Source organism: Anser anser (genome assembly GCF_964211835.1).
Source record: "Anser anser genome assembly, chromosome: 2".
In the NCBI taxonomy this organism is placed as follows: Eukaryota; Metazoa; Chordata; class Aves; order Anseriformes; family Anatidae; genus Anser; species Anser anser.
The window spans coordinates 74,339,788-74,463,374 of NC_139721.1; the positions used below are offsets into that span (position 1 = coordinate 74,339,788).

At 41.5% G+C, this 123,587-nt stretch overlaps 5 protein-coding genes across 9 annotated transcripts; 2 read left to right on the top strand and 3 right to left on the bottom strand.

Moving 5' to 3' along the window:
* Window positions 1–18,289: 18,289 nt before the first annotated feature.
* On the bottom strand, window positions 18,290–23,032 carry MED10 (mediator complex subunit 10). Its single transcript, XM_083827483.1, has 4 exons — window positions 22,852–23,032; window positions 22,470–22,553; window positions 21,306–21,408; window positions 18,290–19,656 (listed from the first exon to the last, which is right to left on the bottom strand). Exons 1-4 carry the CDS (start codon window positions 22,977–22,979, stop codon window positions 19,561–19,563), a joined length of 411 nt encoding a protein of 136 aa, XP_083683609.1. The 5' UTR covers window positions 22,980–23,032; the 3' UTR covers window positions 18,290–19,560.
* Window positions 23,033–39,569: 16,537 nt separating this feature from the next.
* UBE2QL1 (ubiquitin conjugating enzyme E2 QL1) lies at window positions 39,570–56,950 on the top strand. Its single transcript, XM_083822370.1, has 2 exons — window positions 39,570–40,856; window positions 55,623–56,950. Exons 1-2 carry the CDS (start codon window positions 40,014–40,016, stop codon window positions 55,752–55,754), a joined length of 975 nt encoding a protein of 324 aa, XP_083678496.1. The 5' UTR covers window positions 39,570–40,013; the 3' UTR covers window positions 55,755–56,950.
* Window positions 56,483–80,910, bottom strand: LOC310893421 (uncharacterized protein). 5 transcript variants are annotated; one of them, XM_083822373.1, is made up of 4 exons: window positions 77,051–80,910; window positions 75,242–75,279; window positions 73,946–74,051; window positions 56,483–67,765 (listed from the first exon to the last, which is right to left on the bottom strand). In XM_083822373.1, exons 1-4 carry the CDS (start codon window positions 77,117–77,119, stop codon window positions 67,619–67,621), a joined length of 360 nt encoding a protein of 119 aa, XP_083678499.1. In that variant the 5' UTR covers window positions 77,120–80,910; the 3' UTR covers window positions 56,483–67,618. The 5 variants fall into 5 exon arrangements, with proteins under 5 accessions (XP_083678499.1, XP_083678500.1, XP_083678498.1 ...); XM_083822374.1 differs by having other exon boundaries at window positions 56,483–68,523; XM_083822372.1 differs by having other exon boundaries at window positions 56,483–68,543.
* A 139-nt stretch (window positions 80,911–81,049) lies between these two features.
* On the bottom strand, window positions 81,050–101,473 carry NSUN2 (NOP2/Sun RNA methyltransferase 2). Its single transcript, XM_083822369.1, has 19 exons — window positions 101,271–101,473; window positions 101,025–101,182; window positions 100,837–100,941; window positions 100,597–100,702; window positions 99,874–99,945; window positions 98,156–98,240; window positions 96,983–97,175; window positions 96,545–96,619; window positions 94,342–94,472; window positions 90,787–90,860; window positions 88,244–88,374; window positions 87,570–87,666; window positions 86,394–86,569; window positions 85,796–85,888; window positions 85,217–85,352; window positions 83,794–83,874; window positions 83,427–83,565; window positions 82,421–82,460; window positions 81,050–81,768 (listed from the first exon to the last, which is right to left on the bottom strand). The coding sequence occupies exons 1-19, from the start codon at window positions 101,334–101,336 to the stop codon at window positions 81,363–81,365; spliced, it is 2,364 nt and encodes a 787-aa protein (XP_083678495.1). The 5' UTR covers window positions 101,337–101,473; the 3' UTR covers window positions 81,050–81,362.
* An 85-nt stretch (window positions 101,474–101,558) lies between these two features.
* On the top strand, window positions 101,559–114,276 carry SRD5A1 (steroid 5 alpha-reductase 1). The gene is made up of 5 exons (XM_083822371.1): window positions 101,559–101,945; window positions 103,005–103,171; window positions 106,982–107,083; window positions 108,612–108,762; window positions 111,751–114,276. Exons 1-5 carry the CDS (start codon window positions 101,623–101,625, stop codon window positions 111,815–111,817), a joined length of 810 nt encoding a protein of 269 aa, XP_083678497.1. The 5' UTR covers window positions 101,559–101,622; the 3' UTR covers window positions 111,818–114,276.
* The last annotated feature ends 9,311 nt before the right edge of the window (window positions 114,277–123,587 follow it).

Below are 123,587 nucleotides of genomic sequence, written 5' to 3' on the forward strand. Positions count from 1 at the left end.
TTCTTCAGTAGAGCTGCATTATTGAACAGAATAAGCAGTTTTATTGGTCACACAGTTGGGGTTGACTTCGTCCTGGAAGAGCTTACAGAATTTTTTAAGTGTGGAAGTTATAGTAACTTGCAACAACGGTACAGAAAGAGATGCAGGAAAACAAGGACCTGAACTGAATAGGAAGAAGAAAATGTTATACTTTATGATTTTTATCATATGATTTTAGGTGTAATCTTCCCAGCTGCTGCCTCTGTTCCACTTCTGTTATGACAAATTTGAAGTTGTTAATATTCTTTGCATTTACATTTTCTGCTTCCTTCTCCTTACTGAATCATGACATTATCTTGAAACACAAAGATGAAGATACTGAGTCTCTTAGCTCAGTCTTCTGCTGTGTTGCAGACAATCATACAGCACAATCTTTTGAAAACTTAGTTAACATCCTTAAAATAATAATAATAATCATTTTTTCCTGCCTTGCAATGTAGAAACTCATAAATTCCCAAGACAGTGACTTTGCAGAAGAAGAAGACAACAGTTAGGTATATACCACAAAACAACACAAAACTGGTTTCAACACAGAGATTTATAGATTTGTTCTGTTCATCTCCTTCAAGACTAGACAGTAGATATAGTTTATGGCTGAATTATATTCTGGGTGGGGAATAGATAGAGTAAGGAGGAGAAGGGGGAGAAATCATTACAGTATCATGATGCAATCTTCTTCTAATTGACAAATGAGATTTACTCTTACTTTATAGGCTAGAGAGTGATTCCCTGATTTTCTGGTCTGCTATTCGTAACATTCCTATAATATATGAGTTCCTCACAGCCTTGAATATTTTCATCCATACCATCTTCCTAAGCAGTGTACAAGTAATCTCAGTCCTCTTTCAGACAGCAAAGGCATAGGTAAATTCTCCAAGGTAGTTGTATAAGTCTAATGCAACTATTTTGCCTCCAGTTTGGAGCCCAGGAGCACACTCTGGGCTGTCTGGGCTCCTTACAGAAAACATTTGAAAAGTTAAGGTGCCTATAAATGGGATTATAAACAGCCAGCCCAGATAAATGACCTGTTGTGGATATTTGCTGCAAACTAATGTGAATTAATCTCTCGGTTGGTTAGGAATGGAGCCTGAAGTGGTTAGCTCAGATGTAAATATATAAACTGAAACATGTTCATTTGGTCAAATGGACACAATTTTAGAAGCGTGTCGCTGGTTTTGACTTGCAGAAAATGGACTCCACAATCAGTAAGATTGTAAAGTAGGTATGTTTATTCAGCGCTGGGCAGCACGGGGGGTAGTCCCGCCAAAGTCATGCGCACCTGACACAGCAACTAGCCTTGGTTATATGCAGTAAAGAGTTATATATGCATGAAGTTTTACAATACGCCTATACATATTCATAACCTGTCCCCGCTTCGTATTAAAGTTAGTTCCAAGGAGTCATTTCCATAAACTCCTCCCATCTGCGCTTGCGCAGTGTGTTCTGGTGGTGGTCATCGGGGGTCGTGGGGATGAAGATTGATGACTCTTCCTTGTCACCGCTAGTTGACCTCTTGTCTTTGCACAGACTCAGTTGCTCCTTGGCTCTTGTCCATCTGCAGGACCAGTTTCTACGAATTTCTTAAGATAGGCTCACTCTCTTATTAGGAGACTGGCCTTGGTAAGGGGCCCAAGGCTTCTTGCTTTAGTTAATTTGCACAATGCACCATAGTTAGCAAAGACACTAAGTAGCATCCTAGCTTAATGCCGTCAGTGCTCTATCTCTACTTGATAAGATTCTCCTAACTCCCTCTCTCAGTTTGAATGGGGTTGTGGCCTACTTGGAAGGCAGCTGGAAGAGGGCACGCTGACACACACACTCACTTGCTTGGGTTGCACCATGGACGTGCAGGCCCCTGTGACCAAGTCATACTGCCCGTGATGTGTGCAGACCCCATACGGACACATCTGCACACAACAGGTATCCCCTCACCCAGGAAAAGAGATATGTATGGAGTTTAATGAGAAACCAGGACAGACTGCAGTGGACATAGGACAAGGCTAGGCATGCATACTGACCGGTGGCCTATTTACACACACACAGCACCATTGACCCTCCACAAACCATTTTGATCCTTCTCTTTCCCCAAAACCCTTGGTTTCTCCTCTACACATCCCATAACAAGTCATGTGCAATCCCCAGATGCTCTTCCGCATGCTGTAGCATGTCCCATGCCTCTATAGACAGTGACCCCTCTCAGCCCATAAGGCGATGGTGACAGCCCCTCTTCTTCACTTGTGTGTGGAAGAAAGGAAGAAAGAAATAGAAAGAAAAAAAAAGAATCATTACTATCATTACTGAATTAGCTATAATAGATTCACCTAACCTGACTTCTGGCACAAGAAGGACAGCTCCTCCACCTGCAGGTCTAGAGTTGCAGAATAGGTTCAGTGCCCTGCTATCAGGCAAGAGGCAGATCTCCATATCTGGGAAAGCATCAGAGTTGGCCAAGCATGAACCACGTATTAGCAAGAGGAGGAAGTGGTATGGGCTAGTAGTGGTAGGTTTCCATTTGTGGAGGACAGAAGTCCCCATCTGCCCATTTGCCTTTCTATCTTGAAAGATCTGTTGCCCGCCAGAGACTTAGATCCAAGATGTTGCAGAGAAACAGCCAAGGCTCTCAGGCTATTACCCCCTGATGCTTATCCACATGGACACCAATGATACTGCCAGGGTAAACCTTAAGTGTATCAAAAGTGACTATAAGGATCTGAGAGAGAGGATCAGGAAGTACAGACTACTCAGACTGACTTTGACCCCTCCAAAAATCATGCATCAAGGCCCCCTGGAGCAGATTCAGGAGTACATGCAGGAGAAGGAGGTGATCGGGAAGAGTCAGCATGGGTTTACCAAGAGCAAATCATGCCTGAACAATCTGATTGCCTTCTGTGATAAAATGACTGTATTTGTGGACACATGGATAATTTTGACTTTGACTTTATCACTTGTCAGTCCCTTTCAAAACACTCTTCCTTTTCTTGACATAAAGAATAAAAACTTCATCTGATAAACTTCTGTATTATGCCTACCAGTTAGTGTATGGGTTCTAAGCAGCTTCTGACCACAGTGACTTGAAGGAGCCTGCATAAATAGTTATGTCTGTCAGTTATGGCACAGATAGTTATGTGTGTCAATTATGGCCCTGCCATGATGCAGGTATAGGGAAGACAGTGATCAAGCTGGCCTTTCCTAGCTGGGGTCTCAAGGAGCTGTATGGAGATGTGCTGGCACCTTGAGAAACTTCCCTGCCAGGTGCCATCAATAGTTACCATTCTTCTTGACCTTCTTCACCACTGTTTTTAGGGCTTTTAGGTTTACTTTCCAGGCACACCCACCTGAAGCTTTCTACTACAGATCCCTATAAGTGAAACAGTACCTTCTCCCCTGAGGGGCACCAGACTCACCTCTACTCTGCCCGCATACACACTCACGTGGTCCTGAGCAGACCGTTCCTGTTTCTCTGGAGGAGCTTCCTTCCTCCACAAGCAACCGCTGACTTGAGGGTGTTCTCTGATGGCAATGAGAGACTCATTATGGGCATGGACTGCAGGTGCTTTCTGAATGCCAAGGGCCACACTCTCATTAGCCTGTGGAAATCATTCCCTTTTCTGGGACACAGGGCATGCTCCCCAGCTGTCTGACTCCTCAGGACAACAGCAGGAAATACAGCCACAGAACAGCACTGTGTCCATGCAGGAAGCCCAGCACACCTTCCCTTTCCACTCCACCACCTCTGCACTCCAGTGCTAACCTACTTCCCCACCAACTCTCTGCTGTGACATTCTCCATTATTACTTCTACCCATCTAAAAGAAGGGCAAGGCTTCCTTTGGAGCATCACAGTAAAAAACTGAACCTCATCCTCAGCTTTTTTATTATTCCTTCCTTTAGAAATGCCTTTCTCAGACTTAAGAAGAAGCAAAAATTCTTCCCTGAGCCTAAGCACACAAGCAGTTATTGCCCACAAACAGGAGGGTCATGAAACCATGAAAAGTATGAATGGCTTCAAAGATGTACAAGCAAAAGACCTGGAAAGGAAAGGACACTGGTGAGTGCATATGTTTGTATGTGTTACATAAAGTTACCACTTTATAATTACAAAGGCTTTCAAAAGAAAAGGGCAGTTCCTTTTTTTTTTTTTTTTTTTTGGTCAGGAAGAAAAATAAGCAATTTCACTCAATTTCACTTAAAATCTGAAAACCTCTTGTTGTGGTTTAACCCGGCCGGCAGCTAAACACCACACAGCCGTTCGCTCACCCTCCCCCCTCCCTCTCTGGGATGGGGGAGAGAAACGGGAAAGTGAAGCCGGTGAGTTGAGATAAAGACAGTTTATTAAGACAGGAATATAGTAATAACAATAATAATAATAATAGTGATAATGATAATAGTATTAACAATAATAATGTGTATGAAACAGGTGATGCACAATGCAATTGCCCACCACCCGCTGACCGATGCCCAGCCTATCCCCGAGCAGCTGGCCCCCCACCCCAGCCAGCCACCCCTATATATTGTTTAGCATGACGTCAGATGGTATGGAATACCCCTTTGGCCAGTTTGGGTCAGCTGTCCTGGGTCTGTCCCCTCCCAGCTCCTGCTGCACCCCCAGCCTGCTCGCTGGCAGGACAGAGCGAGAAGCCGAAAAGTCCTTGGCCTGGTGTAAACACTGCTCTGCAACAATTAAAACATCAGCATGTTATCAGCGCTCTTCTCATCCTAATCCAAAACATAGCACCCTACCAGCTACTTGGAGGAAAATTAACTCTGTCCTAACTGGAACCAGGACACCTCTGAAACCGTAGTTTTTTAGAGGTTGAAAATAATGCAATTTTAATGAAATGAGTACTGTATCCAGGTCTGGGGCCCCCAGCACAAAAAGGATGTGGAGCTGTTAGAATGAGTCCAGGGGAGGGCCACGAAGTTGATCAGAGGGCAGGAGCACCTCTCCTATGAAGAAAGGCTGAGAGAGCTGGGGATGTTCAGCCTGGAGAAGAGAAGACTCCAGGGAGCCCTCATTGCAGCCTTCCAGTACCTAAAGGGGGCTTATAAAAAAGAAGGGAAGTAACTTTTACACACACAGATAATGATAGGACAAGGGGGAATGGTTTTAAACTAAAAGAGGGGAGATTTAGATTAGATATAAGTTAGAAATTCTTCACTCAGAGGGTGGTGAGGCACTGGAGCAGGTTGCCCAGAGAAGCTGTGGATGCCCCATCCCTGGAGGTGCTCAAGGCCAGGTTGGATGGGGCTTTGGGCAGCCTGGTCTGGTGGGAGGTGTCCCTGCCCATGGCAGGGGGTTGGAACTGGGTGATCTTTAAGGTCTCTTCCAACCCAAACCATTCTATGGTTCTGTGATTTGCCATTGGTTTATCTTCTTGTGGACATAACTAACAAAATAATAGAAAACTCCAAGCTGCTCAGATGTGTTCCAATCTGGAGAAATACCAATTTCATATTCACAAACAGAAGGCAGTATTTTGTTATTTCATTAGAAAGAGGAAATTAAAAAGTAATTTCCTTTTGTATTCTGAATTACAGGGTTAGTAGTACTATATTTCTGTTAAATATTAATATTTCATCTTCGACTCTCTTCTTGTTGTATTTTGTAAGTGGGATATGGTCTTTGAATAGCTAGATAACCATCTGAAAAAGTCAAAGTACAGGGAGAAGTGGCATTGATAATTTATTAGTGGGGCAAGATTTACAAGAGTTGTGCTTTTAAATGTCTAATTATCCCTCCTGGTGCCCAGATTGAAATTTTAGATTCTCAAAAATCCTATTGGCTTGATGCCTAAGCCCAAAAGAATTTGGCTAAAAGTGCCAAAATGTATATGTTAACACATTACATTCTGTAAACGCCTATAAAAAATGGACTCACCTAGTATGTAGACAGGGTCTGAGGGAGGAGAACACAGTGAGCAGAGAAGGCACTGCCATCATTTCTTTTATACAAGAACCCTGAGGATGACATCAGGGATGCCACTGCAGTGATGATGTTTCTCTACCTGTGGAAACCTGTATCTAAAGCTCTTTTTGAACATTACCATCATAAAATCACATGGCAGCTCCTCAAGTGGCAGTAAATCTGGACTGCAAGCAACCAGCAAGTATCCTGCTGGTGGCAGACAACTTTCTCTACACCAAGCACTTCAAATGACATGATAAATGCAGGTAAAAGAGGGAGAGGACAGAGAGGGTTTTAGACTTTTTTCACCACATTTAGGAGAAATATAAACAGAGTATCACCCCTCTCTTCCTACTCCCTCAGTCCAACCCTTTCCACATGCATATTCCCCCTCCTTTAGTTTGCCATATCGTACCCCATAAAAAATTGGTGGAACAGTCTTGATACAAGGAATTCGGGGTTGGAAAACCTTCAGCATCACAACCTGTCGTATTTTAAATGGAATAATGATTGGTTATTAAGTGAGAGAATTAAAGGAACTATAGCTTAATTTTTAGAGCACTTGCCTAGAAGCTGTTGAATACTTAATATGACTGTGATGCATTCACAAAACTGGAACCATATCAAATTAAGGCAATGAAAATCAACACAGGCACTATACAGGTAGGGAAGGTGATATTTATTTTAAACAAAACTGGTTCTCCACTCTTACAATCGTTCTTTCCTAGGTTTCACTCATGTAAATTGTGTGTATTAATGTTTGGAGATGGATCACTTGTGTGTAACAGAGAAGATGAGAGATGCCAGTTACTGAGTGCTCACTACGTCTTCCAAGTTTCTTTGCTGGTGACAATCAACTGCTTTGGAGCAGTTATATCATTCCCTTCAGGAGCCTGGGATGAAGAAAGGCACAACCCATGTCCTGTAACCACTCTGCCACCCTCCTGCAGTCAGAATGCAAATCTTCTGCTGAAGAGTCCATTGTGTTGTTGTTTTGGTGCAAACACCACCTTCCTTAGTTGCTACCAGTTTTATTACTGTCACATATGTCATTGTCTATCGATGTAAGTCATTCTTCCTGCCTGGGCTTTCTGCAGGAGCACAGGGCATGGAGGAAAGAAGGGCTCTATGGTTTTGTGAAGTCATGCTAGCTCCAGTCTCCAAAAGAAGTATATTCTCATTAACCTTTCCAGAGGGGCTAATACAATCAAGAACAGCAGCCTGCACATCCACATATACTCCTCCCAACTGTGAAACGAGACCAGAGATGCCAGGTGTAGATATGCTCCTTCTGGAAGAGTTCCCTATGGAAAGAAGAAGAAACCAATATCAAATAAAGTGTTATTACTTTTTACACCACCTCCCCCTTTTGCTTTCCTGCTTAGGCAGTACTGCAGTAGAACAAAATAAAACACAGGAAAAAAAAAAAAAAAAAGAAAAAGAAAAAAAAGAAAGAAAAAAAAAAGCATAAAGTAAATAAATTATGATAGCAGCACAAAGGCAAGATTCCTGTTCTCCAAGCTTCATTTCAAAAGCTGAGATATGAAGACATGGCCCCTGGTCTTTTGCTTTTTAAGTTTTGGTTTTTTTTTTTTTCTTTTCTTTTCTTTCTTTCTTTTTTTTTTCTCTCTTGAAAGGCAATACTGTTCACTGATCTGAGGTTCAGAATTCCTAAATTCAATCACTAAGATATTTTATTTTTAAAGCTTTATAACTGTACACAGTGCTGTCGAATGACATGTGCGGGAATAACATTAGTTCCTCTTGGTGTCTGTGCTATGCTTATCTCCATGGTAGCTAAGCAATTTAGAAAAGAATAAACAAACAACTTATTGCTGCATACTTCTCTCCCCCAGCCCTCTTCCTACTTTTCTGTTGCTTGCTGTTAGTATAGACTCTGATGTCAGGATCAGAAAATGCCAAGGTTAAGAGTCATGTAATCTAACAGTGCAGAACACTTTGTCTCCAGCCCTTGAAAGTCCTGTTCCTGCTAAAGCTAGTTATTCAGTCTGATCCTGTCAAACCTGGAATGAAGATGGATTGAGGAGTGAGTACTGTAACTACCAGGTATCGTTAACACAGCTCCTCCCAGCAGCAGGTCTGTCAAGCCTTCCACTTCACACTTCCAGACCATAGCCCCAAGCCCTCATCCTGTTTCCCTCACCAAGGAGCTAGTAATTCATGTTTCCCCTGCAGGACTGGGCTTCCCTCCAAAACCTGTGCCTCCTGCATGTGGGATGCAGCCAACCAACACACTGAGGAGCCATACCGGGGAAATGGACTCCATCAGAGATGGAAGGTGTGTGCCTCACTTGAGACACAGCCCTGAACATCAGCCTCAATTTCACCTTCATTTGCAGGTATGATGCTATTACATGATCCAAAACAGACAGAACCACAGAACGGCTTGGGTTGGAAGAGACCTTAAAGATCACCCAGTTCCAACCCCCTGCCATGGACAGGGACACCTCCCACCAGACCAGGTTGCCCAAAGCCCCATCCAGCCTGGCCTTGAACACCTCCAGGGATGGGGCATCCACAGCTTCTCTGGGCAACCTCTGCCAGTGCCTCACCGCCCTCTGAGTGAAGAATTTCTAACTTATATCTAATCTAAATCTCCCCTCTTTCAGTTTAAAGCCATTCCCCCTTGTCCTGTCATTGTCTGCTCAAGCAAAAAGTTGTTCTCTATCTTTTTTATAAGCCCCCTTTAGGTACTGGAAGGTTGCAATGAGGTCTGTCTGGAGCCTTTTCTTGTTCAGGCTGAACATTCCCAGCTCTCTCAGCCTGCCTTCAAAGGAGAGGTGCTCCAGCCCTTTGATCAACTTCATGGCCCTCCTCTGGACCCGTTCTAATAGGTCCACATCTTTCTGGTGCTGGGGCCCCAGACCTGAAAGCAGCACTCCAGAGGGGCCTCACAAGGGCAGAGGAGGGGGTGACAATCACCTCACTCACCCTGCTGGTCACCCCTCTGTTGATGCAGCCCAGGATGCAGTTGGCCTTCTGGGCTGCAAGCACACACTGCTGGCTCGTGTCAAGCTTTTTGTCCACCAGAACCCCCAAGTCCTTCTCCGCAGGTCTCTGAATGAGTTCTTCTCCCAGTCTGCACTCATGTCTGGGATTGCTCTGATCCAGGTGCAGCACCTTGCACGTGGACTTGTTGAACCTCATTGGGTTCATGTGGGCCCAATTCTCAAGGGGGGCTGCTGGGGGAAGGGCTTCTCAGATAGGGGCTGCTGAGGGACCCCAGGAGATTCCCCTCCCCAACCTGCCAAAGTCCATCAGGTTTCTCCCGTCCCCAGCTAATGGATGTGGCAGCTGCTTTTCTCTTTGCGGGTGTGACCAGTAGTGAGACTGACCATGTATTCCAGAGATACAGATATGCACACCTACCATACACACAGTACTAACATGACACATGGACTGACACATGGACCAAACAGTGCTTTTGCTGGCACCTACATGACCGCAACAGCACTCACATAAACTTAAATACAATTAGCTAGGTCATGTTCCTTCTCTCAGTTTGTCAGGATTAACGTTCACTAATGTGAATATACACACGCCTTCATTCTGCAGACTCAGAAGCAAAGCACATTCATAGATCCTTTTGGTATTAGCACAGGCTCTAAGCCATGCTGATACCCACACTTGGGCCATGGGCCATTATCCAGGCATTGGCTCAAACCTTCAGTCTGTCCAAACACAGGTCTTCTACTTGCAGCTAGTCCATCTTGAAGTGAATTACACACACATACACACACGGAAGACTGAAATTAGCTTGGGAAATGTCAGCATACCAGACTCTCCAGTAGGCACTATGGGCCCTCATGAGCTGGGGCCCCTACTGCAGTTACTGACACTTAGACCGCTCCGCACTCACACAGGACAGAGAGTGATATTACACAGAAAAAAAAAATAGTTAAGAATAGGATTTAATAAGAAGACAAGACAGACTGTAGTGGGTAAGGGCTCAGTCAGACTCATGTATCAATCAGCAGCTTTCTTTTACATGATTATCCTCTTTTATTCCCATTTCCCTCCATTTTCCCATGCTTATAATTCTCTCCACCCATCTTGATCCCAATCTTTATCCACACTTGTCTCTTCCCAAATAAAAAACCCACACCAATTACTTTTTCCTTACTGGTCCCACTTTTAGTAAACATTTGGTAACTGATACTGTTACCTTATGTCATCTAGGCCATGGTATTATTGACAATGGTAACTTAGATACTGTTTTCCATTTAAGACTGCGCTCCCAGAAAGGTTCCCAATATTCCCCTCCAAGTACTTGTAGAGATTAGCCTTCTCTCACATAGCTCCCCATAACAATTTGTGAAATCCAGCTATTTCTCATGATGTTATTTGCAAAGTTTGTCAGCAGCTCACTCTGTTATTTGCTACATTCAGCATTTTCTCCTGTCATGTCTGGTATTTTCTCATGGTCTGTTCTGTTGCCTAAGCCCACACACAGGGCCTAGTCATGTCCCTGCATACTTTCGTAGGGAATGTAATCCATAATGTGCTCCAGTGCAGGAATGTTTCCCTTGCATGGCATCAGAGAAAACCTGGTTGGAAAGGATTTCTGGAGGTCATCCAGGTGAGTCTTGAGAACTGCCAAGGAGGGAAATTCATCATCTCTTTGAGCAATCTGTTTCAGTGCTTAACTACACTCAGGGAGGAGAACTGCTTCCTTACATGTAAGTGGAATTTCTTTTGTTGCAACTTCTTGCTGGAAAAGTTTCCCATTACGGGGAAACAATATGTCTGACCCAGGACAAAGACCAGGTAAATCTTCAATCAAAATTAACTAAATTAATTCATGAAAACGGAATTCAACTGCATTTCCCCATAGACCGTTCCAAGAGACTATAGGGACGTAGAGATATATCAAATACATTACAGCTTTCAGTTCTATGGAATCACTTCCCTGATAGCAAGGCTGTCTCTTGTGCAGAGAAATTGAAGGGGACAGACTTGGATTTAAAGCATAAAAGGCAGAGAAACTGTTATAGAGATTTAAGCAGATGAAAAGATACTGCCAGAAATTTAGAGAAGGAATGATACAACCTGGCCAAGGATGTTGGTATTGTCTGAGTTGCTAAGCAACTGCATAATACTTATTCATTTCAAGATTAAGTAAATTTTGTAATTCAAGGAATGAATTACAGTCTACTCTTTATTATTTAGAGGAAACCAAAATATATTTTGTAGTGATATAGTACTTCTCCTTCCTTTTTGCTGTACAGCAGTCTGCCACTAACATTTTAACACAACACTGAAGCAATATGAATTCCTTAAATCAAATTTGGATACCCAGACAGAAGCAGCCTTCTTTACTCGTTTTTTTCCCTTTTCTTGAGATGTCTTAATGTCACCAGTCCTGAAGCTATGTCTCTGACTCCAGTCCTCCTTTCTTTTTTTGTTTCTGTATCTCTGTATTTGTCAGTGTATGACAGGAAGATGTATTATAGTAATCAGTGTTCTACTGAAGGCACAGCATCATGTTTGATGCTTATGATATTTATGAGCTAAAATAAGCCGTGGGTCAGCACAGATGTTAACTAGCTCCAAAAATGCTGTTGGAACCATCCCAGCATACTATTTTTTTTTAGAAAAATCATTTACAATTCCCAGTTTGCAGCACTGGAATACATGACAAAGTGTGTTCAGACATTCTGAAGATTTATCTACAACCTCAAGATAAATTAAAGAATTTAGTGACATTAAGAAAGATGCCATGGAGAAAAACACGCAGGATAAGAAAGGAAGGTATTTAAGAGTAGATCAACAGCTGATTACACTTTTAGGTATAAGCATCTGTGCCCTTTTGTGATTTTTATCACAAAATAAATCTGAACCATATACTTTGTAGTAATCAATAGATTATTATATAGATCTAGATAGTTGATCCGATTCTGCTTTTGATTGTACCATCAATACAATGGGCCTAATGATAATTGTCGACCAGTAAAAGCTGGAGGGGTCTTACAGATCTCAATAGATCGATACATACTGGTCAAGCACCTGATTCATTTCTTTTTGTACGTCAGTCTCCTCACGTAGCACTTCCCAACTGCTCCTTGGGGAAGGAAGATGATTTACCATTTGCTGTCTACCTGGGGATTTGTTTATTTATTAATAAGGGGAAGTTTATTCCGGGTGTTATTTGAGGGTGAACAATAGCAACAGAACTTACTCAAAGAGCAGTTCTTCAGCACCCGGTTGCAACATGAATATTTATCCGGCTTCACACACAAGCTCTGAGCATCTTGGCTATGCTTTTCTCCTTCTGCAATATAACCTCCATTGTTGGGAGACCGCTGCCATAGCAACAAAGGGCAGCAGAAGGCGAGAGGGCTGACAGTCATGTATATAAAGCAGGTTGGATTTTCAGGCTAATTAAAAGGTTTTGTGTTCAGGGTCACCTTGTAAATGAGATATGATGCTCAGAAAGCTGTGGCCAATGCTGCTCAGCAGAAAGTGGAACGAATGCACAAAGGCTCATTTGGTGTTCACCCTTTCTTGAACATAACCTGTAATTTTCATGGTAGGCAATTGCAGTGGCTCTAGAAAATTGGTTGCTGGGTCATCTTGCTAAATAGACAGAAGTTGTTTTCTGTGAGCCAGACTGTAAAAAGATTCACTCCCGATCTGGTGACTGATTTTTATCAGTGGACTTCTACCCCCAGAATCTTTTCAACACACTTGGTAAAGGGCTTTACAATTAATTTTGACAAAGTCAGATTGAAATGGATATGAGCAGCTCTGCAAGCTCTCCCAAATATTTCATCCTCTTGATCAGTTCAGAGCTCTTTCAGTTTAAGGCTGGAATATTTGTCAAATATCCATGTGTATATGTATCCATGTGTATATGTAGAGCATCTCTAACCTACCTGAGGAACAGGTATGGAGGCACATGGAGCCTTGTTCTTACTTTTGTTCCACATCTGGCCTATGTTGATGTTTCTAATTCACTTAATAAATCTGCATCTATAACCACACTTGCCACAGGGATATTGTGAAAATTAGTGTTTTTCTAAGCACTGGATTTTTTACAACAAAGGTGGAGAGAAGAAAATGTAGGGGTTATTTTCTTTGTTACATGTCACAGTGTGGAATAGATGACTAAACCAAACAAAGCTCTAATGGCATTTGGTATGTAAGACTTCTGTAATTTGTACATGTAAGTAGGAAATATTTATTTTAGGGGCAAAACTAAATGCCAGCAAGCTACAAGGGCCGACTGCTCCCTAAGGGGCAGGGAGCCCATAGATGGTGAGACCTCCCAGCAGGGCAGGGGGACCCATCCCACAAGGTAAGCAGGGCAGGCCCAGGAGTCATGGCCAGCTTCAACCTGGTGTCCAAATCCTCAGGAAAGGTCACAGAGATGAGGCAGGTCCAGCACTATTTGTGTTCCTTAGGTAATAATAAAGGCAACAGTAACAGCAATATTTATATGGTTAGCTTCGTAAATCGTCGGTTTGTAAAATTTGGAGCCCAAATATATGGGAGAAAAAAAGTACTTTTACTAATTACTTCCTCTCTTTTGCTTTCACCATAATCTCAGTGAGTTCAAGCATGTTATAATAGTATTTCGTTCTTCCCCACTTGACCAAAAAAGAGTGGAAAATGAGATTTTTGTAATCTTAATGATCTGCAACCATGACTATCAACATCTAGATATGACAGAGCTTACAAATATGCTGAGCAGCCACAGAAAGTTCGTTTATATAAGAGCTGAATTTCTGTCCAAGGGAAAGGTACATCTATGAAGTTATGCATCTTCTGCAATATGCTGTGTGAGAGAAGAAATTCCCAGGATGAGTAAAAAGCTGCCACATAATTGATATCTACTGTACTCTGAAAACATTTCACAGTTTTAGATTTTTTTTTCACATTTCTTGAGAGAAGAGCTCTGAAAGAAGAAATTTTGTTGATTTTTTAACATGCATCTCTTAATTAGATTTGTTGTATCGCTGAATCTTTTTTTTTTTCTATTATTATTACCAGGTATATATTCAATGATTCCTTTAAATATCGTAACTTCATATGTGATGACCAGAAATGATATTAAATAGTTTTCAACCAAGACTTATTTAATCTTAAGTGATATTAAATACTCTTAGACCAAGTAACATCTTATATTTGATAAGAGATCTATTCAAAGCCATTTATGTCTGCTGAAACTTCTTGCCTTTTAGGCTTTAACCATATCAGAGAAACTCTTGAGAATGTATTGGTCAAATGTAATAAAATAATAGAGAATAGTCTAACATTTAAAAGGTAATAGTACTTTGAAAGTAATAATAATCCTGAAGAAGGAAATTCTTTTATATTTAAATGGTAATCTCTTACTTTAGCAGTGTGTTTCTAAGGTGCCTAGGGTAAAAACATTTATATCGTTTCCTCTATAAAAATGGCACCTACCAGTGATTTCAGTGACAGACTGTTATGAGCTTCTCTTTTTGTTTTCTGATGAGGACTGGAAATTCCCATGATGGTACAGAAGTGGCTTGGTATATGTCATTACAGCTATACAATCACAGGAATTTTTAATCTTTAGCATCATACAAAGTAAACATCTATGAATCTCAACAATTAACATTAAGAGTAAATGCTATTTTTGCAGCAGAAGTGATAATAAATATGGCCCAGATTCCCACAAAGTAACTTGTTAAATAATGATGTATGACAATAATTTCAAATTGCCTTTTCCCAGATTGTATATAAAGGTAGCTGCTTCTTCCTTTGAGGAATATTTGGAGAAGTTTGATTATAATGACCAAAGGACAAATACCGAGAAAATTAGAATCAAGTTATATCTATAGGAGTGGGAATATAACGTGCTTTTTCTTAGCACATAAAGGGACTTTTCATTTAGGAGAGAAGAAGGAATTGTTTTGAAAATTTTTATACTCTGCGGAAAGGTATTTCTTTTTTACTGTCTGCATTACATCATGTTGAGACTAAATACGTCTAGTTCTGAGTATGAAATATGTCACAATAGAGAAAACAAAGATTCCCGATTTGAATCAACAGAATTGTTACAGAAGTACCTTGCAATGCATGCCCTTCAATTATTTTAATTAAGAAAATGAAAAGTTTTAAGCATAAGGAAGTAGTCAAAGTAGATGCAGTAAGCACAGTGTTCCCAGAGCAGGGCAGACACTTGTGTCACCTTGACTCTGTGTTTCGCAGAGCTGGAAGGACACGTTTACCAGTTGCATCATGTAACTCCTGTAGCAGGTGTATTATTTATTACCTGTTAGAATTCACAGCTTTAGGTTAGGCATCCTATACATGAAGAACTAAACAAAGCAGGGTTTCAAAGACGGGAGAAGGCTGGGGTCCCAAATGCACCTGCAGCCAGATGAGGGTGCTGCTAGAAGACACAGCACCTGGTGACCAGGACCTGCTGGTGGCCCACGGTGCAGGCAGGTGTGGCTGACTGTGTCTAGGCCTGCAGCACCAGTGCTGGCAACTGAAGGTCTCTGCAAGGAGCACAGGGTCTCCTAAAGACTCACCCCACTCCAGACCAGCCCTGGCAATTTGTGGAAATGGATTTCAAAGCAAACCTGCTCCCCTCACATGGGAACACATCTGTCCATGTAATCATGGCCTGTTCACCAAGGCGGCTCACTTCACCCTGCTCAGGTTGCCCACATCCCCACAGGCCACCCAGCTCTTCCTAAGACAGTTCCCAGTGCCCTGCAAATGCTTCCAGACAGCATCATCAATTACTAGGGGCTCACTTCAATGCCAAACTTCAGAACAAGCCTGTGGGCTGTTCCTTTCCCTGAGAGGTTCCTCCTTTTCACTGCGAATGTCACTTCTAGTCTCCGAGTCGAGCACGATGAGAGGAGGACACCTTGACCAATGCTGTCGCCAATGGGGAATATCAGCTTAAAGAGTGAATGCCAACAAAGGTGTCACTCTCCAGCTTTCACACTTCCATGTCCCAGCCACACCATCATCCCACTAAGAATTCTGGCCTTGAATATTTCTGCTCTGCTGGAGAAAGAAACATATTTGGGACTATGCTCTTAGTCATATGGTCTGAATTTTTGGGTAGACCTGCGTGGTGCCAGGAGTTGGACTTGATGATCCTTGTGGGTCCCTTCCAACTCGGGATGTTCTATGATTCTGTGATTCTACATTAAAAAGCAGCTGAGATGAAAAATCTCATAAGCCATGGAGAAGCAGGAAGGAGATAGAGTTCTAAGGCTAAAAGCTGTCAAGATGCACCAGTCAAAAGGGACAAAAATTTTTAACGAAGTCCACTCATTCACGATATAACATGGAAAGAAAGTAATCTTTAGATTATTTTGGCAAAATATTCTTCATTAATGTCCACTAAATAAGGTAATAATTAATTACAGGATGGAGGATAAAAGCAAAACAGAGGGAAATGCACAACCTGAGGAAATTATTACCCTTTACACGATAAAATTATTGTTAAAAACTGGAAATATTTAACAGCATAGAATATTCTTTGTTAACTGGGATAACAATAGGATAAATTTTAAAATAAAAAACCCTATTGTGCTTATATAAAATTGTTGAGGACTCTAGATGTTGTGATTCAATTCTTGTTTTGGAAGTGTTGTTATTTGTTAGAAGCCTGTGCCATTTCTCTTCGTTCTGCAAAAATCAACTTATTCAACTACTTTAATAATGTTGCAGTAACAGCATTAACAGTGAGAAGAGAGAATGCACAAGGCCTTCCTGTATTACACAGCTGGCACAATCAGGTCTGTAAATTGGTGCCAGTATCAGGAGAAAATGTCTGAAATTGAATGATGTTTGCAAACAAATCAAATGCACAGAATTAGTCCAAGTCAGTACAGCTTTTGATTCTATGATTTAATGATTCTATGATTTTATAGAAGGACGGCGAGGTTGTAAAGGCAGCAAAGCGAATAGCTTCTTCCACAAGGTAGAGGAGACTGCCTAAATCCCAAAACACACTGACATTCCTGCAGAGTGACATGCAGACTGTAGTTGAGGATGAGAAAAGGATGCTTACAGGACAATTAAGCAATTTCAAGAGCTTCCCAACTTCAAGAGCTTGCCACACTGAGTCCACCAAAGCACAGAAAATTCACAAATCCTATGAACAGCATTTCTCTTTCACCATCCTCTGCCAGAAAAAAATCTCATTTCCCCCCTGCCCTGCTGGTGCTCTTAGAAGTGGAAAGTAGCAGAGACGTGAAGAAATGGTTCAGCTGCATGGCTGGAGAAGGCAGCTGTGACACATTGAAATAACACACACAACTCGTTTCTTTCTGTTAAGAACAGGAAATTTTCAGGACACAAATATTTAATATTCAGAATGTTAACTTTTGAATTCTCTTTAGTGTGTTGATAGTCAAGTAAAAAATCCTGTTTCCAGTGAATTTATAATGGCATCCCTTTCCTCCTTACCTCTTCTTTTCCCATCAGCAGTATGTTTAAATCCATACTGTATAAAACTCCAGTATCCCATTAGTAGTTTCTACAGGATAAATAACATGGAATATAGATACGGAAAGAACAAAAAATACCTACACCATATTAAGCTCATTAGCTCTGAGATGATCAACACAGTGCTAGTCAGCATATCAACTGATGGAGACATCTGATTTTTCAAGCTCCACACATCTACAATGTAAATTTCTGATAGGGCTCTCACATTAATGGCTAGGCGTTGTGCGATACTATTGCAAATCAATACACTAAGCCTGAAATTCAAAGTAATCATGTGTGTAAAACTAATTTGAAAATGAGGACTACATTTTAAAATATGATATTTAAAACAATATATATATATATAAAATAAAAGGTTTTGAACAGCAAATACCCCATAACCAAGCCAGTTACCTACTGTCTTCTTGTCCTAGAAACATTTCACCTTCCTGTTGCCAATGCTCTTGCTCTCCAGCTCTACTGCCCAACACGACATGCACCTTAAAAACACTCTGCCTTCTACACTCTTGCCTCGTATTCTGTCCACTTTCTTTAGAGCTGGCAGGTGCCAACCTGAAGCCACGCTTCAAGAATTCCTCAGGACCTTGCACTCCAGGCAAAGCAGGAAAAAAAAAAGTTTATGTGCTTTTTCTTTATTGCTGTTATTTGCCAAGTTCGTGGAGTAACATTGTGGAGTGAAAAGCGCAATTAGTGGTTGGAGGGAGTACAAGGAAACGGGTATCTGCAGACTAGGGCAAGGCAGAGTAGGACCAGGGAAGAATTAGATCTCTTTGTGGCAAGTCTTCAATAACTAATTCAGAGGAACAGCCAGTTTTCTCAATTTTTTTCCTTCTGTTATGCCAAAGTCTGGTCAGGAATAAGTATGCTTGACATTACAGATGCTCCAAAGGCTTTACTTCATCAAAGTGACTAATAATCATAATAGACATTATGCTACTTCTTTTGTGATAACAAGTTTCTTGAATTACTTGATCTGTGAAACTATGTGAAATTGGATGTTAAGTATCTATGAAACATGAAACACATCTCAGCAGTAAAGGGGAAAAAAATGAAACTGTCTTCCCCTTCAGCAAGGTCAAGTTTTTATATGCAAATTTGGTTTCTTTCACTGTAAAAGCAGTCTTCCGCACTATTCCCCTGGGTAGCAATCCCATCAAGCTGTTTTCTTTCAGAACTGTCTTGCATATAAACAGTAAGAGATTTCACAAATGAGTATGAATCTAACCAGAAACACTTCTTGTGATAATCACTGATCCCCCAAATCTCCTGCTTCAGGTATTAAAGCTTTCCCCACAAAAAGCAAAATGCCAAGATTACTTTACCTGTAAATATAACTTGTAACACCCAAGTTCTGATACCTGTTTCATTTCTATCACTGACACTGATAAATATGCTAATTTACACAGCGTTCGGTTCATTCTCTAAAGAGTAACACACAAGTTTAATTTTTTTCAAATTTTTATTCTACAACTTGCTTAAAGAAAATGAACGAAGGCCTACATTAAATACTACACAAAATATTAACATTGTTGAGGAGCTAATCCCTGCATATGCTCCACTTCTACATCAGTCATCTGCACTGCAGCTTTCAGAACAAAACACGTATCTGAAGGTTTTCTTGGCTGTGATTCATTATGACACATGCAAACTGCAGCCCGACAGGCTCCTGTTCAGCAGAATTTTCCAAGGTGAACACAGTCAATTGTTTGTACAGTGATAAAAAACAGTTTACAAATAAAAAAAATCAAGTATAATAAATATATTTCTCAAAAACAAATGAACCCACAACCCTGGAGCACACTTTTCAGAAGACAAAAAAGATGGTTTTCTGCTCCGGAAATGCACTTTGTAGTAAATGCTATATAATCACCTGCAGGTTATCAAAGCATTTCCAAAACCTTTCAGGAAAGAACAACCAAGTACCACAAGAAGTTTCAACAGCGATCTTTGAGTGAAAGTCTTCATAAAGATGCAGTAGCTTCACACCAGAACCATGAGCGATCATCAAGCTCCTTTACGTCCTATCAAGGCCATTTGTAGTTTAGTTTTTAACGAAGTCTCAGATACCCCACCTCTTCAGTCCATGTTTTTATAAAGAGTGGTAAGCGTCAATTTATAGAATTGACATTTTTAGAGTTAAAGGCCAACTTAAGGAGGAGGATCTTCTCCTCGAATAGCTTTGTACTTTGCCATGTCTTCTGGGAACACCTTTGTAAGTTCTTGAATTAACAAGCTTTTAAATTTCTGGAAAGAAAAAAAACATTATGTAGAGAGAGACAGAGATAATACACACACTCCCACCTGCATCATTTGGATTTCATCTAGCAGTGTAATCCAATTAACAGAAATATTTTTACAACATTTTAACATTTCGGTGACCTAAAATACAGTTATCAAAAAAGACCCCACCCATCCAAAGTAATGTTTACAAGAGTCAAAGAAAACACTAACATGAAATCTGCTAGAAAAGGACCAAACTAAAATGCTTTTAATTAGCCATAAACAAACTAGCACCTTCACTTAAGAAACATAAAGCAGTGTTATCTCTCTGGTATACTCTGGTGCATCGATACCTGTCTAGAGTCCCGTCTCCCTGTCTCTAAGCAGTTTCTTCCATGTATTATAATTTAAGGAATAACAATTTGCAGAAAAAATATGCTGGACTCAGAACCTTAAGCTTCAAATACTTCTTTTCCTCCCTACTTTTACCACCACATTCCTTTCAGATGCTTTCCATGAATTTCTTCAGACAATTTTGAAGCAAGAATCCCTCCCTGCTGCAACTGCCTTCTCATGTCCTGGGATGAGAAAGAAAGTACTGGAGTAGTCCTATGCATTTTATTTCCCTTTCTAGTAGAAGATGATGATGGAAGTATATGATAAGTAAGTGGCATTACTGAAATTCAAGGAAAGCAGGTAGTCCTTTTCCCCCCCATCACCCATTCAAGATCACCCAAAATTAACAGGAAGTCAGATCAGAATGAAAGCCATTCAACTTGTTTTAAATAGTCTCCAGAAAGTAACCATAAACACTTCCAAGTTTAAGACATTCTGTTCCAGTCATACACCCTTCATTGTGAAGGTGACTTGTTTAGATGATGTTATTAGTGCAAAGCTGATAAAGGACATGCCCACTTGATTTACTATGTAATCCCCTCCACCTCTACGAAGGAACTCACACGTGCCTCAGAAATGCGTAACTGTTCCTACAACTTTTACAAGCAAAGTCCATTCTATCAAAAGAAAAAAATGATGAAAATATACAGATGTCTGCATTCTGCAGCATCCTCCACAATAATTTTAAAATCGAGCCTAAGAACGTTATGAAACACAAACACCCCTTTCTTTGAACTTCCTTTTCTAATTTTGCCATTCAGCAGTAGTTAAAACCATATACCAGAATGCTTAAGTTCTTTCTGGATAAAAGTGCAAGTTCAAAAAACCCTAAACGCTGGCATACATTTAAAGTCATTCAATAAAGACTAACTTGTGCTCATATACACTATTAAAAATGGCAAACATGCTAAGACCCATTCAAGACTGTAAAAATACCCCTTCTGTTTTGCTTATTTCTAAATTTACACACGTCACACAGTTACAGATACATAACAGTGTGAGGTACCCATTAGTATTCAGAACACAAATAACAAAAGAGATCTGCAACACTATATACTTTTAGTCAAAATGAATTCATAGCAACATCTGCATCTCCAGCTGTGAATTGCAAGCTTCCTGTATTGACTTCTCTGTTAAGGCACACGGATGCAGAGCAATCCCTAATGCAAATCACGCTGGAGGATTTAATAACTGCATAAGTGAAATCCTTTCCCCCATATATATTTGGGGAAAGGACTGAACAAAATACATTAGTAATTTCATTATTTCTGGCTTACCTTCATTGTGTCGATTTTTCCTTTTACTTGCTCATTTTTAGCCAAAGCTCGCTCCAGACACTCTTTGGTGTAAAGCTGAGGGTTGCGACCTTGATCTATATATCTGAAAACAGAAAAGATACTGCCTAAGTGATTGCATTTGTACTAGAAAGTTCTCTAAGGAACAGAAGTATTCGCTCTGCTTTTTTTATTACTACTGTCTGAAACGTGAATTTTAAAAAACACAGTTTAGATTAGTCACTTTCAAAATATTACTCAAGGAAGACAGCAAGCAGCTGTCCTGATATGTTGTTTTAAATCTTTGTTTCCAGAGACCCTGGATCATTGAAAAAATTATCAAAAATATAATACCCAGCTCCTCTCATACAATAGGTACATGTGAAAGTAGAAAGGTGAACCCATCCTTAGTAACTGCAAGGGGAATAACTATAAAATAGTTTCGTTAGTACATGGTAAGCAATTAACACGTAAGACACCAAGCAACTCAAAGAACAATTACATGTACGATACTAAAGAGTAAAAATTGTACCAGCACTTGAACAAGCAAACATAATATAGCAAAATAAAAATATGCTTAAGTATTAGACAAAGGGAAATTCCATCCCTGAATGAAGAAAAAGGAACATTTAGGAGTACTATCATAAATAAAGAATGAAAGGCCTATGAGAAAGCCCTATACAGCTAACAACACACCAGAGCGTAGCAAACTGATGATATTTTTGGTTTTACAAGATGCTAACAATTTACTAGTCTTCTGCATAAAAGCTATCTTGTAAAGCTCTCCCTCTACATTCATAATTTTACTTATAACAGTTAGATCTCCGACAGAAGGAGGATTGCCACTAGTGAAATTCAAATACCTACGTACTGGCCTAATTTATTTTTGTTTGCAACTCTACTACCCTGATTCTAACCTAGTGCAGAAGTGCATTTCCAAAATGAAGGATTTTACTTACTGTATTGCTAGATGGGGCAGAAGCTATATTACTGCCTACACGTACAGTGTCGTACAATGTAAATTAAAAAATTTATATGAAAGAGGTGAAACCAGGTGTATAGTTTATCATTTCCTGGTACCCCCTGGGATGTGATTTTGGAAGGAGGTGCTGAAGGAGGCAGCCTCCAGAGCCCCCCAGCACCCACCCCGGGCAGGAGGGCACTCACTCGAACACCTCCAAGGGCACGCTGATGTCGTGAAGCTGCTGCCGGCACTTGTCGATATCCTGCAGGCCCGTCACCATGAAATTCCTGCGAGGAGGAAACAGGGCGGCTCGTGAGGAAAAACAGGAACCAGGACGGGATGCGGGCTGGGTTTGGGCTGTTTTGGGGTGGGTTTTGGATGGGTTTGGGGTGGTTTGGGTGGGTTTGGGAGTGTTTTGGGGTGGGTTTGGGCTGTTCTGGGGGGGGTTGGGGGTGTTCTGGGGCTGTTTTGGGACGGGTCTGGGCTGTTTTGGGGGTGTTTCGGGTTGGTCTGGTTTGTTTTGGGTCGGGTTTGGGGGTGTTTTGGGGCCCGTTCAGGGGAATGGGGCCGCGCGGGAGGCCTCACAGCTTCTGGTTGAGGCCGGCCTGGCTGCTGGGCTGGAAGTCGCTGACGATGATGCCGAGCTGCCGGATGTTCTCCACGAACTTCTCCAGGTGCTCCTCCAGCGAGTCGAACTTCTCCGACATCGCCATCGCCGCGGCCGCCGCCCCGCCGCCGCTTCCGGCGCACCGCGCATGCGCGGGAACAGAGCCGGTGGGGGGGGCCGAGGGGAGGAGGGGAGGGCGACGCCACGCCTCCGGCCACAGCCGCCCAAGATGGCGGATCCCCGTCAGCCTCTGCGAGGCTCTCACTCCGTTTAATTAAACACCTAATTAAGCTCAGTGCCGGCCTTGGGGTGCTCTCTTTACCGTGCGGTTGGGCGGCGTTTCACATCGTGTCCTGGAAGTCCGCAGCGCGCTGGCTCCTGCGGAACACCCCAGCACAATGGCCATTTGTCATTTACGGTGGCGTTTTAATTGCGCTTCCCACTAACCGCTTCCACAGCTGACGGAAAATGAGCGCTAGACAAAAATAAGATCTATAATACCTAATTTACACAAGTCGGTATTTGCTTTGGGCACTCCCAATTTATCAAATACATGACTGCGAATAATGAGAAATATTTTTTTACCTCGAAGGCAAATCGATACTAAATTATATTTAGCATCTTTTATAAATGTCAGATAATTGGAGTTTGACAGCGTGGATCATTCAGTAGCCCTCGGCACTGCTTTCCTTTTTTTTTTTCTGATACCACGTAGCATCTCTAGGAATTTTTCAGTAGCCCCCAGTGGAGTGGGATGCACGCAACGTGATTAATCACGTCCGTGACAAAATTGCCAGCACCTTTAGAAATGGCGAAATTTCTAAACTCACTCGTAACTCACCAGTTTCTGTAGCCTTCCAGACATGGCCTGCTGCATCTAGATCTCAAAGTGTCTTTCTGCCTGGCTTCTCTAAGACAGTCTTTCCTTCCTGTCCACTTTTATAATACTGTTATAATCCTCTCTCTTCATTGTTTTTCGATCATCTTTTTCTTGGTCCTCAGCAAATATTAGCATATGGCCAGTAGTTTTAGATCAACATTTAGTGCTAGAACCTCTCTGCTTCTGAGTGGTTCCCTGTTGTGTGCTGCCTTTGACATAAAGCTGAAGCTCCTTTTCAGAGCCTTTCATAACCTCTGCCCAGCTCCCATTTGTCCCCACCCTATACAAGAGGCTGAACTCTAGTCCTGAACCCCTCACCGTGCAGAGTTCACTCCTTTCTCGAAAGACTACAGAAAGGCAGCTTCATGCTTTGTCCAATACTGCCTTTTACTGTGTCCTAGCATTTGACTGCATCCTGTCAAATTCCTCCTTAAATTGCCTTGGTACCCACGCTGCACGCTGCTGCCTGCTGGTACAGGGGTCACCTCTGTGAAGTCCTTGCACAAAGCAGGACTGACTAGCAGGTGAAGGTCATAGCCGCAGCTGGGATACGGGTAACTGCATAGATCTAAAATGCAGATATTTTCCTGCCAGCCTTGCTGGCGGTATCTGATCAGCAGATATGCTCAGACAGTGACCGACCACACACAAAAGGAGCCCTCAGACATCCCGTGTACCTGGTAATGAAAATGCACACCCAGAGTGCAGGATACCTGGATTTAAATCTCTCCCTTATCCACAAGAGTCAGAGCCTACAGAAAGCCCTGGCCTCAGAGGGTAGTGTGCATTTGGCATTGGGGTCCTGTGGCTATTCTTTGCGTGGAAATTAAGTATTCCTTGAGCAGCAGAGAGAAAAGGTTTAGCGTAAGACACAAAAAGAAATGAAGGAACCACTGACTGATTATCTGATAAGGGCTTGTTGTCTTCCCCATCTGTCTTAGATCTCCTAATTATGTGTGCTTCTCTAAACTGTGTAAGAAATAGAAGAAACAACAGCCAGACAATTTTGCTTGATAATAAAAACCACAATGGGATTAACTGTAGAATGACAAAATCTCAGTCTATATTAAATAATCTAGTTAACATTTTCCTTGTGGGAAGATTATCTGACATATTTCAATTCCCCTGGCACACCACAATAACTGCATGTTTTATAAATAGCTTATTTCCAGTATGCCTGTTTTCACTTGAATCTGAGAAGTAATGTCAATTGGAATTTAAAAGTCAGCCCTTCAGGTCTGCCAAACTACCACTGATGTAAATGGAGTTTGCTATCAGCTTGCAGCAAATAAGAATCTAATGCTTTGATTCATAGTGAGTTATTTGAATGAATACCTGAAATAACAACTAAACAAATGTAGATATGATGTTCAATCAACAAATGTAATGTATTTTATGAATTCATAGGTATAACTTGCAACCCTTTCTGTTCAAGAGTGAGAAACATTACACTCAACAATATTTAATTTTAAAAAGAATAAGCAAGTGACTGTAAACAGCACTAAATATCAAGGAAAATATAGTACTGTGCAAATGTAAAATTGTAGGAACAAACCAAGACTGCAAAAAGTAATTAGTCAGTTCCAGGCCTTGTCAATTATTGTCACTGAATGATAAAATAAATCCATTGCCTATTGATCACCAATTGCTGACCGTTCTGTTTGAATAGAATGTTCTCTGGAGAGCAGAAGCCCCAGAATTATGACATGTAAAAATGAGTACTTTTCACTGATTACATGAGAAATCTTCATTTTAGGAATTGAATGTTTTTTTCTAATATATGGAAGGGAAGATTAAAGAATATGTTGGATTTACAAGATTAAATCTGAATGTGAGGAAAAAGGAGGGAGGATTTTGAAGGAACAATCTAAATACATTCAGTTGTGTCAGGTGTTGCTCTGCAGACACAAGAACCAGGGACTGAAACAGAAGAATTGCCTTATATCCATCTTTGCTCATGGGAAAAGATCTGTTAAAGACACTCAGTGTTGGAACAGACTACCTTGCTTTAAATCCAGGAACAAAAATGGGCTTCGAGATACTGTTAAAGCCTCCTCTCCTTCCTCTTTGTGGAAGAGACCTTGTCTGTTGGAACTGAGCAAACATGACTTCTTGCTTTCTTGGGATGAGTGAAATCTGATGCACATCCATTACCCAACATAACTTGGGTAAAGTATCTGACAGAAAAAAATAATGGAAGTCAAAAAACAAATGTGGGGATATCCAGTTCATATTAAGTCTATACTAACTAACTAAGTCAGTTATGTTAGATTACTGAATTTTGTTAGATAACTGTGTGTACAGTGCTTTTAAGATTAAAAATGGCTATAAATATACAACTAGTTATTAAGTTGTTCTCATTATCACCAGATTGGAGAATGCTTTCCTATTTGTGAGAAAAAAAGGCAATACAGAGAATCTAGTGGTGTTCCAATGAAAGATACAGACAGATGGAAGATAGGTACAAGACGGTACAAGGTAGGTACAAGATAGGTACAAGGATGGATAGATAGATAGGTAGGTAGGTAGGCAGGTAGTCTGACAGATAACTTAATCAGTCAAAATAGACAGAAAGATTTAGAAAGAAAATTTCATGGTCCACGATTTAAGTAACCATATTGAACACCTACTTTTATTTCCACGGAGATAGCAGGACATTACTGGCTTGTAGGCCAGACATTTGTACTGCGCATTTAAGTAGAGTTTGTAATAAAGGATCTAATGAAAGGCCTTGTGGATCAACATGACCCATTTGGGAAGAGAACACAGGTTATGTAAAAGAAAATTCTGCTTTGTAAACTTCTAATGATTTTTTCAAGGGGTCAGCAAGCATGTGGATAAGAGTGATCTAATTGATACAATCTACTTGAATTTCCCATTGGCTTTTGACAAATTCCTTAACAAAAAAAAAAAAATAAGGAGCTGCAGCAACCACATTAGAGCAGAAATTCTTGAGTAAATGAAGAACTGATTGCCAAATAGGAAACACAAAGTAGGAGGAAATATTCAATTCTTGCAGGGGAGAGTGGTTCCCAGATGAATTCTACAGGGGTCTGTGCTGAAATTTGTGCCATTCTCTGTTTTCACAGATGACCCAGAAAAAAGGGATCAGTGTGATGAGAAAACAGCTTTATGAGAATGTTAGTGGGGAGAGTAAAGATGAGTACAGGTTGTAGGAAACCATAGAAGGACCTGAAAAGTCTTGGTGACTGGGCAACAAAATATCAGAAGAAATGCAGACAAATAACATAAAATGATGTACATAGCAAACAACAACAAAACTAATTTCACATGAAGATCCATGACCTCTGGGCTGATGGCCTCTTGCTCCACACAGGAGCAACACTCAGGGATGGCAGAAGAAAGTCCCATGAAAATATCACCTCGGTGCTCAGCAGTGATCAGAAGTCATACAGAGAGTTAGGAATCATTAGGAATTTGAGGACAAAGTAGAAAATGTCATTATGACAGTGCATAAATTCACAGTTCACCCCAACCTTGAATACTATGTGTTCTGGTTCCCTGGAGTAGACCTGGGATAGAGCCAGAGAGGGGCTGCCAAGATGACTCCAGTTAAGGAAAGGCTACTGTGCTAGGAAAACCTGAATAGGTAGGGACACTTCAGCTTGAGAAGCCCAGAACAGTATTCAGGAGTGGTCTCATACACGTTTGTCATTTCCTCACTCTTTAGTATTTGTTTCTGGTTATTGCTGAGCACAGGAGACTTTGTCTGAATCTGTGTGGTCCCACCTGTTCGACTTGTCCAAGAATGACATGTGCTGTGTAGGATGTAGACAGATTGCATAGTGGTTTCTTACCAAGCAGAGCATAAAAAGGTTGATTTGAGACTGTTTTATCAGGTAAAAAAAAAAAAAAAATTAAATTCCCTATTTTCATATTTGATTATACACTTCAGATAAATGACCTTTCCAGTGTAACAAGGCACAATGCAGTGTTTAAAATTAATTACTGAAAATGCTGGCATTATCACCGAGTCTTCTTAGAAATATAAAAAGGCACAATTTATTCGTATGCTTCTCCATCTCTAAAACTGTGATTCTCCTCCCAGCTCCTGTTTTCTGCCACTGGTGAATAAAATAGAAGTGAATAAAGAAAATAAAACCTATTGAGTTCCAGTGATGTATCTTTTCTCTCCTTTGGTCTTTCTCATTTTCTCTTTTTTTTTCCTGTTTTCTTCTGCATTATTGTATCTAATCCATGGATCTCTTTCTCATGCTATGTCTGCAGACCCAGAAATGTAGGCTGAAATTTGATGTCATTAACTGGGGGACATCGCCTACGTTAGAATTCTTCTTTTATAAGCCATCTACCCTTCTTTAATTACAACAAGTGATAAGCAAAAGAGAAGCAGGGAAGATAGATGTGAGCAGCACAGAGAATACCATTTACCTGTTCTTGATATATATCAGGTTGATAGTATTTAAGTTTAGGACAGTTTTGGAGTAACTCCAAAGCATGCTGTATTTTCACATTTTACTGTATAAAAATAAGGTGGTACAATAAAATAAACAAGTTTCTCAGGGGAAAAAAAAAATATATATATATATATATTGTTCATCTGAATAAGAGGTGCAATGATAGTTTCCATACAGATGGGATATTTAGCAACTTGCTAATTAATGACTTGAAATAATACACTTAGCACAAACTAGTGGGATGGTGCATTTATGTATCATGACTGGATCTCATTCTTACTGAAATCATCCAATTTTATTTATTTATTTATTTATTTATTTTTATTCAAGAAGCAGCAGATCAAGATTTTGTTCATACAGTAATTTTGCTCTTCCTAGTGCAGTAGATCTGGAGATGTTTTAGTGGGATGTGAACCAAAGATCACTGAGACCTTTGGAACTCTCTCTGTTGACAGCAATGGACTTTGGATGAAAGAGTCTCTTCTCACAACTCTAAGACACAACACAGGACTTAAATATGCTTTTCAGTATAAGAACCTTATTTCCATAGGGTAATGACAATGATCTGCAATGTTGAAAACTTTAATTCCTAATAACCTTGATATTACATAAAGAATTAATCGTTCATTTTGCTTTTAAAAATATGCTGAGAAAATCAATACAATTATCTGATTTTTTCCCCTGGAATATTAATCTTACTGATTAGAGTGGGCTTATATTGCATCCGTATTGTCACCAGTTGTCATTTAAAGCAAAATTAAGATCCATTCTTCTGAAATGCAGAGTCATTTTCATTATTTATCAAGTATGTTCACATGATATTTTTCCAGAGATGTGAGAAATATATATACACTGTACTCTTGAAAAAATGTTCTTTTCCTTATATAATAGCAACAAGCAGAGCTGGTTCTGCTTTTTTCTTTTTTTTTTCTTTTTTTTTCTCTCCAACTCACTAACTAGTGCACTGTATTTAAAACCAACACTTTCATTACCAGAGAGGCAGGAAAGAAGGCACAGGAATATCCCGGGCAGTAGGATATACCGAGATTCCAGACCACATGTGTGCTAGCAAATGAAATGGACCTGGGACCACTCTCCAGCATTGAGTCCAACTGGTACTGGAGTATCTACATTCTGAAATGTGCCTGAAAGCACTTCTGGAAGAGTGCTGGTTGGCGCGGGCCAACAAGCTAACTGGGGACCTTTGTAAGAGTTAAACAGAGTGGATGCCATTCTGTGGTACTTTTAGTTTTTCTAAGGTAGAGCTATAATTCATGGTGTACGAGTAAAAGGAGAAAATGAAGTGATGCTCATATGGATTCAAAATGAATCAAATCAGAAAATCAGAAAAATTACTTAGTATTCACAATTACATCCTGTGGTGGAAAGCGTTTAAACCGTACATCCACCACATTGCACAGAGCCACTATTACATCCAGTATGGAACTACTGGTGCCATTGCCTTGACACTGGAAGTAGGCCTGGAGTTGGCATGGATTTCATGCAGAAGAGGTTGGAATGAGCAAGCACTACAGGATTCACCTGGATCAAAACGAAGGGTCTCATGATCACCAGAACAGCTCAGAAACTGCTTCCAGTTCAAACTGGGACTGTCTCTGAACTTCTCAGCTTCAAAACCATCACAGTATATGAGTTAGGAGTAGACAGGCAGCAGTAGGCTTTGGGGGACTTCAGAATTCAACAGGGCGAAAGGCTTGTACATGTAGCTCCTTCACCCCACCTTGTGTGGACACTCCAGACACAGTTATAGCCACCCAGCTTTCTGGTATACCTTGTCATGTTTTGCTCTCTGCAACTACCTGAAAGAAAGGTGTGGGGAGCTGGGGGTCAGCCTCTTCTCACAGATAACTAGTGATAGGACTAGAGGGAATGGCCTCCAGTTGCACCAGGGGAGGTTCAGGTTGGAAATGAGGTGCCTTTTCTTCTCAGAAAGAGCAGTCAGGCATTGGAATGGGTTGCCCAGGGAGGTGGTGGAGTCACCGTCCCTGGGGGTGTTCAAGGAAAGGTCGGACATGGTGCTTAGGGACATGGTTTAGTGGGTGACAGTGGTCGTAGAGTGGTGGTTGGACCAGATGATCCTGGAGGTCTTTTCCAGCCTTAATGATTCTGTGATTCTACTAGCAAGGTCATGCAGCAGATACAAAGGTCCTTCCTGAAAGGCACTGTGATACTGGTAGGCATTGAACTAAAGACTCTCTTTCTACTATTCTTTTTTGGAGAATTCAAGTAACTCTTCAACTTTAAAGTCATTCTTCACACTCTTGTGCATTTATATTCCACCCTCTTTGCAATCTGCCTGCATTTCTGGGAAAGTTATTTTCTTTACTGTTCATGTTCAGTGTCCAATCTTTAAATAGGTTTTAATCACAAAAGTTGCCTGAGTAAGAGTCTAATTTATAGGTTTCTATTCTCTCCACATCTCTGCCTACCTGATGAAGAAATGCTTTATTATCCTGTTAGTTTTGTTCTGAGATATCTATTCTGCACTTTAATCAAATAATTGAATCATCTCTCAGTCCTCTATATGATAAATTAAACAAACCAAACTCTTTACACCATTTTCTTGAATCACTTTCAGCTTTTTCTGCAGTATTTCCAATTTTTCAATATTGTCAGAAAAAGAAAGATGACCTGCACATTGAAATCTGATATTGGTCTTTGCAGAGCTGTGGGTCCCTGTGTCCCCCCATCCCTCGTGCTGCTCACTCCTTTCTTGTTAATACACTGCAGGACTGCAAAACTCCCCTTTGCCACAAAGTTCTGCTGGAAGTTTGGGCTGATCCAGTTAAATGAACTTGCACGACTTGCTCCGAGGAAGATGACTTTACAGTTTGTTTGTATTAAAATACATTAATTTCGCAAACCCAACTATTCAGTTTAGGCTGCCTCCACACTATCTGTCACTACACTGGCCTTTCTGTGCACTTCTTTTATTTACAATGTTATATTTACCTCCAGATCAACCATAATAGCTGTATGACAACTATTGAAGTTAATCAACCGTAATAAGTTGTATGACCAAATGCATGTTGTTGCTAAACCTAATAAAGCAAAGCCGTCATCTTTTGGCTTCCTAATGACAAACCCAGTAGCCAATCTACAGTGATATATACAGCTTCTGATAATCCAAGATCTTTGCGTGCATCTTCGTGCATACGGAGTGGGCAGGAAAAGAACCACTGATTTGCACTAAACCCATTAGTGGGGCAAAAGCCCTTCTCTTACAACGTCCGTGACTGCAACCACAGTGACCACAGATCACTCGTCAGGCCGCTAAACCAATTTTCTTTTTAATTTTTCTTTTTTTGCATGGTTTTTAACATTATGCTCACTAGATTCCTTCTTACATTGGACCTGCAGATGAAGCAGTGAAGCATGCAAGGAACTGCCATTTCTACTTCCAGAGTACAAAGGAGGTGCCATCCCAAAATGCATTTCTGGAACTTAAGTAATGAATCACTTTAGTGTCATCCAGTCATAAAAAGGTCCAGTGTTCTGATGTTCTGAATTTAGTATGCTTGTTGTTCCAGCCATGCCCATGGATAACTGCTTACTGTGAATGCTATCGTAAGATTGCCCTGTTAAGAACACAGGTCTTGTCTTTTGTCAAATTCCTAAATGGATTTTGGGCTGAAGCAACGTTTCTTTAGCTTTCTGTAGATGTTAGCTGCTTCATGGCCTAGCTGCCTTACTGGGACGTCTCTCCAGACAAGGACCAGTGAACTACCAGCTGGTGGCAGCAGCAGCTTCTCCAAGACCAAGGTGTGAAGACTTGATCACAGTTCTTGGGAACAATGTATGACAGTCTATATAAATACTCTCCTCACTTTTGAAGAACTAAGCCGTTGCCAGTAATCTTTCAATTAATCTATCTATCTCTTAAAGTATTTAGCTTTTCTACTCCACTTGGGAGTTATAATTGGCATTTGAGAAACATGAAGCTAAAGCATGCCTCTTGTTATTATGCTGACAATGCTAAGATCTTAGGGGAAAGGAGAAAGTTTATTACCCATAAATGCTTTGCAATTGACCTTTCTTATGGCTGTATGCTGTAAAGAGGAAGATGAGAGAATGTGGTTGCATTTAAAAGAACACAAAGGATTGAAGGGAGTCAAAGCAAAAAGTGTTCAGCAGGCATCAAAGATGAGCGTTCTGGGATTCAGATGAGAGCTTACGAACACCTTACGCAATGGTGCTAATGCTTCCCCATCTTTTATAAAAGTAACTCACTGTCTACCATCAGTCACATTAGCCTTTCTTTCTTTCAAGTTGCATCACTCTGCCAGCACATCCTTTTTATCCTGTCTACCACTACACTTCTCTCTCTCTCTCTTCCTTGTCTGCTCCTCCAGATTTACGTAACAATTCCTTATCATTAGCCCCTCAGCACACGACGTTTTACTGTTGAACTTTGTCCTGTTTCTGTCACTTCAGGTGAACAAAAGGTCTGGTATGCAGTTTTAAAACTTCAGGAGCCAAAAATGATTCATTGGCACCATGAAGTATTTGAAACTAAATTACTGAAATTCCAGTGTTTTGCCTTTAAAGTCAGATTCAATGGGTTTGGCTGTCTCCGTGTTTTAGCTTGGTGTGGTTCAGACTGACACCCATGTATTACTTAGCTGACTTCAAGTCTTCGTGCCTTTGTCTAGCTGGGGGTTAACCTGGCACACTGAGCTGGTAACAAGCATGGTCTGTGAGTCCCTTTGGTGGCTCACACCTGGCATGGTGGAGTACCTGGAGCACTGCTTTCAGGTGCAGCCACTGTGTGCTTGCTAGCAAAACAGCTCTAGCAGCAGCCATCAACTTCATGTGGAGCAGACTGCAGCTTCCAGGTGCTCTGGTTATGTGAAGCAGGCCAGGAAAGTTCATGATCTCAGATCTTTAGAAACTCTAGCCAGAAAGTCTAGAAAGTCCCTGTCTGCAATGACAAACAGGAATTTTTGTATCCAGAGTAGAACGACCATCATGCTGTTGCCATTCCTCCAAGCACTGCATGAGATACAGCTTCCTCACTGAGCAGCTGAGGAATGACTGTACGGGTGACATTGTAGCATGAAATTGTGCCCAGAAGATGTCAAGACTAAAGGTGGAACAAAGTAGAGGATGCACTGTACTTTTATTCTGGGAGAAATTTATGAGTGCTTTCTGTACTTCACAGTAAGGCTTTTCTCAGGATTACTGACCGTGTCTTTTTTTTTTTTTTTTTTTTTGGTGTGCGTGTGTTTACGAGTGGAAGAATTCAAACATACTTGTGTGTATATGTGATGGTCATCTTACGCAAAGTAAAGGATGCTCCATGATTCAGAATTCCTGGATGCAAATCTTGTTCAGTCAATAAGCAGCAACACATGAAGGTGAACGCTATGAAAGTTAAAAGTCTGAAAATTTCCAGCGCTGCACAGACTTAAAGAGCAGACAGGCAATTATATTCTCCAGAAATATTGTTTACCTCCTCATCCTTAAAAGCTGTTGCTGTGATAGAGCGGCTATTCATTTACCCAATTTATTTAACCATGTATCCTTTGCATTTATCTGGGCTTATCATGTCTGTGGAGTGGATGTTACCTCATGCATTTTGTTTCTCTAACTCGGTAAAAGAGATTAGAAATGTTGGATGGACTTGTGACACTGAGAGGAAGGTAACTTCAGAGCATGTGTCAGCAGTAATATAGGGACCGCGCATGCACCTCTATTGGCTTCTATGTTCCGGGAGTGAAAATAGCTCTGTGTCTTTCTTCTTCCTTGATTTGCTTGTTTGCTAGCATTGCCTTTCCTCTGAATATCCCCTTAAAAATAAGCGGTGTTGTGAGACCGACCAATAAACCCCTACACACAGATGATGTGCCCATGAAGCTCAGGGATTAATGCGGGCTGTGACTGGCCACAGCTGTTGCAAAGAAGCTGAGTTTATCCCAACACAAAAGGGGACTGGAGAGTGGCCTTTGTTTTAGATAAACAGCCATCAACAGTCAAATGGATGGTGGTATAAATGTTTCTCCCTTCATTAACAGAGTGTGAATGTCTCCAGTTGTGTCAGACCAGCATGAGGGGGAGTGAATGCATGTCTCAGCCCTACACGGAGTATAAAAACCAAACAACTACCAAAAGAATTTTGAAGAGATCAACAGGCTCGAGCTGGCTTCAGACCTGCACATTTCTTCCTGGTGACTCTGGATGCCCAGCGTTGTGATGGTTTGTATACAGAGACCAGTAATGGCAATCACATTTGTACTGTGATCCGAGGGTATATTGCAATTGCTATATTGTGATTGCACAGTGATTTCAGTAAACGGCTAAAATGAAATTCCCCTGTAACATCGAATATCTTCCAATCAGTACATTTGATATTAAGCATTGCACCCTCCACGTGTGGAATATGTAAAAAAAAATGATCAGTTAGTATCAGAAAAGTCAATTTGGAGGATGAAAGGAGGCAGAAAAATAATGAAAGGTGCCCACAGACATACTAGTAAGTATTGGGATACCTCAGTCATGCAAAGGAAGAAAAGATGAGTAGATGAGTAAATAGCTTGCTTTTTAGGTTAAAAAAGAAAAAAAAAGTCTTTGTAGATTTGCAAATAATTTGTTAAATAAAGCCTCAGTTGGTTCTAGGAAGGAGACTGTGTCCCATGCTGTAAAGGAAATCAATGGTGCCTACCAAGCTGATCCGGGTAAACAACTCTAAAAGACATCCAGTTCTAGAGGCTGGCCTAATCCTGAGGATGTGAGCAGAACACACAAACCTTAAGATTTTAATGCCACCTATAATAACCTACCTGCAGACCTACAGGGGAAGTCAAAAAGACCAGTAGAGGACAAATTATGCATCAAGAAGAATGAAAAATATTTTCCAGCTCTAGTGGAAGCCCTGAGGCATGGAATTATTATAAGTGTAATGCAAATCAACAGTGATCTAATCTCTTTTCTCACACAACTGGGGATACTGACACATCAGATGCCAAGGGACTCATAACATAAGCCTACTTTTCTATCCTCTCCTATTCTATTGTGTTGTACAATCATGTCCATAACCTTCTCAGGCTCCATCCTACAAGACTGAAGGCTACTGCTTCTAGTGCTTGGAAGAGTATTCAAGCCCCTCATTCATCAGATAGCTGAAAGCCTTTAGATTTCCAGTCCAAATGCATTCAGGATTACTCACTGTACAGCCATTTGATCATGTGATGAAGTCAATATCTCTCTCTGACATTTACTTCTCAAATATATTTATATAGTGTCACCACACCCCCATTCAGTCTTTGCTGGGCTATTCTAAACAAGACAAGATCTTCCAATTCTCCTAAGATGTGCATTTTGTTCCCCGAGTCATCTTAGGAATGTTTCTTTGCTCTCATTACAATTAAAGTAACATCTTCTAACTTGCTCATCTGAGCCTTAAAAATGTCCTGCACATACGTTGAGGCAAACAGTACACATCATAACTTTTAACTGAGTCTCAAGTAACTCCTTTTCTGCAAACTCAATAAAAATGAGAGAATCACAGGCCAGACTGTGGCTGCTAAACCAAAATGAAACAAACAAACAAAAAAAAAAACACCACCACCACCGCCATAAAGACCTTCTTGGTAGCCCCAAGCAACACCAAATTGCAATAGCAGTTCAGAGCTCTACATCTCCAGCTAAGGACAGATGCCTCTCTACCCATCTGCAAAAAGCATCTGAGATGCCCTTCACCAGCTGCAGTCTGCTCCATGTGATGTCGAGGGCTGCTGCTAGACCTGAACTATGAGCACTATCTGGTTTCAGTAATCAATACACAGTGGCTGGGCCTGAAAGCAGCTCTCTGGTTGAAGATGCAGGAGACATACCTGCAAGATGTCAGCCTATTTTTTCACACCCAGCTGCCCTCTACCTCCTCGGTTCTGAATTAGTTGCATCACTCTAGGATGTCTTTATGTACCACAAGAGGAGCAATTAGTTCTGCTCCAAAAAAAGAACAGGAGGACAGTGTCTGGGAAACTGCAGATGAGTTCAGTTTGACTTCTGCACCTAGCAAACTGGTGAGAAAATGTAATAATGAATAGAGTTAATAGTCAGGGTTCTTCTGTGTAAGGTACTATGGAAGAAGAATTGATGAGGATTCCTTAAAGAATGATCGTGGACCAAAATTTGTTATTTTTCAATGAACATTTGGGTAAGGACATAAGGAATAAGATTGATGCAGGAGGAAATCTCCACTGTCAAGCTGATTCATTCTGTTTTCCTTCAAGGCCCTAGACTTGCAGCCATCCACAGTCTGTCCTGGACTTACAACTAATTCCCTTGCTGAGGAAGCTAGGCTATGAAAAAGAAGACTCCACTACATCACTACAGCTGTTTTATCCTACAGACAGTACGGACACAGGTTGTACCAGACTGCACTAGTTCCAGCACGATCAGAGCAGCCCCCTGTCACAGCACAGCACCGTTTGTCAGGGCACACCTATTACACCCTACACCCCATCGAACCAGCTTTCTCATCACTCCCATCATTAATCTTGCACTGTTTTGCAAAACAACGGCACTGCTTGGCTCCCGTCTCTCTTTGCAGAGACCCTGCTCTTTTTTGCAGCTTCCCCACTGGGCAGATACCTCAGCGGTTATATGAGGAAGGTAAATAACTTTCGTCACGTTAAATTTACGACCGCGGCTCCTCCTGCCAACTATCACAGGGATACCATGCAGTGACCTTTCAGTCTGAAGCACTAATGGAGCCAACACAAAGGTTCCAGTTGCTAATTGGCATTCTGGTTCAGTCGAACATATGTGCCTGCCTGTCCTGGCTGGCACTGGACGCTCAGCCAGGAACAACCACCGAACGCCGTGTCCTGCATGACCGCCCACTCAGACTGCGGCTGCAGGTGACACTTCTGTGACCGGCAGCTTTTCACACAAGCAGGAGAAATCTCCAGACCCATCCTATCTTATTCCTCTCTGCCCTGCTCCAGCTGCAAACAGCAGGAACAGCGATATCCTTCTGTGCTTCTCCCCCTGCGAGTCCTGCTGGAGTCCTGTGCTCATCAAAGCACAGATTACGGGTTACTTAGGAGCATCACGCATCAGGAAATGGCTGCACGCAGTTTGTCTGTGCTCCAGAGATTCCCAGCTCCATGGATGGGCCAGTAATATAGCCCAGTGGGAGTCTGGGACTCCAGAAGGTTCGTACAGGAAGGCTTGGACACACTTCGGTATCATCTAACCCAGCGGTTCCTCAGTCACGCAGGCAGGGTGTGCTGTAGGGAAAAGGAAGATAGGAGAGCAGCATGAGGTGGACAGGACGTTACCAGCCAAGTCAGACTACCCACCTCCAGCTTCTCTGTGACCTGGCCTCCCAGGAAACATCCCGTATTTCACATGCACTTCTACCCAAACGGGGAAATTTAGCAAACATCATCAGCAACAGACCCCAGGGACCTTCACAAGCAAGGATCGAAGCCATCCCAAAGGTTACCATACTAACAGGCTTTGGGACTGAGCAGGTCAACAGCACGGAGGGAAGAAGCAAAAAAAAGAAAGCAGCGTAGCACAGTACTGGTAACCACACATGCTTCCGGGGCATCATTTACAGCTCTTCACCTTCTTTCCATTCAAAGCAGACTAATTAATGAGAGGTGCACCGGGTAGCACATGCAGGCCAGCTCCTCCATGTCTCCTAACCCACCTCTACAGGGTCTTCTGGGAGCAAGAAGGGGGCCTCCACCTCCAGCTTCCCCACCCCCTGCCCTCAAAAAGGAGCTGCAGAGCAGTGCCATCACCCTGCAAGCCCCACAGTGTCACGGTGCAGCCAACAGCGGTGGCCCTGCCAGGGCCATGGAGTCATGCTGTGCATCCTCCCCATCCTTCTTGATGGCATGTGGCCTGCAATTTAGATTACATTTGCTGTGATCTCTTCAAATACCTATTTCATACAGCAAGTCTTCCTGCTACATTATTAGGTAAACTTGAAAATGAATAAATACTTATTCCTATGCTCTGTGCGGATTGCACAAACTGAGAAAATAAATGAAACCATGAACAGCCTCATAGAAAAAAAAGGTTTTTAATAAGATTTTGAGCCCTTAATAATGCCATATTTGAAAAACAAATATGATTCTAGGATCTCAATTTTAAAAACAGCAAGATTTATTTTTTTATTATTTTTTAACCTACGGTGTATCAGGCAAATCTATCATTTGGGTGCATCCATAGAGCCTGGCGGGGAGACTGGATATTTTTCATCTTGTTTGCTGTAACAGTTGCTGGTGAGTGGTCACCTGGTGAACGTGGAGCCGCTGGTAAAAGCAAGGGGTCTGAGTAACAGCAAGAAAGAAGGGAAAATAAGCTGAAAAGTGAACTGACCCCAGCAATTTTTGGAAGCAAGTCGGTTTCCCAGTTTTTGATGAAAACATCATGTGTCCTGCAGTATCTTTCAAGAAGCCCAAGTGGTTTCTCCTGGACTTCGTTACAGAAGTGCAGCAGCCCTTTTCCAGCGCAGGCAAGTCTTCAAAACCATTGAGGATGGGGTTTGAGGGCAGTCCTAGGGAAGGGAGTCTGTTTGCTTGGAAAAAATATCATAGAATAAAGTGCTGTTCCATGCACACACTGCCCGTTGCTTTACATACTCTGCATGATTGATAAAATTGTATTTTGGGCCTTGCCTTCTCCCTAATCCAAAGCATTCACTGCATTTTTTATTTATTATTTTCCAGTCTCTGAGGGCAGAGGGCTGTGGGGACAGATCTGGGGAACTGTCTTTTCTCTACCGTGCTGCAGGCGGCCCGAGGAGGATGGACGGACCTGCTGTGGAGGGAGCAGGTACCGGAGGGATGAGGTCTGTGCGTCTGCTGCGCGGGCACACGAAAGCACACGAACAACACAGAGAGACATACGCACAGCAGTGCACGCGTACGTAGGCGCTTATACCCACGGTCACGCACTGGGTGGTACAGGTGGGGTTAGGATATGCAATATATAGGCAGTGCATGGGTATATATATAAATATACACGCAGTCTTTACGTGCTTTACACGCGTGGGGGTGAGCAACACACCCGCACAGCAACAAACGGGTGCGCAGGGACACGCGTGGGTACACTTAGGCTTCCACGCAGCCCCTGCACACCCACGTTAGACGTGCACCGGGCACACACACACACACACACACACAGCCGTGCACCGGGCACACGCAGCCACCGCGGCAGCACCCCGCGCGTACCGGGGGCTGCGGCACCGGCAGGCGGGGGGTGCCCGGGGGGGGGGGGGGGGGGGCACGGAACAAAGGGGCGGGGGGCGCGGAGCCCCCGCCCTCCCCGGCCCGGGGGGAGGCGCCGGGAGGGGGCGCGGCGGGGACCGGCCCCCGGGGGAAGGGGGGCGCCGGGGGTGGGGGCGAGCCGGGAGGTGCCGGGGGAGCCATCGGCGGCACCGGGAGAGCGCGCCCTGCGCCGGGGGGCTCTCCGTGGCATTTCTCTATTTCATACATATCTTTAATTTTTATTTTTTTTATTATTTTTTTTTTCTCCCGTTTTGCCGTGGTGATGCCCCCGGCGTAGCGACGGGAGGGCGGTGTTGGAGCGGCGGCCGCACGCCCCCCCCCCCCCCCCCCCCCCCCAGCGGCAGCGCCGGCGCCTCGCTGCCCGCCGCCCCTGCAGCACCGGGGGCTCGCCGTGCTCCCCCCCCCCCTTCCTCCTCCTCCTCCTCCCCGCGGCCACCGGCAGCCCGGCGGGGGCTCCTCGAGGATAAAGAGCCTCCTCCCTCGGCGAGAAAAAAAAAAAGAAAAAAAATAAAATATTAAGAGGGAGGAGGGAGAAGGGAGCCGCGCACAACATGGCCACTCTGCTGCGGAAAATCGGTCTGATTCGGCTGCACAGCCGCGACACGGAGGACCCCAAGCACCACCACCACCACCACCACCACCACCGCGGCAGCAGCGGGCAGCAGGGCTCCTCGCTGCGGGGCCGGGGCGGCCAGAAGAACAGCAGCAACAAGCCCCAGCCGCAGGGCCCCCCCCCCGCCGGCGGCAGCAGCAGCAGCAGCAGCGAGAGCAGCCCCGGGGGCCGCAAGGACAAGAAGGCGGGCGGCAGGGAGAAGCCCCGCGAGGCGGCCAGGGAGCCCCCGGCCGGCAAGGAGGCGGCCCAGCAGCAGCAGCAGCAGCACGGGGGCGGCCGGCACGGCTCCGGCTCGGGCTCGGGCTCCGGCTCCGGCTCCTCCGGCTCCGGGGCCGGCTCCGGGCCGGTGGCGCCGCCGTCGGGGCCCGGCCCGCTGGCACCCGCGGGCCGGCAGCAGCACTGCACGCAGGTGCGGAGCCGCCGGCTGATGAAGGAGCTGCAGGACATCGCCCGGCTGAGCGACCGCTTCATCTCGGTGGAGCTGGTGGACGAGAGCCTCTTCGACTGGAACGTGAAGCTGCACCAGGTGGACAAGGACTCGGTGCTGTGGCAGGACATGAAGGAGACCAACACGGAGTACATCCTGCTCAACCTCACCTTCCCCGACAACTTCCCCTTCTCGCCGCCCTTCATGAGGGTGCTGAGCCCGCGCCTGGAGAACGGCTACGTCCTCGACGGCGGAGCCATCTGCATGGAGCTGCTCACCCCCCGCGGCTGGTCCAGCGCCTACACGGTGGAGGCCGTCATGAGGCAGTTCGCGGCCAGCCTGGTCAAGGGGCAGGTAGGGGGGGTCGCGGCTCCCACCGCGCGCGTGGGGCGCGGGCGTCTGCGCAGCCCTAAGGATGGCGACCCCAAAGGGTGGTGGGTCCAACCTCGGCCGGGACCAGGCGAGGGGCTCCCCTCGAGGCACTGGTGTTGCTGGTGGGCAGGAAGGGGAGCATCTTTCGCTCCCGGGGCCCTTCTCAGCACAGCAGAGGTGCAGGGCGGCGTGGAGGGGTGAGGAGCAGAGGCAGGCGTCATGCCCTCCTGCCTGCCTCCTGCTCCTCAGCTTAGCCTGGTGGCATGTGGCACTGAGACAAGGCACAGGGTCCCGAAGCAATAGGGGCTCAGGACTGGAGTCCTCCACCTCCTGCCCTTCTCCAGCTGGTTGGCCATACTTGCTGGCCTCCGTACTTGATGGCCTTCATGCTTCGTGGCCTCCATCCTTGCTGGCCTCCTCGGTGAAGTCCGGCCGCTGGCGCAGGGCGCGATGCCGGAGCTGCTGCCCCCAGGTCTTTGTCCACTGCTGTCCTCTGCAGGGGCCCCCGGAGGTCACACCTGGTGCGGCTGTGGCGGAGTTGTGCCAGCCTAAACTGCCCCTGCCCAGAAGGACCACCTAATTCAGGGTGCCTCTGCAGCGACAGCAGCTGGACGGATCCAGCCAGCTCTCCTCTCCCCTCTGGAGGAGGTTCCTGGTTCCCCCGGCAGAGGATCTCGCCTCCTTCCCAGCTGAATCAACATGTTTTATTTGTATTTTCTTTCTCTCCTGCAGAATATCCTTAGAAGTATTTCATAAAGACGTTTTTAATAAGTAGGTAAATATTGCTGGCGAAACTCATAACCCGTCTTTCTTCGTGGTCATTGTAGTGGGCAGTGTACACATGGCTGTGGCGGGGTGGTTTTTTTGCTGCTCGCTTCATGAATGCCCTTGAGCCCAGTGGGCATGAACAGCTCCTCATCTGTCACTGAATGATGCTGAGTAACTTCTTAAATTCCTATCTCGGCGAGGACGGGGGAAGGAGTAAATAATAACATGTTATTCATTTGTTTGGAAAGGTTACTCCTGTTTGCTTCTGTGGAACTGCTTGCACGAACAGGAGTAAAGACTCAGTTTACCTTAACACAGAAAATTTGTTTATGTAATGGCCTCATCTGTAAGTGTTTTCATTCTCCCTTGTTTCATTCGGGCCTACCGCCTTTTTTTTTTTTTTTTTTTTTAAAAATCAGGTAGTATTTTTCTCTGCGTTTCATTTGAAGAGGAATAGGTCAAGTTCCCTAGGTCACCTTGGGATATAAAAAACACCTACCAGAAAACAAAAAAAGAGCCTTAATTTACATTAAGCCAGAGGTATTCTGAAGTTCTGTAGCTACTCTTAGCATGTCATGCAATGTGGTAACCCATCTTACTATAGTGATTATATTTGTCATTATTTTAAAAAAGGATTTAGAAGGACAATACTAAATTCTGTCTGTTTCTTTTAACAATGCAGCACGTTTCTGCAGTATTCAATGTTGTTAAAGGGTTAGGTTAAGGTTTACTGAGATCATAAAACGATTCAGTAAAGAAAACCACTAAATTATTAGATAAGTAACTAATATTTAGCTTTTTAACCTGTATTTTTTGCCTAATCCCCTTAAGAGTTTTTTCCACAAAGTAATAGTAGTTTCTGATAACACAGGATGTTTATGGGTGCACCATTAGTAGGCACATTTAATATACAAGAGTTTCAATAACATTCTTCCAGAAGTTTAAGGTGTTAATTATAAAAAAGAAAATGCATGTGGGATAAAATAAAAGTCTAAAACAAATTGCTGCTAGTGACTTACTAGCTAAGTAGCTATAATGTGCACTTCAAAGTCTGCGTGTGTGCATTCTAAACTGAAACATTAATAGGTAATATTAACAATAAATTTAATTTCTTGTTACAGATGTGTAATCTGTGATGGGCTGCCACTCTGTAATCGTAGCCAGGCTCTGTGTAATGGGAGCCACATTTCTGTAATCACACTCTGGTTATGTAATCTCGATTCAATTGCATAATACGGCTCAAAATAACAGCAGGCACTCCCGGATCCCCATTTCATTTTGTATTTTAAAGGTAATATGCTCTGGACTGTAATATTTTTTTAAAAATGAAAGTACAGCTGCAAAAATGTCAGAAGTAGGGGTACTGCATTTCCCTGAGCTGCAGAGCTGGTTTTGGATAACTTCTGTCATGCTGTGGGTAGCCTCGCTGGCTGCAGTGGCTGTTCCTGAACAAATGGCAGTGGCTTAAATTGGGGTAGTTGTTTAATTTCTGAATTAAAAATTAATGTCAACTGATGGAGGGTGCAGCCCAGCTCACGCTACAGTTCAGGGAAACCGTCCTCAGAGGCGGCTCTGCAGCGTGGGTCCTACCGGGAGCATGGGGGAATGGGGACCTTCAAGAGAAATGTCACCCAGTCATAGGGCGGTGATTTAGCATGAAATCATCGTAAATACTTGAGCCTGTGACACATCCGAGAGTGCGTGTCTGTAATACAAACGCAGATGTGAGTAGGCAGGACTGAACTTTCCAGCAGCTTACATTTATCCTTTTGACAGTTTGAATGATAAAACTAAGGTGGTTGATTTCATTCACTGTTTCTTATCAGTGCTGTTTTCCATTGCTAACTACTGAGTTGCTGATCTGTGCTGGGTTTTAGTTCCTTGGAGAAAACTGCAGCACTTCTTGGTATATTATTTTGTTGACCTATGTAGCCTTTTTTCTTTTTTTTTTTTTGACAAAGTGATTGAAAAGCTAACGAGGCTTACGCTGAAAGTACACTTTTGGGGCAATCAAGACTCTTGGCAAATTCAGGTTTTTCAATAGATTTCACAGACCTTTTAGCAGAGCTACAGAAAAATGGAGCGAATTCATTTTGATCTTTCTGAAGTGAAACATCTGATTCAGGATCGTAGGGAGACTTAAGTGCGCAACAAAGAAGTTGATAGGTGGCACTTCCCTACTACTTCTCTGCATCGTGCTTGAAGCGTTAGGTCCCGATTCCCGTACCTGAGCAGGAATTTTGACTCAGGCATGTCTCCCAGGGGCTGGATTTTAAAGTAGGATAGGTGTTTCTCCAGGTTCCCCAAGCAGGAGCCATATACCTTAGGTGGCCTTGCTTGGGAAGTGTCCTACATCATGGGATACAGAGGTACTCCCATTGGCCCAGTAAATATTTTCTGTTCCTATCCATGCCCTTGTTTCCTATCAGAAACTTTGTGTTGCATTTTTAGATGGCTTTTTTCTGAAAAAAAAAATAGTTTAGATGAAAGAGAGACAATTTCTGTTTGAATGAAACAATTCAGCAACCCCAAACTATGCTTTTTTTTTTCTTTTTTCTTCTTTTTTTTCAGTTTTCAAGGGAGAAAAAAATGTTAATTAACAAACAAGTTAGGGTTTGTTTGGTTGGTTGCTTCAGCTATTCAGCTGAAAAAGTCAATTATTCACACAGCCCTAGTCGGTATCTTGAGGGGAATTCTCAGTACATCAAAGGCCTAAGATTGTTTATCTGTCTGGAATCCAGAATCTTATTTTACAAACTCAGTGTTGCCCTTATCTCAACTTCAGCCTTGGTTTTGAGGGGATGACGTTGTGCCGCTCGCTGGCTTCCACCGTCATGGCCAGAAGCTCGGCCCGTTTCCACCCGCGGCGAGGTGGCCATCGGCTGCTGCTGAGCTGGGATTTCACCCAACGAAATGCTCACCTGAGGCAATACTGAGGAAATAATTTGAATGTCAGCTGCCTGCTGTCCTGGGGGCAGCTGTTCAGCACCACCCGTGTCTACTTGCTCACATGGGCTATGGGATCTGCCTGCTCTGCGCAATGCCCCTGCAGCGGCGTGCTTTAAAGCTGCTTTTTACCAGTTTGGTATTTAAGAGGGGGGCTTAAAAAAGCATCGGTTTCCTGATAACAGTACCATTGCCATGATCACACTGACAACATCAATGGCTGGGTGAAGGCAGCGGGAGCAGCACCAGTCATATGAGAGCGGTGAAGAAGTGGGAGGTGGGTTGTGATGCACGTGGCTGAGGCCTGCATCAGGCTCTGAGGGAACAGCCCCGGGTTTGGAGACAGATGATATGGTCCCAAATGAAACACAGACTTTGCTCGGAAGTGGAAGAGGATTTTCAGTCCTTTAATACACTAAACCAAACACTCACACTTTATATTTGGAAGAAAAAGATACTGCAGCGTGGGTGATTTTAGCAGGCAGTTGGAAAAATGAGATGAATCCACATTGTTTCTCTCTAGAGAGGGACAATTGGACATTGGTTTAGTAGAAGCTTAAAAGAGCACACATCTAAGTATGCTGTCGAAATAGTATATCATGAATTGCTCACTTTTTTTTGAGAACGAGTAACACAGATCTATATGATGCCTTGAGGACTTCGAGCCTAGGCTAGCAACTGATCAGTAGCAGCCTTGTCCTCCTTTTTATGAGTTCCTCGCTCTCTCTGTGGAGGCTGAGGACAGAAATACCAGACAGCGGTAGCTGTCAGGTGACTGACGACTCTGCAGATTATCTCATGGAAAAAGTTCTTTGTGTTGAGGAAAATATGTCCTCATCCTTCCTGTGAATAGAAAAAGCATACAGGTTTTGTCAGGACGTACTGAAGTAGGAATGGGGAACCCCTAGTCATGAGTACTCTTGCTGGTGTGGGATTCTATATATATAATGATTTAAATTAAAGTCAAAACATACTTTGTGTTTAAGATTTAATTCCTATAGCAAAATTTTGTGAAATCAAATAAAAGTTATTTATTTGTGCATAGTGCTTTCATCACTTGCATTGTAATGTTAGAAGTACCTCAGTGTAAGCCTCTCAGTTTGCTTCAAGAGAGATGTGCTTTGTACGAACATTAGGCTGATCTGCATTTCCATTTTAAAAATGCTAGTATCGCAGCTGACTTCTAGCAGATTGAAACAGGAGAAATGGGCTTATTTTATGAAAAAGAAATGCAGAACATAGCTGTTAAGCATAGACTAAATTAGTCCCTCTTCATCCTTTCAAACAAAAGTATGAGTGAGCAGATAGCAGATGGGACCTTGCATGGTGTCCGGGAGGTCAGCAGGCTTCAGGTCTTTCAAATATGTATAGCAGAAATTAACTGCAAATCCATGAGCTTTCCTACTCCAGATACTCAGTTTGAGGACTGTAGCCATGAATAAATCAGCTAATCTCAAATGCTGCAGAAAGATATAGAGAACTCAATGGCCTCTAAATTGTTTAGGGCCATAAGGCCCCCATATTAGGGCCTTAAAAAATAAATCTGGCTTGCTTTTAGCTTTCGATTTATTGCCTAAGCAAACGATGCCAGTTATTATCAAGGGAAGAAATGTTGCTTTAGGTCCATGACTAAAAACACCTTGACTCATATACAAAGATTACAGAGGAGACAAAGAACATTTTGTGGGGTTTGTTCCCCATGAAAAGGTATAAATGTTGGGCTTAAGAGGTAACAAAGAATATTGTTTAGTACAGAGAAAAATCAAATATATTGGCCTTCTAAGATTTCACTTTTATTGCAATTGAGAAATCTAGATTTTCAAGCTGAAGTCTAAGCGGGAACATACATATTTGCCATGTTGAGGTGCTGGGAATGATGAATGGGCTGGAAAAAACATTGTTCGTGTGTACTCTGATATATTGCAATTCTGACTATAGACTCTATTATTATGCAAATATATTCTACTGAGAGGAATGAAGACACAGGGATTCCGACTCGTTGAAGTAGGAGGTTGCTTTAATTCTTTTAAAAAGCAGAAGGAATATAATCTCCATTTTACCCCTTGAAAGTGTAGAAAGGCAAAATTTTAGAGCTTTCAAAATACATTCAGCTATCATCCTTAATGTTAACATAGTCAACAAATAAGTAAAATCACTGAATTGAAACAAACCACTTATCTTAAAACGTCCTTTTATGGCAAGTGGGACTAATTCTTCCTTGCAATACTTGGCTGATCTCCTAAATCAGAACTTAAAAGAATTGCCGCTTTGGATCCTAACAAAATTGAATTTGCTCAAAAGAGTAAAATTCTTCCTTAAGCTGTAGAAGGCCTCATTTATTCAGTGAAAGTGTTCAAATAGAGTGAACTGTAGCATTTGTGCATTTTGTCAAATCTTTGTGTAAGAATCATGTTTTTTCAAATGCAGAAAGCCTAGTCCCTGAGGGGTGACATGGTGTTCTCATGGAGGATTAACCAAAGCAACCTACTTTCTGTTGTGAGGAAGATTTACTCTTCATTATACAGGCTAGGCTTGAAAATATGCAGATTTCCTAGCATCTACAGAGTGCCCAGCGATTTCCATGCATGACCGGAGACTTCCAGATCAAAGATCTGTAACTCTACAACAGTTCCGGTCCTCATACAGAGGGAGTCTTATTGTCAGGCGAGATCCAAGGCATGTCCCCTGGGTGGGCATCTGTTGCCACAAAGTGGGACGTTGGTTAAGTGACTTAATAGTAGCAGCATTTCTTTTTTCCCGTCTCAGCTGCTTTGGGCTGATGAGAGACTGAATATCTCTTTCCTTGACATATTCAGTCCTTCACATTCAGTTTCCAGTTTACAAATTACCTTCTGCAATTGTCAAGAAAGGTAAAACTGACATTAGGCACCGGGGGGGAAGTGAGGATGGAAGGATTGCCAGGTGCAATTACTCTGCAGTTAAACAGGGAGAACTTCAGAGGCTGTGGTGATTATGCTGTCTGAACGGCTCAAAATACATGTTAAATTTAACGTGCGCGGGCTCCAGTCGTCTGACTTGTAAATTGAATGCCAGGTTTCTGTTGAGTACCGTCGTACTATTGAGAAGTGTGAGGCCCGGGGCTACCCTGACACCTGGTTCAGCCATATGCTACAGACTCATTTCTAGAGGGTGCTGAACGCTCCTCGTGGCAGTCTTTAACTCTGGCCGAAAATGGTGGTAACTGAATAGGTTCGTGGAGTTACAGGACAAGCTGCATGGGACGGTGCATGAAAGCATGAGTTAGGGAGAAAGGTGCGTGTTTTGATGAACATAAATTTGCATTGTATATTGGTGTTCACAAAACAGGTAAGCGGGCACCATACTTAAGATACGCAAGCGGTTCCTGTTCTGAAATAGGGCCAAGGTGCCAATCTAGTTTGCCCCATTCCAGTTAAAAGCCAAGCTGAGGAGCAGTGCATCAGGCATGCTTGTATTCAGCTGTGTCTGACGGATGCGTGTCACATGCTTCCTCCTGCACACGCAGTCAGCCCTTGGAAAATGTTTTTTTTTATCTACTATATGATTTTGTGTGTGTTGTTAAAATTGAGGATCCTCATTGATTTCACTCTCTTCTGCACGGGCTCTTCGGAAGCCCCAGGGCTTCTGCAGTGACTCCTTGGTAGAGTTACAAATCAGTAACAATCCCAAATCTGTATGCAAAGACGAGTGAAAATAAACCTGAGGAAGGAAGAGTAAGCCTGCATTATGAAATGGCCTGGAGCTCAGATGTTTCTCATAGTTAGGTTTTATGAGCTGTAGAACGACTAGATGTTTCTACTGTTTCTAGGTTTGTGTTATAAATGGTAACAAGATGACAGTTGCAGTAAGAAATGTAGAGCTTATTTCTTGAATGTGTGCCCATTAAAAAAAATGAAAACATCACAAGAAGAAATTGATGTTAATTAATTTTGTCAAATTTTCTGTACATTTCTATAAATGTCAAAGTTTCTATTATTTTGACAATATTAAGTATTTCTATAAAATATACTCAGGATTGAAGTGTTTTATAGTTATGTGGGGGAAAAAGAAAGCTAATAATTTCAATTTCTAATTAGAGCACTTAAGCAGAGGAGTGGTAATCCAAACCTAGCATCCAGGTTTTGCCGCTGACTTTGGGTGCAGCCATGGGCAAGTCATATATCTTCTCTGTAGTCTTCTTTCCCGCTTGTGAAGTACAGATAATCTTTTTTTCAAAGGTGATATGAGGATACATGCTCAAAGCACTTAGAAATGGGAGCTCAATGACTAAGATGTCCATGTGCATCAGTACGAAACATATCACAGTCAAGAGATGGACACGTTTGCATAAATAGCAGAAGAAAAAGCACACCAGTTTGTGGCACTAAGCCTGCCGAACTTGGTTGTATATCAGTTAAATGTTCCCAGAGGTAGTCAGATTTTTGCTTTTTTTTTTTTTTTAATTTTATTTAATTTTAATTTCATTTTTTGTTGTGGTGAAACTTTGGGAAATGTGGAGATAGACATTGCTGTCTGGGTTGTGGTTCCCTTGTCTGTAGCACCTGTCATAAAGGATGCTTTGCTTTGCTTTGCCTTGCTAGGTTTTGAGTTGCTTTGCTTTGCAGCCGTGGCAGCGTTCAACTTGGGTAACTTCAGTTTCATGAGGTGGAGGACCCATGAGCTAATGCAAAGAGGGGCTGTCACGGATCCAGCTCTGTCACTTGGACCAGACACTCAGTCAGTAACTGTGCTGGTACCTGATAGCACAGGGAGATACTCTGAGAGCTCAGCAGAAAACTAACATAGAAATGACCCTTCTCCATCTAGTCTAGCAGGTACCATGTGATGGTAGGGCTTCCTCTTAATGCAAGCCCACCATTAGCCTGATTTTACTCACGTTGTGATTTCGGGGCTGGAGGCATGTTCCACAAACGTGGCTGGCTGTCAAGGTTTTCTTGTTCTTTTGCTAAAGCAGTTTGTCCCATCCTTAAGATGCACAAACAAAGTTTTTTAACCCTCAGCTGTACTGAAGCCGTGCTGCTGACTGTGTTGGCTTCAGGGAAAGACGAGGAGGGCACAGTGCTCCGTAGCAGGCCAACAGGGATTAGGGCTGTAGGTGTTCTCACATTGATTAAAAGCTACTTGCACCAGACAAGTGAGTGTTAATAATTACTCAGCTGGAACACAGTTTTTTTTTCCTTGTCAAAGAACAGTCACATTCCCAAAAGGAGCAGTTTATAGGATGCTTTAAAGCTGGAACTTGCTGAGTTTCCACTTCTTTGTACGGATTATTCATAAAAAGGAGATTAAAAAAGACAAGGAGATACTGCTTCAGAAATTACACATTTGAGGGAAAACGTCACGTTTTTAATTCACTTAACGCTGCTACATTAACAATATTTATCTGCATCATTTTCAGTACTGCTTTTTTTTAGTTATAGGTAATACTTACCTACCGTGCAGTATAAATGGTATGCAGTTTCTGAGACACAATTAACTGTGCCTCATCAGTATATGAAGAAAAAAAAATTAAACCCCATATATACATATATATAAACCCATATAAGTGTGTATATTACACTCTTAACAGCGATGTTATGGCACATCGTAGTCATGGCACTGAGAATGTGACAGTAGCTCACTATACCATTTTTTTTGCTTTCAAATGCTTCTTTAAAGCCAGTGGAAGTGTTTTCCTCCGAGAACTTGATTAAATATTCTAGAATAGGACTGATTGAGACCTGAGCATTGTATTCTTCTGTTACTTATCTGAAAAGATTTGACTGTGTTTGCACAATACGTGGCTTTGCACAGTTGAGGCCCAAGGCCATTAGTCACGGGCACATCAGTGGAACACGTTACCTGCCAGAGCCTCACGCAGTGCTCCAGCTCTCCGAAAAATCTGTGGTTTCACACTGTCTGTGGACAACAACGAGACAACAGACCTGGGACCTATCGTTCCTGTCCTTGGAGGGATCACCACAGATGCACTGTGAGGCACAGCGACTTCCTACAGCCTTTTGAGTTCTTGTCTAAACCTTTGCTCATTTTCTGTCTCTTAACATTTACCTAGAACTAGGTCATTACAGCCAGCTTCCTTCTAGGCTTGGAAAGCTGTGGCATGGCACAGCCCTTCAAGTGATAAAGGGAGAAAATGAAATTTTGCCCATGCACCCTTGTGCTGACTTGAGCACACAGACCACGTTTAGCCCCATGCGCAGAAGGCAGGTATGGTTTCACCTTCGAAGACCAGTCATGAGTTATTTGCGTATCCAGGATTAATGAGGGGAATGCAGGGCTGAGGTGTTTGTGATAAGACTGGTGCTAACAGTATGAAGGCCTGTCTGCTTCTGAGTCCATTAGGCGTGTACTGTTTGTGATGAATAAACTTCTTGTTAACCGGGCCAGAAAAAAAAAAAAAAGCCTGGATATGCCTGAAAGGTTTGCTGTGGCACCTCAGGGATGTGTAGTGCAGGGGTTAGGCCGTTTTCAGAATAACCTCAGTTATGTTAGGGCTGAGGGCTGCATACGATGAATCTCTGAAAATCGGGGGCCCAGTAACACAGGGACCTGCATCAGGGCAGGATGGAGTGAAACCTCCATCCTTGAAGGATTCAGGAGCTGGCTGCGCAGTGCCACAGCTGCACTGACCTGTTTTGGCAGTCCAGCTCCAAGTAACTGGTTGGACCTGGAGACCTCCAGAGGTCCCTTCCAGCCACCAGTTCTGTCATAGTATGATCCCGTGAAGGGCCGGTCACCAGCCTGCAGTCCTGTCCTTTCAGGTAGCGCCGAAAGTGATACGAGGTGGAAGAACACTTGGCTCTGTGCACTATGCCTGGGCTGTTGGGTTTTGGTGTAGGAGCTACCATAACTGGTTTGATGAGAGAGATAAATCCCTTCATCGCTGCCAAGGGAATCCCTTGAACCCCTCCCGAGTCTGGATTTAACAGAAGAAATGCAAGGACTGTTTTTCATGGCACAAAGATCACATGTGGGCAGATACATGCTTGAGTCAGATTCCAAGGCTAAAGAGCTTCAGGCTTCACTTTCGGCATCTCTGCACAGGACTTGAATCTGTCTGCAGACCACTTTGTGGCATGATATTGTCAGATAAGGAAAGATGCAGCACATTCCTGATAACGGTGCTGAGGTATTCAATGTTGAGTTTAATATTGCTGGGGATGTACGCGCGTCAGTGTCACGCCGTGTTCTCGAGGAGAGGACGTGCTGAGGAGCTGACGGTTGTGGAAAATGCGGAGGCTACCACGGCATCACTGAGAAGTAGAAAAGCTCCAAGATTTGCCCAGGGTGGTCTGTAAATCTGATTGCCGAGCCATATGTGAGGCCTACCTCAGGTCTTTTGCTGAATATGGAGGGAGGGAGCACGGCCAGGGCCCTATAAGGCAGCCTAGAGCACCTGGCAGTTACCAGCTTATAGACTGGATCCTTACCAGCTGTTTAGTCACAAAATTCGTGAGTTTGGGCAAAGTGCAGACGGGTGACATTCAAAACTAGGCACCGTAGGAGCAGAAGTTATAAGAAGGCTCAGTGCAGCACGTCCTCCCGCATTTCAGCATGGCTGTGTAAACCAGTTGGATGCTGTGTCATTACTTCCACCTTTCATATGTTTCTAGCTTGTTAAAATTATATCTTGGTAAGCACATAAAGTTACAGCAGATGGCAAAATCTGAAATGTTCTCTTCAATTCTTTATTTTAATTAGGTTTTCAGTTATCCCTTTATGAAAAGCTCCCTATGAATGTCTGAAAGCATTGCAAGCATTTAAATAAGCTCCTGGTGCGACTACTCAGAGCTAAAGTCAAAATTAATATCTTTATGAAAGGATTTCTTGGGTTTTCTCTGTTGTTTCAAATCTTTTGTGGAATGTGCTCGTCTTGTTCAGATACTGGTTTGATGTCTTTTCTTGATTTGGTGCTGGGCACATCAAAACATTGTCGTGCAGATGTTCTGTGTGTCTTGCCACAACAGTAGTGACATGAATGGTTTGGAAATTAGTCAAAATGCAGTTGTGTGCAATTGACCTATCTCCAGTACTGTATTTGCATACTGTATTTACCATATTTTTCATATTTACAATATACAACAGCTCGTAGTCTCCTGACCAGAGTTAAAATGACTATACGTTTTAGTAGCAGTCTGAAAACAAACTCTAGTCATGGCTGGTAACAGTGCCCATTAAAATGGTTGTTTGACACTATTTTATAACTATGCACAAAATGCCATTTTTAGTTAAACTCGGGAAGAGTTTTGTGTGAATGGCAAAAAGCTATAATTCATTAGCACAGTTGATACCACTGTAGCGTTGACTTGAAATCATCCGAATTATTTTGACTGAAATTTCACCCTTCCTTCTTTTCACCTCAGATTTATTTGATGCACCAGAAACGGAGACTTTCAATCCACGAGGTTAAATTTTATCCAAATTATAAACACCTGGCAGGGTATTGGTTAATAAGAGACAGTGCTAGCAATGCCACTTATAGTTTCTGTATAAATATATAGAAATAAGTAGACTGCATCTAGTAGAATTAGGTGGTCTTTGATGGCACAGTTTACATACAACCTGCATACAGTACCTGTTACATTGCTAATAAGTATGAGAATAAATTCATGGAGCAATGCTCGTTTCATCTGCTGTAACTCCAGTAACATTTTAGGTGGTACGATATTCACTGTGTTATTCTAAGACCAAAGAATTCTCACTTTCCTTGTTTCAAAGCAGCAAGCAGTTGACACTGCATATGAGTGGTAGCTGTTCTGAATGCAAGGATCTTGTATCTAGGTACAGATAAGTACTAATATTTTGATAAAACTGAGGAAGATGTAGATCATCCTGTGCTAGGTGTTATGCAGACAATTCAGAAAGGTATAAAAGCCAAAAAGTCTTGTATGTAAGACAAGAGATGGCAAATGGACCTAGTCCATAAATTAAGTAGTAGAGCAGGTTTATATTTATATTTACATTCAAAAGTATTTCATTGGTGAGATTTTGAGGATGTAATTTCCTGTGCTGATTTCATCTTCTGTTGCGCTTTGCTTTATCTTTTCCTATATTTCTCTAAGTATGCTTCCAAGAGAAGCATGGACTAGGAAGAAAATAGAAAACATGCTTTGTAATAACAAGAATACTATTGCAGGATATAGAATTTAATTATTCAATGGGGATGCGGTGTGTGTGCAGCACCCAACAGGAACAGCAATTTTCCAGGTATGAGCAGCATTAGAAGTAGCACTCATGAGATTTTGAAAATGTTACCTAGTTTTATTTAATTATTCCTTTTGTCAAACACTTCTTTTCAGGGTTAAATGAGTACCCTTCAGACCATCCTTATTTGTGAAATACTAATTGCCGGGTTAGTGTGGGGATAGTGAAGTTAAGTTGTCTTACTGTTCAGTCTAGTACAAGAATATTTAAAGAGAAATTATGCTGAAAATATGCTCACAGTTTATAAGTGGGGAATAGGAAGAAAAGGGAGAAAAAGCGTCAAAAGGTAAAATATCTATTTTTGAGAAAACCAAGGGCGGCTCGAATAAATGGAGCGTGGAATTAAAGGCCACTCTTAATCTTAAGTTCTCTGAAAGAGAAGTCAAACCACACAGAAAAGGGACTTTTTAAAATAGGAATAAAAAACAGCTTTTTTATGTCCTATGTCTAGTTTTGTTACAATAATAGTGGTGCTGAACACAAAAGCATATCTGTGCAATATTGTGACAGCTTTCTACAGTGAGATGATTTGTCCACACTGCAGGGAAATCTTACTCATTTTACTGTGTAAAAATAGCTTTGTTACTCTGAAGACAGAGTTTGTTGTTTTCCCTTTTTTATTTTTTTTCTCCACATAGCTAATTATTTTCTCAGGATTAATTGTTGCATGTAATTAAGAATGACAATTTTCATTTTGGATTCCAAATTGGCAGCAAAATATAGGAAGCAAAAAATGCAACCTGATGCATCCCTTTGAGCAAAAGAGTGCAAAATATCAGAAGGTGCTATCGTGGTTCTTAATAATTGTAACATGGTACTATGGTATCTGCTCATCAAATAACGTTTGTGCAGTCTGTCAAAAAGTTACAAAAATTATTGCACTCGTGATTTTATTAAACGTCTGTTCTGTGACAAACCCAATAGGCAGAAGTACTGTAAAGAGTATTAGTGCTGCAGAATGGAATAAATCTGCAGCTGTATTTCTTCCTTGTGTTTTCTGTTACGTGGTAATTGACATGGACCAATGTGCAAACTAAGGTGGGCTATTAATAACTCACTAAATGTCTACGTTGCCAAGCAAGGATTTGAAATTATATGCTGATGTTTGTTTGGAGGTAATATTTAATGGCAAAGTAATAGAGGTGCAGTATGCGTATATTTTTATGTATTGTCGAGCCAGCTTGTCACGATGGGGTAGTAAACAAGTTAGATTTTTCTTATGTAGGTTGGAAGCAAGCATGTTTAGAGGTGCTTTTAGGATGTGCCAGGGCTATTCATTTCTGACAGTTCAGAGGAGAGGAAATAAAATGAAGTGTGCTTGGTGGGAAGGATGTATTTTGTAGTGCCGTTCTCCTCTAGCACTAGGGGAGCCCCTTCCTCTCCTGTGGCTGGGAAGGGCCACAGGGCCCGCATTGCAAAGGGTCCCTGCCTGCTTGGGGCTGCCCCTCTGACCTCACGGGGCTGCATGAGGGTTTGCACGCCGAGCACTGCAAGGCAGACATCCCTGCGTTGGTTTGAGCGGGTGTGAGAAGAGCAGCGAGCCCCAAGGCAGCAGCGGGGTGCTGCTGCATGCAGGGCAGCCTGCCAGCACAGGGGTTCATCGCGAAGAAGCAGCCAGCAGATGTCTGTCTTTTTTTTTTCCCCCCTTTACTCCATTACCATTTTTAATCATCTCTAATAGTATCTTTGTCCGCCTCAGTTCGGGAACAGTGCTTTCTGGTATCTGCAAGCAAATACACGGTGGCTGGAGGTGTTGAAAACTTAAGCTGCGGTTTCCAGCTGCGTATATTCACATGCTTAATGAAGGTTTTCTTTTTTTGTTTGGTGCAGGGCCGTATCTGCAGAAAAGCTGGCAAATCAAAAAAGTCGTTCAGTCGAAAGGAAGCTGAAGCAACATTTAAGAGTTTGGTGAAGACCCATGAAAAGTATGGGTGGGTCACTCCGCCCGTCTCTGATGGCTGATGTTAGCAACCTGCACTTGACAAAAATGCTGAACAAAAGTACTGTGACATCTCCTCAGTGCTGTACACCGCCCATCCTTTTCTACTTCAGCTTCAGTTACATACCATGAATGTCAAGGAGACATCTAAGTTATTTATGAGCAGATGTGTTTACAGAGGGAGAGGAAAAAAAAGATGCTGTTTAGGATTATATTTCAAGACTGGAGAATGGTCGTCATTGAAGTCACTTGAGCGGATGTTGAGATTGCATCATTTGCCCCCATACAGCCCACATTGTCTTCAGCTTCTTTCCATGACAGCAGCACCAAACAGCAGTACTGGAAAGTCTATCCATTACTGCTCAGTTCATTTAAATGTAAATGAAACAGTTAATATTTAATAGGGAAGCAGTGCATTGCAGGTACATGTTTGCTGTGCTGTTTATCTTTGTCTCCTAGCAGGTCAACATAACTTGAAGATTTGTCTTTATGTGGAACTGTGGTCTGCTGTGACTAAATTTAGACCTCATTTGTGCTCTATATATGACCTTTAATTCATAAATGAAACCGGAATTAAAATGATGAAAGGTCCTAGTGTTGACAAATTATTAAGTGGAATCACCCAACTGGTTACAATGTGCTATCTATGCTGATATTGTGATGTGCTGTTCAGAAATAAACCAGTGCAGTTAGCTGAAGGTTAGGTGGTTTTTTTAAACACATCCATGCCAGGGCTTGAAGTGGTTGGTGGTAGCAGAAGCATTATTACCCTGCCAGTACCTTCTGCAGTCGCATGTGGCCCCTCAGTTCTTCAAAACGGCAAAACAAACAAGTGGAAATGGACAAAGCAACCTTAAAAAAATTATCTGCTTAATTTTAAAATGATATGCCAGTAACAGAGTAAAAAATTTTCAAAGCAAATGAAACATGGTTTGTAAGATGATTTGCATGACTGGATTTTTCTTTTTTCTTTTTACTCAATAGACATTGTATGTACTTAGAGCCCAGTATCTGAGAAAACCCACTGATGTATATAAATGTCCTATTATTTAATCATTAAGATTTAAGTTTTCTGGTAAACAAATGGAAAAACTTTCTAAGGGACTCCATAAAAGCTGAAGGTAATGTTTAGAATGGTATAAGGAAAGCATTAAAAAAATGTGGATTCCAAATGGAAAATCGTATTGGACACATGCTGAATAAAATCACCAGTATCGTTTTTGTTGCCTCAAGGATTCCATCATTTTGGCCAACTTTTGTATTCAAAGTAATAGATTTCCTACTGTGAAATCCTATACATATGTCTGTTGTGGCAGTATATTAATTGCAAGCAGGACAGTACCATTTGTAAGAATCTAATTTGGTGGGGGAAAAAGTGTGTGCTTGAAAACACTTTCCATTATATCTCTAAGTCAAGACTACGTCAAAGTGGTTGACCAGTTTCTAGATGTGTGGAGACCGTGCAGACAGGTCAGGGGCTTAGAGTTTGATTTACAACAACACACAACAGAGAAGACCAAAGAGTAACGAAGAAGAAAGGAACGAGAGCACAAATGAAGAAGTAGCAGAGCAGATTTTCACGCAGCAGTGGTGCAAACACTGCTCAGTTTATCTGCTTTGCCCATGTAGCTGATTGTCAGCTAGATGAAGAGAAAAACATTCGGCTTGCAGCGAAATGGCTATTCAGGTCAGAGCCACTCAGTCTTGTGAACATAGCTGGTTTTTCACGCTTTTCCCTCATCTCCTTCATCTGCCTCGTCTTTCGCCTGAGACCATTTCTGATACCCTCCTGGTGTGCCTTATCTCAGTTATAACTGGAAATGCTTTTTACCATAAATGCGCACAGATCTTGCAGTGATTTATCCCACCCTGTTGTATACTCTGAGACAATGCTGCAATTCACTGTGTATATACTTTCCCTCTCAGGCTGTCACTTCTGTGCATCCAGCAGCAGAATGTATCCTTTGAGAGAGGGACAGCATTTCAAATCACATAGTTACTCCTTTTTATGAACACTTTTTGCTATCTTTTAGGAAAGAGAAAACTGGTATGTTTAGTTTGGCATTGAATAATTTGCAATCCCTAGTGGGAGTTCCTGAAAACATGTAGAGGAACATATAGCGCTGGAAAGCATAGGGTTTGTTATTTCCCTTCTGAAAAGCTCTTCCCTTGTCAGCATGGTAAAATGCTCTTAAAAGCAATGTGAAGGTGTGGTAAATCCTGGGGTGGGGGGAGAGGGAATATTTCTTTCTCTGCTGTTTTTCAACCTGTCTCTTTTTTTTTCTGTCAGTGGGTTATTTTAAATCTTCCTGAGAACCATATCTTTAATATTTAATTAAAGGGTTAGCTAAAAGGAAGGTAGTGGGTGGATTGCTACCACTTTCCTCAAACCTACTTATTATGTATCTTCTTAAGTGTGCTTTAAATAGTTATAGCAAACATCATTGCTAAAAATCACAGTTGCTTTCTGGCTGTAGGAGGTTCTCTGTATCACTCAGAGTCTTGGAGCTGTAGGAGAGGCAAATCAAAAAAATCTGGAGCGCTTTGAAGCTGTAGCAGAAGGGGAGCAGAGCACATGTGATAAGCTACAGCAACAAATAGTCCAAGGAAAAAAAGAAGCAAAAGTACACTGCATGAACTAGGTCGGGATGAAGTTCCTGCCACACCAAAAATAAAAACGCTCTTATTGAAGAGACGGCTTATAGCAGGAGCAGCCTGTGCTAGGGGGAAGTGCAGTAAAAAAGGGGACAGCAGGAAGCATTAGAAGCGTTATGCTTCTGACCAAGGAGGAAGGGAGATTGGTGAGAACGTAGTTAATTAAGAGATCTAGAAAGAGGGTTGATCTATTTTAAGAGAAATTAGTACATTGTTATTGTCTAGCTGTATCAGTAGCTTATGCCTCAGTGCTATTGCTGAAGATTGGGTTCTACTTCTGCACCAGACGAGCCTAAAAAAGTCAGTGAGAACATCAGGAAAGGAAAGGTGTGTGAGAGAAAGGAAGGGAGCAAGACCTAAGAGGCCAAAATAGTTTGGCCAGTCTTAGTCTTTCTCAAAGGTCCACAATATCAAAGCGGGAGTGTGAGGGGGAGAAGGGGAAGGGGAGAATTTCTTCTGCTCGCAGTAAGTGTCAATATTCCATCTTTATTCAGTCCAAAAACTTCTCAGGGCTTCTTGTAAACTCAGCAGTCAGCACGGGTCCTCCAGTTCTCATTAGAGCCATGTACTCAGGAATATTATTTTCCATCTGCTGCCCCCAGAACAGATGATTAATTTGAAAGTAGGATCTGTGGAGGTGTGAAGTTGTATTAGGAAGTTGCTTCCTGGCTTTTAGAATATGCCCTTTTGGAGAAGCTTCTATAAGTCTGGAAAAACTACTCAACACTGACATTGAATAAAGAAAGCTTATGGTAAAGGAAGGAAGCTGTCTCTGAATATCTAAACACTGAAGGTTCTCCACAGAGAACAGAGCTGGTGATTTATGAGGGAACACATTGCTGTGACGTTAGAAATTGGCCCTAAAAACGAAAAAAAATCAGCACTCAAAGACCTCTTGAACTTGCCTTATTTTCTCTCCCAGAGGCAAAGCATCTCCTTCATTCCAACATGCACTTCAGTCCCAAGTCCAAAGAAAGCCAATAAGCATGGCCTGTTTATTTAGAGCTGTAACACCATGTCATATAAAAAAGGGTTCAATTCATTCTCCTTCTCCAAAGCAGTAAATAAGATCCTAAAACAGAGCTTCTTGTATAAAAGGCAGGGTTGGGACAAAGCCTTTCTAGCATAACAAATCCACGTGGTATGACTATGTAATATATATGGTTTTAGAAAACTCATTTAGAAAGACATTTGAAGTCACAGTTGCCAAGCAGTGATCGCTCTCACGGCCAGTACCCCGATGCATGTGGACTTTTCATTCCACGGGAACTTGTAATACAGAAGAAACCAATCTTGATGTGCTGGCCATGCAGAGAAAATACTGTGGAACTGGCATTTGGGATTTAAATCTGTTTTTTTCTTTGCCACATTTTACTCGTCTTTCAAGATCATTGACCACTGCCATAGCGTCTTGGTTTGACACTTGCATTAAAGCCAGCATGGTTATTTACGTGACTCCAATGAGGCAGTTGGCTATGAGCACACTTTCCTTGTCCAGCAGGGTTGTGGAGGGTAGCTGCCTTCCAGCTGAATGCCAGGGTATGGAGCTGTGCTGGAGTACTGAGGATTTACTGTTTAGTGATACATGGGCAGGTGTGATGCACGCGTAGGGGTCTGAAAGCTTACCTGTCTTCCATTGGGAAACACTTGCATAGTCAGGGTGAAAGGTTTGTCTCTTTCATGTGGTGGGTGAATGCTGGTGAAGGAGGTTCTCCTCAAAGCGTACAACAAATTACAACAGAATTAAGTAGGCTGACCTGCCAGTACAGTGTAATTTTCCAGTTATCTATCCCCCCATCCCTGACAAGCAGAAACCTATATTAAATGGCTTCTACTGCCCACACCACATTTCAGAAGATGACAGCCAGTAGAGGCCCTGAAGAAAAGCTCCTGGATACGTACCTTCTCCAGCCTTTTCAGCTGGGGGAACAAGCCTCTGAGCCTGTCTAGGCAATGTGCATCCTGCCTCGTATCCATATACTGATCTTGCAAACACTTTACAATCATGCATATATTAGTTGGACTGAGTCAAAGTGCTCAGTGCGTCTCTGACCTGGGTTCAGATTTGCAGAGCAGATGGGTTACTAAATATGCACTGAAGGGTTTTGTGCAAGTTAGTGACACATTTAAAGTTTTTGCTTTGCTCGCTCCGAAGAATAAAGCGGCTGTCAAACTAGGTCTGAGGACAAATAGGTTGAAAGTGAGTCAGCTGCTATTATCAGCACAACTGCACTGGAGAGGTGGTTTCATTTGGAACATGAAAGGCTAGAGGTGAGGTACTGCCACAAGAGCAGCCAGGAGGACATTGCAAGAAGGTATAAAGACTTTTTCCCTCACCGTGTTATTGACTCTTTAATCGTAGCCACTTAAACTTATGTTACTCTACTTTGTAAATTTTACCCACCTCTTTAAATCACTTCCAAATTTCACTAATATGCTAAGGGAACCTTAAAACAAGTCATGTAAATTGACATTTAAAACCTGCCTTTCATTCTAGAAGCATGCAAATGCCATGCTGACACCTGTCAAATTTCACCGACAGCTTCCTCACACTAGCAAGTCTTGGACAAATCAGTGATGACGGTAGTTAACACAAAAATAGAAACTGTAATTTGGATGTTTGAATTGGTCTTTTCCCTGATTGCTTTGTCTTTCAGTTTGATTGACTTCAGAACAGAATGTCAAGATAACAGCAGTGAAACTGCCATAGTGTTATTTGTTTATTTATAACAGTTCTTTTTGTTCATACTGCTAAATAAGGTGGTGATAAATATGCATTGCAGTTGTGTTTCACCAAATGGGAATTCAGAGATAACTCCTCACACTCTGAAAACTTTGCATTTTATACATAGTGTTTGCCACCACACTTAGCATGCATTATCTTATGTTGTCAAATATTCTTGTTTTCTTACTTGCTGACCTCATGTGTTTTAAATTACTTTGGTTTACTAACAGAAATATTTGAAGTGTGTCTCAGGTTCTCTCCACAAGATCAATGAAATGTAACTGAACCAAATCTAATTGTCTGTGTGATTTAGAGGAGTTTTTCACTTGCCATTTGCGTTAAAAAGATTCGTAGACTTTTGCCAGAGGTTCCCCTTCTGAAGTTTCTCAACACAACCAAGACTTTGAATTCAGCACAAAAATCCATACTTTCAGGAATTAGCATGCATCTTGGGAATGAAAGCAGACCAGCCTCAAAAAAAAAAAACTTAGACCAGTTCTTCATTTATATCAGCATGGTTTGGTTCTGAGACTCTGTGATAACAGTACAAACTCAGGTAATGCCTCATATTGGGCACAATTTTTGTTATTAAATATAATTATTACATAAATATAATTTTATAATATACTAACAGAATTTGTAATAATCCCACCAGATTGGGAGGAATGATCAATATTGTAGAAGGCAAGGCTCAGTTCAGAGGGACCTGAACAAGCTGAAGGAGTAGGCCAACAGGAACTTTGTGAAATTTGACAGCAGGAGCTAAGTCTTGTACTTTGAACGGAGCCACCCAATTGATCAGTGCAGGTTGAGGACTCTCTGGCTAGCTCACAGTTCTGCAGGAAAAGACTTGGACAGCAGATTTACAAGGGATCAGTGGTGTGCCTTTGTGTTAATGAAGGTTAATCACACACTGGGCTGCATTGGCAAGAGCATAACCAAATGGTGAAGGGAAGGGATTCTTTTCCTCTGATCATCACTTGTGAGGTGAAATCTGGAGTATTGTGTCCAGTTTTGCCCCCTACTCCTACAACAAGACAATATTTGACAAATTGGAAGGAATCCGGTGGAGGGGCACCAAGATGGTTAGAGGTCTGAAGCGTATGTTGTGTGGGAAGAGGCTGGGAGAGCAAGTTCTGCTCAGCCTGGAAAGAGAAGGCCAAGGGGAGTCTGACCGCAGCCCTCCACTGCCTAGGAGGAGATTGCAGAGAAGATGGAGCCATCTTCTCTGAGATGGAAGAACAGAAGAGCAAGCAGCAGCAGACGCAAGTTGCATCAAGCAAGGTTATAGCTGGATGGAGGGAAGAGCCTCTTCACCACACGAGCAGTTAAGCACCAGAGTAAGTTGCCCAGAAGTAATGGGATCTCCACCCTGGGAGATTTCTGGGAGTCAGCTCGACAATGCCCTGAGTAACCTGACGCAGCTTTAAATTTAGCCCTGCTTAAAGCAGGAGCTTGGACTAGGGATCTCCAAAGGTTCCTTCCAAACAAAATGTTTCTGTGATTCTGTAATACTACTAATATTATTGTTTGCTATTCAGAGGTACTGAATAGCAAATAAATGGCAATAGCAATATTAAATAAATTTTATAATTATATAAAGTAGATAATATTAAATAAATAGCAATATTAAATAGCAAATAAACAAATTTCATGGCCAAAAATATGCCTGTCCTAATATGTGAAGCTCCACCTGGATCCATAAAGCTGCTAACTATGCAACTTCAGTCACTTCCAGGAGGCTGCCTTCATTATTTACAACTCACTGAATTAAATGATTATAATAATGAGAAGTAGCATTTTCCGTCCTGTTATGTTTGAGAAATAATTTGTGTCAACCATAATCAAAACCACAGCTGAGTATAAATGAAAGGAACCTGAAAACTTGCATACAAGCAAATTCAGAAATTAATTACACTGGCACGAATGAAAGGAAAACACCTGGTGATTCGTGAATTACCACATTAACACATGCTTTCTCCTCAAGCTGCAGAAGTACTTCATGCTATGTGGCCCTTTTGATGGTTAGAAGTTTGGAAGGATGGTAAACGGGCAGAAGGTGGCGCATGCAGTATCGTAAAACCAGAAGATGGGCAGCTACTCCCCATGGGGCTGCTCCCCATGCCCTCTCAGTTATCCAGAAGAAAATGAAAGCAGCAGAACTCTTCTACCTTCTTCACAGGGGAGACAAGCCTCCAGCAAGGGCCAGCTGTTCATGGCTCAGTACCAACCAATTTTTAGTGTAAACCACCTCCTCCCAAGTAACCCATGCTCTAACATAATTGTGTGGGTGCAGTTGTATAAGCTCATGCAAACACCTGTTGAAGGTGTCCCTGGATTAAGCCTAATTAGCAGAGCCACACTGAAATTTTTCCATACATACAACAGCTACCAGTCCACTGTTATAAATATTTTCCATATAAATATGTATTTTGAGAGAACTCTCAGTTCTTTTTTTCCCTGAAGCACTTTAAGCCTAACAGGTTTTTCATGCTGTCTCTTTGCCTACAATGCAAGATTGAAAAATATCTCCCTCAGCAGAGAGGATACAAACGAAAGCATGTAAAGCAAACCTGGAGCTTACAGATGGCATATCCTGTGGGAAAATTCTCTAAATTCTGAAAAGCAATTTACGGTAGTGGAGGTTGCCTCACATTGCAAGGATTTCATGATTGCTAAGGTGAGCCATTCTTGAATTACTAGGGCCAAAACCCCTGTTATCAGTCTTGTCCTGGCTTTACCTGCACCCTGTTAAATTTTTGCAGATTGATGTCTGAAGCAAAATATAAAAAATAAAAAAAGGTTTTGCTGGCATTTCTGACAGGGACCTCAACCTGGCATGTGTTATAATACAGCATATCTACTTGTTCTTTACGTCCTCATTCTGCTGCACGACAGATCCCAATCTGCTCGATATACATGGCTCCCCTGTCCAAAGAAGGCCAGTGTGGGAACCTGCATTTGTTTTTCCTTTCCTGCTCCCTGGTGTGCTTTGCATCACCGTTCCTAGACAGGAAAGCCTTCTGTGAAGGCACTTATTTTAACACCAATTCTGAGATAAAGTTTTGTTGTCAAGTACCCCTCCCTCACAAGCACAGTCAGAGCACTTGGAAGAAAACAAAGGGATTGAACAAAGAACTAATGTATTCAAAGTGACTGGCCCTAGAGCACAGCTGTTGACATTGCAACAGTGAGTAGTGTTGTGATTCATCTCATTGATTCTCTACAGGGTGCAAAACGGAATAACACTGAAAGTGCAGTTGGTTTTGACGCTAAGCATCGCACGAGCATTTCTGCTGCTGTCAGTGAGCACAACTGGTGCCCAGCCTCTATAGGGTCTCTTGAAATGAGGTGTGTTGATTTGCTGGCCACCTCTGGCACCAAAAAGACAAAATCTGACTCTTGGTCTGACCTTTTGGCCAGCTTCTCTACAGGTACTCAGTTTTTATTCCCAATATCTTATATATCACAGAACCACAGAATGGTTTGTGTTAGAAAGGACCTTAAAAACCACCCAGTTCCAATGCCCTGCCATGGGCAGGGGCACCTCCTACTAGGCCAGGTTATCCAGGGCCTTGTCCAACGTGGTCTTATATGTCTTATATATAAACCAGGGGAAAGCTGGACCCAAAACTGGACCCAAGACCAAAGCTGAAGCAGACTATTCTGTTATTCTTTCCACTGTAACACCCATAAGGCTTCCAAATCTGAAGCATTACTACATATACAAGTTCTGTAGCACTTGAGCTACGGATGACAGCTTTGTCTCAAAGCCATTTCTGCTCTTCCTTCTGTACTGGCAATACTAAATTCAAAGATTCCTGCCTATCGGAAGTGACCTGAAGAGAGAATGTATTTCTTGACATGAATTTCACTGGCAGGTGATGTGATCAGGTTGCTGCCTAGTCAGTAATTCATACACCAGCTTTCAGAAAGAGACAGCTGGACACTGCCCATACTCATAGAACCACTGAATGGTTTGGGTTGGAAGGGACCTGAAAGACCACCCAGTTCCAACCCCCTGCCATGGGCAGGGACACCTCCCACCAGACCAGGCTGCCCAAAGCCCCATCCAGCCTGGCCTTGAGCACCTCCAGGGATGGGGCATCCACAGCTTCTCTGGGCAACCTGTGCCAGGGCCTCACCACCCTCTGGGTAAAGAATTTCCTCCTAACATCTAATGTAAATCTCACCTCTTAGTTTAAAACCATCCCCCTTGTCCTATCACCATCTGCCCATGTGAAAAACTGCATAATACCCATGGTAAATCCTAATGTAACTAGCAGAATGTGGGTATGTATGCTGAGGGTCCACCATGGTGAAGGTGGTAAAGGAGCTGAAAACCGTGTCCAGAGCAGTACACATGGTAATCATAAATTATTGTAGGTAACCATGTTCCTGGAAGAACTTATGATTTTTTTGGAAGCAAAATGAAACAGAACAAAACAAAAGTTTTTGCAGCCTCCTGAAGGAGAAGCTTCAGTTTATGCTGTTGATTTCTTTTGAACGCTACTTACAGAGAAGAACAAAATTCCTGCAGTAAAGCAAGCCAGACAGGGAAGGATGAGAAGTCAGAGGGGACCTAGAAATTTAGAAGACTACCAGGAAATTCTTATTCATACTCTTTCTCTTAAATCACTTCACATTTCTGAAGCAGCCATTCAGCTGATATACTTTTCCACCTTCCCAGATTTTGGGGTATGCTTGGATAATACCCAAGGGACCGTGTCACGGACACCATCGTGGGCCAGTGTGGACTCCTTTTAAATGCAAAATGGCAAGTTTGGGTAGGACAGAAAGTGCTCACAAATATGTGTAAATTCCCTCAGCTAGCAGTCATCTGTAAGCTTGTATGACTCATTTCTGCTTCGCATAGCTGTACCTGATTTCATATGTTTTGAGGTAAGTTTGTGCAACGTATCAGCTGGAAAGAAAGTGGGAAGCTGCTAATATAGCAAGTAATTGAAGTGTGTGCTTATCTAATGAGCACAAATAAACATTGCTGTTGCCTTTGCATGGTTTAAAGTGACAGCTATCTCTTCGTGAGAGCTGACGCGTGAAACAAAGAGTAGACAGCCCTAACTTACAACATGGTTGTGCCCCCTCTGTCATTGAAATTAATTTCAGGAAATAAATTACCTCTTCAGGACAATTTTTCAAGTCATCTGAGATTTTGTCACGTGGCATGTAACAATAGCTCTCATGTAATAGAGCAATTGAAACAGCATTTTATTTACCAACACTTGCATCCCTTCATCCTCTAATAGTGATGCTGTAGAACAAATGATGAAGCGAAGCTTTAGGTACACTCATTAACTTGTGAAATTAAACAGCTAGCATATTCAGTCAGCTTCAACTGAACAGCACAAAGAACCAAAATAGTTTTTTGTGTTTAATGATTGGCCAGATTTTTCTCTACGCAAGAAAAAACTAGTGGCAAGGTAGGATCTCCCCGTTTCCAACTGAAGAATGTCTCCTTAAGAGTGTCCTTAACTTCTTAGAGGCTAGGTTTATGCTAAAGGAAAACAGTTTTTTTTAAGCAACCTGCTGCCACATTGCTTCCAGCTCCCTGGTTCCCTGACAGACTCAGCCAAACCGAGAAAACCATTGCTCAGTGGATGACAACACTGGCAAAGCTGAGTCAACATCAGTAACATAAGAGGTTGACTCAAGCAGCTAGTCAAAAGGTAATCCCTTGTAGGCATTATTTCAATTAAATTAAATTCTTTCAATCTGGAGGAGAAATGTTGAGGTCTTTCAATATCTCTTTCTTACAAGTGAGGAATGCACTCTCTTGTGAGAAAATACAAGGTCTTACCTTCTTGACCTCAGCAATAGGAAACTGTTTTTTTATTTCACTGCTCTCTGACCAGAGGACCTCTTTGCCTAAGGGCTACATGTTGAAAAGATCGATTTATTCTTCCCAAATCAATCCTCTGCTGCTGCCTAATGGATAAACCTACCAGATTCCTTGTGGTGAGGTGGTGCAGCGAGTGGAAATGGAGGGAGGAAGGGAGGACAGGACAAGGGGAGAAAAAAGGAAAGCAAAGTTAACACCGGGCAACCAGCAAAGGTGTTATGTTCTAGACTGATCTAGCCAAAGGGAGTAAAATCAGGAGACTAGGTGGCAAGAAAATGCACTCAGCTGAGACAGACAAGCACTTTCACGTCCCTCCTTCTGTACGCTCATTGTTTTCCACTTTCTATCAGTAAGGCAAAAATCCAACACAGTGACTCATCTCAGCTTGTAGGAAAAACCCCACCCTCCCTTCATACCTCTGTCTCGTCCTTCCTAAGCAACATAACGCTTTGAATAGGAACAGAGAAATTACTCCAGAGAAAGCTTCACCTTGTCTTCCATTTTTGAGGTCAAAAGTAATTAAAAAATAAACAAATCCATTTTATCAGTACTGAGCAAAAACATGTTTTTTACTTAAATTAAAATAACCTTTTACTTAGTGTTGAGGGATCCAGATACTTCAGAAAGTGGAAAGCAGCAAGAGTTAACTACGGGCTGCCACAGGACCCGCGTATCGTCAGTAGGATACAGCGGCTTCCCCGGATTGCTCCGAGCACAGCTGGTGCTCCGTGAAGGCTGGCAGAAAGGTCTTGCAGTGCCTCGGAGCTGTGCACACCCTCAGAAGGCAGGGACAACTGGAAAGGGTGAGATAACACATTTTGCAGTGAGCTCTGATTTTGTTGTGCTTACTGCACCTGATCCCAATGGAAATTTTGTCCCGCTTAAAGCCGATCCCAAAGGAATCTTAGCGTTCATGCTGTGCTACATGTGAGGCATCTTTAGCTAGTCAGTAACTTTATTGCTAGGATTTTCAGACTTCGAACATGCTGTACAAACAGACTGGAAGATACAATGCTTTTCTGAAAAAATGCCTGACAACATTCAGATAACGTATCTCATAATCTTTTAATATTACCTGCAAATTCCATCCTGCGTTCATGATGTGCAATAAAAACAACTGCTTTATTTTATGCTAGGCAAGATGTGAAACAGGCATCTGTTTTGTATTTTTGATATAACAGAAATGTTGAGATCAGTACAAATGAGTTGTGTGGCTGGATGAGACAGTCATTTAAGTCTGTATCATCGTGGCTTAGAGGAGAGCATAAGACTCATCCTGGGGGTCAGAAAGATTCAGGCTGGAGCAGGTTTATATCCTTCAACCCCTTACTCCAAGAAAGGCCAGCTTTGAGACTAAATCAGGTTGCTCAGGGCATTGTCCAGGTGAGTCCGGAATATCTCAGAAGGTGGACATCCCCCACCTCTCTGGATAGCCTCTTCCAGTGCTTGGTCACCCGGCAGGAGATCAGCCTTTTCCCCCCATCCGGTCAGCGCAGACCATGGCTGCTGGCTCTCCTCTTCCATCACTGAGCACCTCCGAGAGGAGCCCGCACTTGGGAGAAGTGAGTAAAACTTGTTGTAAAAGAGAGAAAATAATTGTTATGGTTTGCCAAGTTGTGTCTCAGTGTGTTGGTATTTTAATTTGACTTGAATTATCCACAAGCAGAGGTCTACCGTGATCTGTGTATGGCAGTATAGCAGTGACCGTATTTCATTACCAAGACGGTATTATCCACTTAACATTCTGAGGTGTTTGAAGAGTTTTCTATTTTCCCTCCAGTGCTCTTTCCTTTGTATTGAATATGAAGGGCCATTCGAGACAGTATCATCCATTTCCTTACCTTTCATTACATCCTTCTTCATTAGACTTCCTTGTAATATTTTCAAGTTTTAACTAAAACAAATACCTCTGCAGATTTTGCTAATTCACTGTTCACAAACTTTTTTTTTTTTCAAATTTCCAAGTACTTAATGTTATACAAGTCAACTGTTGAAGCTTAATGTTTTTAAATATTTTGACATTTCTCATATTTTACTATCCTGAAAATTGATTTCTCAGTCCTCATCTATTTCCTGTCTCATGGCCAGATTTGTAGCTCTAACAAGATTCTGCATTTTTATAGCTGCTAAGAAAGGATTTCCTCAAAGGTTTTTGAGTGATTAACTACATTATATTCTCCTTTGTCCTTTTTTCTTTTTTTTATGTCAAATGACCAACTAAAACTCTGTCAGTTACATGTACAAGGCTTACTAGCTCCTAAATCTCTGGATCACTCAGATTTTTTTTTTTTTAAATCTGAAAACAAAACCAAAACAGAACAAAACAGATGCTCAGCATTTTGGTTACCTTTAACCCCTGGCACATAACTAGATTTCAGTAAGAAATTAAAATATCTATTTTTGTAGGTAATATATATTACTTTATAAGTTGTGTAATACATGCAGAATGCAACATATGTAAATGTGTATAGATAAGTAGTTTACGTTATACAATATATGTAATATAAATATAGTAAATGAGTGTAGTATTTTATATAACCTATGAATACTTGTCTTAACATGTCTATGTAATATGTTATGAGTTATGTCACAATATGAATATGAAATACAATTTATAAAAAAATACTAATTAATACTAAAAAACACTAACTAGTACTAATATATCAAAGTAAAATTCTAAAGTATTAAAGTATAAATGAATCAGTCAGTTAACATATATTTAATCAATAGCATGAAATGCTTATATACTCTTATAAAATATATTACATATAGAGTATGCATTAATGTTATTTTTTGGATATATTTATGACATTTTATATGCTACATCATGTTTTAATTTGCAGCTTACAGGCTCTTGAACACTCACCAGTGGGACCTTTATGGAAGAGGCTACTCTTTAGTGTGTCGTTTTGCTTTTGTACCTGCCGTTCTGTTCATCACATTGCTCTGCTGCTTCCTGTCCTTGTAAGACACCCTCATTACTCACAAGCCCAGAACTGGCTTGTCTTCAACATTGTCTGCAGACAAAGTTGCCATTAAGAAATCATGTAGCTTGCTAGCAATACCCTTAATTGCTCCTTTAAGCACTCAAGGGATCAGCTCTTCTGTGGACACATTTCCCTCAGGAGCTGGAATATAACCAGTAAGTGCATCAATGCTTAAATGTATTGCGCGCTCCTTGAAAGCCATTGTTTTAACGTTATGCAGGCACACGGTGCCTCAGGTGCATCTTTTCCTTTCAGCATTGCATATTTGATCTTCAAAACCCTCTAACACTCCGCTCATCCAAAGCCAGCTGCCATTTCTGCATTTGCTTATTATTCCTTTATGTCGCAGGATTTCTGTTCTCCTCAGAAAGCTTCCCCAGCTTTCCAGGTTCCTCCCACCTCCCACCCAGCCAACTTCATTTCCTCGCTAGGAAGCAGCAAGCAGTTTGCGAGTGGACGCATCCACGTGAGAATGAGCGGATGGCATTTAAGAGGATATTCATGGTCAGACCTCTAGGCAAAGAAAACCCTGCAGGGACACCTGCTGGAGGAGGTGGTTTTCATTTGACGTATGAAATGGTTCTGAGAAAGCATTTCTTCTGCTCCTGTCAGTCCCAAACCCTTCTTCTCCAATGCCTTGGGCCTGTCCTACGTCCGTAAGTGGTGCTGGGAGCCAGTGTGTTTGAAGCTTGTTGAACAAGGTCACCTCCTCTGAAGAACGTTTATGTAACAAGAACTTGCAGTGCTGTCGTCATGGGCTGCGTATGCTTTGGTTTCTTTTGACAGGTTGTTTCTGGGCCATCTCTTACATGTTCTGTATGTAAGGGCAATTTGTCACTGCTGGCATTCATCTTCCACACATAAGGAACTGAGCAGCTCTAGAGCTAGAGCCAATCTTTCTATCTTTGACTTTCAAGCTCTGGAGGCAAATATAATGGCTTTCCAGTAATCACGATGCATTTGTTAAAATCCTGTCTGCAGTCCTTGCATAGAAACAATAGTCGACAGCTTTGCTTGGTGCTACCAGTCATAAATTTAAGTGTCCTTACCAGCTCTTTGAGACTTTTGACTTCTTTTTATGATCAGCATCTGCTATTCATTTTTGCACAGTAAAGCCCTTCCACTGGATGTTTTAGCAGTTAGCCTAACAGAGAGGTATCATTCACATAAGTCTCTGCACATTCTCTCTGTAAATCAATGGTAATTTGTTGGCAATCACTCATTTCAAACTGAGATCTCCCTGTTCTCCCATGTACCATCTTTTTTTTTTTTTTCCTTGTCTTAAACAAACATGGCATAGTTCAGGAAAATGCAGTATTTCAGTGCAGCTGTGTAAATGGCGAGCTGACTTGATGTTTTGCTGAACATCTTCCCTTCAGGAGTGGGCAGGCAGTTGCCCAGAGAGGTGGTGGAGTCTCCATCTTGAGGCATTCCCAATACCCACCTGGGCCTTCAGCAACCTGCTTGAGCCTGAAAGCTGGCCCTTCTTGGTGCAGGGGCCGCACTACCTGACCTCCAGCAGTGCCTGCCAACCCAACTTGTTCTGTTATTTCCATGTTTCTGTGTCCTTTGTTTGGTGGACAGAGTCAATTTGAAATATAGCTTAGTTTACCTCAGAATATTGCCTGGAAATCAGCCTAGAGACAGAAAATTATGTCAGCTGAAAAGCTGACATAATAAGACAGTTGATGTACTGCAAAGAATATTGGAAAATACCCTGATTTGTTATATTTACCTTTTCAGACCAAATCTGACTTGCCACGCTTTTCTATGAACTTGGGGAAAGGATCATACTGAGTTCTGCTCTCCTTTCAGTATGGTACACAGAGGTCAGTGGGGCTACTCTGTTATCACCGTGCTGTACCAAGACACACCGTAATACAAAATCGTAATGTTCTATCCTGTGCTCAAACTTCTCAGAAAGCCCCCCAAATTATTTCCCACCATGAATCTTACATTACCCCTATTATTTCTTCTCAGAGAGAACAGCACAGTCTCTGTAATTGCATGATCGGAGATTTCAGATTATTTTAATGGTGCGAAGCTTTTATGTAACATCAATTCTTAATAAAGCATGTCACTTCCATGACCTGTTGCAATTTGTCACGGGAAGCATTAAAGAGCTAGTTAATATCTGAGGGTTTTGAGTGGGTTATTTTCTGAGTTTTCCTGAACATTGGATGTGGATGCAAATCCATAAGAAACAGATAAATTGTGTGTCAATGGTGATGACACTTTTTGTTATTTGACACACTTTTCTAGACTTTTCTGTAGCTCACTTTTTTTTTTTTTTCAGTGCAAGGCATAGCAGTACTGCTTGAAAAGGTTTTGCTAAAAACAAAACAACACAACATTTTTTTGAAAGAAAACCCAGATTAGCTACTTTGCTTCTGATATTATCCAGCTGCTGAAGTCCCACCCACAGGAAAGTAAAGTTCAGTTGCCTTAATATTGTTTCTGACTGCCTGCAAGATGTTCTAGAGCATCAGAAACATCTCCACCGTGCTGGGTGACATCACGTGGGACCTACATGAGACTCAGCAGCACACGTATGTTACTTTTCTCCACAATTTGTTTTTGAGATGGTCTCACAAGCCACCTAGAACAAAGAAAACATGCTTGCTATCAGTGCCCTCCCAACGGTATTCCTTCTCTAGAGAGGAATTTCCCAGCCTCCTTGAAACACGCTGTAGTCCAGCCAGGATTAGTGCCTCTCAGCCTGGCATTCCCTTAGTGCCTAGACTTCCTTTCCAAAATGAAATAACTGAGAAACTGCAACTCCTGTGCCCCCTGATTTTACCACACGTCAATCCTCAATGTCTTAAATCCTCTCTGATCAAAAAAGCCCAGGCCCAGCACTGGTGTGGTGTGTGTCTGGGTGGATGACCACTTCTTGGCCAAAGTCAAAGGGAGCTGGGCTTTCCTGTACTGTTTAGTAACCAGATAATTCTGCGCCGATATCAGTTTTTTGCAGGAAATGAAAATGTCCTACAATTGCTCAGATCTACTCTTTCTATCTGAGACTCGTAGTCATTACATACAGCTCATATTCTGCCTCTAGAGACACCATAACATTTACGGCTGAGCATATGACTTAATAAAACCAGGAACAATTCAGATCTGTAGATACCTCTCGTTGTTTATGTACTGCAGCCCCTTCAGCTAGGAATGCAGCATGTTGAAACTCGGGACACAATTCCCCAGCCCTGTACCTTTTGCAGTGCTATTGTAACAACACTACGGCAAGGCGATACAAAAAGCCAGGGTGGAGGCTGGCTTCTAGCACAGCAATCTAACAATTTCATCTAGTTTCAACTCAGTCATCTTTTATACTCTGATTTGTGAAATAGTTGAACTAACAATAAAACTATTCCTTCTGCAGTTTTGCAGATCCCACTGAATTGACTTGAATGGCAGTAAATGAAAAGGATTAGCAATACCGAACTATTGTACATCGTCAGTAGGGAACCTGATGACTCTGCTGTTAAACCACTGCCCTCAGGATTGTCATAAGTTCACCTTTCCCTAATCTCAAAATGCGATATTAATTCTGAATTGTCAGAGGCTATTTAAAGGTAGTACTGAGCAGAAGAGACCCAGATATCTGTGATTGCGTGCATTACTAAAGACCTCCACACCAGGAGCAATTGTAGAACACAAAGAGACCAAGGTTTGAATCACGCCTTACAGGTTAGCTGGTGCAATCCCCTGCTCAAAGTAGAGCTAGCCTCCAGGCTACAGCAGCTTGCCCAGGACTTCAGAAAGCCAAATTTTGAATATCTCCAGGATGAAGATCCACCTGCTCCCTGGGCAGCCTGCCTCTGTACTCAAATCCTCTTGTGGGGAAGATTAATTTCATTCTGTCCAGCTGGAGTCTTCCTTGCTGCATCTTGTGTCCTTTGCTGTATGTCCTGTCACTTTGCACTGAGAAGTGGCTTTTTCTTTTCTGTAACAGTTATTTACTGGAAGACAGCAACTAGATCTTACCTGCCATTTCTTCTTCAGGCTGAACAAACACGTTTCTCCTAGCCTCTCCTCACAGGGCATGGGCTCCAGCCTCCTAACTGTTTTGGTAGGTCTCTCCACCGGTGGACTTTTAAGCAGAAAAAAGAATCATAAAGAGAGTGGAAACTTTTTCTGTTTACTAACATGAATGTAAAAGAATGCATGCACATAAAGAAGAAATATATTAAAAACGAGATTCAAATTAGCAAGGGAATTACAGAATAACAGGAAACCATTTTGTGCACAGTTTGTGCTTACCTCGTTGAATGCCTAAAGAAAACAGTGATATTCAAGGGAAAGGTTTCAGTAGATGATTTCAAGCTGGATTATGGCTTCTTTTGAATCAGTCCTCTCTAAAGAGTATCAGTAATTAATGTATCTAAAAAGGTGAACTAGCCCTGTAGAAAGATTGCTCATGCACATAACACTGATGAAAAGGTGTCAGGGACCAAGGATAGAGCAGGATAAGGAATAATGCAATAAGTTAGACCTAATGACATAAATTAGAGGTCTTCAGATTAGACAAGCCTGATAAGTATCATCTAAGGATACCTAGAGAAGTGGCTCTCACTGTCTCAGAGCTCTTAGCGGTCTGAGAAACTGAGCTCACAGGAGATTAGAAAAGGGCAGATGTTTTTGAGAAACTGAAAGAGAGGAGACAGGAAATAATGGAAAAATCAGCTTAACTTCAAGGCTGTCATTCTGGCACCTTCCACAAGCTCTAAATTACTTTTACTGTAACAACAAAAAATATAAATCCAAATAACCTAAGCTGATTCTGCAGCAATTTCACACACACACCAAGAAAATTTATTACTAAGGTGTAAAAGAACACGTTTTTAATGTGTTTGTAATGGCCTCTTCAACTCACAGCTGAGTGCACTTATACCTCTACACTTAAAAAAAAAACAACAAACCAAACCAAGAAAACAACCTCAGATTCAAAGCTAGGAAATTGTAGGATGTAGAAATACATAATAAAATAAGTTTACTATAAACTCAATAAGGTCTGTGCCTACGCAAATGACAGATGTAAAAACAGGAAACAGATCAACTGCGACTGCAAAACATGAGGTGATATTAAGATGTCTGTGGCACAAGAAAAATAGCAATGTTCATCCCATTTGGAAAGTGAGGGGTGTCTTTCACTTCTTTGTAAATTGCCATAAAAGAAGGTGTCAGCTCATTGTTTCTGTGGACTCATGCTTAATACCCTATAAGCACTAAGAAGGGGCATTACAGAAGATGGAGGGAGCTTTCCTCAGAAAAGATACGTACCTGACTATGGGCCTGTAACACCCAGCTCCACCTGTTACCTGTGGGAGAAGGTAAAAGCTCTAAGAAATATGAACTCCTCTTTCTCTGCAGTTTGGAGAGCATTTTCACCACCATGGCAGGTAACCTACTGCAAACAGCGAGACCTGATCGTGTGGTAAGGGCCTTACACCAAGTAGCGCACGTCCTCTGCTACCCTGGCTATCTAGAGGCCTCTCAGCAACGCGCCAAGCCTATGGAAACACGTTATCTTCCACCCATCCTGCTATCATAATTATCCCTTTTGTTAATTGTTTTCTAGGAGGCTGAAGAAGTTAATTGGATTCTATTTCTCTGATGAAAAAACATCATCTAAAACCCTGACTTGGATGTCAAACTAAGGCAGACACACACACACACACAGACAGACAGATCCAGGACGGACCTCAGGCAAGGGGATGAGCAGCAGTTTGCATCGCTGTTTCATTAGCACTTGAGACTGTCCGCAGGAGCAGATCCATTATACATCAACCCGGACAGTAAGACTCAAGGCTCTCAAACACCCCTTGCTTGTAGGGGAAGTGGACGAAGCTGGGAGCTTCTGCCTGTTCCTTTTTTTAAAAATGGTGCAGTCGTGACCTTTAGCTCCACTCTGCACTGCAGGCAGAAGCTGAGGAACACGTTTTCTGCCTCCACAGCCCGTATTTCTTGGAAATTTTACTGGTCCACTGAGAGATCATGAGGCATTCCCACAAGTTTTTCTGCATTAAGAAGTACATATTTTAAATTGGGAAAAAAAGGTATGTAACTTTGCATTAAAAATGATCCATGCAATTAATATGATAATTTAAAAAATCATCCTTCTAAATAACTGACATTATTTATCATCACGAATATGCCACCACATAAAAAGCTCTTAACCTATGATTACTGAAAAAATCTTTTTTTTTTTTCTTCATATTTCAGAGAACTTTGCACAAAGCTAGTCTTATTTTCTCCTTGTTTACTAAATTGGAACATTTCACACATCTACAAGGATTTTTTTCTGTCATCGAGAGAAAAGCAATTTGAAAAATTAGAATATGAAAATGAAGTTATAAGGCATGGAAAACCACCGAGAAAATTCTAGAATAAACACAGCAGCATAAATGTCATGAAAATACAGAGACACGAAGTAGCCAGGGGGTTGAGGGTAGTGATCCTTTCCCTCTGCTGATAGCTTGTGAGCCTGTACCTGCAGTACAGCCCATTACAATACAGCCCAATAGGTCCCCATTAGAAAAATTACCAACATTACTGGAGAAGCCAACTAGTAAAGACCCACCAAGAGCATTAGGAGGCTAGTCTATGATGAACAAGGAGAGGAGAGAGCTGGGTTTGTGTAAGCCTAGAGAAAAGGCTTCCCCCCTTAACCAAGGGTTCATAACAATCCATTTTATCAGGAATTTCCTGTCATCCTTACCACCATTCCCTGGAGTTTACCAGTCAGCCTGTTCTCACTGTTACTGGGCACTGAAGGTGTTAGTGCTATGAGTGTTGCATCAACAGCAAGCTGAAGGTTTAACAGATACACTCACCAATACAGGGTGAACAACTGAAGGTACCTGATTTTTTGTAGTAAAAAGCATTGTATATGGGCAAAGCATAATCAACTGCACATTTGAGTACTTTGTATTTCTTCAGGGAATGCTAGAGCCTCAATTCTACACCCCAAAAACTAGATGTAAGCATTAGAGACCCCATGTTGGAATTGGGATAATCAGTTTCTCTGTAGTAAACTGAACACTTAAAAGTCACCAAAAACAAAAACAAAAACAAAAACAAAACACTTACCCAGTTCATCTCTCTGCTTGTTTTTAAGTGCCTGGCTTCATTCTTCCACAAGGTCTTTAACAGTTCCATCTGCTGACTTTTTATTTTAGCATTTTCTTGCAGTTACAGAGGATGCTGTTTGGAAGGGACCTCTGGAGGTTTCTAGCCCAACCCCGTGTTCAGAACGGGACTGTAATAAACACTCAATCACGTCAGCTGTGACTTTGGCTGACTCTTGAAAACCTCTGAGCATGGAGATTCTATTTAAATGTCATTATCTCAAGAAACAATACATTGTAGAGTTGTCTAAACCTTTTTTTTTTTTTTTTTGTCAGATATGTTGACTTCTGTACATTTATTGTAGCCCTGGAAGCCAAAAAGAAATCTGATGTTTGAGTAATGACTGCAGATGAGGCATTATGAATGCTAGATACATACAGAGTTTTGTGCTGCTGCTCTGTTTGGAAGGAGGCCAAACAGCAGATGATAGAATAAATATAAATGAAAGTGCATCTCTTTCAGTAAGTGACAACAAATTGCTCTGGGTTGCTCGTTTAAAGAAAAAAAAGCAGCATTAAAGGCAAAAGTGTATGTAGCCAACAGCCTGCTTAAATGTAACTGAATAGAAATACCAGGTGCAGAAGTAAGAAAACTTAATTTACATTCAAAACAAGGAGCCATACTGCGAGTAGTAGACAAGACTATAGTTGAAGTACAATCCTCAGGTTTGCTGCCGTGGCTGTCCCGTCTGTCTTCCAGAACAGGGGTTTTGTTTGCACTCTCTCGTGGTGCCTGAACGCTTTCCCAGCCGCTCTCACTACCTGTCAGTGTTCAGGTTACAGTGCTTGCTTCAGGGGAAGGGGAGGGAAAAAAATACGTGCAGTGCTGTGATTGCATCAAGCAGACTTTATCAGGATGCTCAGTGGCAGTATCGAAACGGCCACGCTGCCCGCGCTGCTCTGCTGGAGCTTGTTTACAAGACTTGTCCTGCAGAGACACCACGGCACAACCACGTGCTGACCTCGGCTCTGCCAGCAATGCAGAGTTGTGAGCACACGACTGCTTGCTTTCTCCAGGCCGGAGTTTTCCCACTGGGAGAAAGCAGCACGCTGATTGCCCTTTGCTGCGGCCCGGGATAGGGATTGTCACGGGAGCTGAATCAGTTTCTTTTACTGGTAACACTTTACTTTGCAAAGTCCCACTGACTTCTAATAGGCTTCAGATGTTTAAGGAAAAAAAATAATCATCCTGGTGCCAAGAGATTACGGTATATTAATTCGGAGGCAAACCGAACTGTCAGAATTCTAACTTCCAGAGAAGCAACTAACATTTGGTAAACACTGAAGACAAGGCTACAAAACAGTATCCACTTGGTGTTTCCCCTCCTTTTCTTTCTAATTTTCTCATGCAATGGATGATTTTCTAACAGCGCCATCAACTTCTCCTGAGGGCATCTCTGAGCAGAACCTAATCAGAATATTCTTTCAGATGCAAGAAACTTTTTATTTCCCCTCTATCACATTTAAAACACCCTGCCACCAGTGCAAGCATCTACAGTCCCCGTGTTTCTAAAAAATGGCAAACTGGAGAAAACAATCAAGACATTTAATAGGGACTGTCTACAAGGATGGACTCAATTCATGAACTGCAAACCTAGTCATTTTGAAGACTTCTACATTCTCAGACTTAACAAGATTACTGCATCACCTCTCTTCCTTTTAGACTGTTCAATTACCCGCAGCAACCAATGCTCAAAACCACCCAAGTAGAGGTTCAGCCATCTGACCATTAGAATCACCGAAGCACATAACCTCACAGAGAAAGACAAATACACAGCTTTTCATTGGATTTCCAGCCTGGGAAGTCAGGACAGTGTTTTCAGCCACTGCCTGGAGTCTTGGGCTTCTTTCTGGCAGTCAAGGCAAGAGTAACTAACTAGGACAGAGCAACCACAATAAGCAAACCAGCACTATTTAAACAAACAACAAAAACGTCTGTGCAGCGTTGTTGTTGTTTTTTGGAGGGGGTGGTGTTGTTTCTGAAATACAGAGTAAAACTGTTGATCAGGGCAAGAAAAGTAGACTCCCCGTTTCTTGGCTCAAATCTCCCATTACATTTGACAGGAAAAAAAAATAAAAAAATAAAAAAATTTGTAGATATTGCAGGAAAAGGGGACTACTCAAAGAATTTAAAATGGTCTAGATGTGGGCTCTTCATCTATTCAGTTATACCTGATTTAAATAAGTTAATGATCTAAGACTGCACTTTCCTTTAGCTCCCAGACATAAAATTTCTATTCTCATTTTGGTCTGACAGTGGCAAGCTGTCAGAAAAAAAAAAAAAGCCATCAAGACTGTTCTTTTTTTATACAGATAGCTTTTTGCCAATTGTTGCAATCAGCTGTATCAACAAGTATTCTCATCAACTGAACCTGCCGTAGAATGGAAACCTTTGCAGAGACAGATTGAAACAAAACTTAATTTACTGCTCAAAGGGACCAACAGATGCAGTTCTGATTTTTTTACATAATTTTTGACCTTCTGATAATCTGTGGACATCATTAGACCATAAAAATAATGGATGTGTTATAATTAGTCCTTAGGGCTGAGTACTGCAGACTGTATGACGGTGATCTTCCAACTCTTCCTCCATTTCAAATACCCAATATGTAAAAATAAATGCAAACATATGAAAACCAACGCTAATTTCACGCTTTAAGTTGGATGCTGCTGTATCAGCAGGATTTATTTTCTTATATATCGTTAGAACTAAAAATTATACTTTATACATACTTTCTTTCAAAAGAAAATTCCGCTATGCAGGACCTGTCAAAAAAGCTACCCATCCAACTGCAGCTCTCAGTTCAAGGAATGAATTCAAACCTTGGTTGTGGATACGTACAATAGAGCATTTAGCTCTAACAAGCAAAATACGAGGGTAAGAACGTTTTTATTAACCTATTTTGTGAACTCTCAAGAGGAAAATGAGTCCTGTCAATGCTTTTTCACTGCATGAAACTTAGCATCTTACCAGAGGACATGTCACCATTTCAGTTTTACACCTCTCCCTCAAGGATACACCCTGTGATGAAGTAGTTCAAGGGCAGGCATCAGAAAGTCTGTTGTAGCAAGGTACAGCAAATGGATCCAAGCCACGTTAGGACTTCATCGGGAAAAGCAAACATTGTAAATTTAGTTTGACAAGCAGCACAAATATTTGCATCACGTGGTTCTACTGGAGGACAATAACTTGTACCACCAGTCACTTTCCTTTCAGGTCAACTTGATAAAAGTAGAAAGAAACTAAGCCACAAAGGGTGGAATGTAAATTATAAACTTTGAGGACAGCCAAGTAATTTTTTTAGTCAGCTTATGTAAATCACCCTTTTGGCCACAAATAACCTCTTTTAAACATTTACTCTATGACAATATACATACCACTTTTTTTTTTAAAAAAGTATTATTTTAGCTATAAACAAGTATCTTGCAGAAATTAGAGACAAATCCCACTTGATGAAATGACTGAGAAACAGAGGACTACTGTAGTCGTGAGGCACAGTCACAGACTCTTTCAGGCACAATTTCAAGACATGAGTCTGAAGCACGTTCAGCGCACCTGAAGATCTGGTTAAGGACACTATCTCCCTCACAAAGAACTTGCCACTCTGAAGAAAAATACCAGACACCACTCCCTCACAAAATGCATTCTGCATTTTTTTTGCCAGGATGCTGCGCATTATTTTATTTTGAATAAATAAAGTGGGTTTTCAGTTAGGTATCCTATATGTTTGTGTAGTTGTATGCATACTTGCGATGATTCCCTGATCCAGTTAAAAAAAAAAAAAGCATGTAAATAGTACTCAGGGTGGGTGGTTGGTGGGGTAAACACTCTTAAAGAAAAAAAATGTTATTTCTAGAATTTTTATGCTTTGAATGAAACACCGTGGGTTTTTTTTGTTTTGGTTTTTTTTGGTTGTTGTTTGCTTGTTTTATTCTGAAGGAAGTCTTCATAAAATGCAGAACAGTTCCACAGACAGTTTATTTGTACATACCATTATTCCATTTCAAAGACAGGCTTTAGATTTTATTGGTGCATGGTCCATTGCCAGCAACAGACACTCAACCCACCAGTGAAACTGAGCTTAAAAATGGTACAAATACAACATGCTTGAGGAGAAAGCTCGTTATAGTTTTGATTTAAAAAATAAAATAGGTTAAACTTTAAAAAAGGAAACATCACATCCCAACTGAAACTTTAAAATATTCTTCTATATTAAAAGCAAAAGACTGAATGTGAGTTCTCATGGAAGCAGCCAAGTAACAGAGAAATAAATTTAATCTTTCACATCATTTGTATCACTGTCTTTACTTTCCTGGCTTACATGATTGTTGTTATTTTTACTAAATTGACCCAAATCCTCAATTTTATTTTCTACTTCCATAGCACTGCTTTCCACAGGACTGTGAGAAGATTCTTCACCTATTTCTGCTTCCATTTTTGTGACTAAATCATGTTCTTTATCTTCCACATCCATTCCTTCCTCCGTTTGCGCTGCTCTGTATTGACCTTCTTCCTCTGTTTTACCTTCTGATTCCTCCTCTTTCCTCTTCGCTTTAAACACTTCAACTCCCATCATCCTCAGGTAATGAAGTCTCTCATTCTTGGGCACAAAGGCACGGAGCGATGTCTTTCCTTGCCAACCGCACAGCACTATAGGACACTGAAGCTCATCAGGTTTTCTACAAACAAGCAGTTATATTTGATCAACTAGGAAAAGGTGAATCTTGAAAACTTAATTTTATAGGCATATCCTGATAAATAAACACACAATCTTTAACAGTAAATGCAATTTATAACTATTTGTAGGAGATGCAAGTACTTTGTTCGTAACTTCAGTATCTAAACATGTAGCTGCTTGTCTACCAGCAAGGAAGGAAAAAAAAAAAAAGAGAAGCTTGAGGCTATTAATGTCTGCAACACATAAAATGATTTTCTGGCTCTGATGGCTTCTAAAACTAATTTAAGCAACAGTGAGATACAAGCTTACATTTAAAAAGATACCTCAAAAGCTTCTGAAACTGCTTAGGCAACAAAAATGAACAACGGAAATGTTTATTTTTTTCTTATTCCTTAACAGGGAAACAAAAACATCACATGCAATGATACTGTGCATCTCTGGCAGAACTAGTGGCTCTCCTTTATAGAGCTAGAGTACACAATTGTTTTTGAAAGCACAACGCCAAGATAGCTTCTTTACCTTCTAGTTCATGGCATTCTGTCTAGCTTTATTGTTGATATCAATGCATCTCCACTTTTGTTTATTTCAGAGTGAAAACAAATTCTTGTCCAAATTTTAAAAGCAAGTAAATGGAAACCAACATATCTACTTACTCGGGGTCTGGGTCATACTTCAAAACTATACTTCCCATCGCTAGGGCACGGGGAGGGGGGAGGAAAAACAACAGATGTGTCACTTGGTGCAATGTTAATGTTGAATGATTGTAATTAGAAAAATACTGAAAAACAACATTTTTAGACAGCCTCACAGCATGACTTTGACAGCTGATTAGCAGTTACCTACATCAATAGCATAAATTATAGACAAAGCAGTGCTTATTTATTTATTTATTTTGGCAGACCAAAAATATTTACGGTTACATCAGCAATTGCCTAAAAAGGCCCCTAAAGCAAACAAATTAAGCTAGAAAACCACATAGTGGATTAATTCACTCAGAAAATCCAGCAAGGAACTTTTACTTAAGTAAAAGGGACATGGTTTATTGGCTGATATTGGTGGTAGGGGGACGGTTGGACCAGCTATCTTGGAAGACTTTTCTAAGTTTAGTGATTCTATGATAAGAGTATGCCATCCCAAACTTTATTTCTGAAGTTTTTCCCATTTTGTCTCATCATATATCAAAGTAGAAGAACCAGCGATGACTTGGAAATAAAATGATATAAATAAACAGAAAAAAAGTCTTAATTTCTTCAAGCATCCAGCATGGAGGAAAAAAAAATAAAAAATCAGCCTGAGTACGTCTTGCTCCCCATATTTAAGACAATAAAATCTGAGTACCTAAATCTGATACACAGAATCATGAGAAACAATTCCAGATGACAAGGACTTTCAACTGGCACACTAGGAGGAGCAAAGATCAATAGTGGACCTAAAAATCTTTCTTCAGGTACTTTAAACCCTTCTGTGACCAGAAAGGACTACAAACCCTAGTAGTACACAGGGCTTCAGTAATGCTTAACTACCTAATTAACAGGTTTAAGATAACTTTAGTCATTTTTTTAAGCAAATACAGTTTACGTGACAGGATTTTTTTTCCAGTTTTCCATTTTAAACATCATATAATGATCGTTTTGTCATATCACAAACTAGAAGACTTACCCATGTCTTTGACTTTCTTCTGTGTTTCACTGCTAAATTTACTTAAGAATGGATTTTCCTGGGTTAGCAGAATTTTAACATCTTCTATGCAGACATTTATAATCCTTGCATGAATGAATGGGTATAGAGTATATATTCCCTGTATAATAGATAAATATAATTATTTTGAAATGCAGCCTCTGCTTTCTGAAGGAGAAATGTTAAAAACAGTACGTGCTTTAGCCGATACCAGAAGACAATTTTCAAATGTTAAAACATCCTAAAAATGCAAATTGCCCTTAATCTGACAAATTTAGTGCCAACTGTGCTCTAAGCTCAAGAGGACACCAAGGTTATCTTCTCTGAAAACACAATACTATACAATTACCTCTTGTGCTAATCTGAAGGCACATCCAAACTGCTCACCATCACTGTTGCGAGACCAGACTTTTATCCCTGTGTTAATAACCTGCAAATGGCAAAGCAAATAAGCATCATTAAAGAGTACAAATTCAAAATTACCACTTCGCTTTTCTTCAACTGCTCGACAAAAACTAGGAAAAAAGGCTAACTCTGACACATCTGCTCATTTGCACTAGGCACTTATTTAAATTCATGTGAAGATTCATTCAAGGAAGAAAGGAATTTCCAATATCAAAATATAGTTCTCTCTCAGGTCAGACAACTTTTACTCCTTTCCATGTTGAAAACTGAACAACGCGAAAAAGAGGTAGTCTTAAAATGAGGGCACCCAACTATCAAGGTCTAATTTTAATCTTTGTGAGAAATTTCTGTATGATTCTGGGAAAGTCGATCAAGGACAGGATTTTAAAAACAGAGATGCTTAATATTAGGACACATATCCTTTGTGGTACCCAAAGTCTTACTGTCTAGTGAAACGCTCCAGTTTCTTGAAATTGTCAGTTTTGTAGCCATTCCCTGCATGTGGGACAAAATAAGTATTTATCTATCTTGAAGACCTGTAATGTGTACTGGACATGCTCAGAAATTTTCAGTTTTCAACTGAACAAGACCCTAAACCACATCTGATCTAGCTTTGAAGTCAGACCTGTTTATCCAATGACTTTTAAGGCAAATCTTTAGCATTTGGACTATTTATTTATTTAGTATGACTTCCATTTAGCATGGGAGTCATAAACACTAAGATGCATTTGAAAATTTCCAATGCAAACTATCCTCCATGGCCTGACGAATCCATTTAGCATGGGAGTCTTATTAAATAAAATAAATAAATATTTTTCCTCCTCGGCCTGTAATTCACAAAAAATATTTTGTATGTCAAAATTATTTGGCTTAACCATTTTACAAAACATTCAGTTGTTGAAATTACTTTAAACAATGCCCCCATATAATGCACACACCTAATAGTTCAACTGAAGTTATCTGTTGTTTTTGGTAGGCTTTCAAGGTCTTAATACCTCCTGTAAGGGGCTCATATCTACAACAGCATCAACGTAAACTTGTGATTACTTGTGAAAGTACTTGAAGATCATAGAAGAATTCATGTACACACACAGCGTAGCAGTTACATAGTCCCTTCCTCTATTTTTAAGTTCCCTTCCACCTGCCAAGCATAATAGTGATTTTAATCTTGGAGACTGATATTTACCTCTCTGAGGTAGTACTTCACCTCTTTAACAGAGGATGGAAACAGAGGAAAACGTTCACTCAGACTAAGAAGAGGCCTATTAGAGGGCTACTTCTCCATATGAATAGTAAACTCTGAAAAAAAAAAGTTAAAGGAGGCATCCACTGATGCTTATAATCTCTGTTGTGAAGATGAACCATACCTTCATCTTCTCACTGTTGTTCAACAGCACGTTCCTTAGCTCCTTAGAAACCATGTACAGCTGTCTCTTCTTTCCTTCCTGAGTTCGAGTTAGTAAATTCATCTTGGGAAATGAAGGGTCCAATGCATAAAACTTCCTGTGGCCATATAATAGTTGTTTTGGTTACATGAACAATGAAATCACATACTCAAAATGTACAGATTAGCATATTTGCTCAAGCTACCTCTACAAACACCTTCAGTCACTTGACACTGGCTTCAGTACACAAAAACTAACATTTCTGAGATTTCTAAGTACAAAAAACCTAACATTTCTAAACCTGAGAAAAGATTCTTGGTCATAAATACTAAGATGCATTTGAAAATTTCCAGTGCAAACTATCCTCCATGGCCTGCCAAATCCAGATATTTTAGACTTTCATTTTAAGAGCTCAAACGTGGAGGAGAAGGGCATCTTGTAAAAAGTTAGGGAAAAAGCTTATGTATGATCAAGTAGACCCATCTTGTGTGATTAACTAAATTATTAATATTCCTAGACTATTCATAATCCTACTGCAAAAACAGAAACATTTTTTCTTACTGGATAGGTTCGAACAACGGATCATCTTCAGGGAGAAACACAAAAGGATCTTCTTTAAAACCAAACATCTTCATTTTTTTAGATGGCGGTGGTCTAAACAGCAAATACCATTGTCAATTTTAGCAAAAAGTAATCAGTTTAGAATCAGTATATCCAGTTCATTTAGTAAACACTTGCCTTATGATAACGGTAGCATGCCAAACTCGATACTGACATTTTCCTGTACTTCAGTAAGACAATACTACCTATAATTTAACCTCTTAAAATGAGGAAGTGAAAGTAGTGCTTGAGAGCAGAAACCACATAAAGAAGCACGCAGAGATTTGTGAGGGAAAAATTCTGGAGGCAGTTAAAGATCTTCCAAAGGTTAACTTCTTTTCCTTGACAGAGAATAAAGAGCTAACAGACTTTGCAAATGCTAATAGGCAAGGTGGTCATTTTCTAATTTGCTTAAATACAAGACAGACTCAGTAATGTAGACAACTGAGCAAATTCAGTAATTCTTATTGACCCATTTCTAAAAGTGTCCAATAACAGAAAAACTAAACAATACTCAGCAATAATGAGGCTGCCACAAGACAAATACTTAGTCTCTTACCCACATACTCCTCCTTTTTTGCTTTGCTCAGTGTCTGAATTCTGAGATTCCTGCATTTTCTTAGACTCTTCATTTTCAGCAAGTGTTGGTTCCTCAGCAGTATCTTCAGAACCATCATCTGCATTCGTTGCTGTTACTTCAGCATCTCCTGTTCTCTGCGGTAATTTCTGATGAACCTATTTCAAACAAAGTATTTTCAACAAAGCCAAAGCAGTACTTAATTGGTAACAAAAGGTACCCATATGTCCTCTCTTTGCACATGCTTAGTTCTTATCAAGTTGTATGGAAGTGCTTCAACAGATCCATTTAGTTAGTTAATCTAAGTACTGAGGCCCACAGGTTGCATTTACCGCTAAGCATGGCTCTAGACAATGTCTTATCAAGTTTACAAGAAAGGTATTCTTGTACCATTTATAAAATCACGTTCAAGCATTCACAGAGATGATCACTTAAAGCCAGGACCTGCTGCTTTCCTCCTAGCACTCAAAATGACACACAAAGCCTGCTGCACAAGACGTGCAGCATTAAACTGCACTTGAGTGCTACAGCATTAAACTTAGAACAGTATAAACTATTTGGATGACGCTTACTTCTGAACAAAAGCTTTCTCCTTAGTGCCACTGAAGTTTTACTCATAAGGGCTTCTAATGAAGCTTATCAAATAAATTGAAACAGCTAAAAGGGAATCACACAAGAAGTTTCTCTCAAAGATACGAGCAGTCTAAGAGATCAGACAAGTCATATCAACTTAATATGCTAATAATTAAAAACCACACAACTGACAACAATGGATCAAAGTCAGATGGCTGAAGCTGCTGCTGCTCCTTACAGTTTTACGTCCATTCCCCCTGTTGATGATCTGCTGGACTCGATCTGCTAGCAAATCACTTCTGAGCAACCCATCACATAGTAAGATAAAGTGAAATCAGAATTAGCTTACAACACAGTAGAAAAAAACTTCAGCAAACAGATCACACAGCTGAAGGCAGTGACAGCTCTAGCTACCCTGTCCAATCTGCTTTTGTAGTTCTTTCACAGTCTTAATTTTCTGTTCAACTTTTATCTTGCCATTTCACAATGATTTCAGAATCCCCTTTTCCTCCTATATTAAAAGGAGACTGTAAATTCCAGAAATGTTATTGAAAGGTAGCATTTTGCTCTTTTAAAAGAAGTTACCTTAGGCTGGCGTTTGTTCCATGGCATTGGAGATTTTTTTATTAAAACAGCCACAAAAAAGCCTCCTGTGTTCTGGTGATGCGGCAAGATCCTAAGACTAGAGGAAAAAAAATTGCAACAGATTCATCATCAGCATTCAGACTCTTGCAAAGTACTAGAAGCGTCACATTTACTTTCAGAGTAAAGTATCCCTATCAGGATTGCGCAGATTTAATTCAAGGTAGGAACAGGATCTAAAATAGAGCGTTCTGACAAAATTACTTGCATCAGTGCAACGCATTCATTTCACCATTCACATCTGAGCTTTAATGACTCATTTCTAAACACTATTTTTAGAATAGCTATGAAAAGTCCTTCATAGAAAATAAGTCACGGTGTTGAACTGATAATGCTTAGTATACTTTTCCAGTAATTTTGCCCGTGTATCTTTATTGGTTGCAAAGAAACTGACCTGTTGTATTAATACCTATTCCTTGTAAGCAACGTTCACTGAAATCTAAATACTATGTATTGACATTACCTATGAAGCAACCGAACTATATTCAGACCTGTACAAGCATAGCGTAGACATACTGCAACACATTCCTAATCTGAACTCCTACTTATAATTTGCCCATCACTATAGAAGGTAGCCAACAAAACCTTGTAAAATCTACTCAGGAAAAAACTCTTACCAACGCTCTAGATTCATTGCCTTTAGCTTCTCTTCATCCTTTACTGGAAACATAGTGGGACGTATTTGTGTTTGTCTATTTAAAGGCACATCTTTCCACTCTTCAAACCATTGTCCATCTTTCAGCATGACCTTCAAAGAGGAAATATAAATAACATGAAGAATATTGGTCGCCATTTTTAATTAAAATACTTTCAAACCAAGATTCAGATGCCTAAAAGTTATTTTCTGTTATAATAAATTAAGTTCTTTAAAGCACATTATTTCTTTAAAGTGCACTGTACTTGTGCACTTAAGAGCAGGAGATTCTTGCCAGCCATGCCTCCTTGCTCTACTCTGCATGCTTCAAAAAAGCACGCAGTCAAGTAAACCCTGCTGCAGAATCAACTGCATTATCTCTGTTAAACTTCCAGAACATACAGAACACCAAAATTCAAACAAGGAAGGACAAAAGTGGAATATATAAGATTAGTAAGCCATCATATAGAGTATGTTACTTCTTTTTCTCCATGAGACTGGCTGTGAGACATCCTGCTACAGGCATCTTCCAAGCAGTATACAAAGAAGAATGCTAATCATTCTTCTTTGCATTCCAGGAAAGACAAGAAATGAGGAATCCCCATTTTATTTTTTAGGAAAGATGTAATAACAGAACCCCATGACAAATACAACGGTCATAGATAGTGATTTTTTTAAGGAAAGCTACTTAACCACCATGTGTATAACATCATCTCATTCCATCGAAGGCTCAAAGCTTTTAAAGACTCTTAGGATATAAGCAAAAGTTCAGACACTGAACTAATTACACCTAAAATACTACTCTTTTGCAGGTATTTCAAGTCCAAATATGCTGCATGCCATATTGCTAGATGGAGACAAGATAGACTGTGATTCTGAACTGTTTTCCTTTGCAAGTCATGAGTTCAGCTGCGGAGAAAAACCACGAGACAGATAAACAACTGGATGTGTAAACAAGTCTGGAATTATAGTGGATACTAGAATAATTGCCCAACAGCCCTGCTCTGTTCAGTTTCGGTTTGCCAGTCAAACCTCCCAGTGTAACTGCTGGAATGACAAACCGTCAAAAAGAACGTACTGAACTCCTCTCTATCACACGTTTTGCTAGCTTCTTGTTAAGGCAGAACAAAGACTAAAAGCGATGCAGAAGCAGATTACCATTACCCAAAGTTAAAAAGGTTCTTTCCTTCAAGATTATGAAATAAGTCATTAGAGTTCGCTCATCATCTGGCTTAAGGACAGAGTACTGAATGCTATTTCCAAGCATCTAAACATCACGTGAACAAAACCTTCTCCTTTTGCTGTTTCCAGAGATCTACAGTGAACTCATGCTCAGGAATATTTAATGTAATCACTAAGTCACAGAACTCCCATTGAACAGATGTTTCACCAGGAAACAAAAGACTATACGGAGCAAAAACAGTACCAAAGCAAGCTAATACATTCAGTGACAAGCCAGCCAGCAAGGCTTGAAAAGGATGTAGTAGCAGCAAATAAAGGCTGAAGAATGTCTTGCAAACTTCCAAATTTTATTAGCCTAGTTTTTTTAAGATACCCATTAGGGAGATTTGTATTTCAATTGCAATCACAGAAATAAATGCTCCTGGGAACCCAATATAATCTTTGCATCTTTATGTATATATTTTGTAGCCTTACACAGCACAAACAAAATAAAACAATGATTATAGAGCCAGTTATGAATTTTACATTTACCTTTCAGCTACAAGAATAGAATTGAAACTTATGGAACTATAACAACCAAGAAGTCAGCCAGCTTTTCGGCTGGATTTCTAATAGCAGAACATAAGCAAACCTTTATTCTATGTATCTTGTTCATTAGCCTACACTCAGGCACAAACCTGCAAGGCACGTACCTATAAGTAAAATTTAATCAGAGCTCCCTTCCCTACTACCAGGATGGCTGCTTACTTCTCCTGATTATATGCTTAACTTACTAAGTTGAAGAAGCTTTGTGTTCCCCCCCCCCCCCCCCCTCTTCCCTCCCTACTAGTCTTTTTCCAGAACTGAAATCAGATAAGGCCTGGAACAAAACACTGAACTTCTACTAGTACGCTAGGATTACACACATCACTGCACTTTTTATAGTTTATTTCCATAGTGGATTTAACAGCGTTTACTTCCAAATGATTCAAATGGACCAGCTAAACAACTCTAATATCTAACAGCTACAGACTGTAAAGAGGGAGGAAGAGGGCTAAATTAAGACGTGCCTGAAATTATGTTGCCATCTACAGGCCATCAGCTGCACACCGTAGGAAAGGAAATCATTAAGAAAGCAGAGGCGATAGAGCCAAGAAAACCAAAAGAAAAACAGAAGAGCAGATGAGGAGACAAGAACTTACCATTAGAAAGATTCTACCTCTCTTCTCTACAATACTACGTAGTCTAAAACTCTAAACAGCAAGTTGCTAACATTATTTCAGCTCAATCTAATGTTTTGAAATTTCCACAATTTAACACACGACTACAGACCAAGAACATCACAGAAATACCATGTTAAAGTACCTTCCATTTTGTAATTCCTGGCATCCTCTTCAGACCTGGCAACTCAGAAGAGACATCAGCAAGTTCTAAGGCACCTGAAATGTCACAGATACAAAAAATTCTTGAAAACACAATTTAAGAGCTGTTCTCCTAACTAACTTTTATAAAAATAGCTTTCCTTAAAGTTTTAAGACCACTTTAACGCCATTGCTTTTTAAGACTTCCAAGGAACAAAGTACAATACAATTACTACAGTGCAAATTAACAAGAAAGATGCTAATTGCTGCTCATACTAACTACAGATGTTTGCAACCTATAAATCAACCAAAAAACAATGGTTGGTTAGACACTTTTCCCAACTGCTACATAGAGTAATTCACCACAACCTATATAATTAAACATCAGTGTTCCAGGCAGTGCAGTCATAGAACAGCTTCTATTTTCATTTACTTAGCATTTGGATTCGCAAAACTGCTTAAGTATTTTTCAAAGAAGTACTCTTCTGGGATGAAGAGTAACCTCATAATTTCTTTTTTGTGATTCTGAATAGTTATTTAGAAATAAGGCAGACTTTTCTCATGTTTTGCACAATTTATCAACCTCTTCTACATGACTAAACATTTACTCTTACAGTGGCTAGCTGTATGTGACAGTTGAAGTAAGTCTTTTAAATAAATGAAAAAAGTGATACAGGTATACATATTCTAAAATGTCAAGTTGAATAAGATTCAAAATGTCATTTGTGTCTCTCCTTTGAATATTCTTGACTACTTCCAGCATGACTTCAGCTGATGCCTCAAGACTACATCAGACCAATCAGACATTAGACCAGGCATCAGAAATACTATAACTCCCAGTGGAGAACCGTGGTACAAAATTGCCATTTCCTTACTCCTCCTGCCCTGAGGGGAAAGGAAACACTGATGTGCTCCACAAGAAGCAGTATTACAAAGTGCTAGGTACAAAGGACTGACCTAAGCAATTCCTCAAGGTGCACTGCCCCTCACAGACCACTGCACTACTACTTTGTCCTTCTTTAGCCACATCTATGCTCAAAGCCCTGTGAGGATAGCATTTGCTCACTGGGATACCCAAGCGAGCAGTCCATATGCCATGGCCCAATACTGCAGTCAAGATGCTTACTTCCAAGTACTAAATTTGCACCAAATAGTGCAATTGCTGGCCTCTGTCAATCTCCATTCTGGTTTGTGATCCTAGCCCAAACAGTCCTTAATACTTCCCAATCTTGTTATCATTCAACTTTTATCTCTGGCCTAACACAGCCCTCAAAAAAACACGTATGTAACAACTTACTGGAAACAGACCTATGTTGTTCTTTCACTCAGTCTGCCAAACAAACCACCTTTAAATAAAAATGTCTTTTAAGTGAAAATTAAATAGTCAATTCCAAATTATCTGCAGGCATTTTAGCTAAACTGCTGTTTCAGAGACAATGAGATTCCATACTTAATTTGGGGCCAGAATAGTGATTAGCACAAAGAAAACATTACACAGAACAGTCAATTCAATTCTATTTCCAGAGCTAGCACAGCTCCAAGGAATAATATAGCTGCTTCTGTACTGTACTTGGCTCAAATTAATAAACTCTGTGGAAAAAATCCTGCAAAATCCAGTTAGATGTCTCCAAACTTCAAGTTACTGACTCAGAAGAAAATGTCCCTCAGCTAAAGTTCAGAAATTTTGGCTACTGAACCCTAACAACACAAATTAATGCAGTGCACCTTCCCAGATCAATTTTTTCACCTCTTGTTACTTCAGGTGATTGAGAGCTAACAGCAGCATATGCAAGCCTTCACACGCAAGCCAAAAACGTACAAAAACACAAGCCCAAACAAATTAAAGTTACAAGCATGTTAAAACGTGAGTCAAAGGACGCTAATGGTATCAGTGACTCACACCTACTGGCGCACAGAAACATTCCTCAAACCGCTTAAGGACAGTCAGATTTTTACTCCTATGGCATACATCAGTAAGATCCCACGCTGTGTTTTCCACAGGGAATGTGAACATCAGTCATGTAGCCCAACCAGTGGAATCAGTCAGAAGATGGGTAACACAGACTGACTTTTATTGACTCTACTGTACTCTTTTGTGTATCATTAACAGAACTAGGGACCATTCTTAACGGACGGATAAACTTCCAGCCAACCCCTAACTTGCGTGGGATGTGCTGCTCCAGCTGGATGCAGCTAACTCCATGGGGCCTGATGGGATTCATCCCAGGGTACTCTGGCTGATGTCAATGCCAGACCTCTCTCAATTATTTTTCAGTGGTTCTGGGAATCTGGAGAGGTCCCGGTCAAATGAAAGCTGGCAAATGCTGTCCCAGTTGTCAAGAAGGGCAAGAAAGACGACCCTGGTAATTACAGGCCTGTCAGTCTCACTTCAGTGCCTGGTAAAATTATAGAGAAAATTGTTCTGTGTGGTATTGAAAAACACCTGAAGGACAACACGGTCATTGGTTGGAGCCACTGTGTGTTCAAGATGGGAAGGTCCTGCTTAATGAACTTAATTTCTTTTATGACAAAGTCACCCATCTAGTTGACCAAGGGAAACCAGCTGATGCAATCTTTTTTAGTTTCAGTAAAGCTTTTGATACTGTTTCTCGAAGTATCCTTATGGACAAAATGTCCAGCACACAGCTAGATAAATACATAATATGATAGGTGAACAATTGACTTACGGGTTGGACTCAAAGTGTTACAGGCTGGCAGCCAGTGGGGTTCCCTGGGGCTCCATTTTAGTTTTCCTTCATGTTTTCATAAATTACTTGGATGCAGGACTTGAAGGAATATTGAGTTTGTGGAGCTGCTGACTCCCTCAAGGGCAGAAATCTCTTTGCCTTGCAGAGAGATCTTGACAAATTAGAGAGCTGGGCAATCACCAACTACATGAAGTTTAACAAGAGAAAGCGCCAGATTCTGCACCAGGGAAGGGGCAACCCTGGCTATACGTAGACTGGGGGATGGGAGGCTGGAGAGCAGCCCCACATAAAGGGATCTGGGGGTTTTAGTCAATAGCAAGTTGAATATGAGTCAACAGTGCGCCCTGGCAGCCAAAAGCACTAACTGTACCCTGGGGACCATCAGGAACGGCATCGTTAGCCAGTTGAGGGAAGTGATTGTCCCGCTCAGCTCTGCACTGCTGCCGCCTCACCTCAAGCACCGTGTGCAGTTTGGGGTGCCACGACATGAGAAGGACATAAAACTATTAGAAAGTGTTTAAAGGAGGGCTACAAAGATGGTGAAGGGTCTGAAAGGCAAGACACATGAGGAGAGGCTGAGGTCCCTTGGTTTGTTCAGCCCCGAGCAGAGCAGGCCGAGGGGAGGCCTCATGGCGGCCTGCAGCTCCCTCACGAGGGGAGCGGAGGGGCAGGCGCTGAGCTCTGCTCTCTGGGGACAGCGACAGGACCCGAGGGAACGGCATGGAGCTGGGACAGGGGAGGGTCAGGCTGGGGGTTAGGGAAAGGTTCTGCACCCAGAGGGTGGTCGGGACAGGGGGAGGGGAGGACCGAAAAAATAACATTTCCCCTACTGTCCAAGATTGCATTCTCACCTTGACTCCTTTCCAGCAGAGCTGCGATTACAGCTTCATTTTCGATAGGATTCAGTGAACATGTAGAGTATACCATTCTCCCACCTTCTGCCAGCTGTTCAACACCACGGGTCGCAATTCTTAACTGCAATCTAAAAGAACATTCTTGGTCTAATCAGGCATCATTCAGGAAACAGAAACATTTCCCACCATTATTTTTTCCAGGGGAAGCTATGCTACCTATACCTCAGACAAATAGCTCTCCATGGGCTAACTCAGCACATTCTGAGTTCAACGGTTGTCACCAACTGTAGTGGGTTTACCTGGCAAGGTTTTGGTAGCAGGGGGCCATAGGGGTGGCTTCTGTGAGAAGAACCTAGAAGCTGCCCCATGTTTGGTAAGGGCCCCACTGCTGACCAGAGCTGAGCCAATAAGTGATGTTGTTTGCGCCTCTGTGAGAGCATATTTAAGACGGGAAAAAAAAAAACACTGCGCCACACAGCAGCTGGGAGAGTGAGAGGAGTGAGGAACAGCCTTGCAGGCGCCAAGGTCAGTGAAGAAGGAGGGGGAGAGGTGCTCCAGGCACCGGAGCAGAAGTCCCCTGCGGCCTGTGGAAGACCCCTGCCGGAGCAGATTCCAGGCCGGACCTGTAGCCCCTGGAGAGGAGACCATGCAGGAGCAGGTGACCTGGCAGGAGCTGCCGCCCGTGGGGGATCCAGGTTGGAGCAGTTTGCTCCTGAGGGATGGACCCCGTGGTAAGGACCCATATCTGGAGCAGTTCTTGAAGAGCTGCTGCCTGTGGGCAGCCCACGCCGGATCAGTTCAGCAAGGACTGCATCCCGTGGGAGGGACCCCACAGCACAGGGGATGAGAGTGACCGAGGAGGAGCAGCAGCGAAGAAGCGCTATAGACTGACCACAGCCCCCATTCCCGTTCCCCTGCGCCGCTCGGAGGGCAGAGGTGGAAGAGGGTGGACGGGTGGGAAGGTGCTTTTGGTTTCCTTCCTTTATTTCTCGCTTCTCCAGCTTGTTAGTAATAGGCAATAAATCTTACTGTCTCCCTATGCTGAGTCTGTTTTGCCCATCACGATAATTACTGTGCGATCTCCTCGTCCTTATCTCAATCCTTGAGCCCTTTTCATCGTATTTTCTCCCTGTTCCTCTTTGAGGAGGGGGAGTGAGAGAGCGGTGGTGGTGGCGTTCGGCCACCCACCCGAGTAAAACCACCACACCAACACACAAATTAAAGTCAGTTGTAAACTGTCAGCTCTCTCTACGCTGCACACACACTCACAATTACACCTGTTAAAACAGCAATTAGGTCAAACATCAATGGGACTGCATGGCAAGTTTTAACACAATATTCTCTATTTTGTTCTATCTAGCGCCCCATCAAGTTTATAATGAAGTATGCAAAACTAGGAAAATAACCCCCCAAGCCCTACTTTTCTCAGAAATCTAGAATTAAAATGAAGTGTAATATGACTGTTATCACAGACAAAAAAGCTTAGCTAACACTGGACTTCAGTGAAGAGTATCACTGAGCTGGATAACCAGCTTATACTATAGCTGCATACTTACAACTGAAATAAACCCTACAATTACAAATGAGTTACCAAGCAGTAATATGTCATCACAGGTCAGGTGAGTCACGCTAACTGACTGCATTCCCAGCTTGCAACAAATGCAAATAAAGTGTTCTAAGTTTTTCATCTATGTTTAAATTATGGCTTTTTTACCTAGTACCTTGTACTACGCTAAATACTCATTCACCATAAATTAACGTAAGTCAGTCTCAGGTAACTGAAACCATTTATGTATGGGCTCCAATATTCTAGAATACATTAGAACACCACTATTAAGTTTTACAAATTTCTGTGATTACATCAGTTATTTTCCATCAGTATTTCACCTGCGTAATCACTAAGAATCTTATCCAAATTATCTGTTCCCTATTTTACTACCTACCCTGTAAAAATTAATTCACTGAATAGTAGTGTCATATATTCATAGCAATACAAGCAATTTTGATTTATACATCTCACTGGAAGTTGACCTCACACCTAAAATATTAACACTTTCTCAGAATATCATATAAGCTCTTGATCTGAGAGAAAAGTAACACTGTTTTGTCATGTATTAATATACAAATGCATGCAAGTGCTAAAATGGTAGGAAAAGGAGGAGGAGAAACGAAAAGACAGTTGTATAACAAGCATTTTTACCCATGGAGCTGCAAACTGTTTTGTGTTGTCCACTTCTTCCATACATCAATGTTTTTCCTCATGGTTCCATCTCCACTGTAACAGAGGTCAAACAACTTTGTATTATTTGTGGGTAAAATTCATTCCATATCCAAGTCATTTACAATTGCAAAAAAATTAACAGTCCCTGTCCCATGTTACGCTGTATCGTTTATTTCTATGCTGTATTTGTATTTTAATATTCTGAGCATGAAATGAAAATTTGTAACCCTTCAGCTAATCAAACTTAAGTACCACTTGGAATAATAAAAGGCCACCTTGATTTGGTATCCCCTTACCTTATGACATTTAAGAGATTCATCTCTTTTGGATGTAACCAAAAGTGGTAACACAGTAAGCAACACAGAAAACATAACTTGGTAACACAAAAATTGAAGTACTTGTATGCATGCAAGATACCTGCAGGGGACGTCACATAAAATCCTGTCATAGAAGAGGACCTCTTTTTTTCCATCAACATCTATTTGTAGATTAGGAATACTGGAGGCATCGTGATTTACCACCATGATGCATGGACTGTTTAATCTTTTAGCTTGATGAACCAGCAAATAGCACCGCTTGTTGTCAACATCGTTAGCAATTACAAAACCCTCTGTGAACATAAAACAGTGGGAAGAAGTGTTACTATTTAACAGCTAAATAATTTACAGAGTGGCTTGCTTTATCTTCAAATTTGTGCAGATCTTTTACTATAGATTCTTATTTAGAGGACCATTTATAAACAGAGGACCCCTAACTGAAAATAAATTAAGAATGGTAAGGTTTAACTAATGTGACAAATTAATCTCAAGATTTCTAGTTTTCATGCAGCTGAGTTTCCAAGGCACAACCAAGGGCCCGTCTCGTTGTCAAAGCAAAACCCTCGGAGATAAAACCTCCACCACCACCAAAGACAATCTCTGTGTTACCCTGAAAATCTGCTGATGTACAGGAAGAACCCAACCCCCAAATTCACGATTTACAGAGACAGTATTTTCTGTGAGCATCTAAGTAAAGGTAAAGATTTGAGGGTGGTGAGGCAGTGGAACAGGTTACCCAGAGAAGCTGTGGATGCCCCATCCCTGGAGGTGCTCAAGGCCAGGCTGGATGGGGCTTTGGGCAACCTGGTCTGGTGGGAGGTGTCCCTGCCCATGGCAGAGGGGTTGGAACTGGGTGATCTTTAAGGTCCCTGCCAACACAAACCATTCTAGGATTCTGAAGTTTAAAGAAAGATAATTATGATAATCTTAATTTAAGGCTGAAGCACCTTAAGCCAAGTGCTTGCAGGATACCAGTAGAACATAAAGATGCGCAGACCACCACCTAGTAAATGAACTTGATTTACATACAAAAATTAATCTGTGATCGCATCTGTTGCACTCTCAACTGTGAAGATAAATAATCCATCTCTCTTCTTCAAACCAAGGAAGCCCACAATGTTTCAAGAAAAAGGCAGGAGTACTTTCCATCTCATATAATTCAACCAACTATGGAATTCAGTACATAGCTAAATGCAGCTGTGATATTAATCTACTACATAAAAAGGGGGAAATTTAAAGTCACAAATTTTTTTGCTAATTTTTCCAAACTTACTGGGAAAAGGATCGTTCATGTCTGCATGCAACATTTCAATGAGCTGTGCAGTCTTAGATCCAGGTGCAGCACACATATCTAGAATCTAAAAAGACAAAGAGATTTAAAAAAAGAACAAACAAGCCCTACCTTTTACGTACTTGAAAAATATGCTATGTATTCTTGGTTAAATACGTATTTTTTGCATATAAATGCAAAATGATTATGATTACTCAGAACACTGATCTGCAAGAAACTACAAAGTACTGTTCTGTTCTTTAAATGCATCAAGAAAAACAGTTTTATCTCTAAGGGTCTACAACATGAGAAGAACTTTGGCTTGTACGGAACATCTAAACCAGTGGGAAAAAAAACATAATCAAAAGAATCTATCTCCCAGACTCTTGGTGCAACAGGATAAAAATGGGACAAATTCGCATAGATCCTCATGTTAAGCTCCCGGTAAAAATAAGACTAAATTGGAAAGCAGACCCCAATGAAACTTAAAGAATTGCTTTGTAAGACACGATGTACAGAACATGCTGGTTAAGCATGATAAATAACCTGGAACACTGGTCATTACAAGCAGCTCTGAATATACGGCAATAAGAGCCACAGAAGTTCCTAAATGACAATAGCTAAGCCATTGTTACAGCAGCTCTTTGTTGCCTAATCACAAGAGAGGATAAAGAACTTACTCCGATTTATGAGGAAATTTGTGAAATTTTACTTGCATTTCTGCTAAGCACTCACTGGAATACAGTCACCTAAGTTAAATACGCAATGCAAAAAATGTACACTGCTACGCCAGTATCAGCAATACAAATAAAGCATGTGCAAAAATATTCAGACAATTTGTGTTTTACATCAAGTCAAACACATTTACCCCACACGAAACTCAAAATCCACCTGTGACTCATTAGGACAACCTCTATCGCTCAATCCTTTCAGTGAAGAGAAAGGGAGATTTAAAATTTTTATAACGAAGTACACAACACGGCTGCTTAAGATCACAGGGCACTTTTAACTAGCTCCCTGACACAGGTTAAAAGAGTAAGGCCACCTGACTGACATTCATTCTGACCTGAAGTACAGTGCATGCAAACGTGGCCAAGTTTAGAACAGGAAGTCTGCTATCAGATACCTCCATCCCTATGATCTGCCACTAGAAAGTGTCTCATGCATTCCTTAGCCACCTCAAATTTAAGTTAGCAAACTATAATTTTCAGCCACCATCAACAGCAGGTTTCAGCTCACCGAAATTACTTTGCCTAACAGATACACAGATCAGAAGTTTGCAACTTCTTCAAAAGGTATGAAGGACTGAAAATCAGCTGGTAGAGAACATGACTATTGGGATCTGGAAAAGCATGTCTGTTCACAGCGTGACAGATAACAGGAAGTTTAAACATTTAGTTACTTTACTTTAAAAGGGGGGTGTAACACAAAAAACAGGATACCTAACTTGGATACAGCTAATTACATTTACACACTGAAATTAAGATCGCACAACTACATTAAAACTAAGTCTTTTTTCCTTAGTATTGCTTATAGCTGAAAAAGCATGTGTCCCTCTGACAATCAGTTTATGAACTGAACACTAGTTGAGTGCTGTGACCTACGTACAGAAAGTATAAGCTACGCCAACACAGAACATTAGCATTGATGCTGTCACTGTAGGTCCAGTTTAATCGTCACCTTCTAAGAAAAATGGCTAGCACGTGTTGTATTTTAGTTACCTTATGATGAGGATTAACATTAAGCAGCAGAGGTGGGATCATACTAACAGCCTCCTGACGACTGATATTTCCCTTAGAGAAAAAAAAATTAAAAAAAAAAACATTTGACAAGACAAAGCATTTATTTTACAATAGACTTAACAAAGTAGTCAAAAACACAGCTTCAAACTTAGAATTAAATTATGTTACCATATAACAATCAGTACTTCCTCAAACCGAAATTTCAAAGAATTTCAGATTTACTCCGTTTCTATTAATTCTACAGGTGTGATTTCTGTTCAAAAGAAAAGAAAAACTGGCTTCAAACAAGTAAAAGTGTGAAACATCCACTACTAGAGGTAAGTCTTGGTATGCATACATGTGGTTTTTACCCTGCTCAAGCATCTGTTTTTTAACAGCAACTAATTAATGCAGAGGCACTCATTTTCGCATTACTCCAGATGCATTCATTTTCACGTTCCCAAACAAAAAATTGCAATGAGTTTAGCAGAAATATTTGTAACTATAGTTATGTGCTGCTGTTATGGGATGAATCAATGTAATATGGAGCAAGATAATGATGTACTGGAGTTACGGGATGAATCAATGGAATATAAAATCCAGATTTTTTCTGAGTCAGGAGATTTCTGGGAGGAAAGGCACTGCCTCGACTTGTCACGCCACGCTGAAACACAACTCCACGTGGGGCTGGAGAGCAGCGCCAGGACCTGACCGGGGACTTACACACTCGGTCTCGCTGACCAGGAACTGATGGAACTTCTCCAGCTGTGGCGACTTGCGTAGGATTTTTCTGCTCAGGTTGGTGTGCCAGGCTAACTCCTCTGGGTACCTGGGAGAGGGGAAAAAGAGATGGAAGAGGGTAAAAGGTGGGATTAAAGAGGGGAAAAAGGGGAATAAGTGGGGGAAGGAGGTGAGACGGGGGAGGAATAGGTGGGGAGGGGTGTGTGGAGGGGGCTGCCTCACCAGCTCAGCGGCTGCGGCATCTCCACCTCCTGCCCGTCGACGCGGAGGCCGCGCAGCTCGGCGAAGAACCTGTCCTTGAGGCAGTGCCGGATCTCCCTGGCGTGGCTGCGGGGCGAGAGGCGAGGCTGAGGGCCGGGCCCCGTACCCACCGCCCGGCCCGGCCCGGCCCGGCCCGGCCGCCCGCTCACCTCTTGTAGCCGGTGATGCGCAGCGTGGCGGGCAGCGGCTCGCGCAGCGCCGCCATGAAGGCGTCCCACTCGGCGGCGGGCACGACGGCCTGCTCCCGGTAGTACCGCTCGAACAGCTCGTTCTCCTTCACGATCTCGGGGTAGCCGCCGGACCAGCCCTGAAACACACCCACACCGTCACGCCGAGCCGCCACACCGCCCGGTTCGGCACGGCACGGCACGGCACGGCACGGTTCGGTCTCTCACCGCCTGGTCCCCGCCGCCCCGCTCCTGCCGCTGCGGCCGCCGCCGGTCACGGGCCCTGCGGCCCATGGCGGCCAGGAGCCTGCCCAGCACCGTGATGGCGGGGGAGGATTCGGCACCGCCGCCACGCGGCCCGTGCGCATGCGCAGCTCCACGCCTCCCACCGCCACCACTGTCGCCGCCGCCCCGGTGGCTCCGCCGCCGCCCCGGCGCTGGCCCCGCCCCTCTGCGCTCATTGGTGCGCGGCGCCGCGTGGGGATGAATGGGGGCGCTCGGCTCCCTCCGCCCTCAGCCTCGTGTCCCTTCGGCTCCGCTCGGCTCCGCTCGGCTCCCCCCCCGCCCCCCCCCCCCCACCATGGCAGCGGGCGGCGGCGAGGGCCCGTGCGCGTTCTGGCGGCGGGTGTCCGGCGCCGAGGAGCGGCGGCTGCTGGAGCTGCAGGCCTACGGGCTGGTGGCGCTGGGCGCCGGCGCCGCGCTGCTGCTGCGCTTCGTGCCCATGCCCTACGGCCGGTACTCGTCGCCCCGCTTCGGCTGCCCGCTGCCCGCGCGGCCCGCCTGGGCGCTGCAGGAGCTGCCCGCGCTGCTCGTCCCGCTCGGCGTGGCCGCGTGCGGGGCTGCCGCCAGCCGCTGGCCCAACCGCGTCCTGCTCGGCTGCTTCGTGCTGCACTACGTGCACAGGTGGGCTCGGGACGGCTGTCCGGGCGTGGGGGGGGGGCACCGGCCCTGGGGGTGGCCAAGGGAAGGGTGGACGTGGTGCTTGGGGACATGGGTTAGCGGGTGGCAGTGGTGGTAGGGCGATGGTTGGACCAGGTGATCCTGGAGGTCTTCTCCAACCTCAGTGATTCTCTGACTCTGTTCCAAAATTTTAAAATTATTTCCATTAGAGCTCCATCGCATTCACATCGAGGGGATTTCTTCTCCTTTCCTTGCCAAAGCCATGAAAATTTGCCACGTGGAAAATCAGACTTTATAATTGGCCTCACAGTCAACGTACAAAGCGAATTCATCAAAATGTCTGCTGGATTCTCAAATTCTGCAATGAATTAGTAGCACAACCTATAAGGTTTGGCAGCTCGTTCACAAAATACATCATACGGCCCAGCCCCTGAGCACAAATGCCCACCGTGCGTGCACAAGTGCCCCCAGCGTAAGGCGTATGGCGTTGGTCCGCGGGCTGGTCTACCTGCTGCTGGTGTTTGACTTGCCCCAGTGTGACAGCTCAGGTGCTTTTAACGTGGCTATCCATCCTCCTGGTATGTCACTCTACTGAGTGGCGCCGTACAGGTAAAGGCGACGGAACTGTTGGCTGCAAGGTGTCTTGGTCAGGTTACAGTCCCCTGCGGTGTGTTTCGCGTGGGCTTTTCCACCTGGTAGATTTTGGATAGGGTTTATGAGCCCACGTTCGCTTCTAAGTGCTTGATTATGCCATTCAGCAACAAAGGTGAGCAAAACTAAGTTGTGCTTAACATTGTTTGTCTTTACTGCGCTGGTCGAAGTAATTGCCTTGGATGCGAAGTTCAAAATTTCCATCATAAGGGGAGAGGGGATTCGGCTTGCAGTTCCTGTTAGGCAGCAGAAGGAATGTTTGGGTGTTTAAGCATAACTATCCATTTGAGCTGGGATCAAAGACTCCACTGAGAATTTGGGAAGCAGGATATGGAATATGGATGGCAGGTTTGGAAACCAAAAGTGTTATATCTATTTATGCAACAATTCTTCTTTCCTGGTTCATTATAGGGCACTCATATTTCCTTTCCTGATCCGGCAAGGAAAGCCAACACCATTTTTCACCTTCCTGCTAGCACTTCTGTTCTGCATTTACAACGGATACTTGCAAGGCCGAAGCTTAAGCAACTATGCAGAATACCCTTCAGGCTGGTTAAAAGATCCTTGTTTCATTACAGGTGAGTTAAGACATTGTATGAGAGCACTAGGAGTAGAAATTTCCCTTTGTCTTCGCAGCCTTGTTTTTTATAATGTTACAGTATTCTTCAATCACATTTTACAGTTTTTTTCAGTATTCTAAATAAGCTTAATTATCTTGTTTATGGTAGCATAGCTGGAAGCCTTTTAATGGTTTTTATTTTACATTTGTAAACAGATATTTTTTCCTGCGATATCAGTGCTAGATGAATGTATTACTGTCTTTATTCCTTAACACCAAAGTGAGTAAGAGCCAAGCGTTGCTTCAGTATAGGAACTGCAGGCCTTAAACGGAACTAGCAGCATATGAGTTTAGAACAAATCAGACAGATTTTTCCACATAACACGTAGATTAAGCTAAAATTCCTTTGCTTCTTGATGCTATAGATATTAAAGGTTTATATATGGTCAAACAGAACTGAACAAATTTACTTGATGAAGTAAAGTCAGTTGCTAAATACCAGGATACCACTTCTAACATCAAAAGTCCTTGATGTTAGGCTATTTTTTATAAACATACCTATCTCCTCCCACTGCAATGAGTGGGCTTTGGCAAAGAACAAAATTGTCGCACAAGGGTGGGGTTGGAAGGTTGATCATTCAGTCCTATCAGGAGGTGAGATTACACTTATGCTTGAAGCCGGGCATATAATTAAAAGGACAAGGTGTTTGCTGACTGTATTCTTTGCCGTACTTTTTGTTTGCTACGCACCTACTTTTGCCTACTGTCAAATGTAATACCATTTTTCTGAGAAAGTATTTACTGAAGGTTCTCTGTGATCTGAAGATAAGGCAGAATATTTTGCCTTGTCAGTGAAAGATGGAATACTGGGTTGTGCGGATTCTTAATCTGACCCAGTACAATTCTTACTGTTTTTCTGGAGTCAAAGCAAGATGGTGTTTCTCACAGATTTCTCAGGCCTTGTACAGCAAGAAAAAGAAAGCTTTATTTTTATTGCAGCATTATGGCAGATGACAGTAGAAGGACACTGTGCTATAATGACTGAGATTGAAGAAATTTGGGTCTAAACAGATTATCTTGCAAAGTTTAAGAGGAAGTATTGTTTGTGCTCCAAAAACGGAGAAAATGAGATACAAGGGAATATCTTGACAGGGGAGGTAGGTAGTCGTATGGACATAAGTGAAACTCTCCTGGTACTTCTGAAGTTCTAGTCTCTTGGTTAAACTTGGTTCCAAAAAAAGCGTTCAAAAGAACAGTTGATCAAAACTGTTAAAGGCTGATGCAAAGCAATAAATCTTCAGTTTCCGGTGTCCTAGTTTAGTACCTTAATCAAAACATTATCTCAAAACTGTGCTGTAAACAAAACATGAGTCATGAGGCATAAATTAATGCCTCCTTACTGAAAGGTTAGGAAAAAAAAGGTAATAGGTCATGTTCAGGTTTCCTTGATTTTTTTTTTTTTTTTTGAATGCTGTATTTTAAGGATTTCTGAAATATGTAAATGCACAAATAATAATGTTTAGGTTCATCTGCCTTTAGTTATGATTACTTCTGTGTATGAATTTTAACTTTGTTTTGCAATTAATACCAATGTGGAATTAATTTTTATATTTCCTGTACTCCTAGTTGTAAGAGGTGTTGGTTTCATGACTACAAGGGCACTTTATTTAAGTCTAAACTTACCCTGAAAAGTAAGGAAGTGGAGATTCTTGGTATGCATAGCATCTACTGTAGTACTGTCACTCACTGGCTTTTTTTGAGACTTTTTGTAATAAATCTTGAGATAGGTTGGTATGGGTCTGAGAGAGCCAAACCTAAGACTTCTTCTTTCTTTTATTCCTGCTGAAAGGATATACATACATACATACATTTCTAACTTGGAATGTAGTGGCTATTTACAATAGTTATCTGGGACGAACACAAAATAGCACCATTGGAATATCTGCAGTTCATGCTTGTAGTTTTTGGTCACTCAAATGCGGAAGTGCTTTATTGTATGCCAGATGCTCCCTGAACAATTGGGCTATGTTCTGATTTTTCAGAAGCGTGGCAGTGTCTTTAAGGCTGTGGCTGAAATGACAAAAAATGAGAAGGCTGGAGAGTAGCAGGAAAGCACATTTGCCAAGGGTTAATAAGTTGTTTTAGTCTGTATGAAGCTATACAAGGAACAAAAATGGGAGTGCGTCAACAAGTAGCAGACAAGCAAGGTTCAGATGAAAGTTGAAGAGAAATTTACAGCAAAGATAGAGAACGCATTGTTTCTTTGAGACCTCCCACCACTGTGGTTAATTAGGTTCACTTCTCCAGATTTCTATCTGTGGATCCTTAGGATACTGATGGAATGCCTGTTTTCAGCTGCTTAGGAGTTAATTTGGAGAAATCAATGCCTTACATCTACACCAGCAATTGATTTGGAGCACTAATATAGCTTTAATGCAGTTCCCTCATGGTTTCTACAGGCTGCATTGGTTTAGTTCAGAGCAGTGAACTAGTCTGTTTTGAAAGGAAAGCAAAAAGTGCTGCTTCAAAGGCAGCACAACATGTGATAAAACTAAGGTTGCAAAGCAAGCAGACTAATGAAGAATACCCCACAGGATGCCTATGAGAGCTCTAGTCATGCTTTCTCCAATTCTCCCTTTCGTTGTTCTAACTTGCAGCTCTTTTAAGGTTTGAGACCTCATGAGAGCCTACTCACCACTAAGCCTTCACAGCTAAGTTCTATTCAGATGGATGAACTCCCAAATGACTTAGGGCTGTTTAAGATAACCTTGTATAGGCTAATATTATTTGCTGCCTACCGCTGTCTTCTCCCTTTCACTAATATCACCAAACATATATTCAAAGGAAGTCAAAGATGAACAGAAAACTAGTGTTCTATTGAAGTGTTGATTGCCAACCTTAAGCATGTTTTGTCCACAGTAGAAGCTGGATTACAACTGAAGCAACAACTGACTGTGAAATTAGTTACCTTTGCTCTGTGGATCGCTGAATATGAATTGTATTCAGGTTTATCTATCAACCTGGCAAGTAGGAGATCTGTAGAACTATCAAATCTGTAGAGAGTTTTAAGTCCTTTTATTTGTTTCTCTTAGCTTTTTATTTTGACTTCACTGGAGTTCATTCTCTGTTACAGGTATCTTAAAAATGCATTTCTTGTTTAGGTCACAGAAAGAAGTCTTTTATGACTTTGGACTGAGCTTGAGACGGTACGGCAGAAATCTTTCCCTAAAGAAAGTCCAAGCTCTTTCTCTCTTTGCATCATACTTGTTGCAAGCTCCATATTTATAGTGCTTAGCAAGACTCTAAACCTAACTTCCGGGAACATGATTATGTTGTTTTTGTTGGTCTAGTGGTTTTTTATTCATTTTATTACAGAGTGTGCTGTGGAAACTCTGGCATATTGTCATTAAAAAAAAAAAAGACAAAGGTGCGAGGAATGAGAATGGCTGATTCCTTCAGTGTTGTTTAAAATGTTGGTGTGTTTGATTTTCTTTATGGAAGTTAGGGGTTATACACATTAGGTGTGTATATTTTTGCACACATACATTTAAATATATGTGCATACCTGAGTTTGGCAACATGAGAATAAAACTTTATACTTAAAAATATTATTCATGTCAAGAGACCTGTTGATTACTGTGAGCTTTACTGGCCGAAAAGCTCATTGTGGGATTGGGATTGTGCATGATGTCACTAGAATTGTTTATCGTGCTTACATTACTACTGCTTTGAGACAGTATGACTAATGTTTGAAATATGACTTTTTTTTTCTGATTGAGTGCTTTGACTCAGTGTATTAAAGAGAAGTATTTTAAATATTTCTCTTCAGGTATTATAGGGTGGCTGGTCGGCATGGCAATCAATATTCATTCTGATCATATTCTTAGAAATCTGAGAAAACCAGGGGAAACCGGTTACAAGATACCAAGAGGTAAGTAAAATGTTACAAAAATCTCTTTAGCAAAAGAAGCACGTTTTGTGAGGAGAAGCTGAGAGAGCTGGGATTCTTTAGCCTAGAGAAGAGAAGGCTCATGGGGATCCCATCAATGTAAATAAGTACCTGATGGGAGGCGACGAAGATGAGGGAGCCAGGTTCTTAGTGGTCCACAGTGACAGGCCAGAAGGCGATGAACACAAATTAAATTAAATTCCATGTGAACACAACTTTTTTACCATGAGGTTGGCCAAAGACTAGAATAGGTTGCCCAGAGAAGCTGTGGAGTCTCCAGCTTTGGAGATGCTGAAAATGTGACTGGACACAATTCTGGACATCCTGCTCTAGCTGACCCTGCTTTGAACAGAGTGAGGTTGGGCTAGATGATCTCAAGACCCTTCCAACCTAAACTATTCTGCAAGTCTGTGTTAGAGACCTTCCAAAGCTTGATATATTTTACTGGAGATAGACAAATTGCTATTACCAGTTTCCTGTCATATCATAAATGACTATCTTAGGAAGTGATTTCATAGCGTTCATATTATTCACCAAGAACATAACTTTGTATCTTTACATGGGCAGTTGAATTAACATCTGTTAAGATGAATACAGACATAGTGTGAGATGTTCAGTGTACAAATATTTAAAAGGAAATAAGATTTGTTTTGCTGCATAATCAGGAGGAGTTGGTCTTTTTGATATTACTTATCCAATTCAAGTGCTAGAATTCTGCCGTTTTGTCACAAAAGCAGAGTAATTAAAAGCAAGGTCAAAACGTGTCCTTTATTACGCTTGGCAAATATTTGCTTGTCTGGTCCCACTAGAACATGCACTTACTGAGATGTTATCAATTTGTACTCTAACTTTGGAATTAGGGTGAAAGTTCTTATTTTTTAAAATAACTCCCAGCAGGTGAGTACTGCCTGTTTATGCATAATTAGCTGTAAAATGTGTTTAATACAAACTGCCAGTTATTTCTATTGATGAGGGTCAGGATTGAAGTAGCAAAGGTGATCTTTCTCCAGGCCTGGCAGGGCACAGGAACAAAAGGGCAATGCATCTTAAGCTAGAGCATAAATTTGCAACTTAAATTTAGAAAAATATTCTTTATCATTAATATAATTTGAGATACTTAAACTGGAGAAATGAGACATTGTATGCTAACTAACCCTAGGTGTATTTTATGGGACTATTTAAATGGCATTGTATTTTCTATTTTTTGCATGTTTAAAAAAAAAAAGTTTAGTACATGGTCAGATACAGCTTGAAGTAATTATTTACAGAGGTATGGAATCACTTCTGGTACCAAGTCTTTTTTCATGATTCGAAGAAGAAAAGTGGAACTGGAGAAGGTCTATTTTAGAAGGATGTCTGAAGTAGTCCTTCATAGTACAGCTTGAACTGGAAAACAGTTTCCACTGCCTTTAAAAATATATGGAGACATTGGTGATATAGGATGTCTTAGACTTACATTGTATATGTCCTTCATTAAGGTGCTTTTCAAATAAACCTGTCCTGCTTTTAGGAGGAATGTTTGAGTATGTCAGTGGAGCCAACTTTTTTGGAGAGATCCTGGAATGGTTTGGGTTTGCCCTTGCCTGCTGCACCATCGAAAGCCTTGCATTTGCATTGTGTACGCTTTTTATCTTGGGCTCTAGGGCAAAGCAACACCACCAGTAAGTGTTTGTCTTATTTCTATTGTCTCTGTGCCACACTTCATTTCCAATGTATAAATTATACCTCATCCCATAGGGATGTTGCAGAACAAGTCTAATGAAAAGCTGTTAACTGCAGTGAAGAATGAGATAAAGCTTCAAGCAGCACTAAACATAAGATTGCAGCAAAGTAGTGTTAAGCATAAGGAATATAAGTGCACACAATGTACAATGAGGTAGTCAAAATAATGGCTATTCATTACATGAACACAATTCATCCTGGACCTGTAAAGATCTGATACATTTGGGAAAATTACCTTTGCTTGATCATACATTATAGTCTACTTTCCATTGCAGCTCAAACTTTTTACAATAGTATTAAATTACTGAAAATAACCAAAGGTTTCTGCTACAGGCAGGACCATCAAAATCAAGTCTATTAAATATCCATTTAATAGAGTTGATTTCTTATTTTTGTATATGAAGGCTCTGCTCTGTAAATAAACTATCAGACTGATAATGTACTGTATTCACATTTTGGCTTTCCTGTTAATAGAAGAATCAGTTTGAGAAAACTTCTTGAAAGAATTCTTTTTCAGGAATAGCACACTTAAAAGAACCTGAACAACCCAATCTTAGTTATTTTTGGCTTCCTGCTTTGGCTGTTTTTGTGGAACTTGGTGGCATAAGAGGAAATGAACTTAAATAGAAGGAGGAGGTAGACTGGAAGAATGCCATTGCTAAGTGTCAGATAAGCCATGGTTTTGCCTAGCAGAGTCTTCAAAACTTCCAGAAATAAATATTTTTCTGTACCTTTTTGGGTGTTCCAGTTCTGTATTACCATCCGAGTAAACAAGATTCTCTTACTATACAACCTGAAACTTCCAGGTCACCTATGACTATTTCTCCTTGTTCTACCACCTGCCACTGCTGGGTGAGCCATAATGTACTTTGGGTTGGGAGGGGCATCTGAAGGTTGTCTAGTCCAGTTACCTAGTCTGACCTGCTCCTGCCAAGGCTAACACCAAAGCTACACCCTTTTGCCAAGTCCTTCATCCGGTTGAGTTCAGAGTGCCTCCAAGGATGGAGATCCTAGCACCACTGAGGGGAAAAAAAAAATCCCGTTCCAGTGCTTTGCCATGCTTATGGGGGAATATTGTTTTCCTTATGTCTAGCTGGAATTGTCCATGATGCAGCGCTTATTCCCTGCCACTCGTCCTTTTGCTGTGCACCTCTAAAAAGGTTATTTATATTCTCAAATATCTTTGGGTACTGGATGACTGCAATTAAATGCCCCTTCAAGCTGACTAAGACTAATTCCTTCAGCCTCTCCCCAAGTATTTTGTGTTCCAACTACACAGCTGTATTACTGACCATGTGCTGGACTCACCTCTATTTTGTGGGCATTTCTGATGCACTGGAAGCCCGAAACTGGATGCAGATTCTTGACTGCTGAATAGTGGAGAACAAGCACTTCCCTTGACTTGGTGGCTCTACACACGTTAAAGCAGCCCAGTACACAGCTCTGTCATCACTGCAGGGATCCATCACTGACCCATGTTCAACTTGTCCACCAGAATGTCCATGCATTTTTGTGCAGAGTTGCTACCTAACCAATTAGTCTCTAATCTGTTGTCTAGCATGGGGCTATTACATCCTAGCCATGGGAGTTTGCATTTTGTTCATAGTTTTGCTCTGTTGTCTTAAGTAACTCCCCTTCCGACTTCCAGTAGTCATATGTGAAAATAACAGGGTCCCTTGGCTTCTTCCTCATCAGACTGAGTGCTGTATTCCTCAGTCTCTACTCATACATTGTTCTTCAGGCTCAAATTCCATGGTTGGTTTCCATTTATCTTAAGCCTTGATAAAACGTTGAGCTCTTTACTTAGAGCTTTATGAAAAGCTAAGGGTTGTTAAAGGAAATAATTTGCATTAAGGGAATAAATGCATTAAACAGGAAGAGGAGTGAAGGGAAAAAAAAAAGACAAATAGCGAAGCCATGTAATTGAAGAATATTTTAGTTTTGGCTGTTTGGAAAACTTAAAATAAATGGCTGAAAAGGATAAATAATGTAATGCTGGTATCCCACAGCTTCAGGTAATCATGCAATGTATGCTTTCTATAGAAGAAATCACAGGACTTCCTCTCACGTGTCACTGCAAATAGGCCACAAGCATTTATTCTAGATGCAAACTATGAGCCTGCACAACACCAACATGTTTTAGTTTGTCAATTTTGTTCTCTGCTTATTTGAACTTTGATCTTTCAGTTGATTATTGTTGTATGAACACTTGCAACTTTGAGGATCCCAAATGAAGTTATCGAAAGGAAAAAAAGGAGTTATTAGAGAACTGGAAGAGCTATTTGAAAGTGGGAGTGAATGTTTGTTGTAAGGTGATCAGAGAAATAACATTTATTAGTGCTATACAGTCATTCTTTTGAAATTGTCCAGATTTGAAAATAGTTAATTTGAAGTTAATTTGAAATAATAATTTGAAGAGGGTTAGTAGTAAGGCTACTGTGATGTTTGAAGTGTCCAGTTTGATTATCCATGTCCTGATTGGGGTTGAAGATGTTTCTGTCCAGAAAAGAATTGTTGTTCCAATGTGTAAAACATCTCTTGCTTCTACATGTAGTCATTATAAAATTTGTCTTTTTATCCTTTTGGATATTTTTTTTTCTCTACTTCTAAAATATAAATAGGATGCATTACAATGCACATCTTACAAGAGAAGTCCATTCCTTCCCTGGCTGCTCTCATCGCACCTACTAGTTTGATTTCCCATTGCTAGCAACGATAGCTTTGTTTTGTTGTAGTTGGCAATTAGATTTCCTTAGAATGAGTGTGGTAAATAGCGATTTTCTATCCAGAGTAGGTTCTAAAGACACTTTTCTGGTTTGTATCCGAAAAATATATGGATTAAATTGAAAGCTTTATATAGTTAATTAACTTCCTTGACAATATTTTAAAGATGCAATACTCATCACATTTGTACCTTTGTTTTTCAGGTGGTACCTTGAGAAATTTGAAGACTACCCAAAGGATAGAAAAATTCTGATTCCATTTGTGTATTAACGGATGCTTTGAATACCATCAGGTTCTGGTGGTAATGCTGTTTTTGAAATGGTTACTTTTTGGAACAACTAACACCTTACAAGTGTTAGCCAGTTGGCATACTGTGTTCACTAGTGACAAAGCCTTGTGCTGCTATTAGTTACTGCTTTTCTTAATGAAACCCCCAAATCTGATGGACATGGTGAACAGGAACGAAAGTGCTTTTGCAACAACACAGCACTGTTGTGAATACGTAAGTCAAGATGATTGAATTCACATCGTGGAAACTACTGTACAGGATTTCTGATGTTTCATTTTCAGCCTATAGAGTGTTTGGGTATTACCCATCTGATCTAGCCATGTCCTGAGGATTGTGCTATGAGCCCAGTCACCCTTAGTGTATAATTTGGCTGGTGCATTTTGCCTCTTACTTGCCTGCATATGCAAATGGGGTTGATTTGTCTTGCCTTCCTAACTTTCTTCCCCTTCCCCCCATTTCCAGGAGAACTGATGCAGACCAAAGACATTGAATGAATATAGTTGCTGTTAGGCGAGAAATGTTCTTCCTCATCTCTGCACTCTTGCACAGATATGAATGATATATAGGTAAAATGTAATACTGTTTACACCAATAGCTGTAGTGATAATTCTCCCAAATAACGGATTTAGTCATCTACCTCTAAAACTTCATAACTATCTCAAATAATACTCAACATGTGTTTTTGCATTCAGCACTATTTTTAGAGGATATTTTTTATTAAGGGTGCTCACTACAGTCTAGCACTGTTAAAAATTCTTTGTAATATTCTCTAAAGGTTTTTACAGAATTTTCTTACTTTGCAGTTTTAAAAAAGTCTTTCTTTTCCTGTTGATAATGGTCTAGTTGATTTTTATATTCAAAGTTTGGAATCTTTTAGTGCTTCCTTCTTGTTTCATTAATGTTAGTTCTCACACTGCTATATTTTTCTCCTGAAGGAATCCAGAGGGATTTCAAAAACATGATAGGATCTCAAGTGTACAGGCTTCTGAGTTCTGGACACATCTATGTCCTTTGAATATTTGTGATATTAAAGAGTGTTTTTTAGAATTGCAGAGAAGTCGGGTTTTCTACAGAAAGCCTCAAGGAAAAAAATGAACTGCTGCAAACGTATTTTAGAAATCTATGGAAATCAAAAACAAATTGATAATACAACTTAACTAGATGTTGAGTGTTCCGGTATGGTATTGTGTTAAGCTTTGTCCAGTGTTCAAAATTCTTTCTTTGCTATGACCTACACAGCTATAGTAATCCATGTAATATGAGGGTGGAATTTTACTTTTCTAATTTTAAGTATTTTCTTTTAAAAAGTACATTCAAGAAATGGGCAGTGAAAAAGGACTCTGCCACCCAAGATTTTTCTTAACAGTGGTGTCTTCCTGCTTTCCTTCTTGTAACAGTTACACAGTACTTAGTGCACTGAAGTCTTGGCTATCATTAAGGATTTATTCAGTGATACAGAGCAATGTAACACATTTTATCATTATTGACTGAAATAGTCAAAGGATGGAGGGGAGAGAAGCTGTCACTCATACCACGATGATAACTTATCCTACAGCCAAGCCATTGGACTGCCAGTTGCTCCTCACAGTGATGACCAGTTACTGCCTCAGCCGTCATCCGGGAAGTGCAGCTTATGGAGAGTCTAGGAATACCCACTCCTTTGAAGTTAGTGTCAGTTGGCACATTGCTTGGTTCTCAAATTGTTTAATCTTTTATTTGATGTTTATGTCTTTTACGTCTTTTCTTAGTGTTTTACAGAAAACTTGAGGCTTTCCTTTTTATTTATTTTTTGTTATCATGCTGTAATGCAACACTTGATCCTAGCTGTTTTGATGAAAGTTGGTCATGAAGTCTCTCAGGGGAAGGATGACTTACCCTCAGTGGAGCTAGTGGATAACAGAAGTTCAATAGGATCACTTAAAGCATAGTCTGAAGAGAATTTTAGGAACTGTTTTAATTTCCAGGTATTTCTAAGCCCTTTTGCAGCATGGTATCTAAGCCATCCAGTTATCAATACCTGTTTTAGAAGAGCAAAATGTATCAACATCTCATCTAGGGGTTTAAAGACTTGCATGGTTTACAGTGAATTAATGTTTATATTTTGGGGTTAGTTTAAAAAAAAAACCAAACAACTAATGGTACAACCATTTATTATATATTATAGTCTTTATTGTTTAAAGAAAACTTTTATTGATGCCTCAGTTTTGCTCTGGTTCTATGCTGCTAAGTGTTTATCTCGACAAAAATTTAACTGGTTTTGCTCGCAATGTTAATTTATGGTTTACATATAGGGGAATGAAGGTCTGAAACATGGCACTCTGAGGGTTTATTGGTGGTTTTTTCATTTACTTCTTACAGAAAAGGAAACACTAAGTTGTATGGGATGTGAATGTCAATGCATTTGGAAATTCTAGTTAACTGCAATATTAAAAAAAATGCAAAAGAAGGTTTTGTTTTTTGTTTATATTTTATATTCTAATCATACTGCTGAAACCTGTCACAACTGAACTACAGAACTTTATTTAAGGCAGTTCATTCTTATATATCATACAGTATACCAAGGTGAACAGCATTGGTGAAAACCATATAATCAATTTGCTCAAATTCTAGAAATGTCTCTTATTTAAACAGTATTCCCTTTCATTTTTAATACTTCACTTGTACTCTCCTCCCCTTTTAGGAGCATTGACAGAATTTATCTGTGAGAAAATATCTAATACCGAGAAATCTTTCTTCAAAGTACGTAGTGTTAAAATGAATTATGTTCTACCCTTTCCAGAAGGAGAAAATGTGTACACTCTCTAGCAATTTCTAACAGACACGTCTATTCAGATCACCTGCATCTTTCACAAGGATCCCCTACTAATAAAACGTAGTTTGTGGTGTTTTGCTTGAATACTTTTTCCTGTTAGCAGTCATTGCTATAACTTGTGGAGATTGGCTAAGGGTTTTTGTACCAGTGCTTTCATTATCCCAAGTGAGGTCTTGAGGACTGTAATAGTAAGGTTGTATTAAAATATCCCAGGTACATATATGACCTTGACTAGATGCACTCAAAAAATAAAATAGAAGTTACAAGATAAGTTGTCTAGTGATACATTTGTATGTAAAGCAAACTAAGTAACTGAGATGCTCTGTGCTTGCATGTAGATAGATTAAAGAATAACAGAAGCAGAGGCTACATTTTCAGATTCTTCCTCTGCTAGTTCAGAGTGAACTTTTCATTTGGACCAACAATAGCACTTCTGTGCGCATGCATGAGCAAGCAATTATGGAAATTTCTGTTGGAAGACAATGGAAGGGATGAGCCTATAACAAGGTTTGCACCTAACGGTGGCTCAGCTTCCACTTGATCTTGTTGAGCTTCTGAAAAAGTCTCGTAGATCTCGTTTAATTTAATGTTGGCATTGCAAGCAAAACTAATACCTTGTTTTGTTGTGTATTTTTGTTGAGTGGAAGCAATAAGTTTGTTTGCAGAATTGAATGGAAATATTATAATGAAAGAATATAAATCTGTGTAACGACTGATTCAGCATGTGGTGATCTAGTTCATCAATTGAGGTAACGTGTTTGATTACATAGAGGCCTACTTGTAGGTCATCTTCTACAGATACTCAAAAGTCTCTTTGAAATGCAGTCTCTGGATGTAGATAAACTAAGTAAGGTTTTTCTGCCGTAATAGTTAAATTTTGTCTCAGTGTTCCTAAAAAGTATTCCTGTAACATTATGGACATCATTTTTAGATCACTGGCTTAAAATGGCAAGGAAGAAGGTGTCATGGAGCATATGGCAGCAGCCCTTCTTAACAGAGGCTGCCTTGTTAAACTGAGCACAACTTTCTTGTTCTGTTATGTTCTCAATAATGCTTCCAAGAAGATGCACTTAAATCTCTCTTGAGGTGTTTCTGGGAAGGGATACCATTGACCTGCCAGGGTAGACAACCTCCAACACAGCTCTGAAGAGTTGCATTTGTTCAGTTGCAGTGATCAGCAGGGGTTGCAGTTCCCCACTAGTTCACCCAAATCTCAGAGGGAAATAACCTGCTTGTAAGACTGAGCTTTCTCTCTTTAGCCAGGCAATTCCACTGAGATAGTTTTATGTGTGGATTATTTTAACTCTTGTTTTGTAGGTTCACTTTCTTGATATTTTTAACGATCTGTCCATATTCTAATAAAATCTGAATTGAATAGAACCTTACTTTTCCTTTAAACTGATCTGTTCTTACAGCTCCCACTTATTTCTTTTACTCACTGAGATCAGGTCTCCTCATTAGATACCACATAGCTATTGTTAGTGGAAATTTCCTCCTCCAATTTCTTTCCTTTGTATGTTTATCCCTGTAGCTCTTTACTTTGATTTATTGTAGTCTTTAAAATCCCTTTCAAAAGTAACTTTTTTTCTTTATGCCCTTCAGTCTCTTCTGTTATGCCATAACTTACTCCAATATATAAGCTTTTTATAGAACGTTATTCCTATTGCTATCACTTTTTCTCATAGTTACTTACTCCTGCTGAGACAAGTTTATGCAAATTTTATTTTTTAAAATTGTGAAATAAAGCAATTGCATTGCACTTGTAGGCAGAGGTCTTTTGTCAATTGCTTTAAGTGGTTTTCTTAAACTGAAACTGTTACACAATATTTTGCAAGGTAGACATTTAAAATCTCAACTGATTTATAATTGCTACTTTTAAAAGGGTTACTAGCAAAAGTCGACAAAAGTCAAGTAATTATACTTTGTTTTCTAATTCCTTATGCTAGATGGATCGCCGTCACAGTAGCTTTCAATTTCAGTTCAGTGTAGACAGCATAATGCAAGTCCTCTGCAAATGTATTCCCATCTGCTACTGGAGCTAAATCACAGATATCACCAAGCATGCACAGTATTTATATTTCTGAAAGCTGATGATACTGCATAGGTAAATGTCAGTCCTCATATCGCAACATCACTCCTGCTAACGTTCTTGAATGTTCCAGTTCCTTTTACAGATAAAATAAAAATTTACAAGTAACACTGCAGATAACCAACCCTGCTTTATTTTTTATCAAGTAATGTCATCTTCTATTTTGTGGTGTGCTAAGCTAACTAGAAACATGAGCTGCATTATTTAACTTTGATGAAATTCAAACACTTGAATTCTTATTGTGGCACTGCACAGATGTGGGTTTAGTGGATACCTATAGCACTACAGCTGCCCTTTCCCATTAAGCGCTGCCTAGAGCAGAAAGAGCAAGTCACAGTAGCAACTTCAAGGACAGTCCCCTCCTCTAACTCAAAGTTATATTTCTCCCAGCTGTGGACCACGAACAGACAAGAATGCACCTCAGAACAAGCCTCTAAAAGTCATCAGCAAAGGTCTTTGCCAGTTGTTTGATTCTTTATTTCACAATATGTATAGCAATAAAGGATATTAAACTTTGTTCTTAATTTTGCAATGAATATGGTGTCAAGGAAGTTTAATAAAGTGTGTTACACTTCTGGGCTGTGAAGTCCCTTTGGTTAGGCGGCTTGGAGGAGCTGGAAGGGAGGGCTGTTAGGTGGAACTGTGTTTTCAGTCCTGATGATGATGATGAAAGCCAGAGACAATGCCAGACTTGTCTCTGCCACGTACAGCATTTCAGCACCATCCTAGAGTAGTCGTTCTCAGAAGGAGCAGTCAGGCATTGGGACGGGTTGCCCAGGGAGGTGGTGGCGTCACTGTCCCTGGGGGCGTTCAAGGAAAGGTTGGACCTGGTGCTTAGGGACATGGTTTAGTGGGTGACATTGGTAGTAGGGCGGTGGTTGGACCAGATGATCTTGGAGGTCTCTTCCAACCTTAATGATTCTATGATTCTAAGTCTTGTATCCTCCCTCACATGTTCCCATTTTCCCCTCAAGGCACTGCAAATACCACTGTTTGAGCCTCTAGATCGTTCTGTGGCACAGCCCCACAAGGAAGTGCAAATCAGCTAATGTGTGCCTGAAACTGCGAACAGTGAGCTTAGAAGAAAAAAAAAAAACAAAAAAATTAGTACGTTGATCTGCATAGTGCTGGAGTTGACCATGGAGCAAAAAAAGGCTTTAAAACTGCTTAGAGAAGCCTCTTGGGCTATCAGCATCAAGTGATGCCACACTAACTCTTAGGAGGTTGCCATCTTCCCCACCATTCCTGTTTCGAAGCTGAGTATTTGCTCGAGCAGTGAATTCTGTCAGGTGTGTGGAAGTGGCTGGTTGGCCGGGCCCAGCAGATTGAGCTGAGTGATCAGCTCGATATCCAGCTGCTGTGTGGTAAGGAGTGGGGCACCTCAGGCTTAGGACTGATTCCCACATTGTTCAGTATCTTCAATAACAACCTGAATGGTGAAACGCAGTGCGCCTCCCAGCAAATTGGCAGATGACCCAAACTTTGAGGGAGTGGCTGGAAAGACAAATAGCAGTGCCCCAATTCAGAGGGATCTTGAGAAACCTGAGGACTGGGAAGCAGGAACCTCATGCAGTCCAGTAAGGAGAAAGACACAGTTCTGCGTGGGTTGGGACAAGACAACCACAAGCATCAGCATAGGGCAGGTGAGCAGAAGGCCTGCTGGAATGGAGCTAGGATTTACAGCTGGTGCCAGCAGCGTGCTCTTGTTATGAGCAGGCCAAGCCACGCTTCAGGCTGTGGGCCTTGTATATATGAAAGTATGAGGGAAGTTATCATTAGCCTCTGTTCAGCACGTGTGAGGCCAAGTCTGAAATAGCGTGTCTGTTTATGTCCTCTCCCCCTGCAAACCCCGCAGTCCAAGGGGACACTCAGATGCTGGAGAAGGTCCTGCAGAAGGCAACCATGGTGGTCAGAGGCCAGGAGCACATGTACTGTCAGAAGAATTTGAGGGAGCTGGTCTTATTTAGCCCGGTGGAGAGGAGGCCACGTAGTAGTTGCCTGAAATGACTTGAAGACAGTTGCAAAGGTGACGAGCTAAATTATTCTCAGTAGTGGTCGGGATTCAGTTTCTGCCTAAATATCCACAGATGTAAGACCAGGAATGAGCATAAGAGTTTGAGGTGTTGGGGGTTGCCAAATGCATTACCCAACAGAGGCGAGGCTGCCACAGCTCCATGTCCTCAGGTCCAGAAGGTATCAGGGCTGAGCCTGTGTTCTGATAGGCACACATACAAACACCCATCTACAACACGTACATGCATACATGCGTGGCTGGCCGCGCAAATCAGCATAAACAGACACACTCAGCTCGCCTGCAAACACAAACAGCACCAACAGCCTCACCCTGTTCCCCCACTCTGGGTGAGCAGGATGAAGGTATGTTAGTGGGAAATACATAAACCTGTATGTGCAAGGTGGGTCTCCCCAGCGCCTGGGCTCAGGCACTCAGCCTGTCCAGCAGCCGTCCCTGGATCCCAGTCTGCCCAGTTGCTGGCACCTGGATATACCAGCCCCTGAGTTTGCAGCCCTGCTCCAGTTGCTGGCGCAGCCCTTGCTAACAGCCAGACACACGGAGCTACACACACACATGGTAACTGTGCTTAGACATGGATGGCACCACGTAACTGGCTCTGGATCCTTGCTCTCCTCAGCAGCGGGTACACGGGCATGCAAAACTGAGAGGCCTGGTATATTTAGTCTGTTCTCTGCTCAGATTTTCTCTAAATAGCTTCATTAAAACAACAACAACAACAACAACAAAACTATTTAGCATTTTGCTCATATAACATGGTTCTGCAGTTTAAGAAATACATAGCCAATTTATGGACTACCTAATGAACTGATCACAGGAAGGATTATTGGATACCAGATACTTGAAAATCATTAATTGTGCTTAGTCATCTTCAATATTCCTTCTGTTTCTTGACTAAAGAAACCTAACTTTTGTAATATATTTTTGCCCCAAGTTTATTCTGTTTAGTAAAACATATTTCCCTTCATGATCTGAAACAGTGACATGAACACAAAAACTATTTACGATCTTTTGCACAAACAGAATTATTGTCTGATGTTCACAAAAGGAATTTAGCTTCTCTATCTACTTCCCAGAATTGAAGTAATCATATGTAAAAATAACTATGATGCAGACTGGCCCGTGCACGTGCAGGCTGAGCGAAATGGCCTTTCAAGCACCCAGAAATGAAAGTGAGAGTGTGGCCAGCTGGGGAAAGCAAATCTCTGTATATCACCCAAATGCTTTCTCATTATTAGTCCCTATCTAGAACATAACCAAAGCAAAGTTTTACCTTAAAAAAAAAAAAAAAAGAATTGCTGGTACTCATCAGAAGTAGATTTTGGGCCTACATTTATTAGCAATTTGGAACTTTAACATATTCTAAAATATATGAATGTACCATAAAATGTAGGGGAAACATACTAAATATATAGCACAGCTCTCATTGTACGTAGAGACTGATTTCCATAGCACCGTATTTTTCAGCCTAGGGAAGCATGTCTCCATAGTCATTTTGAATGGCAGCCTTTGAATGGGCTTTGATTTTAAATAAACCAGTTTTCTTAAAGGCTCTCCAACAAGCATTTGGAATGGATATCGGTGAGGTTTCCAGGTAGTACTGGTTTGTGGGAACAAGCCTCTAACCTCTCTTAACATTCATACAGATTCCTCCAGGGAAATGTACATTTTCTACTTTCTGCTCCAACAGCAAGGCCAGCTGTTTGGCAACAAGCCTGGGCACTCAGCCAGAGCTCTACTTTATCTAGAAGAGGTTTCATCTGTCCTAATGTATACTGTAAATATTTTGTTCTAACAGATCTGATTTGAAACTTGCCTGGGTGACTGATGAGATCTGCCCTGAGACATCACAGATCATTTCTCCTTCCTTGTAGGTAACTGAAGAAATAATTTCTGTGAGATTAAAACATTTTGCCCGTAATTCTTGCTGGGTTCCATATGGCCCAAATGAGAGGTTCAAAATGAATGAGAAAGTTTGAATCAGGTACAGCAAACTACAACGTCATACTGTACAAATGTCGTCAATAAATTGTTCTTAGCAGCTATGTGGAAAGCTGAGGCAGAGCTGCCTATCCTATAGACAGCACAAACATAGCCAAAGTACCTGGAAAACCACTTCCACCCTGTCCTCTAGCCCTGTGCCAGAGCCACTGCTGGTAACGACAGATCATCTCCAGGCCAGCACCAAACAACAGAACTCTTATGGCCAGGCTGGGTGTGCATTATGCACCATTACCATGTTCTGAACAAGAAACACATTACACTCAGGACAGGGGAAGGATTTCCCTTGTCACAGAGATGTAGAAAGGAAGAAATACAGGGCAAAAGATGAAAGAGGCAGCTTCCACTTCCTCAGGACAGCAGCTGTACACAGATTCTTTCATCATTCTTGCTCTCTCCACTCCTAGAAGATACAATCCAAGGGATGACTCTGAAGTGGTCTGCACTTCACGGCCAAGACTCAGCCATGGAGTTCTGCAATAGCACTCTTGAAGCATCCCCACAGGTAGTATGGGGGTATAGGTTGGTACTATGTATTGTTCTCATAGGTGAGTTAAGGAACAGGATGATCAATGTCAGGTGACAATCCCACTGGAGGTGGAGAGGGACTGATCTAACTTTACAGGCAAGGAGCTAGAGGAAGATGACTATATCATGTAGGAATTGGCTGAGTCCTTGACACAACATCCCATAAGAACACTAATATCAGAAAGGATGGCCTCTGGACAGCATGACCTAGACCATCACAAAGGGAAGGAATGAACATAGGTGTTTAAAAAACTGGCAAAAAAAGTTGTCAGAGAAGCACTTTTCAAGCAGTAAGTGATATTTACACATGTGCAGCTGGAAAGGGCAGTAGAATGGCTTTATGCTCAGAATCATTCTGTGGTGTTGCCTGCATGGCCAGTCTGATTAAATTCCTCCTAATTCATGGTAGATGAACCGAGCAAACAAGAGTCAAAGACCACACAAGAGTTATTCATTCAATGCATTTTGTTCCAGTGTTTTCTCCCACCATGCAAGACTCAGATCTCAGCTCAGCACTGGCAGCCACATGGCTTAACTGAGTTCTGAGAATTTTGCCCAATCCGCAGAAGCTCAGGGTTTACGCTGTGTTAATGTCTGTCACCTGACTCCATGGCCAAGAGAGCACGTCCACCCAGCTGCTGTCTAACAAAAATATTTATCAGGAACCTTGTCTACCACCATCTCAGGAAGAACTACCTGGAATCAACTTCATGGGTATCACCAGGCAGATCTGAATGAGAAAACAGCTACAGCCTGGTGATGAAGAGAGGCTCTCCAGGTTCCACCAGCCAGCCCTACAGCCATGACTGAGTACACGTGTCTTGTCTCCAGATGAATTTGCTGTTTCCAGATGTGAGAAGAAACTCCATGCACCTTGCCACCACACCAAAAGGAAAAGACTGCTGAGCAAATTCTGAGAGCAGAATGAGTGCCTGATTTACCCGCTCCATGGTTTCAGTCAGTACCACACCATTTTCTGCCAGAAAAGAGTTTCCCGTTGGCAGCTTCATGCAGCAGCAGCCATGATAAACAAATAGACAACTTCTACTTAAGAGTTGTACTAGTGGAGACCAGACTGTTTGAAGGCAGGCTCATGGCTGCAGGGCAGTCAGACCTTTCGCTCAGCTGGGGAGAACATCAGGGATGCTCAGGCCTTTCACTCGTCTGGGAAACATCAGTGAACTGGCTGGACACTAGGTTTTAGAGAGTATCACTGATCTCTGAGGCCTCCTCGTGACCTCACAGGAGGAACCTGGGGCTGTTTCCATCCTTCTGGATGCTTTAAGCCTATGGTGTTTTTGAAGTATGGAGAATAAATGAAGCTGCCCCTTCATGAAGTTACAGGGTGCTTCGCCTTGGCTTGTGGCAGCAGGAATGGCAGTCTCTCCTTGCGTAGGTCCCTGACCTACCTGAAGTGACAAGAGGTATTCTCCCGGCTCAACCTAAGCACAGTCATCACAGGCAACCACAAATCCTCAGCTGACATTTCAGTCCCCCTTCCTCATGCCTTTTCTGCTCTCGGCACAGTAAATGACTACCTGTCCATACAGTGCTCATCAGTCCAGGAGCTCGGAGTCATAGACTTGTTGTGGAACTGGTGCTTGCTGAGATTGGACACTGACTGGTGAACACACTCCTTAATTTAATTCATGTGGCTGTGGAGGGGAGATTGCCATTGCGGATAACTATCCTGTTCATTGCTGATACCTACAGACAGGAGACAGAGGCGCTGCTGACATAAGGAGGCCTTGGGGTGTTCTGGTGTCTTGCTCATCTGCAGCCTTCAGGATCCCTAAGGCACGTCTGTTCCTCTGCATGGGTGTAAGATCCTGAGATGAAATGGTACGGACAAACTGGAGAAGCCCTGGAAAAGTCCTAGCTGCTCGCTGGCCACAGTCTGTCCATGCACTGAAAAGTACGATGGTGAGGCTGTTTACTGTGTCTCAGGGGAGGCAGAGGAAGCTGTAAAGGGACTACCTGGTTCTGTTATTGAGCTAGGAGGTTTTGGTGCCAGAAAGCTGGAGTGCTACTAGAAAGTTTGGGAGAGAGACATCTGAGTGCTGTCCTGCCAATCCCTGGCCTTGACTTTAGCTCCTCCAAAGAGGAAATGGCAAAGGTGTGTACTGACAGATGAGTCAGAGCTGTGGGTTTTCGTGCGCCCCTGGTCAACACCTCCATCTGACCACTTCACCTCCTTTGTTCTCCTCCTTCCTAGTCCACACCTTCCTCCACATCAGACTAAATGTTCTCTTAGTGACTAACACTTTTCCCCATCCTTGTTCCTATCCT

Excerpts from the sequence above, each read along its gene's own strand:
- MED10 (XM_083827483.1), bottom strand. The coding sequence starts at position 22,979 with ATGGCGATGTCGGAGAAGTTCGACTCGCTGGAGGAGCACCTGGAGAAG. Across the intron at positions 22,554-22,851 it reads GCCGGCCTCAACCAGAAGCT|GAATTTCATGGTGACGGGCC; the intron begins GTGAGGCCTCCC and ends TCCTCCTCGCAG. Across the intron at positions 21,409-22,469 it reads GTGCCCTTGGAGGTGTTCGA|ATATATAGATCAAGGTCGCA; the intron begins GTGAGTGCCCTC and ends TTCTGTTTTCAG.
- UBE2QL1 (XM_083822370.1), top strand. The coding sequence starts at position 40,014 with ATGGCCACTCTGCTGCGGAAAATCGGTCTGATTCGGCTGCACAGCCGC. Across the intron at positions 40,857-55,622 it reads CCAGCCTGGTCAAGGGGCAG|GGCCGTATCTGCAGAAAAGC; the intron begins GTAGGGGGGGTC and ends TGTTTGGTGCAG.
- LOC310893421 (XM_083822372.1), bottom strand. The coding sequence starts at position 77,119 with ATGGAACTGTTAAAGACCTTGTGGAAGAATGAAGCCAGGCACTTAAAA. Across the intron at positions 74,052-75,241 it reads TGTTACAGGCCCATAGTCAG|TCCACCGGTGGAGAGACCTA; the intron begins GTACGTATCTTT and ends TCTGCTTAAAAG. Across the intron at positions 68,544-73,945 it reads GCCTGAAGAAGAAATGGCAG|TTTTACTCACTTCTCCCAAG; the intron begins GTAAGATCTAGT and ends TTTTACAACAAG.
- NSUN2 (XM_083822369.1), bottom strand. The coding sequence starts at position 101,336 with ATGGGCCGCAGGGCCCGTGACCGGCGGCGGCCGCAGCGGCAGGAGCGG. Across the intron at positions 88,375-90,786 it reads CAGGAATTACAAAATGGAAG|GTCATGCTGAAAGATGGACA; the intron begins GTACTTTAACAT and ends TCCTCTTTGAAG. Across the intron at positions 82,461-83,426 it reads GAAGAAAGTCAAAGACATGG|CGATGGGAAGTATAGTTTTG; the intron begins GTAAGTCTTCTA and ends CCCGTGCCCTAG.
- SRD5A1 (XM_083822371.1), top strand. The coding sequence starts at position 101,623 with ATGGCAGCGGGCGGCGGCGAGGGCCCGTGCGCGTTCTGGCGGCGGGTG. Across the intron at positions 101,946-103,004 it reads GTGCTGCACTACGTGCACAG|GGCACTCATATTTCCTTTCC; the intron begins GTGGGCTCGGGA and ends GGTTCATTATAG. Across the intron at positions 108,763-111,750 it reads AGGGCAAAGCAACACCACCA|GTGGTACCTTGAGAAATTTG; the intron begins GTAAGTGTTTGT and ends TTTGTTTTTCAG.